Source organism: Mesoplodon densirostris, chromosome 4 (assembly GCF_025265405.1).
Source record: "Mesoplodon densirostris isolate mMesDen1 chromosome 4, mMesDen1 primary haplotype, whole genome shotgun sequence".
NCBI classification, from domain to species: Eukaryota; Metazoa; Chordata; class Mammalia; order Artiodactyla; family Ziphiidae; genus Mesoplodon; species Mesoplodon densirostris.
This window is the reverse complement of record NC_082664.1, coordinates 173,610,647-173,749,195: the sequence shown is the minus strand read 5'-3', so window position 1 is coordinate 173,749,195 and position 138,549 is coordinate 173,610,647. Positions and strand designations below refer to the sequence as shown.

Sequence of the window (138,549 nt, the reverse complement as noted above, 5' to 3'; positions counted from 1 at the left end):
TTTTAGTTTGGTTTGCATTTCCCTGCTGATTAGTGATGGTAAGCATCTTTTCTTGTGCTTATTCGCCATTTGTATATCTTCTGTGGAGAAAGGCCCTTTGCCCATTTTTTAATTGGATGGTTTGGTTTTGTTGTTGAGTTTTAGGAATTCCCTATGTATTCTGGATGTTAATCCCGCGTCAGGTACAGGATTCACAAATGTGTTCTTCGGTGGGTTGCCGTTTTACTTTATTGATAGCGCCTTTTGATATACAAACTTTTTCAATTTTCATGAAGTGTCCAGTGTGTCTGTTTTTACTTTTGTTACCTGTGCCTTTGGTGTCATATCCAAGAAATCACTGCCAAATCCAATGTTGTAAAGGTTTTATCCTGTTTTTCCTTGCAAGAGTTTTATTGTTTTAGGTCTTAAATTTAGGTCTTTGATCCATTTTGAGTTAATGTTTAGACATGATGTTAGTAAGTTTTAAAATCAGAAAGTGTTGACTCCTCAGTCGTCGTCTTCTTTTTCAAGAGCGTTTTGGCTATTCGGAGTCCCTTGAGATTCCACATGAATTTAGGATAGGTTCTTCTGTTTCTGCAAAAAAAGGTCATTGGGATTTCGCTAGTGATTGCATTGAATCTGTAGATTGGGTTGAGTAGTACTGACATTTTAACTATATTCAGTCTTCAAATCTATGAACATGGGATGTGTTTCCATCTATTTTTGTCTTCTTTAATTGCTTTCAGCAATGTATTATAATTTTCATTATACAAGTCTTTCACCTCCTTGGTTAAGTTCATTCTTAAGTATATTTGATGCTATTGTGAATGGAATTGTTTTTGTAATTTCCTTTTTAGGTCATTCATTGTTTATAGAAATACAACTGACTTTTGTGTGTTGACCTTATATCTTGCTACTTTGCTGAGCTCAGTCATTAATTCTAACAGTTTTATTTGTGTGTGAAATCTTTAGAGATTTCTACATGGAATATCAAATAATCTACAGATAATTTTACTTTTTCCTTTCCAACTTGGATGCCTTTATGTCTTTTTCTTGCCAGTTGCTCTGACTAGAACTTCCAGTACTACGTTGAATAGAAGTGGGGAAAGCAAGCATCCCTGCCTTGTTGCTGATGTTAGAGGAAAAGCTTTCAGTCTTTCACCATGATGTTCACTGTAGGTTTTTAGTATATAGCTTTTATTATGTTGAGATGAGTTCCTTTTTTTTTTTTTTTTTTGCGGTACGCGGGCCCCTCACTGCTGTGGCCTCTCCCGTTGTGGAGCACAGGCACCGGACGTGCAGGCTTAGCAGCCATGGCTCACGGGCCCAGCCGCTCCGCTGCATGTGGGATCTTCTCGGACCGGGGCACGAACCCGTGTCCCCTGCATCGGCAGGTAGACTCTCAACCACTGCGCCACCAGGGAAGCCCGAGATAAGTTCCTTTTATTCCTAGTTGTTGGTTTTTTTTTTCGTGTTTTTATCATGAAAGGGTGTTGTGAACGTCACTTTTTAAACTAAGAGCTATCTCTTAAATGATCAGTGTGTTCTCTCCTAGTTATCAAGCTATGTGAGAAGAAAAATCATAATCAAAAGGGTATCTTGGCTAGAACAGAGTAAAAAAATAGTAATATAGATTATAAAAATCTCTTCAGCTAACAAAGCTCATTCATTGTCATTCAACAAATACAAACTGTCTATAATGCACCAGGAACTGTTCTGATTGCTGGGTAGAAAAGTGAACAAAATAACTATGTTGGAAGACAGAAGTAATCAGACAAATGCATCTATAATTAGAAATTGAAATTAGTGATTGGTAAGAAAAAAAAATAGAAGGCTATTTTGCAAGGGAATATAAAGTGAGTCCTAAATCAGATTTTATAGTTAAGGGGATGTATTTCTGAGGATCTGACATTTAAAAATAGACTAAAGTGAGTCTTAATAGACTAAATGAGTAAAAGTTAGGAGAGATGGGGAAGAGAAATATTGTGGAGGGAAAAAGAATCCAAGCAGAGAGAATAAAATGTGTAAAGGATCTGGGGCAGGAAACCCTGAACCCATAGGAGGAAGGCAGCCATTAGGGCTGGATAGTACTTAGAGAAGGGAGAAAGGTGCAAGGTGAAGATGAAGAGGGAAGCAGGGGCCATTGGTGTGTTTTAAGCAGGGAGGTGGCACGATGCGAAAAATATTTTTACTTTTTTATTTTTTAAATATTTATTTGGCTGCACCAGGTCTTAGTTGCAGCACGCAGGATCTTCGTTGCCACATGCGGGATCTTTAGTTGCAGCATGCAGGATCTAAGTCCCTGACCAGGGATTGAACCCAGGCCCCCTGCATTGGGACTGCGGAGTCTTAACTGCTGGACCACCAGGGAAGTCCCAAAGAGTATTTTTTTTTTTTTTTTTTTTTGGCGATACGCGGGCCTCTCACTGTTGTGGCCTCTCCCGTTGTGGAGCACAGGCTCCGGACGCGCAGGCTCAGCGGCCATGGCTTACGGGCCCAGCCGCTCCGCGGCATGTGGGATCTTCCCAGACCGGGGCACGAACCCATGTCCCCTGCATCAGCAGGCGGATTCTCAACCACTGCGCCACCAGGGAAGCCCCCAAAGAGTATTTTTAAATGATCACTTGCTATATGGATTAAAATGGAAGAATGAATGAATGTGGGGAGACTAATTAGGAGACCATCATAGTCCTCCAGGTAAAGAAGATAGTGGTATAGACCAAGGCTGTGGTAGTGAAGGCAAAGAGTAGCTGTTGGCTTCCAGAAATACTTAAGAAATAAAAATGTAACTTGGTGATGGATTGAAAGGAGAAGAAGAGAGTGGTTTCAAGGACGACAGCTACATTTCTGATTTGAGCAACTGGGCAGTGAGGGCGCCATTTTCTGAGGTGGAAAAATCTAAAGGAGGAGCAGATTGGAGGAGGTTATGGTGAAGAATGAAAAATACAATTTTTTTTAAGCTAGTGTTCTTTCTTTCTTTTTCTTTCTTTTTTGGCCACATCATGCGGCATGCAGGATCTTAGTTCCCCAACCAGGGATCGAACCCGTGTCCCCTGTATTGGGAGCATGGAGTCTTAACCACTGGGCCAGGGAAGTCCCATGAATACGATTTTTGACATGTTGTATTTATGATAATCTTGTGACATCTAGTTGGAAATTTAGATAGGTAGGTAGATATTTGAGTCAGAAAAGAGATCTGGGGTAGAATGATAAATTTTGAAATTCAGCAGCGTGAATGAGATCACCTTGGGACAAAGAATTGAGTGAGGAGACAGTGAATGAGCTCCCATCAACTCTTGTGTTTAGAAGTCAGATGGGAGAGCAGGAAGGAGCAAGGAGACGAAAGATGGAGCGACCCAAGAGGTCAGAAGAAAACCAGGAAGCCAAGAAAATTCAAGAAAGGAGTACCCTTTTCCTAAGGTAGAACTTTGACAATGGGAATGAAATTCTCAACACCTGGCCATGCCTTCCTCTTCCCTGCTCTGAGCAGGATACAGGTCACCTTCTATATGGGGTCCTCTGCTCCTGTTTTCTATTTGCAGTCCAAACTCTTATATTGAAATCTCTTATCTCTCTAGGTATGTTAATCTCATTGATCGATGTCCCAAAATGAGCATGTGACTTAAGGTGCCCATTAATACAGCCCACATGAACACAATTCGACTACCAAAGTGAAGGAAACTTTTCAGCAGCTCAAGGACATTTTTCAACAGTTAAGGAAGCCAATGCTGCTTAATATCATAATTAACTCTTAAGAGGGCAATCTAATTTCACAGAAGGTGGTCTGTTCATAAATACTGATTACTCCAAGTTGGAGACAAACATTTACAAGGGACAAAAAGAGCAAGGTAGTTTTTTTGGAGCATTTCTTCCTGCTCTGATGTTCTATGGTGAAAAAAATCAGCAGGTCTAACTCTGACAGTAAGGTATGTGACCTTTTGGGCAATCACTTAGTGTTCCTCAACCTTAGATCCATCTATAAAGCAAACTGAACTAGATTCTGTCTCACCCTCCTTCCAGTTCTAATGGTCTATCACGATAAAACTATATGACTATTCTCAACCTGGCTTAAGCAGAAGTTTGGTCTTTAGACTGATCAGAATGCAGAAAATCGTTAGAGGATCCAGAGCCAGTGATTTTCACCAGCCCTCCTCAGCTCAACCCACCATTTGACAAACTGGAAAAATGTTAAGTGAAAACCATCGCTTGTTTTCCGATCTTTTTAGATGAAAATTTTCTTAATAATAGTCATTTGAGGTTTTCAATCACAGTGTGTCTTCACTCTAAGGATTTTAAGTAGATGGTCTCTCTAGAAAACTAGTGCTGAAAGGAAAAAGGAAGGAAGGGAGAACAGGAGAGAGGGAAAGGGACAGGGAGAGGGAGGGGAGGAGAAGAGTTTAAAAAGAAATGGGATAATATCCCTTTAGCTAGAAAGAGTGGTTCCAGTTACAGAAGAAGATTCTCTCTGACCGTGCCAGAGCCTCTATGCTTTTAGACGGTATCTGGGACAAAACAAAACAAAACAAAAAACAAAAAACTTGTCTTCATAATAAAAAAAAACTGAATGAGGTCATTTTTTTCTTCACACATAATGTGCTTGATGAGAAAGAACTGAAATTAGCAACAGACTAAGTTAAGGCTAATTATCCCTGAAAACTAAAGATAATGTTTCACAGGATTGGTGTAAAAAGACCATGCACATAATAATTTGTTTAAACTGCACATGCAGATATGGCCTTTAGATACAGACTTTTTATTCTAAAAGATGCTGCCTCTATAGGAAATGAGACTGGATGGGTGTTTGTTTGTTTGTTTACCTGCCTTCACTTAGGCACTCAGATGAGTGTTGTCTGTGAAGTTAGGGTATACACTTACCTAAATGATGCTGCTGATGTGGAAAACATCTGTGAAATTCTTTTGGAATAAAAAGCATTCCTCCCACCCCTGAACCTCTACCACCAAGTTCTCCTTTCCTGAGACAGCCAATGCTTCAATTTTTTATGGACTTTTTCAGAAATATAAAAGCAAATGAATGGACTTCCCTCGTGGTACAATGGTTAAGAATCTGCCTGCCAGTGCAGGGGACACGGGTTCGAGTCCTAGTCCAAGAAGATCCCACATGCCACAGAGCAACTAAGCCTGTGCGCCACGACTACTGAGCCTGCGCTCTAGACCCCACGAGCCACAACTACTGAGCCCACGTGCTGCAACTACCGAAGCCCGCGAGCCTAGAGCCCGTGCTCCACAAGAGAAGCCACCGCAGTGAGAAGCCCGCACACCGCAACGAAGAGTAGCCCCCACTTGCCGCAACCAGAGAAAGCCTGCGTGCAGCAACGAGACCCAACACAGTCAAAAATAAAATAAGTAAATAAATTTATATATATATATATATATATAAAAGATCCTGCAAGCCTCGCAGCGTGGTCAAAAAAAGAAAAAGAAAAAATCAAATTAAAAAAAAAAGCAAATGAATATATGTATGTATATATATGGATGTATAAATGTATATATACCTATATGGGTGTGTATATATATGATATATGTACATATATACATGGATGGATATATACATATATATCATGAAATACACCTAATTATGTATATTATATATACATACATATTTCTCTCACTTTTTTTTTTTTTTTTTTTTTTTTTTGCGGTATGCGGGCCTCTCACTGTTGTGGCCTCTCCCGTTGCGGAGCACAGGCTCCGGACGCGCAGGCCCAGCGGCCATGGCTCACGGGCCCAGCCGCTCCGCGGCATATGGGATCCTCCCAGACCGGGGCACGAACCCGTATCCCCTGCATCGGCAGGCGGACTCTCAACCACTGCGCCACCAGGGAGGCCCTCTCTCACTTTTTAAAAACTCAACTAAGAGCACACAATAACACTTGCCTTTTCAGTTAGTAAAGGCATTCCTTTTTGTAGATGTATGGTATTAAGTTGTATGGGTGTATATAATATATTTTACCAGCACCCTATTGATGGACATTTAAGTTATTTAAGTTTTTTCAGTATTTCCTATTAAAAGCAATGCTGAAGTAACTGACCTTGAACCTACCTCATTTTATGCATTTGGCTATATTTGTAGAAAATCATTCCCAGGAGTAAAATAACTAGGTCAGAAGGTATGTACACTTGTAATTTTATTAGAAACTCTTTTAAATTTTGCTGTGTGTGTGTGTGTGTGTGTGTGTGTGAATAGGTGATGTATATACATGGTCAAAAATTCAAAATTCATAACTACCCAAAGGTGAGTAAGGAGAAGTAAGTCTCCCTCATGCTTCTTTCCTGTAGCCACTGAATCTCCCTGCCCAGAAGCAGCCACTGTGACCAGCCTCTGTGTACTTTCCAAATAATACTCTAGGCATATGTGTGTAAGATAAAAGTAATGATATATGTGTCTATAGGAGAATTACTCCAATTCAACAGATATGTGGTTTTCTTCTGTTATGTCGGTGGAGATCAGAAGACTCTTGCCAAGAGAGGTATCATATAGTCAGTGTAAGCACTCAGGCAAGGAATAGCTTTTCTATCGTCCCATCATTCATTATCAGCCATTATCTGTAGGTTCCATCAAGAAAGCAGAGGTTTTATTGACTTTCACTATGCCTGTGTGTTCATTCTGGATGGAAGAGAGGCCATGGATATGGGACCTTGCCCTGTCCTTGGCCACACCATGTTGAATTTCCAATCTGGGTTCATTGCAGCCGTCTGAGATCTGCTTTCATCTTCCTAGTGGTGGGGTGTGCACTGAGTCTACTGATTCCTGTGTTTGGTGTTCTTCTCTTTCTTAGAAACACTGGAAGCCTACACATTTATTAACTTTAGATTGCAGGCCACATTCAGAGAACTTCCCTTAACTCTATTCACTCCCATCTTTCTGTGCAAACTGGCCTGAGTTCTCCTCTTCCTTAGTATCTTGTTAAAAACAAGGAGTAGTCGACCCACCACAATATCCTAAGTTTTTACAAACAGTCCCCCTTGAGAGTGTAGCTAAGTCATGTGGTTTCTCTTCTGACAGTACAAGAGACAATTTTACCAAATATTTTGCTGTGGAATAACAAGGGTCAACAGCTTCCCAGCCTGCCCAAGAATCTTTCCTATCATGCCTATGCCACCCTGTTCATGACTATTAAAAGGAATTGGACCTTTCATGGCTCAGAAGTCTGTCAAGTCTTACCTTTCATAGGATCCTGTTCCAATGATGTGGTTCTTGTATCACCTAAGTGGACATAATAACCAGAGTTTGCTATTACAGGCTCAAGGCCCCCTATTCACCAATAGGATTCAAAGTTTCTTTTAAGCAAGGAAAGCAACAAAACAGAGGGACCCAGCAGCTGTCTGGTTTCCTTTCTATCTCCTGGCCTTTTTGAGGACAACACAAAGGACAAACCTTAATCTTGTGCAATTCCCACATGTATGAGCTGTGCTTTTTGGACTAACACAGGTTTCTTTTATCTTCATTGGCTTTGAGGAGACAGTGAAATTTTCTCCTGGGTAAGCTCTATGGCTGTACACAGCCAGCAGGCTAGGATTCAGGCCCAGCACCCTGGAGGTCACATGTGGTTCCATCTGGACAAACACTTTAAAACAAATTCCCTGGCTTTTCTTCAGAATTATGGAGATGACAGGCAGCTGCCACCCACGTGGTAAGATGGTGTCCAGCACTAACATGAAGGCCTTATAGTATGTGGGTGGTAGACAGTGAGACTGGTGAGTTAGGCTTCAAATTATAAAATTATCTTAGAATTTGGAACATCATCTTGCTATATCATTAAACTGCTGTAGTTCTTTTTCAGTGCACCCATAGCTTTTCCAAAAATCACTGTGACACACCCTTTGGGGATTTAAAATACAGTAGTAAAGCTTAAAAGACTCTATTTCTTCTAAGTGTATTTTATAACGTAAAAAATAATGTGCCAAGGTTCCAAGTTTTCAAAATTTCTAGTTATTTCAGAATTAGCCAAACAAGTTAATGACAGTTGACCCATACACTTTTTGAAAATTAAATAAAATGGAAACTTTTCATACAGTAAAAATGTAAGCCACAGGTCTTAAAGAGAATAATCCTCTTTGTAAAAACCGCATTATTCTAGCATCATTTAGTCTTGTGTTTCTAGTAATATCTCATAAGTTTAAGTATATTTTAAGCAGTTATCTGACATTGATTCATCATATGGCACTTTGGGTATTGTTTTAGGACTCACGTATTTTTCATGTAAATGGAGCTTAATTATAGTGAGTGTTCAGATTGATATTTTATTATTACAATCCCTTTAATACACACATTGAGGCTAATCATCTTAAAAGAGTTAGATTTTTTAAAAACTATTTTAAATGGTTAGATTCTTTTAAAAGTCACATCAGAATTCATGTGTTCAAGATATTTTATTCAAATGTTTAAGAGAAAACTAATTCTAAAATTATTACACTTGCTATCCAGTATTCTTATGCGGGTCTTATGTAGTGTGATTTTTTAATCCCCTCTTCCACCTTACACATTGAACTTTACTATTGCATGTTCTTAAGATCATATTTTGCTTATTCATCCTTCTCATGCCCATATCTCTGCTTTGTTTCCATGCTTTTCTGTAGACACAAAAACTTTTCATTTCCAGGACAAATAGTAGTATAATCATTTATAAATATCAGTTAAACTCAACATATATAGAGAGCCAACAATGGACAAAACTCAGCTGAAGTGACAATGACTCAGTTTGCTCATGTGTGTATAATGAAACATCACAACTGCACCTAGTCGATAGTGACTATGAGATACCATGAATTCTAAGGCAGCCTCATTTCAGAGATGTTTTGATGTGAAAAATATGCATCTTAATGTAGATGTAATATAGTAGTAGCCCTTCTTCTAAAACATCACACCACCTCCTAGATGTTACCTTTCTTTTAAAACCTGGCTCAGGGCTTCCCTGGTGGCGCAGTGGTTGAGAGTCCGCCTGCCGATGCAGGGGACACGGGTTCGTGCCCCGGTCCGGGAAGATCCCACATGCTGTGGAGGGGCTGGGCCCATGAGCCATGGCCGCTGAGCCTGCGCGTCTGGAGCCTGTGCTCCGCAACGGGAGAGGCCACAACAGTGAGAGGCCCGCATACCGCAAAAAAATTAAAAATAAAAATAAAACCCAGCTCAAACCCAGCTCTTTGTGGAAGCATCCACGATTATTACACCACTCAACACATCCCATTGCTCACAAAACCCCGAGTATCCACTTACGCAGTGGTATGTCACATTTGCTCCCTTTTTCAGAATAATTCTTAGGAACCAGGCTGTAAGAATCCTCTTTGATATTGCTTAGCATGGCTTTCAGCTGAGAGCTGGGGTGATGCCCTCCTGGGAAACTAGAGCAGAATAAAAAGCAGTGGGCATCAAAGTTCCCACTTTGATGGTTAGTTTAGCAAACTTACAGTTTGATCATTCGATGTGCAAACATTTCCCCTTATATTTAGAGCTCTTATCCTCCCTCTGTAACACCTGCCTATTAAATCCACAATCTGTTGGATTTGACTCCTAACCGATGCTTAATTTGTGTAGCTTAGATATTTCTGTGAAAATTTACTACCATGATTACTCTACCATCTAATGGGGGGGAAAGTTTTGTTCCTATGGTAACTGTTGTAGAACAGTGCATACTTACTATACTTCTAAAATATGCAGCCCAACCTTGTGGGAATACACATCATCTTGAAAGAATTTTCTCCCTTCAATAAAGATTGATATTTTCCCCCATTTTCACCTGATTTCAGAATAAAATAAAACTTTGTAAGAATTGCTAAGGAAGAGCTTGAGGAAATGAGAAGCATGGATGGGTCTTGCCCCTGCAGCTGTCAACGGGAGAACAACACAGTCCTCAAGTGATTTCTGGGAATACGTGTCCAATCCCTCTATGGCTGTATTCCTCCCAGACTCTTTCTGTTTTCCATGTCTCATCATGTTTGCTGTGTTTGGGATGTTGCTATGCAAAAATGATATAAAAGAGTGGGTTTTTTTTTCTAAGGCAATCAAGCTTAGAAAATGCAAGTTTAGGATGATGCAAAAGTTTCTCAGAAAAATTATAGCGTTCCTTGGGGAATGATTTAAGAATGCTCATGATAAGAAAGGATAAATGTCAATAATGGCCTAAAATGTCCTTCCACATGAGAAAATTAATCAGTTCCAGGGTTTTTGTAAGTATTGATATCACTTAAACCCCAGTTCTTATTTGTATTTTTGCAAACGAGACTTTCTCCATCTTTTTTCTTCAAATTAATTACCCTCTATGAGTTTTTTCCCTTTAAAAATTATATGCTACAGGGACTTCCCTGGTGGCGCAGTGATTAGGAATCGGCCTGCCAGTGCAAGGGATACGGGTTCGAGCCCTGGTCTGGGAAGATCCCACCTGCCGTGGAGCAACTAAGCCCGTGCGCCACAACTACTGAGGCTGTGCTCTAGAGCCCGCGAGCCACAACTCCACAACTACTGAAGCCTGCACACCTAGAGCCCGTGCTCTGCAACAAGAGAAGCCACCACAATGAGGAGTAGCTCCCGCTTGCCACAACTAGAGAAAGCCCACGTGCAGCAACGAAGGCCCAACGCAGCCAAAAATAAATACATAATTTATTTAAAAAATTATATGCTACAATCTTATTAAAGCAAAGAAACAAATACATCAGAACTACAATTTTTAGTATTCGCTAGAAGATTTTGCATTATGGTCTCCTTTTTGTTTTATCTTTCCTGTTGTGTGTGTGAATTTTGGTCCAGAGCTTACTTAGAGATCTGTGGATTCTATAGTTCTGTGATAGAAGAGGAATTAGGAAAAATGTTCATAATATCCTAAGCACATAACCCCATCCTCAGCAAACATGACTTATAGACAGTAATGATGAAGGTAGCAGTCCCTGAGTACAGGTCAACCCTGTGGAAGGTGCAGGATTCCTAGGTGATATTATGGGTTTCCAAACATCCTGCCCTCTCATCAACATGTGACAGTGTCTGAAATTCCACCATCATGTTTTATCGGGTACTTCAGAATTAGATTATCCAAACAGGGAGGAGGGACCCAATAGAAGGAGTCAGAAGGCACGTAAGAGAGTAGGGCAGCATAGGGGACTGAAAAAAAGCGCGGGTGCGCAGTTATACCATACAGGGCAGGTCCAGGGGAAGCGTGGACGGCAGAGGGTATTATGAAGGATATTAGCTGCTTGATGAGTGACAGCGCGTCAGCATCTGTGTAAAGAGGTTAGCGGAAGACATAGAAAGCATTTCCTGCTTTCTAAGTTTGCCGTGTTGGCTCTGCAAGACCTCAGTTTTGTGCAGTCTCAGACCTCACAGGCAGGATCACCTCAGAACGGCTCAGCTTATGCTTTGTTTTCCTTGTTCGTCAGCCCCGGAAAAGGATTGTTGTCAGAGAGCAAGAAAACGGAGTTCTTCTTCCTCTTGGGCCTGGGAACACCCTGCTCCCTATATCCGGATAAGAAGGAAGAAGGAATGGGAGCCCAGGATCTTAACAGCATGTGGGTTTAAAAATCTACCAGGTAAAAACATTTTCCACCAATATTTTCCACTCTTTCAGTGTCCCAGTGATGATGTAGCTGATGGCCAGAAATACTAGAAGCCTGATCTCTGGTTAAAATCTTTTTTAGAAGACTATATATTACTTTACTACATTTTCTTATATTTTTAGGCTGCAGCTAATTTCTTTCAGTCTTGGGTGTGTGAAGCCGTAATTATTCAGTCAGCTGAGATATATATAACACACATATATACATATATAGATATTTACACAAAGGTATACAGACGTCATTACTCTAGGGCATAAAGAAGGGTCAGGATCATAGACTGCTGAAAAGTCTCGTAAAATTTTTGTTCAAGGATCTAAATGTAGAATTAAGCAAAGAGTAATGCGATGAGAAATACTAGGGCTTAACTGAAAGAAAAGACAGAATTCATGATCTTTCATGCCCTACCTCCATGATAAGTATTCAGTTCATTTGGAGGTTTATTCTCCTTTGTAAGAGCCAAAGCCTTTCATCATATCTGGGCATGGCATACCTCAGAGGCAGACAAGGTGGTACCAGCTGCACATGATGAAAGAAATCACAGGATTTCATTGTGTAGAGTAATGACAGGAATGGGCAGTTCAGACCAACTGGATCCATTTCTGCCACTTTTTCAAGCATGCACATGTGCACACATACACAGAGCAGAAAAAGAAGACTCTGAATTTGTGGAGGCAGGAATTGAACGCAGTACCCAAGGAGTCTTAAATCTTAAATCTTCTGGGTCTGTTATGGTGGGCAAAGCAGCAGGTCTTGCTCACAGTAAAGAGTAAATTTGTTTATTAAATTATCCCCCCCAAAAGCTAAATTATTACATGACTTTTCAAAGCCATGAATAGCCAGTAAAATGAGAAACAGATATTGCCACGTTTGCTTCTCTAAAATAGTAATGATAGCAAACATATATAGCAGTTACTAGTTAAGTGCTTAAATAAATTCACTTAATGCTCATAATAACCTTATGATTATGGTTAAGTATGATTTTCCTCCTCTTCAAGTAACTGGAAAACTGAGGCACAGAGAGGTTAGGTAATTGTCCAAGAATGCACCATTACTGATTGGCAGTGGAAGTGTTGACAGGGGAGAGTGTGGATGCCCATTAATAGAGGCATCCCCTCAGGCACCTGAAGGGTAAATGACGTACACCTCGCCAAGATTCCACTTCAACTCCAGCATCTTTCTTGAACCATAGTCCATCCACTTGAATGCCAGTGTAAGTGAAGTGGCACATTCTAACAGAGCGAGATTGCACCGTATGGAGAAGGCATCCAGGAACCAGGCTGGCAGCATAGGCTGCTCAGTGGGTGCTGGAAAGTGTCTCAGAAGAAAGTGTCCAGAAAAAGCCCCAAGGTGCCTTGGGAGAAAAAAGGAAGGAAACTGGAGGGCATTACAGCCTACGAGAAAGTCGGCACTGCTTTCAAAATTAATGAGAAAGTTGCATGTACCACACGCAATAGGGTCTCTCCTTTATTAGCCAGTTAAGTATTAAGGATTTTGCATGTTTCATTTTTCTTCTCTAATTACAAAGGTGGTTGTGCACCTATAGAATTAGTTTCATTGCTTTGTATTTGATAAATTCACATATCAAGTCTTTAAATGTAGCAAATGTATGACTTGCTGAGGGCTGTGTAGCTCATTAGTGGATAAAGAAGGAGATGCACTCGATGTTTTTCAGAAGAAAACCCAAAAGAGACAGGTTCAGGCAAGATCAGAACTTTCCAGTAATTAAAACTTCTCAAAAATGAGATGGGGTGCCTGCAAAGGGCTGAGTAGCCATCAGTAAAAGCATCCTGACCATAGGCCAGGAATCCCTGCTGGACCAGATGACTTCTAATATTCCTCCTGCCCCAGTGCTAAAACTTTGGTGATTATTTTCACAGAGAACTTGATTTTTTATATTCATGGACATCTAAACATTTGGAAATTTAATGAAACCATTTTAAGTAGTAAGAAATTGAAAGACAGAGCTCTCAGTTAATTTTATGAAGCATGCAGTCTTCGTTTTCTAAATACCCTGGATAAGTTGGCAAGCCCTCTGCAGTGCTGGGGCTCAGAATCGGGGCTGACCAAGTATGTGAGGGCTGTGGTCCCTGAGGGCCTGAGTGCAAGGAATAGATACAGCGGAGAGGAAGGAAGGGGATGGAGGAAAAGAAGGATAATACAAGTGATAGTGATCCTGATACGAATGTAATCATTCCAACAGTCACATCAGAGAATCATGGCTGTTCTCATCTTTCACGTGGAGGAACTGAATCTCAAGGTCGTGAGTCCCAAGGCCATGCGGTAAGTGGCAGAGGCAGGGCACAGACTGCAGTGCTGTGACTCACCTGTGCAGTAGCTTGCTCAGCCTAGCATGGGTGGCTCTGTATTAAAGACAGGCCTGGGACTTCCCTGGTGGTCAAGTGGTTAAGACTCTGCACTCTCAGTGCAGGGGGCCTGGGTTTGATCCCTGGTCAGGGAACTAGATCCCGCATGCCACAACTAAAAGATCCCGCACATGGCAATGAAGATCCCATGTGCTACAACTAAGACCCAGGGCAGCCAGATAAATAAATAAATAAATAAATAAATAAATTTTTAAAAAGAAGAGAAGAAGAGAAGCTTATTTCCGTATCCTGCCATAAGCCTCATGAATTTAAAATAGCAGTACTTTGGGAAGTCTTTATGTTGCTCAGCCTCACCTGAAACTCACCTTTCTTTACATGAGATGGAAATAATATTAATGAATCCTATAAGTCTATTAATTTTTTTTGCCATGCCATGTGCCTTGTGGGATCTTAGTTCCCCGACCAGGGATTGAACCCAGGCCACAGCAGTGAAAGTGCCAAGTCCTAACCCCTGGACTGCCAGGGAGCTCCCTAAGTCTATTAATATTATAAACTCAAATTTCCATTTTGAAGGACTAAGAAAAAATGGAAAATGATTGAGTCCATAATAAAGAGAAAGTGTAGAAACCAAGTTTTGATTTTGCTTTTTGACCCAAGCTTTGATTTATATTTCTCTATGTCTGAAACATAATCAATGTTTTCTTTGTGTTTGGTTATGTTTCTCTATTCCAGAAAGCATGAAACAAAGAAAACCCTCCCACAAACTTTTCTCACATTATTCCATTGAGAGAGGGCTACAGACTAATTAGCTGTGGGTCTACTGGCTATCAAACAAACCTTTTCCTTTATCTCTTCAAAATAGAGTAGAAACAGTTGAGACCAGCATAAGATCTATTACTCTAGGACAGTGATTCCTAACTAGAAATGATTTTGTCCTTTCCTCCCCTCCAGGAGGACATTTGACACTTTCTAGAGATATTTTTATTACCACAACTGGGAGTGGTACTGGCTTCTAGTAGGTAAAAGTCAAGGATGCTGCTAAACATCCTACAATGCACTGAACAGCCCAACAACAAAGACTTATTTGGCCCCAAATGTCAATATTGCTAAGGTTGAGAAACCCTGGTCTAAGACCTGGTAAAATGCTTGGGAGTTACGTACCTGGGCACACCCCTGGCAAAATCTTCTAGGCCTCCAAACCTAGGGAATCTCAGCACAGTGGAATTGCCTAGAGCTTTGTGGGAAGAGAACATTTTCCCTGTATTCTCTGTTAATTTTCACAGGTTCATAAACTGGGCTTAGATAATTATTTCCACTGTCTTCTTTCTCTGTTTTTTCTCATTATGCAAAGGCAAACCAGATTTTGAGATTTTTGCTTGTCTGTTATTTTACATCATTTTTCATGGTTTGATTTTTAGGCCAGATTTTTCCTTTTCGTTAATTTTATTTTTTTTTACAAAGGGAAGAAAATGTGGAAGAAGATTTGGAAAACAGACTTTTAAATGTCTGATCTCTCTAAGAATAAGAACAATCATTGGAAATTTATGTTCCATGTTTTCTGAATTAACACAAAATGGTTTCTGAACAACTACTCAAATGACAATTTCAGTAACCATTTTCAATATTTATAATTTTTTTTTTTTTTTTTTTTTTTTTGGCGGTACGCGTACCTCTCACTGTTGTGGTCTCTCCCGTTGCGGAGCACAGGCTCTGGACGCGCAGGCCCGGCGGCCATGGCTCACGGGCCCAGCCACTCCGCGGCATGTGGGATCCTCCCAGACCGGGGCACGAACCCGTGTCCCCTGCATCGGCAGGTGGACTCTCAACCACTGCACAACCAGGGAAGCCCTTCAATATTTATAATTTTTAAAAGTCTGCTATTTTAAAAAATTCAATCTGATTAGACAACTGGCCTGAATCCAAGAAGTATGCTGAAAGCAAGAACTCAGAAACACAAACTAGTTTTAAAACTTAAAAAAGAAATGTTGATAAAGAATGCAGAAAGTTCACAGGTAAGAAAAAAAGAAAACATAATACAAAAGGTGATAGAACTTGACTATCAAGGTGAAAAGGTAAAGAGTACAAAGTCCAGGTATGACATTTATGATTTTTGAGACAGTCTGTCTATATCACTTAAGCTTTGGCAAAATCCCCAGACTCATAGAGAAGACTGAGTCATTCCTCATGCCTTTATTCTCTGTAAAAAAGGTGACCTGGGTGTATATTCTGTGACTGACTGTGCTGAACATGCTGAAAATCTGAGAATAAAAAGCCATTGACATCAGTTGTAAAGTGAGAAAGAAATTATTTCCTGGTTACGCGTTTGGCCTTATCATACAGACTAGATTTTTCTGGCCGCCTGTTTCTTTAAATGATCTTAACTTAAAGATGTGTTGAAAATATCTCACCTGTGCGACCTTTAGGGTTGTTGCTATGTGTGGGTTTGGTATGAACCAACAAAAATCTGAAGGTTATTTCTCAAGCCAAGAGACAAACTCAGATAATGACAAAGTTGGCCTGAGCTCTGAGTTCAAAAGGATCATGATAGTTTTGCTGAGCTCAGAAATAGTGGAGAATTTGAGGTAAAGTGAGTGCTAAAGCAAGAAAACCACTGACCACAGCAACCAAATAGCATCTAAAAATGGCCTGTAGAAACAGAGCATGGCTTCACCCAAATACTAATGCAATGCCCAGTCCTGCATTGAGGGGGGCAACTTTCCACTAAAAGACTTTCCCCAATTGCTCCTTACAGAGAAAATTAGAAAAATGTTAAGTGATTTTAAAATTTGATCCATTTATACTTGTTCCTTAATGTAAGTTATAAATATTGAGATTATCAATGTATTTATGTTTGATGGAAACTTATCTGAAGTATATTCATTAATTTTGAAGTTAACTTTTATTGTTGTCCTTCATATTCCAAACATGAAGAGCATTAAGTCAAGCTAATTTTTTTCTTTCTAATATAAAATAAAAAATAATAAAGCAATAAATTTAAAAATAGACCTCTTAATTAATTTGGATTCCATTACTATTTGTGCTAATTATACAGAGGCTTTTCTTGTAGCTTACTTTTGTTTTACATAGATGACATATATATATAGATTATATATATATATATAAAGTTGATAACACAAGAATTATAATTTCATGGAAAATATTAGCTCATTTACATAAAGAAACTATAAATGATATAGAGTGTAGGTTTATTTATTTAAAACTTTTCGACTGATCTGTTTATTAATGCAGAAATTCTAACTGACCAGGAATTCCATTTAAAATTATTCTTTTTTAATAATAGATAAAATGTATTGTGCACTCCTTAAGTATTTGGTACTCTGAATACATTATTTTATTTAAGACTCACAATAACCCTAAGAAGCAGGAACTAACATTATCTTCACTGAACAGGTGCAGAAAATAAGGCAAAGACGTTAAGAAACTTGCCCAAGGTCAGGTGGTAGGTGGTGGAGTCTGATTTTAAAGCTGAGTCTGCCTGACTTGGAGCCAAAAGCCTAAAACAGAGTACCATAAACTTTTCATTAGTCTAGGTATTACTTTATGGACTACAACAATAAAAGCACATTGTTTTTATAGTAGTCTATAGTTAAGAATTAATCACAAATTCAAACAGACTTTTCTTATTAGTTCCAATTACTAAGCTTTTAACATATGTTAGCTAATACTCTTCCCTCAAACCTCAAAGTATTTTTGCAATAAAATTTTATTCATGCTCAGTTAAAAATCCCATGGGATTTACTATAATTTTTCCATTGAAGAAAGACATTAATATTGCAAGCTAAATTTAGAACCATATATGAAGAGCCTTAAAATATTTACATCCTATAACTTAGGAATTCAATTTCTAGAGAACTTATCCTCCAGAAATAGTTAAAATACATATAAATATTTTATTACAAACATAGTTATTTATATGTTTTTATAAAATCAAAATTTGGAAGTAATAAAAATATATTGAGGAATGGTTAAATAAATGATGGCATTGCCATTTCAAGTGATATTTATAAAGAGCTTACTATACCATGGAAAAACACTTGAGTTATATGTTTATTTTACTTAGTGTGTGAAGCAGAGAAGCAGGGCATTATAGAGTAAGCATTTAGTCACAACCGTGTAAGATAAACTTCCCAGAATCGCAAAATTAGAAGATACCAAACATGTTTAAAATGCCTTTATATTGTACTCTTATTTTTCTGTATTTTCCAGTTTAAAATAATCTGCACATACTAATTTTCAAATGAAAAAACACATTTTAGGGCCTCCCTGGTGGCGCAAGTGGTTGAGAGTCCGCCTGCCGATGCAGGGGATACGGGTTCGTGCCCCGGTCTTGGAGGATCCCATATGCCGCGGAGCGGCTGGGCCCGTGAGCCATGGCCGCTGAGCCTGCGCGTCCGGAGCCTGCGCGTCCGGAGCCTGTGCTCCGCAACGGGGGAGGCCACAACAGTGAGAGGCCCGCATACCGCAAAAAAAAAAAAAAAAAACACATTTTAATTTTCTTTTAAAAAAGCTATAGGCCAGTAAGATGGCAGAATGAGAGCTCCCCGGCTTGTGTCCCCCACAACAACAGTAATTTGGTCATCCTCAGACAAAAGTGCCTTTGTGGGAGCTTTGGATCCAGGTAAGAGGTTGTGAAAGCCTGATGGGGCCCAGGATTGTCGAGGGCCGTTTTAAGAAGGCACGCCCACACCCAGGCGGCAGGCCCACGGACCGAGGTCCCAGTGACAGGCCCAGAAACAGCCTCTTCTCCCTGTGGACTTGCTACAGCCCCATTTGGCCTTGGGCCTGCCAACAGCACCATTCCCCAAGGGACTCAGGAGGATAACTGGCCTGCCAACCTCAGTCCCAGTTGTGGACCCTGAAGTGGCCTGTGACCCAGCTCCAGTCCCTCTGGGCCACAATCGAGAAGTAGTCCTGCGCACCCAGGGACCCATGCCCGTCAGTGACCCTGGAGGAAGGCCCACCAACCTTGGTCTGATGGTGGAGCCTGAAGTGGCCCTACAGCTTGGCTCCAACCCTTCTCAACCGTGGTCTGAGAGGAGTCTTGACAACCCAGGGACATGATGGGAGACGTGGTCCTTCACATTCCTGATGGTGGGCCTGCTGACCTTGCTTTGTTTACATATCCTGAAGCAGCCCTGTGACCTCGCTCCAGCCCTACTTAGCCATGGTCCAGAGGCAGTTCGGGTCACCCAAGAACCCAGCAGGAGACATGCCTCCCCAAGCCCCTGGAAGCAGGCCTGCAGACCTCAATTCCAGCTGTGGATCATAAAGCAGCCTCTCATCTCAGCTCAGTCCCTCTCAGCCATGGTCCAGGGCAGTCCTGCATGCGCAGGGATCTGACCAGTGACCCAGCAGGATCTCTCCCAGGAACCTGGTGGGAGACACACCTGTCTGTGTACATGACAACAGGCCAGCTATCTGCAGACCCAACTGCAGACCCTGAAGTGGACACTTGTCCCAGCACCAGCCCTACTGACCAAGGTCCTGGAGCCATCCACCCAGAGACCAAACAGGATCCATGCCCACCTGAGCGCCTGGTAACAGGCCCACCAAAATCATGAAACACCACTGCGGACCCACACCCCTGAACAACCAATGGATCAAAGAAGAAATCAAACAGATCTTGAGACAAATGAAATGGAAATGAAAATGGAAACACATACCAAAGCTTATGAGATGCAGCAAAAGCAGTTCTAAGAGGGAATTTTTCAGTGATAAATATCTACATTAAGAAAAAAGAAAGATCTCAAATTTACACCTAAATTTATACCTATAGGAACTAGAAAAAGAAGAACAAACTAAGCCGTCAGTTAGCACAAGAAAGGAAATAGCAAGGAAGAGCATAAATAAATAAAACAGAGACCAGAAAAACTTTAGAGCAGATCTATAAAGCTAAGAGTTGGCTTTTTGAAAAGGTGAACAAAATTGGCAAACCTTTAGTGAGACTAACCAAGAAAAAAGAATAAATACATAACATAAATAAAATAATAATTTTATAATACAATAATTTAACAAAATTATAAATAAAATTATAAATGGAAGAGGGAACATAACTGATACCACAGAAATATAAAGGATCAAGGGAGACTACTATGAATAATTATATGCCAACAAATGAGATAACATAGAAGAAATGGATAAGTCCCTAGAAACATACACCTCTCAAGACTGGATCATAAAGAAATAGAAAATCTGAAGAGTCCAGTAATGAGTAAAGAGATGGAAGCAGGGCCTCCCTGGTGGCGCAAGTGGTTAAGAGTCCGCCTGCCGATGCAGGGGATACGGGTTCGTGCCCCGGTCTGGGAGGATCCCATATGCCGCGGAGCGGCTGGGCCCGTGAGCCATGGCCGCTGAGCCTGCGCATCCGGAGCCTGTGCTCCGCAACGGGAGAGGCCACAACAGTGAGAGGCCCACATACCGCAAAAAGAAAAAAAAAAAAAAAGAGAGATGGAAGCAGTAATCAAAAATCTCCAAACAAAGAAAAGCCCACGACCAGAAGGTTTCTCTAGTGAATTCTACCAAACTTTTACTGAAGAATCAATGCTAATCCTTTTCAGACTCTTCTAAAAAATTAAAGAGATGGAAACACTTCCAAACTCTGGTTATGAGACTAGCATTACCCTCACACCAAAGCTAGATAAGGACAGTACAAGAAAAGAAAATTACAAACCAATATCCCTGATAAACATAGATGCAAAAATCTTCAACAAAATACTAGCAAATAAAATTCAACAGCACATGAAAAGTATCATACACCATGATCAAGTGAATTCTATGCCTGAGTTGCAAGGATGGTTCAACATACACAAATCAATAAATATGATATACCACATTAGCAAAGGATAGTAAAGGATAAAAATAATATGATCATCTCAATAGTTGGAGAAAAAGCGTTCAATAAAATTCAACATCCTTTTCTGATAAAAACTCTCAACAAATTAAGTATAGAAAGAATGTACTTCAACATAATAAAGACCATATATGATAAGCCCACAGCTAACATCATACTCAGTGGTGAAAAACTGAAAGCTTCTCCAAGATCAAGAACAAGAAAAACGTTCCCACTCTCACCACTTCTATTCAAGATAGTACTGGACATCTTAACCAGAGTAGGCAAGAAAAAGAAATAACAGGCACCTAACTCAGAAAGAAAGAAGTAAAACTGTCTCTCTTTGCAGATGACATGATCTTATATATAGGAAACCCTAAAGATTCCACCAAGAAACTGTTAAGAGCTAATAAACAGATTCAGTAAAATTGCAGGATACAAAATCAACATACAAAAATCAGTTGTGTTTCTATGCACCAGCAATGGACTATGTGAAAAAGAAATGAAGAAAACAATCCCATTTACAATAACATCAAAAAGAATAAAATACTTAGGAATAAATTTAACCAAAGAGGTGAAAGAAATATGCACACTGAAAACTATAAGACATTGATGAAAGAAATTGAAGAAGACACAAGTAAATGGAAAGATATCCCTTGTTCATGGATTGGTAGAATTAATATTGTTAAAATGTCCATTCTACCCAAGGCAATCTACAGACTCAATGCAATCTTCATCAAAATGTGAAATACCTTTACCTATATCTAATGGAATATAATGTAATATTATATGTTATCGATTATATTTATGTTATGTACTCCATTATAATATACAACATATCCTGTTTTATATATAAATTATATTTTATTTCATATATATGTATAATATTCCACTATATACATAAAGTAGAATATTATTCAGTCATAAAAGAGAAGGAAATCCTCCCTTTTCTGACAACATAGATGCATCCGGAGGACAGTATGCTAAATGAAATAAGACAGACAAGACAAATACTGTATACTCTCACTTACATATAAAATCTAAAAAAGTAAACTCACAGAAGCAGAGAATAGAGTGGTAGTTTCTAAGGACTGAAGGTGTGGAGGTGGAAATTGGGAAATGATCAAAATGTACAACTCTCAGTTATAAGACAAATAAGTTCTGGCCATCTAATATACAGCACAGTGACTACAGTTAATAATACTATCTTGTACACTTTACATTTGCTGAGAGAACAGATCTTAAGTGTTCTCACCACACACACACACACACACACACATACACACACACACGAAGATAACTATGTGATAACTATGTGGATGTGCTAATTAGCATGACTGTGGTAATCATTTCACAATGTATGTCTCAAGTTACCACGTTTTACACCTTAAATATACACAATTTTTATTTGTCAATTATACTCAATAAAGCTGGAACAAAAACAAAAAATTAAAATTAAAAGTTATGAACAAGAGTAACCAAAACTTAGCAAATTCGACCGTCTGTGAGTCAAGTTCAACTTGCCATGAATCCCACTGGTGCAGCTGAGGTAGTGAGTGTAGTTAGAGATCCCGAGGTCGAAAACACAGAGAGAACTCAGCTCCTTCAAGTACAAACCACAGGACTATTAACGTGGGCACGGCAATAGATTCCCATTGTCCTGGATGTGATATAGCTCCTTAGAAGCAACCACGAGCCCAGTATGCCCAGGCCCTTGTATGACTTGCTATATCACATCCCAACTTTGCCACTTGGTTCATCTGGATACCCTGGCAGTGTCTCAAAGCAATGGCCTTTGGAAGCCACCGCACTATCACTGAAAGAGACCAAAGGGAATTGCCACAATGAGATACCTTGCCTCTTTCTTGCTACTCTGAAGGCTGATCTTGTTCATAGCTGGGGGGAAAAAGAAAGTATGCATGGCAGAGGGAATGGGGGTGGGCATGGGGGTAAGTTCCTTGTCTTTTAGGACAAGTTCCATGTCAACTGGAAGGATGGCATAAATTGCAAAGTCATGGCCTTTCAGAGGTTGAGAAAGGCCTTAGCCGTGTCCATTTAAGTTCTTTTTGCATATTTTTAAAGAGAAAAAAAACCCCAGTGCATAGTTGGAAAACAATATTTTAAATATTTAGTCCTCTCAGATGTATCTTTAAGACCATATAAATTGCTTACTTCAAGATAACAAGTATAAATTTAAATAATTTATAATAATGTAATTTTTTAAAACTTTTATAAAACACCCTCTAAAAAGGTTTGCATGGTACAAAAAGTTTGGGAAACACTCCATTTTGCTACAGTCTTCTTGGATATTGACAGTGCATGTTGGCATATTAAAGGCTCCCAGGCATTCCACAAGATAGAAGGGTTTAGCTTTGCTTATCTCATTGTTTCTCAAACCTAATGAGTCACAACATCTTTTTCAAGCATAAAGAAAAGTGAATCAAGGACTTCTCTGGTGGCGCAATGGTTAAGAATCTGCCTGCCAGTGCAGGGGACATGGGTTCGAACCCTGGTCCGGGAAGATCCCACATGCTGTGGAGCAACTAAGCCCGTGTGCCACAACTACTGAGCCCACGTGCCACAACTATTGAAGCCCACGCGCCTAGAGCCCACGCTCCCCAACAGGAGAAGCTACCGCGATGAGAAGCCCGTGCACCACAACGAAGAGTAGCACCCGCTCACTGCAGCTAGAGAAAGCCCGCGCGCAGCAACGAAGACCCAGCGCAGCCAAAAATAAATAAATAAATTTATTTTAAAAAAAGAGAAGTGACTTGAAACACACTTTGGGAAGTGTTTCTCTAGGTATGTCCGTGTCCAAATCTCTTTTTCTTTCTCAGTCTCTTTTCCCATGTGAGACAACATCAGACCTCAAACTACTTCTCCCCAGCCTCTTTCTCAAGCTCCCCCCACCTCGACCCTAAAATACCACCCAGAACCTGGCAAGAACTGGATCACTTCCTGGGATATTGCTGGTGGGTTTCGTATATCAACTCTGACCTGAAGAGAATCCATGTTCAGCCAAGAGAACATTCAGTTCCCATTCCACTTGGTCCTTAGTCTCCCCACACCAGCAAAAGTTTTCATCAACTAAGGTCTCCTTGTTTTGTGTGTGTATGTGCGTGTGTGTGTGTGTGTGTGTGTGTGTGTGTGAAGTGGACATCTTTCCATTAGAAACTTGGCACTGGCTGAGGCACCAATTAATTTTGCATAAGCTGCCACTGCACCATTAGAGGCTAATCCGTTCATTCATAACCACAAGGTATTGTGTTAGGGTCATGTACATGACTTGTGCCTCCAGCACTATGGATTTATTTAGTCCTTAGCCTCTAGTTCCTGCAGCTGTGTCCTTTCAATGACTACTTTATGGTGGCCAAGAGAGTTGAGGTCGCCTGCCAGGACTCTGAGATCTGGAGGAACACATGGACACATTATTCCTCTACTCTGAAGCTATCCAATTCCTGTTCCGGTCAGATGGGGAGATAGTGGGAGGATATCTCTGAAGCAGCCCAGCACTTACTGTTGATGATACTACTCATGCCTGACATTACTGCAGAAGAACAGGCAAATTTATCCTCCTTGTTCTTCAGTGGTTAATTACCAGTGAAAGTGTAATAATGCAAAACATAATTCTGAATGTAGCTCCTGGGTTTCTTTGTAAGAACCGTTATGGAGCCATTATTTTTTTTACTCTTAAGACTACGCATGGGATCCAGTCTGCTTCAAACAAGAAGCCAGGAAAAAGGGCTTGCTATGCTAATTGAATATTAATTAGGCTTTTGCTTAAGTTACTGTGTGTTACAATTATTTGCAACTATTTTTTTTTTATTTTTTTATTTTTTTAATCTTTTTTTTTCCTTTTTGCGTTATGTGGGCCTCTCACTGTTGTGGCCTCTCCCGCTGCGGAGCACAGGCTCCGGACGCGCAGGCCCAGCGGCCATGGCTCACGGGCCCAGCCGCTCCGCGGCATATGGGATCCTCCCAGACCGGGGCACGAACCCGTATCCCCTGCATCGGCAGGCGGACTCTCAACCACTGCGCCACCAGGGAGGCCCCTTGCAACTATATTTTTTTCTGTATTTATGTTGAGGGGGAAAAAAAGTACCTGAAAGGTAGCAAGATTCTTACTTAGCCTGAATATCTGGAAGAAAGTATCTTGCCACTTTTTTTTTTTTGTACTTGTAACATTTGTAAAGGGTTTTGTTCTGCACTAAGAAAAAGCAAAATATCATCATCATTATTATTGGCCTTTGTTCACAATGGATTTCATCCAGACTCTAATCAGTTACTCTGTGACTAACAATCTGAGTCACTAAGTTTCACATGTTTATGGATTTCAACACAATTCCCAGGCTGAGCATTTTTTTGTTTATTTTCATGTTTCAGGACTCAAAAAACTAAATGCCCTTCCGGATTTCAAATCTGGTGTCACTGAGTGACTGGCTCTGAACAACTCAGCACATAGACTGAATCACTCCTTCAACAACAGATTAACATTGGCAAAAGGTCAAGAACTGACCAAACTGGCAAAAGGTTAGTATATACTTTTAGGGCAAAGTCTTTAGCCTGGTGGAGAATTCAGGTAAACATAAATATTTGTGTTTACACCATGGTAATGGTACTAGACAGTTTCGGAATTGAAAATGCAGGAACCTCCAACTAAAAGGGGATTAAGAGAAGGACAAAAAAAATGCAAGTATATTTACTGGTTATTAACTCTGTAAAGATCTACATCTTTATGCTTACAGCTTCTTCAAGGGAGTATCAGAAAATGAACAATCTGAGCTAAAATATCCTTTTTTATGGAAAATTCCATTATTTTAATAATTTTCTCTTTCTACTGTATCCATTCTCATACCAGTCCCATCTTGTCCCTAGATTATAACTGTCCATGGTTGGTCACCCTACACCCATCTTAAAAAGGCAATTACCCTGTCATTTTCCCATCAAATAACTTTATAAACATTTGGTCACACATTGTCACAGCATCTCCAATTAATAACACCTTACAGTTTTATAGCACTCTTCAAAGGATTCTCTTGCATGTTAGCTCATGTTAATCTCATCTTCATATGCAGTAGAGCAGAAATGTATTGCCCCTCTTACCGATGAGAAAATTGAGGCATATTGATGGATGTAATTGGCTTAGCCTCAGTGGCTCACGTCATATGGATTAATGCTAGAAAAATCAGAATCCTGGTCTGAAGCCATTGCACTAGACACATAACAGAAATTTGAGATTTAAAAAGAATTTTTGCCTCTGAGTCCTCATATGCAAGATTAAGAGTAAAGTCTGGACAAATGATTTGTTATTCTTGGGTATCATCTGTTCTTGCAAATGCTATTTGTGATATCAAATGTATATTGTATTACATTAATGCTGTCCAAAGTATAGAAGTATAACTAGATCACACAAAATGTTACCAAAATATAAAAAGATAATAAATAAAATGAATTGAATTTTAAAAAACGATTTGTGCGTCATTCTGTATCCTTCACAGGATGTCCTATGGGTCTCTACGGGATGTTCTTGAGTGTGCATTCTTAAGATTCCTGTTGTCATTCAAGTAAGTGACTTTTTTTTTTTCCTTGTGAAACTATTGGATGTTACATTTAATTAATGGCCTTTCTAAGAAAAGATTTATCTACCATATCCTTTACATCTTCCACAGTGCCTGGGCTGGGCACACAGTAGTAGCTTTTTTTTGTTTTTGCGGTACGCGGGCCTCTCACTGTTGTGGCCTCTTCCGCTGCGGAGCACAGGCTCCGGACGCGCAGGCTCAGCGGCCATGGCTTACGGGCCCAGCCGCTCCACAGCATGTGGGATCTTCCCGGACTGGGGCACGAACCCATGTCCCCTGCATCGGCAGGCAGACTCTCAACCACTGTGCCACCAGGGAAGCCCAGTAGTAGCTTTTTGATTTCAGTAGAGCAGCTACATCTGTAACCTAGTTTGAAGTTTCTTGTCCCTAAGGCCCATGTACCAACACTGAGCCTCCTATGGGTAAATTTGATTTTGCAGTAGTAAGACAGTGGGATTCCTTAAGGCATGGTTGGTGAACCATTGCATCACATTCACCTGAGTGTCTTGGTGCAGATGTCTGAGTCTGAACACAGAGCTTCTCCACCAAAACCTACCGAGTAGGCGGGTGGCTGCCTCCCCAGAAGAGTCTTCTGAACTCTAAAGTTGGATCACCACTTTTCAGTTTCTGGAAGTTTTAATGACTTTGGTTGTGAAGATGCTTCCTGGGCCTGGTCTTTGACAATGAAAATAGAAGATGGTCCCTCACCTTTGAGAAAAGAGGTGAGACTATAAAAATGGCCCGAAACAAGGACGTCTGACACTTACTGAGAGAAAATGTTTACCTGTGCAAGAAACACTGTCACCCAGTTTATGGGAGCCAGTCCACAAGCACAGCACCTAATTTCAGCAATCCACGAGGCTGCCTTCCTTCCACGTGCTGGCACTTAGGAGAGGACAAACAGGGCTGAGCACGGCCATGTCGGAATGACTAACATTTTTCCAACCCAGAGTGACATTACTGATTGATAACCATTTTCCCCTCAAACCAAGCAAAATCAGCATTCCTCTCCCTCCCTTGTGCCAGAACCCGAAGATGAAGAAGATAGTCTTTCGGAGGGGCCCGAGTTCAGCTCGGGGCTTCAAACCTGAGCGGGGCTGCAAAGGATGAGGCGGGAGGGAAAAGACCAGGGCAATGAATGCATATAAAGGGAGAGCAGGGCCCTTGAGGAACAGACAAAGAACCGGGACCCTCATTCCGGGGTAGGCTGGGATCAGGGGATGAATTAACAAAAGATTCATAAAAGAAGGCTTCTGAATCTGAGAAGAGCGATGGCTTTAAGCTGCAACCTGAAACAGTTAAAATCTGACCATACGTTCCTACAAAAGTGGGAAAGTAGATGATGTGTCAAAACTTCTCTCTTTTTTTCGCCCTGAAAGGGGTAAAGGAAAGGCCCTATTTCCCAGTCCACATCCTGTAACTGCGGGCATGGTTCAGGCATAAGCCACCGCACGGCTCTTTCAAACTCCTCCTGGCTGGGCAGTTCGAGGATTTTAAAAACACATCATAGCTTCGCCCACAGCCGTACTTCGAGAACATCCTCTACCGCAGGCTCTTTCGCGGATTTACTTGGGATAAACAGCACCTAAAAGCAGGAAGGATTCAAGGACCTTGTCAGCCTGAAAGCTGGGACGACAGACCTAGGGAGGCGGGGGACCTGGGCACGCCTTATGTTCCTGTAAAAACCGAGCCACGGGCAGCCCGGGTCTCGCGGGTCCCCGCGGGGCTCGGGCTGGGGGCTCGCAGACGGGCGGTGGCCGCAGGGGGACCCGCGCGGACGCCCGGGGGACGGCGCTCAGGTGGGGAAGACGCCGCTCCGCAGCTGCGCCCCGCGCCCCCGCCCCCGGCCCCAGCTCCCCGCCCCGCGCCCGAGGAGCCGCCCGGGTTGGGGGCGCGGGCCGAGGCGCTGGAGCTGCGCCAGGCGTGGGGTCGTCGGCGCGCCGCGGCTTGGTCGCCCGGCGGCCCGGGGCAGGCCCCCTCCCACGCCCTCCCCCCACCCTCTCCCGGCCCGTCACCGTCCCGGCTTCTTCCCGCGCGCTTCTTTCCTTGCCGCCTACCCCGGAGAAACATGGCCGGGAGCCGTGAGGAGGCGCCAGACTACGGGCGAGGCGTCGTGGTAAATGCAAACTCCGGTTTCGGGGCCGAGTCGCGCGCTCCCCGCCCCTCCCTTGTTGGCACCCCCGCCTTTTAGGTTAGAAGCTCGAAATGCATTCGGGAGAGAGCGGGCCACGGCTTTGTTCTTCCCTCCCGACGGGATCGCTTCCATCCTCCCCCTCCCCCAGTCTGACCCCGCGCTTAACATCCCTTCACCCCGTGTCCTCAGTGTCCCCCCCGCTCCCCCACCAGGAATCCGCTACTCCCGCGTTAAGTCTGGGTGGCGCCGGCTCCCCACTCTCGCTGGCCACCGGGAGTCACCCCCGGGCGCCGGGCGGGCCTGCGAGGACCCCCGCGGGCCGGTCTTGTGGGCCTCCTTCCTCTCGCGCTCCCTCCTGACTCCTCCAGCGCGGGCTTCACGTGCTGTTTTCAGAAAGGGTACTGAGGTCGCTCCGGGGCAGCCAGGAAGTAAAGGAGCTCTAGTGGACCGAGCTTGAGCTTGGAAACCCGGGCGAGGGCTCTTTCTGTGGGGCCCCTGCGCGAGCTCGGGACACGCTAGCGCCGTCGAGCGAGCCTCCGGTTCGGCAGAAGGGAAACAGCACGCTGGGCCCGCTGAGCCAACTAGAGGGTGTGTACAGAGTAGCTTGTGTGTCCGAATGAGAAGGTGGGGGAGGATGGGGTCCCAGGCCAGAGCCTCTTTATCCCTGGGGATCCCTCGAAGTCAGCCAGTGCCCGGTGGGTACCCATCGCTCGGTGTCCTGGAATGGCCGCCGGCTTCGGCTTGGTTTAGAATGGTCTCTATGAAAGGTGGTAGTTTTTTGGTTTTTAAAATTATTTATTTATTTATGGCTGTGTTGGGTCTTCGTTTCTCTGTGAGAGCTTTCTCTAGTTGTGGCAAGCGGGAGCCACTCTTCATCGCGGTGCGTGGGCCTCTCACTGTCACGGTCTCTCTTGTCGAGGAGCACAGGCTCGCATGCTCAGTAATTGTGGCTCACGGGCCCAGCTGCTCCGCGGCACGTGGGATCCTCCCAGATCAGGGCTCGAACCCGTGTCCCCTGCATTGGCAGGCATATTCTTAACCACTGCGCCACCAGGGAAGCCTGAAGGGTGGTAGTTTTAACGCGGCAGGTTTAAAGTGACCTGCGGGTGCGGTGTGGGCTAACTTGCTACATTAAGAGTCTTTGTTCAGGGATCAGCCTGTAATGCCCAGATAATCTGTGTGTGACCGGGAAGAGACTACAGAAGTAGGAACGTTATGCTAGGAAACACCTCACAGCCTAACCGATCTGTTCAGGTTGAACCGTGTTGCCCAGTATTAATTTCAAAGCTGTGCCTTTCCTTCTTAAAGGAGGAGTTCATTTATTTATTCATTCCACTCATGTTGACTGTCTTGCTGTGTTCCAGACCGTGTTCTAGGCTCTGGGGAAACAAAAAGCCCTGTGTTGGTGGAGCTTACATTCTAGAGCAGAACACAGGCAAGCAGTAAGAAAGCAAATATACAAAGAAGATACTTTCAGAGAGTGATATGTGCAGTGAAAAGACAAGAGCAGTGAGATAGAGAGTGGTTGGCGGAGGCCTGGGGATGCTGCTTTAGCTCAGGCAGAGCAGCCCCTCCGTGACATCAGAGCCAAGACCTGAAGGCTAAGCAGGAGGTAGCCACGTGAAGACTCTGAAGAAGGGTCTTCAAGACAGCACCTGCCAAGGGCAAAGAAATCATTACATTCTGAGAAGGAATCATGACATCCAGTTTATGCTTTAAAAAAAAAAAAAAAAGGTCATTCCAGTTTCCATGGAGAGGATGGTCAGGCCTAGATTTGGGGTGAGTTGGAGGGGGATGAAAAGGTAAAAGGGGACATCACTAAGTTCAATTCTGGACAAGTTGAGTCTTTAGTGCCTGTAAAGCCTATGGGTCAGTATGCACCGGAGGCAATTTGAAACTCCTGTTTGGAATTCAGGAAGGTGATTGGTTAGATTTGGAAATTGTCAGCAAATAGAAAAATATCTGATGCTTGGCAGTGGATAGGGATGCCCAATTGAATATGGAGAAGAAATGTGAAACTATTGTTAAGGGTAGAAAGCCCCAAATGTAACAGGCCGAGTGTCTGGGAGAAGCCAGATAAGGAGACCAAGAATGAGTAGCAAAGTAGGAGAGAGCAGACGGGGTGGTAGGTGCCTAGGGGACAGAGTTTTGTGGAGGTGAGGATAAGAGGTCAGCAGGAGGGGCAGATGCCTCAGGAAGAGCAAGTGGCATCAAGATGGAAAAGACGAAGCCATCGGAAGTGAGAATTTTTTTTTTTTTTTTTACGGTACGCGGGCCTCTCACTGTTGTGGCCTCTCCCGTTGTGGAGCACAGGCTCCGGACGCGCAGGCTCAGCGGCCATGGCTCACGGGCCCAGCCGCTCCGCGGCATGTGGGATCTTCCCGGACCGGGGCACAAACCCGTGTCCCCTGCATCGGCAGGCGGACTTTCAACCACTGCCCCACCAGGGAAGTCCAGAAGTGAGAATCTTTTAAACAACTATTCCATCAGTAGAACGGTTAAAATATAGTACTAGTATCTAATAATAGATAGTCTTAAAAATGAATGAGGTCAGTCGATATGACTAATAGGAACGGTAGATTGTTAAAGTCTAAAAAGCAAATGATGGAACAGTAAGTAGCCCGATCTATCACTGCTAAAAGAAGCTGTCTCAAAAGCAAGGTAATTTGGTGAAAGATGCAGGAAGGTAGTGAGAGGGTCCACCAAGGTTGGGAATAACCAAGGTATAATGGAGATCATCCCTGCATTTATGTCATTCTCTCCAGTAGAATTAATTACATTAATATCAAGTTGGATAGGGGCAGGCAAGGGAAATGCAGAATGAATTCAAAGTGCTGATGGAAGGGTCGAGAGGAAAAGGAAAGCTCAGGAGGGTAGATATACTGGGAAAGCAGAGAGTGCTCAAGGATGGGTTGGAAAAAATCAAAGGGAAATTTTAGTACCAGTGGATAAGGGGGCAGGTAGTAATGGCAAGCATTTATTGAGCACTTACTATGTGGTTTTCCTGTATGATTCATTTAATCCTCACAAATCTTTGAGGTAGGGATATTATAATCCCCATTTTACAGAGGAGGAAACTGAGGCAATGATAAGCAATCGCCCAGGTCACATGATTAGCAAATGGCAGAAGCAGGAGTTGAAGCCAGCTTTCCAGCACTGTGCTACATGGGAAGCTGTGCTTCTGGAGAAGAATGTCAAAGTTGGGGAGGCTGCTGTGACGGACAGGATATGGCTAAGGTGGACTAGAGGCGAAGTCGTTTGAGCTAAGGTAGGTGAAGTTACTACAAGATGGAGTAGCTAGAAGGATCATCAAGGCGTGTATTGGAGTGTCCAGAAATGAGGTGGAGAAGAGAAGTCTGAGTTGGTAGAAACTTGGTGATAAAGATGGCAAGGGACATAGAGCCAGATGACTTGAGCCTAAAACGAGAAATACAGTTGGTGCTAGAGAAGGGAAAATGAAGAGACTGAAGATGGCTCTTGCCTACAAATGGCTTTCAGTTTACTCGGGGAGGTAGGACATTAGTAGATTATTAAAAGTAAACGGGAGCAAGTGCTAATTACCAAATTGGAGATGTAGACCCTGAGTTCGGAAACTTTGCTCAGGATGGACTGGCTGCCAGTGTCCCCCTACCAGCCGCACACACACACCTCAGTTGGTATATCTTTGTTGCTTCTCAGGGAGAGAAAAGATTTCTCTACCTCTCTGGTCTTTGGGGATCAGGTTATTAGATATGGTTTACTTTTACAGAACCATTATCAAAGAAGCATAGTTAGTGCCTACACATGTGAGTTTGGTAGGAGTAAGGAGAAGAGAAAATCTGAAATGATTGTGCTTCTGTTATGGCATCTCCCTCCCCCTCCCCCCATGGAAACGACTTTACTAGATGTGATGAGTTTCCCCTTCTGGGTACAGAACCCCCCACAGAAGAGGAAGGCCTGCAGGATACAGGGTGTTATTTGGTCTGTGGAGCCCCCCTCTTCATTCCCCTGGGAATGAAGCAGAACCTGGGACCCTTCTTTGAGGACACAGCTTCGACTCAGTTTCTCAACGTGTGGCTCTGAGGCATCCCTCACAGTGCACCCCCTTCCCTGGCTCTGGGGCTGGACCAGTGACCCAGCTGGGCCAGTTGACGTTCTTGTCTGGGATTCCCAGAAGCAGAGCTGTGGGACGAGACTCCCTTCCTCTCTAACAGTGGATGGGGTGGATGTGAACCTGAAATTGGCGGCCGCCGTGGTCACTGCCTGAAGAAGAGAGTAGGGCCCAGGCTTTGGGGCTTAGCAGCAGAGAGGAGCTGAGGTTAGCTTTTTTTTTTTTTTTTTTTTAAAGATGTTGATGCAAATACTTTTTAAAAAATTAAAAAATATTTTTTGGTTGCTTTGGGTCTTCGTTGCTGCACGTGGGCTTTCTCTAGTTGTGGCGAGCGGGGGCTACCCTTTGTTGGGGTGCTCAGGCTTCTCACTGCGGTGGCTTCTCTCGTTGAGGAGCACGGGATCTAGGCATGCAGGCTTCAGTAGTTGTGGCACGTGGGCTCAGTAGTTGTGGCTCGCGGGCTCTAGAGCACAGGCTCACTAGTTGGGGCTCACAGGCTTAGTTGCTCCGCGGCACGTTGGATCTCCCCGGACCCGGGCTCGAACCCATGTTCCCTGCATTGGCAGGCGGATTCTTAACCTCTGCGCCACCAGGGAAGTCCCCCCAAATTAGCTTTTTGTATGTGTTTCCGAACTATTTTTCTCCCTAGGGGATAAAACTTGAAAAATAAGGCAAGAAATATTCTAAGCAAAAAAAATTTATTTCTGATGACTTAGAAAGAAGGTCTTCAGTATATCTTCCAATGGGGAAAAGAGAGTCCGAAGGAGTTCCGGGGTTTGGATGTGGTATAAAATGGCTCAGTGTGTTTGTCACTTCCCCAGCTTGGCCATATTTTGCGTCTTTGAACAGAGAAGGCATTGTTCTGAATAAACTTAGAGCATATTATCATGATACTGAAACTATTTAAAGACTTTTTGTTTTGATTTTTCAAAAAGCAGATGAATAACATAATTATCTGCAGTTCCTAGCAGCCTCCATTCCTTGAGGTCTAGGACACATTTACAGTGCAATTTGTATGCACTATTAAGGATAAACCAGTGGTTCCCTCATTTCTAATTGTCTTTTATCTCTACAGTGAAAACTCACTATTTCAGACTCATTGGGAAATAGGCTGGTTTGGCTTATAGGATAGTTTTAGAGAAACACGTTTCTTCTACTTTGAAATTTACAGCTTTAACTAGGGTAATAAAGACTTTGGCAGATAGGTTTAAAGCACTTCTTTAAATTACTTAACACATGTAATTTGTAAGTAAACTATTGATGTTTCAGTGCATCTAACTGGTTAACATTTACTGCAGCGTTCTGTAGACCAGATACTGATGTAAGAGTTTTATATCCATTATCTATCTTCTTTAATCCTTGAAATAGCCATATGAGGTAGTCATCGGCTCCATTTTATAGATGAAAACACTGTGACCCAGAGAGGTTAAAATGCCCAAGGTCCAACAGCTAGTAAATTCACCCCCGGGTGTGTTAGACTTCTAATCCATGCTCTTAATCATTACTCCGTGCTGCCTCTGAGCTACAGATAACCAGTACAGTTTTTATATGTAGGTTTGTTTTGTCATTTTATCATTCTTTTCTTTTTGGGGGCATCATTTATTAAGCATTTATTATATATCTGGAGATGTGCTAGGAATTCTAAGTACATTATCTGCTCTATCTTTTTATCCTCAAAACAACCCTGTCTGTGGGTTTTATTGTGTCTTATTTAAAGGAGGGGGAAATGAGTCTCAGGTGTAATTTTCCTAACATCATAGTAAGTGTCAGAGCTGAGCCCTAGAACATGGACTAGAGAATGGTCTCTGAGATTCAGCCAGGCAGGGGGTACTACAGGATTTCCGTGGTGGGAGGAGTGGCCACTAGTTCATGCCGCTACCTCTGGGAGGGCTGCGAGAGGTAGGGTGGGTAGTGTGTGTGGTCTGGCAGGGGAGCCAGAAAGTGCTGTGCCCTTGGGTGATCTCCCTGGGGCCTGGTGCTGGTCAGGCTTCTCGTGTGGTCTTTGTCGTGGTCTGCCAGTGCATCTTCTGGAATCTCCTCATGTTCAGCTGGCGGTTCAGGCTCTGACCAGCCGTTGTGGTGTTGATGGTGACCGCAGACCCCAGGAGTTCTCAGGGTAGAAGCCAGAGTTACTCTGCGGATTCAACAGTTGCCACCAGCTGATTTGCTGGTCAAGGCAGAGCAGATGTGATGCTCTTCAGATACGCAGATGACACATCATTTGACTGTCAGTCGGCCAACGGCAGATAGGAATTTCTAGAGCCATGAACGGTGGTGCTCTTTATCACAAGGAGATAAACTGAGGGTTTGGTAACGTGTGGGTGTAGACTGTGTCATTTATTCACTCACTTAACATTTTTGAGCTCCTACCATATTCCAGGTCAGGGTTCTGAGCACTGGCGGCGTTTCAACAATGAATGAGGTAGACAAAGTCTCTACCAAAAGGAGCTAACATTCCAGTGGGAGGAGACAAGACAAAACACACATGCAGACGTACATATGTCACAAGCAGTGGGAACACACCGAGCTCTGAGGGGCACCAGGAGTTTGGGAGCCGTGATCAGAGCAGGAACAGTCAGCAAGGCCTCCAGAAAGAACTGGGGCCTGACCTGAGCTTCTGTGGAAGACGCTGAGTTTGGGATGCAGAGGTAGGGGGGACAGAGAGGGAGAGGGCATAGGTGCAAGACAAACGAGCAGAACACAGAGCTGGGAAGGATCCTGATTTGACTGGAGACCACTCTGAGGGCAGGAGGGGCTGCTATAGGCAACTGGGCTGGGAAATTAGGATAGGTCTGCATTATGAAAGGCCCCGGAAGCTTACAGCTGCGTGGAGGAGTCTGGTGGAAGTATACGGGAGTAACCAGAAATCCAGAGCCCATTCAGCTATGGCTTGTCTTGAGTGTCTAACACCTCCGTGTCACAGCCTTTCTGGAGGACCTGAGAGTAAACGTAACGTGGTCTTCACCGTCATTTCCTCTCCTGCCTCTTTGCTGTCTAACCATCAGACTTGCACATCCAGTCCTAAGCAAGAGGAAGACTTGCTAGCAGTCTGTCCGCTCTCTGAATATACCAATTTTCTGGAACAGTCAGCTCCCAACAGGACTGACTTAGGTTTCCACCATAGCACAGCCTTTTGAAGTCTTTACTGTAATGACCTGACCACTCAGAAGTTTGGGTCCACAATAATCCCAGGACACATGTACTTTTAGTAAGTAATCTTTCCCAGGCAGATGAGGTGATTACAGTGCACAGACATGTAGTAGTATATATAATAATATATTGTAATAAGGTGGGATGATCCTGTCTCTATCAGTAGACAGCCAGACCTTGGAGATATGGTGGGTTCGGTTCCAGGCCACCAAAATAAAGCAAATATCACAATAATGAGTCACAAATTATTTTGGTTTCCCAGTGCATATAAAAGTTATGTTTACACTATACCATGGTCTATTAAGTGTACAATAGCATTGTCTAAAAAAACAATGTACATACCTTAATTTAAAAATACTTTATTCCTGGGCCTCCCTGGTGGCGCAAGTGGTTGGGAGTCCGCCTGCCGATGCAGGGGATGCGGGTTCGTGCCCCGGTCTGGGAGGATCCCATATGCCGCGGAGTGGCTGGGCCCGTGGGCCATGGCCGCTGAGCCTGCGCGTCCGGAGCCTGTGCTCCGCAACGGGGGGGGCCACGGCAGTGGGAGGCCCGCATACCGCAAAAAAAAAAAAAAAAAAACTTTATTCCTAAAAAATGCTGAGCATCATCTGACAACACAAGGTTGCCATAAACCTTCAATTTGTAAAAAGCATACTATCTGCAAAGCGCAATAAAAGGTGTGCCTGTAATTACAAACATAATTTTACTTATAATATATTCATGATAGTATTTGTAATTTAGATATAAATTGTATATTTACATATGTGCACTCTTACAAACAATGCTATCAGGTTAGCTGTATGGCATTAAATTGGTATTTTATCTTGTGATGCCAAAAGTCAGAAATGGAGTTCCCTGTTCACTTCAGTAGGTCCTTCGTCAGGTTACATGAAACAAATTACCTTGTCCCACCTGGCTTCTCGTAGGTTGACAGAATATAACTTTTAAAAAAATTTATTTGACTGTACCAGGTCTTAGTTGTGGCTTGCGGGAACTAGTTCCCTGACCAGGGATCGGACCCAGGTCCCCTGTGTTGGGAGCGTGGAGTCTTAACTGCTGGACCACCAGGGAAGTCCTATGAAATATAATTTAATGCCATATGGATTATCAGACCTAGTCTGTTTTCAATATTATTCTTTTTTTCAAAGGATGCTCTTGTTTATTTATGTTTCTTAAAATAAATTTCCAATGAAAAATATTGTAACCAAGATAATTTGATTTACAGATTATGGACGACTGGCCAGGCTACGACTTGAATTTGTTCACATACCCACAGCACTATTACGGAGATTTGGACTCTGTCCTCATCCCTCACGGCATTGTTGTGGACAGGTGAGTGGTCTTTGCCGTGTAAGTTTTGTCTAGCCCTCTCTTGTGTGAATCAGACGGTACACTTGGGGACCCTACTCCGGAGTCTCTTCTATATAATGGTACACAGAACTTTTATACCACAGAGAATGTGGAATAAAATAAATCTGTGCTTTACATGAACTATTTCCTGGGATATTTGTGCAAGGGAAATGGTGAGAAGGCTATGCATACGGAAGGTGTTACATCACACGTAACAGCCTCAAAATAACAATGTCCTGTACAAACTGATGAAAATGAGGGTTTGGAAAGTGTTTGTCTCACGTTTTTCACAGACTCTTAACCAGGGACAGTTAAGAGGTGACCTTTGCTTTCACAGGCCACACCCCTGAAGGCTTTTCCTGCGACTTGTATTTATCTCAAATAAGTCTTTTCTCACAGGTCGGTCAGTCTGTGCACAATTACGTTTTCAGTGGTGATGTTTTAGAAATAGGAATATTTGCAGCTTAAAAATAGCAGCACAGAACTGTTTCTCAAGTAGTGTTTCTAGTTCTTTTGGACCCGTCGACATAGATATCCTCTGGCTCCTTCCTAGCCGACTGGCTTTTCGAAAGCCAACATTTTCTCTCCTGTTCTAAGCCCCTAAGTCACCCTCACTTGTTTTTTGGTTTTCAGAGAGCCCCCTCCAGTTCAGCCTACCACAGGCTTCAGGACAGATAGGTCCTATCCCTTTAACAAAGCTTCCTTAATGCCCTGATGCTTGCCTTTCCATGGACCTCTGATTTCTTGTACAGAGATCAAGTACTTAAGCCTTCACATTTATATGAAAAGCAAGCTTCCTGGATTTTCAGACTCAGAAATTGGGGCAGGAGAGGCTCTGAGAAGCAGGAGAAACTGAGACTTCGGGCTCCCCGCTCTACCCTTTTCCTTTAGCCGTTGTATTCCTGCCTCTATTTTTTTAAGCCGTTATATTCTTCTGAGTTAAAATTTAACTTGTAAAATAGATCCTCAGCCAAAGGAAAGTTTGAAAAGCACTGGATGGTCACTATTCCCAGGATATTATCTTTCCATCAGTGCCTGTCTGTAAGCAAAAGGAAATGTCATTCTCTCACTCACATTCTAAGATTTTCCACTGGATAAGATCTGCACATTGTGTATTCTTTCAAACTATAGTATATTATTAAAATAAGGTCTAGTTTGTGGTTTCTCACAGCCTCAGGTGGCCTTCCATGGTATACAAGTTTTGATCCTTGAAGGGAAAAAAGGTTCTGTGATGAAATAAATGTAAGAAATTTGGCATCTCCCAACTTGATAAACCTCCGTGTTGGCAATTCATATTAAAGATACAGATTCCTGCAAAGAAAAAGGGAGGGGTAGGGAAGAAATCTGCTTGACTTTAGCAGTTAAAGCACCTTTTTTGTGTAGTGGGTGTCTTTGTACTCAGTTCACTTCTTAATAACTCTCAGAAGCGTTTTCTCTTCACACGAGTTTGGGAACCCCTGGTTTAAACAAATTCCTGCTTTTCTCATCTGAAAATTAATTTATGACTTAAGTTAATTGCATCCTGATTTAGTACACGATTGAATCCTGGTAAGGGTACCAGTTCCCTCTACAGGAGACTTACCCAGTGAACTTGTAAAAATGCATAATCTTAAACTTTATGTCTAGAAATTCTGATTCAGTGGTCTGGAGTGGCATCCCAAGTATGCCCTTTCCCACCTTTAAAATGAATTTATTAAGATATAATTTACATACTACAAAACTCACCCATTGTAGGTAAATGACTCAGTGATTTTTGGTGCATTTTTATGGTTAGGCAACCATCACCACCATCGTTTTACAATATTTCTATCATCACCAAAAGTTTGTTGTCAGTTTCTGCTCCTACCCCCACCATCAGGCAATCACTAATCTGATCTCTTTCTCTATAAATTTGTCTTTTCTGAGCACTTCATATAAATTAAATCATACAATATCTGATTATTGATTCATCAGTTGATGGACGTTTAGACTTCTAGTTTTTGGCTATTGTGAATAATGCTTCCCTGAACATTCACGTATAAGTCTTTGTGTAGGCATATCTTTTCATTTCTCTTGGAGAGGAATTCTGAGTTTCATGGTAAGTTTAAGAAACTGCCAATTGTTTTCCAAAGTGGCTCTGCCATCTTACATTTCCCACCAGCGTGTTTGAGGGTTCCAGTGTCTCCACATACTTGCCAACATGGAGTATTGTTTGTCCTTTTAATTATAGCCATTCTAGTGGATATATAAAGGTATTTCATTGTGGTTTAAATTTGCATTTTCCTAATGATTAGTGTGCTTGTTAGGTACTCATACATCTTCTTTGGACAGATGCCTATTTAAATCTTTTGCTAATTTTGCAGTTGGGTTGTTTCTCTCCTTATTGAGTTGTAAGAGTTCTTTATATATTCTGGACACAAGTCCTTTATCAGACATATGATTTGCAAATATTTCCCACTAGTATGTGGCTTGTCTTTTCATTTTATTATTGATATCTTTTAAGGAGAATGTTGGGTGAAGTATTCTACAAATGTCAGCCAGGTCCAGTTGGTATATGGTACTGTTCCTTTCAACTGTATCCTTACTGGTTTTCTGCCTTGTTGGATCTGTCAAGTACTGAGAGAGGGGTGTTGAAGTCTCTAACTGCAATAGTGGATTCATCTACTTCTTACAGTTCTATAAGTTTTTTGATACTCTGTTGTTGGGTGCAGACGCATGAAGGACTGTTACATCTTCCTGGAGAATTGACCTCTTTTTAATACACTAACGTCAGTCTTTATTCCTGACAATTTCTTTGCTCTGAGGTCTGTTTTGTCTGTAATTGATATAGCTACTCCAGCTTTCTTTTGATTATGTTAGCATGGTACATCTTTCTCAACCCCTTTAATCTATCTGTGTCTTTATATTTAAAATGGATTTCTTGTGGACAACGTATATTAGGGTGGTTTTTTTTTTTTTTTTTTGCAGTATGCGGGCCTCTCACTGTTGTGGCCTCTCCCGTTGTGGAGCACAGGCTCCAGACGCACAGGCTCAGCGGCCATGGCTCACGGGCCCAGCCGCTCCACGGCATGTGGGATCTTCCCAACGGGGGCACGAACCCATGTCCCCTGCATCAGCAGGTGGTCTCTCAACCACTGCGCCACCAGGGAAGCCCTAGGGTGTTTTTTTGATCCACTCTGACAGTCTCTGCCTTTAATTGGTGTATTTTGACAATTCACGATTAAAGTGATGATGATTGATATACTTGGTTTAATCTCTACCATATTTGTAACTATTTCCTATTCATTGCCCTTCTTCTTTTTTTTTAAAATAAGTTTATTTATATATTTATTTATTTATGGCTGTGTTGGGTCTTCGTTGATGTGCGCGGGCTTTCTCTAGTGGAGGCGAGCAGGGGCTATTCTTTGTTGCAGTGCGCGGGCTTCTCATTGCGGTGGCTTCTCTTGTTGCAGAGCACGGGCTCTAGGCATGCGGGCTTCAGTAGTTGTGGCAAGTGGGCTCAGTAGTTGTGGCGCACGGGCTTAGTTGCTCCATGGCATGTGGGATCTTCCCGGACCAGGGTTCGAACCTGTGTCCCCGGCATTGGCAGGCAGATTCTTAACTGCTGCGCCACCAGGGAAGCCCCTGTCCTTGTTCTTTGTTTCTTTTTTTGTCTGCCAGTCTGTGAAAACTGTCTACCCCACAGTGTGTAGCCTCTGATGATGTGCAGTTTATTTTTCTTGTTTTTCCTTTTAAGTTTTTCTCACCAGAGTTCATGCTTGTGTCTGAACAGCTTAATCTTCAGCCTAAGATTGGGTAGAGATTGTACTCAAACACCTTGAGCCAGGGAGGCCTCCACTCTTTGCTGATGAATGTGTGTGGGAGCCTGGCAAGCATATTCAGATTTCCAGCCTTTGTCAAGCCTTCCCTGGCTTTTACTTTCCACTGAGCTTTCCTGTGTCTCTGCCGCACGGGTTTACAGGCTCCACCATCCAGGGATGTGTGGTGGCCTGAGCCCACACTAGTGTCTGCAGTGCATATGCACAGCTTCTGGTCAACTTGGGATATGTGGAGAGTTTATTATGTGCCCCTCTCCCGTGACTGTAACCTCCCGGAACTCTCTATTAAATCTGTGACTAGTCTGCCAGGTAGTTGTTCAAACAGGACTGCAACTTTAGGATAATGGGGCCCCTGGCCCTCCCTCCTCATGCTACCAAGATGGCCGTGTTAACTGACGGTGCTCCCCATCGGGTGAGCAGTGCCCCACCCTGCTTGACTACCTGGTTGAACAGTAGAGCAGATTCGGGGCCAGGGAGAGGGGACCATTCTCAGACAAGAATACCACAGATCTGTGCTGTTTCTAGCCAGTGTTCAGTGTTTTCATGAATAAATGGTTCTCAGTTTGGTGCATGCCTTTGGTCGATTTCCAGAGTGCTGAAATGGTTGCTTTTGACAGTTTTGTCCAACTTTCTACCTTCTTTTTGTGAAGAGGATGTGTTGACCTCCTCACTGCATCATGCTGGAAACAAGTGTCCCTTTTTATAGAATATCTGGCATGCTGGGGACTTCCTGGCGGTCCAGTGGTTAAGACTTCGCCTTCCAGTGCAGGGGGTTCAGGTTCGATCCCTGGTTGGGGAGCTAATGTTCCACATGCCTCATGGCCAAAAAACCCAAAACATAAAACAGAAGCAGTGTTGTAACAAATTCAATAAAGACTTTAAAAATGGTCCACATCAAAAAAAATCTTTAAAAAAGGAATATTTGGCATGCTGATGTACATGTTTTGTTGATCATATTTTGAGACACATTACCTGAAACCGTGGTTGTCATTTTATATGTATATGTATGCACATATACACACACAAATAAAAAACCTATAAAAATACATAAAGTATATATATTATACATTTAGAACATATGTGATATAATATTTTTTTTCACATCATTCACTTCATCTGTTTCAAATCTAATTCAGTTTGAGGTGCCAGTGGGAATATTTTAAAAAGTGTGCACCTTAGATCCTACCTCCATTCAAGGTTTTACTGTTGTATGGGTGTATGGGCAATGGACTTATACATAAGAAACAATGAGAAAAAATACAGTGACAGTTCCACATTAGGTGTGGGATGCCAACCGAAGGCTGCATCATGGTAGAACTTCAGGAGACACCATTCAAACTGTGATCTGTGGAGATGGTGTCCACTGAGATTGTCCGGAGCACCTCTCATAGAGGTAATGTGTTATCTTCATCTAATATAAGTCCAATATTATTCTTTCGATAGTTATTATGATCTTGACTTTTCCTCCAGTCTCGTCTAACATGGTCAGATGGGTGAGTCATTCTCCATTTCCTTCTTCTCTGCTTTAAAGGGAACGTAATATCACCACATACCATCATAGCCTCGTTAAAGCTGACAACCAGGCTCTGTAGTGATCCAATAATAGCCTTCGTGATCTTTGACATCATATTTTACACCTTAATCATTTTTTGTGATGCGGAGGAGCAACAATGTATGATTGACGATGTGGTTATATCAGAAGTATGTTTTGAGCACTTTGTCTTTGTCCAACTTTAACAAAGCTTCTTATCTGTAAGCTTCTGTCTCCCAAGCCCTTCTCCACATTCTCCTGCGTAATCTAATATGTAGAGTACGTCATGCATTTTTTGGGAAAGGAACAAAAATGCTCAGAAGTAGTCATGCTTTAATATATCTTTTAATCCCTTCTTTCAGAATTGAACGGCTGGCTAAGGATATTATGAAAGACATAGGATACTGTGACATTATGGTCCTATGTGTACTTAAAGGAGGCTACAAGTTCTGTGCAGATCTGGTAGAACACCTTAAGAACATCAGTCGAAATTCCGATAGATTTGTCTCTATGAAGGTTGATTTCATCAGACTAAAGAGTTACAGGGTAAGTTATGATTTACTCCATTTTCATTCTATGATGTTCAGAATGAGCAGTGCTATAAATCAACGAACTAATAATATTATGAAGATGAAGCATGTATTTTATTTTAATTTGCAAGATACTACAACCTGTAATTCAGATCATATTCTTGGGGCAGGGAGAACCCTCCTATTATATTTCCCATACAGGGAAAGATGGTTCAGGAATGATTCATGCTTTTTTTATGGTTATAAAGTTGAGTGGTTATTTCCTGGTGCCTAGTCTCACCGATGACCGTGTTGAGAATGAGTGTTAAGGAAGTCCAGTGAATACAGACGTGTTTCTGCTCTGGATGTCCACTGTTGGCCCTGGAGACCCGTGGGAAGGTGTCCCCCCGCCCAGAGAGGAGTGTTAGTACTTGGGTGACTGCAGTCAGGACCCGGAGGTAGAGAAGTAAAACCTGCAGGGACAGTGAGTCATCAAGAGCAATGAGACAGGACCAGGGAACCTCCCCCAGTCTGTGCTGGGTTTCCTTAGCCACCACTGGATGGAATTGAGAGAGATTATTCTCCAAAGACATCTGCCCTTAGCCTTCCCCTCTTTTCTCTATGCTGTTGCCTTTTGTGATGCTTTAAAGAAAATAAATAATAAATAAATAAATAAACTATTTATTTATTTATTCATTTATGGCTGCGCTGGGTCTTTGTTGCTGTGCACAGGCTTTCTCTAGTTGTGGCGAGTGGCGGCTACTCTTCATTGCAGTGTGCGGGCTTCTCATTGCAGTGGCTTCTCGTTGCGGAGCACAGGCTCTAAGGCACGCCGTGTCAGTAGTTGTGGCTCACGGGCTCTAGAGCGCAGGCTCAGTAGTTGTGGCGCACGGGCTAAGTTGCTCCGTGGCATGTGGAATCTTCCCAGGCCAGGGCTCGAACCCATGTCCCCTGCATTGGCAGGCGGATTCTTAACCACTGCACCACCAGGGGACCCAGGTTCTTTTTTATGAACTCAGAGTCGATTGACTAATCGCCTAAACATGGGAGTGAATTCCTATTATATCTACAAGTCACACCCACACGTAAGTGGAGGAGATTATACACAAAAGGTGTGTACACGGGGGATAGGGATGGGAGGGCATCTTAGAATTCTGCCTACCATTCTCTTTCTTTGACTCAGTTGCCTCAGCTTTTGAGTATCTGGCAAATTAGTTCTTATTTCTTAAGATACTGTATTTTCCTGATGACCTCTCAGCGCAGGATGAAGCTGGGGTTTTTTTCTTTTTGTTTTTTGTTTGTTTGTTTGTTTTTGCAGACATCTTAAGCCTAATTTATTGGTTTCATCTTCTCTTAAAAATCTTTTCTCTCTTGAGGTGTCTTTCATCCTGATTTAAGTAGCTGTGCTTCCTTCTTAGAAGACTTTTTTTTCTTTTTTATTTGACTCTGATTCTTACTGTATTTTTCCCCAGCAAACAGCTTTTAAAAAAAAAATCTTTAAAAAATTAAAGAGAGGTTTATTGAAGCATAATTTATGTGCAATAGAATTTACCTCTTTTAGTTTGCAGTTCTGTGAGTTTTGACAAATGCATACGGTCATGTAAGTCACCACAATCAAGACATAGAACAGCCCTTACCACAAAAAAATGCCCTTGTATCCCTTGGTAGTTAATCCTTTCCCCAGGCCCCAGGCTCTGGCAACCACTGATATATTTTCTGTCCCTAGAGTTTTGCTCTTTGCAGAATGTCATATAATGTAATCAAATATCATGTGGCCTTAGTAAATCTGTAAAGCTTAGCATCATTCATTTGATTTCATCCATATTGTTACATGTCCCAGTGGTTCATTTCTTATTGTCAAGTAGGATTTCATTGTATGGATATGCCAGTTTTAAAATCATTCATCAGCTGAAGGATATTTGGTTTGTTCCCTTTTTGGGGTGATTATGAATAAGGCTGCTATAAATATTCACCTGCATGTTTTTGTATGTACTTATGTCTTTGTTTCTCTTGAGTAAGTTTGTCTTGAGATTCCTAGGTCATACGGGGAGTATACATAAGAAATTGCCAAACTGTTTTCCAAAGTGATTGAATAATTTTGCATCCCCACCAGTGTGTATGAGAGTTCCAGTTGCTTCACATTTTTGGCAACACTAGGTATTGTCAGGATTTCTTTATTTTCTCTGTTTTTTACCCATTCAGCCAGCTGATAGTATCTCACTGTGGTTTTAATTTGCATTTCCCCAGTGAATAATGATGTTGAGCATCCTTTCATTGAGTAATCTTTGCTTAATTCAAGGTCATGAAGATTTTATTCTCTATTTTCTTCACAAAGTTTCCTAGTTTTAAATTTAGATCTAGGTGTATGATCCATGTTGTGTTAACTTATTAATATGGTATGGATCAAGGTTTCTTTTTTTTTGGCAAGTGAATGTCCACTTGTTCCAAGATCATTTGACGAAAAGACTGTTCTTTTCCATTGAATTGCCTTTGATCTTTGACTGAAAATCAATTGACTGTATATGCATGGGTCTATTTCTGAGCACTCTGTTCAGTTCTGTTCATCTACACGCTTATTCTTTGGTTAATACCACACTGTTTTGATTACACTATCTGTACAGAAGTCTGGAAATCAAGTAGTATGTGTCCTCCAACTTTGTTCTTCTTCATAACTGTTTTAGCTATTCTAGTTATTTGTGTTTCCATATAAGTTTAAAAATCATGTTGTTGATTTCTGCAGCATAACCTGTGTTCTGCACAGGTGTATCTGAGTTACATGCTTCTTCCTGGGACACACGTTCAGAAAATGACAACGTTAGGATGATCTGAGGGTGGAATTTTTGGTCCTATGATGTCAAATGGTCATCCATCAGATATTTGCACAGGACCAGTTTAATGGTTGGGGGTCTTGACTGCTTTGACCTGGGCAAGACTAACTCCGTGTTCCTGAAAAAACAACTGTACTATAGCAATCCATATGTCATCGGTGTTATCTATAGGGGGTGATGAAAGGCGTCTTGTGATATATTGTCTAAGCTACGTGAAGCTTAGAGTGTATGCAGTTTTTGAAAAGAAAGCAAGCTTCGTCAGTGAAGGCAAGTTACAGGATGTTATTTATTAAGCAAGTTATAGTTTAGGGGATCTAACTGATGACTGCCCTTGGTTTCACTATTATATATGGTAAGTTTTTCTTTGAATTTCAATTTCCAGTTGCCTATTGCCAGTATATAGAAGTACTACTGATTTTGTGCATCAAATACTATGACTTTTCAAAACTCTCTTATTAGTTTGAATAGCTTTTTTGTAGATGCTTTTGGATTTTTCTATGAACACAATCATTTCTTCTGTGAATAGAGATGGTTTTCCTTCTTTCTTTCTAATTTGTGTATTTATTTCTTTTTATTGCTTTATTGCACTGGCTTGAACTTCCTGTATAATTCTGAATAGAAATAGTGAAGGAAAACATTCTTGCCTTGCTCTTAGTCAGTATGATATTAACTGTTGCATCCTCAAATTTTTGATGTATTGTTTTCATTTTCATTCAACTCAAACTATTTTCAAATTTCCTTTGTGACTTCCTCTTTCACTCATGGATTATTTCTTGTTGTTTAATTTCCAAATATTTGGGGATTTTTCCAGAGATAGTTCTATATGATTTCTAGTTTAATTCTGTTGCAGAAAGGATACTTTGTATGATTTCAATTCTTTTAAAGTCTTTGAGTCTTGTTTTATGGTCCAGAATTCGTCTATCTTGCCGAAACTAAAAGCATTAGTTCTTTTTTCCTTCCGTCCTTCTTTCTGTCTTTTCACTAGCGTTCATTTAGCGTTTGCTAGATGAATTCATTATCTCAGTTAATCCTGAGTGTAACTCTGCCAGGTATCTCTCATCTCTTCTTTTATTGATGAAGAAAAAGAGGCTTAGAGAGGTTAATTAACTCACCTAAGGTCACACAGCCAATAAATAGTAGAGATGGCACCAGAGCCCAGACCCATCTGTCTCTCAAGCCTGTGCCCTTTGCAACATAACACATTTCCCACAGTTTTTTCTAAGGTTTTCCACAAAATTTTACTGTTTCACGAGATATTAATATGTTTGCTAACATTTATAAAGGAGTTGGTTTTTTTCCTAAAATATATGTAAGACAAATATTAAGTTCATATATACAATTATTATCATTATGTAATAATTTGCCTTTAAGAAACGGTGACCTTACTTGAGAAAATCTGGAAGTTGCATGAAGAAAGAACTTATTACATGTATTACACCTCATATGCCCACAAATGGCTATACTTTGTAGCTTGTCTTATAAGATCAACAAAACTAGTGAAAGTATTCAGTGTTTATTTTATTTAACAAAGAATCAAATATCAATTATTTCTCATAAAAATTTTTTTGTCTATGGGGCCTAGTTTTTCAGCTGATCTAATAATCCAAAGATAACACTACTACATGAGCACTTATTTGTGTTACACCATTATGTTACACATTTAAAAAATATTTTCTTTTTCTCAAAGTAATACATTCAAGTAGGTTAACAACCTAAACAAAGAATTTGATTGTGGTAGTTTTATAGAATAAACAACCTGAAAATCCTCTTGCTACAGACATCTAAAAATGCTAGGTGAATGTCATAACTTTTAAAAAGCCTTTTAAATGCTTTTTGGAGCTCACAAGAAGGTAGGGAATATCCAAGGGGCAGAAATGAAGATCTGAAAATCAGCACATAAGTGTGAACTGGGGGCTCCCAGGAGGCAGGGTTGGGAGTTGTCTCAGTAATCTGACTTTAACCCCCATGGAGAGGCAGATGGTAAAGCCTTGGACCCATATAAAATGGGAAGTTAGATGAGACCCTCATGCAAAGCCAGTGCCTTCAAAGGTATATGCCCTTGCTGAAAAAAAATCCATCCTTTAGTAATGGGAGACCCTAACAAACTAGCTTGTCCTTCTTGGCCTGGGCTGGGGTGGGAAAGTGAAATATCCTGTGAGAACTTTTAAACAGGAGTCTGTACCACATGTGAGTTTGAGGCTTTCGTTTACTTTACCTGCATCATCTGGGAAATTCCAACCAGAGAATTTAATATTAAAATTGGTCTCAGACCACAATACTCCCAAATTCCCTGGTAGAAGCAAGTGGAAAACCTCTCTGGAGGGAATATCTCAACCTCGGCAGGATTCCATGGATAAGCCTCACTTAACCTGAGCTCACACACCCAAAGCACAACAGATGCGTAGAAACAATCTACCATAGGCCAGACCGGCTGGCAAAGTAAATAACAAAAATAGTTAAACAAGCTGTGTGAAAGAGAATATAACATAATTATACTTAACATGACTAAAGACATAAATTAAAAGATTTAAAGGAAAGATAAGACAACATGAGAAGAAAAAATAAATGAGAACTTTTGGAAGGGAAATTATAGAATGTCTAGCAAGGAAAAAGATACTAATTGAATGAATAAGAAAGTAACTTGAAAGTAACATGGGTATGAATTTTGAACTGGAAGATAGATCTGAAAAAACTAGAAGGTAGCATGGATAGAGGTGGAATATAAGAAAGAGAGGATGGGAGACATGAAAAATTGAGTGAGAAGATCAAAAATGTGTCACCTAGGAATTCCATATGGAAAGACTAGAGAGAATTGAGGAGAGGCAATTTTTGATAAGATAATGCCTAATCATATTCTAGAGCTGATAGGAGATGCGAATATTCAGATTCAGGAAGCACAGTGACACCACACATAGACACATCCTGGTGAAACTGAAAGGCAAAACCCCAGAGTCAAAGAATGGATTGTAAAAGTAACTGGGGAGAAAAGGAAAATTGCCTTTAAAGGAATTACCACTATCCTGTCAACAGACTTCTCAAAGGCAACAGCAGAAATCAGAAGATGTGGAGTAGTATCATTATTTTGAGAGAAAATAACTGTTAACTTAGATTTTCATTCCCAGCTGATCTTGAACTCAAGCGTGAGTGCCAGATAAAGACTTCAGTAGTCATATTCTAGAAGAGTTTCCTGATAACAGATGCTGACTGAAGACATCTCCTAATTTATTTTAGTATATTTAGGGTATATTTTAGTAAAAAGGAAATTGAACCCAAATGAATAAATGTGATGCAAAGAGATTGACAAGCATGTAGGTAAATCAACAAAGTTTTGATTGGTTCAACTAATTGATGAAACAATAACACTATAACTCATTTTGGTGGTAAAACAAAGTGGAATTTAAAAAGGCCAGAATAATTGCATTCTAAGGTTGTGTATGGTTTAGGAGAAGCATCGAGAGGTTGATGATTTACAAAATTTCAGTTAGGTATGCCTGTTAAAAGTTTAAGTGTAACACTGAAAGAATAAGAATATTATGTATATTATGTATAACTTTCCAGCAAATAGAAAGGACGAGAAAGAATAAAGAAAACTCCAAACTTGATTGATTCAATAGTAGACAGAAAATGAGAAACAATTAGGTAACATTGTTATACCCATTTTACAGATGAGGAAACTGAGACCTGAGCTGTTAAGTAATGTGTCCAAGGTCAAACAGCTTGTAAGTGGAGGACTAATATTCAAACCCAAGTTCAACTCCAGAGCCCAAGATTGTGACCACTAAAACATACTGTCAATCTAGAGATGTGTTGATGTGTTGAGATATATTAGGCTAAAAGGAGGAAAATTTCACCAAACATATCAGCATAATTTTTTCCCGAGGTTTATTTTAATATTTACCTTACTAGGTTAAGCCAGCTCCTGTAATTGCTAGAAGAATGACAGTATCCATAGACAATTAACTGCTTATTTTTCTGAAATGTCTTATATTTGATATTAATAAACTATGAAGACATACCCTCCAAAAAAATGGATAATAAGTATTCACAGCTGGTTTTCTTGTAAATGATGGGAAGCTATGATTTTCTTTTCCTCTTTGCCCCCTACACTATGGAGATTTTCCAAAAGATAAGAACATTCCCTACACCTGCTCTCTCTCTGGATTCACTTAGAGCTGTTGCTCTTGGGAAGCCAGATCTAGCAGAATTTCAAAGGAACCTTGAGCACCAAGCTCCCTACCAACTCTGGTGGGTATAGAGACTTGAAGCAAAAAGAAACAGGCATCATTCAGCTACCAGTTGAGCTCCCCAGTTTAGTGTGTTCTGAGAAAGCTCTGTAAGGGTAGGGGTGGGAAGACTTTTGGAATATCTGTTCTAAGGGGCTTGGGAATAGAGAAATGAGAGGATTTGAGAGAAGTGGGATGGAGTATTAGTAGGTGCCAGCAAGTTACTTCTCAGCCAGTTTTTTGTACATGGATGTATTGTTTGCCAAATGTTTTTCCTTTATTCCCTCTGAAAATGTTGCCTTGATTTAAAGCTTCGTTAATTTGTGTACAAGCCCATGTTAAGATAAAGTGTATTTCAGGGAGCTATACCCTGATTTCTTTGTTTTCCACCAATTTGGTTAACTAACCTGTGAGCAAAGTGAAAGCTTCATCAAACTTCAAGTCTTTACAAACTGAGACTTTAATTTTAGGCAAGTTGTTGTTGTCCTGGATCCCTCCCCCATGCTGCTTGCACATGCCCTGCTTGTATTCATTCATAATTCCTGTGTGTTGGCAGCGCCAAGGGAAAGCTTTCTAGAGATAAAATGGAATCCAGAGTGTGGCTGCAGTGGGACTGAAACATTTGCCATGCAGGGCATGTGGGCCCCTGGGGAAGCTGGAACCTTTATTAAAGAGTCTCATTAGAGCCAAGGGTTGGCCACAGACCTATTCCCATGAAGGAAGGGGAAAGCTAAAGTACGTTTCTTCTCTCTCATTCCCAGAGTTCAGAACAAAGGCTTTAAGTCAGTCCTTTATCATCCATGCTAGTGAGGAATGGGGACCTGTTAGATAAACCAGATCCAGCATCCTGAGTGTTAGTGAGTACTTTTCACTTCACCCTGCAACAGCCTTTCACTGAAAGTTTTCCACATAGTAAGGGGGCCTCATGTTGAATGCCCCTTTCTTTTGGTTTTTTTTCAGTTTATTTAAACAAAAACAAAAATAAGAACTGTTCACCCGTTTCTTCTACCTCTCACCACCCTAGCTCCACTGCCGCTAATAACCACCAGTCTGTTCTTTGTATCAATGAGGGTTTTTTTTTTTAGATTCCACATGTAAGTGATCATATAATATTTCTCTTTCTCTGTCTGACTTATTTCACTTAGCATAAAGCCCTCATGGCCCATCCATGTTGTCGCAAATGGCAAGATTTCATTCTTTTTTATGGCTGAATAATATTCCACTGTGTGTGTATACTATATCTTCTTTATCCATTTATTTATAAATGCGCACTTAGGTTGTTTCCATATTGACTATTGTGAATAATGCTGCAGTAAACATGAGGGTGCAGAAGTCTTTTCAAATTGGTGTTTTCATTTTCTTCAGATAAATGCCCAGAAGTAGAATTGCTGAATCATAGGGTAGTTCTATTTTTAATTTGCTGGGGAACCTCCATACTGTTTTCCGTAGTGGCTTCATCAATTTACATTCCCACCAACAGTGCACAAGGGTTACCTCTTCTCCACACCCTCACCAACACTTGTTATTTGAAATAGAAAATATGAACAGACCAGTTACTATTAAGAAGATTGAATCAGTAATCAAAATCCTCCCAAAAACCAAAAGCCCAAGATTGGACAGCTTCACTGGTGAATTCCCCTTTTCTTTTGGAGACAGACAGTCCACCTTTAGCAGTGTCCCATATCAGGCTTTAGGTGAAGAAAAGGACCCCAGTTCGATTCTGTAGAGAGGGACAGGTGGAGAAAAGAGGTCCTCAGTTCTTGGGGGTGCTGGATGGGTCCAAGACAGAGAGGAGAGTATATGTGTGTGTACGTGTGTGTGTATCTATAGTATGTATGTATATGTAATTTGTATATATGTATATACATTTTACATATATATGTGTATATATTATGTACATATATGTACACATGCCTTTTTAAGCTAGAAAGGGAGGAAAACTAAAGGAATAGAAAAGTAGAAGAAAATAAAGGAATGAAAGAGGGAAGGTAAGAGAAAAGAAACTCCAAAAGTTACATTTTGTTAAATCTGAGACATCATTGATGGTAAAGAACACCGTTACTTTACGTACTACTAAGAAAGAAAAAAAATGCTATAAATTAAGCCATGACGTGACATGATTGTAAGATGCATCTTGATTTTGGGTATATTAAAATTTAAGGAAAATGTACAACTTGGAATTGATGAATTGGTAGTTCCCCCCTTCTGGGCAGTACCAAGTGTTTCAATAGCTGACATGTGGCAGAAAACATTGTCCTTACCCTTTGGTTATTCTTAAACCTCAGGTCCTGTAATGTTATTCCAATATTCTTTTGCAAATGGTAGGATATTTCTTTGAGGCTACAGATTTCTTCCACCTTAGTATCTAAAATATTTTTAATATCCTCAAAACATTTAGGCAGACTTCAAAGGGAGAGTTATTTAGTAAAGAATTAGACCAGGGAAGGCCTGGGTGGTTTGATTCAATCCACATAAATCCTTACGCGTCATCAAAAGCACGTATGAAAACCAGAACATAATTTCTCTGTGACCTCGGGATAGAGATGCTGAAACATCTGTCTTGTTTATATGTTTACTGAAACAAAGAGCGTTGACATTACTTGTTTTGTCTTTGACCTTTGGTTCTTAAGATATATTTACTGCTGGCTTTCAGGATGCATGGATGAAGAAACTTGGCATGAAGCAAATATCTAGTTTGATCTTAAAAGAGATCATCTACTGTTGCTCTAGGGAAGTTTACTTGGAGATTTCTAATTCTATCAAGTAAAATATATTAAAAAAAAAAAAGTGAAACCAAACTGTGTAATAAAATGGTAGGGATTATAGCAACATCTTTAGTTATCATTCCTAGTCTTTATTTTGTAAATATCTATGCATTTTCTTAGTGTACATTCTTTGTATTCAAATTTAATTTTCTATAGAGATGCTTATTAGGATTTGTCTTTCCTTAGGAAGAGCAAAAACTGAGAGGGCAAATAGGAGAGTAATGCAGAAGCAATGATTAAATTGTAGAGGCAACCAAGTTTTCAGAGAACACTGGGGACAAAGCTGGGCTTAACTCTGTATCTGCCTCAGGCTGGGGTTGGGTCCGGGACAAGAAATCAGACCCAGCCTGGAGGGGGGCGTGCTGGGGAGTGGACTTTGCTGCCAGTGCAAGGTGAAGTCCAGTGCCGCAGGTGTAACAGGTAGTAGAAGGATGGGCTGAAGGACCACAGCCTTTAGAGCTCCAAGCACGAGGCTGGTAGTATCCGCCAGCTCATACCCTACTGTTGGTTCTACTATTAATAAAGCTGGATATTCGCTGAGTACTTATATATTACGGCAAACTATTGTTCTAAGTGCTTTATATGTATGAACTCTTTAAACCCTCACAAGACCCCTATGAAGTGGGTGCTCCTAATACCCCTTTTTCACAAGTAAGGACACTGAGGCCAGAGAGGTTAGTTGGAACCCCAAGGACACATGGCCAGGAAGTGGAGGTCTGTCAGACTCCTGAACTAGGGCACCACGGCTGCCTTTGGAGCTGTGGAGGAGGCAAAGGACCCCAGGGCCTAGGAGGTAGACAGGTAGGAGAAGGGAGCACCCCCAATTCCTTAAGAGTGCTGGGCAAGTTTCAAACAGGACAAGGCACAGATCCAGAGTACAGTGGGTGTTGAATCTTGAGAACAAGACAGAATGCCAAAGCCAGCAGGAAACGTACTACTGAGTCATGGGGCATTAGGTTCCAGATGCCTGCTCAACAGTTCCAAAGAGTTCCAGTCCGCATCTGAGGTTGGGTTTGTTCCTAGAGATTTGATAAGGTTGAGCCAGTAGGTGAGGTGTGGGCGGCAGTCAAGTGACTTAGCTATTAGAAGAGAAGGCTGCAGCACCTGCCAACGGGGCAGGGCCTGGCCCACAGAAGGCGTATGTACTAGGAGTATTGATGGCATCACATGCCCCAGGGTTCCAGTTATATTTCATGTCCCTGCCTTGCCCCATATATCATACACAGGCATGCTGGACCCATGAAACTCGGGTGTCCTGCCTGTATACAGTAAAAATGCTGAAAACCATTCAAATCCATTTGTACCTGACCTTTCCCCAAAAAGATACAACGTGGTGTTTTATTAATTATGTCCGGACAGTTTCTAATTTTTGGCACAAAAATAATTGCTGGCAGCAAAAATCCTTGCCCTTATTTTTCAGTTACGTTATCTTAATCAACATTTTGTTACTGATATAGAATATGAAACCTAGCATCAAGACCATAAAGCCTTGGGGCCTCCCTGGTGGCACAGTGGTTAAGAATCCACCTGCCAATGCAGGGGACACGGGTTCGAGCCCTGGTCCAGGAAAACCCCACATGCCGCAGAGCAACTAAGCCCATGCGCCACAACTCCTGAGCCCATGTGCCACAACTGCTGAAGCCCGCACGCCTAGAGCCCGTGCTCCACAACAAGAGAAGCCACCTCAATGAGAAGCCCGCACACCACAATGAAGAGTAGCCCCCACTCGCTGCAACTAGAGAAAGATCTCGCGCAGCAACGAAGACCCAATGCAGCCAAAAATAAAATAAGTAAAATAAATAAATTTATTTTTAAAAAAATCCTTTATGATGGTCATTGTGCTATAACACAGTTTGAATTTAATGTTTTGATTCCATTTTAGATTATAATATGGGTTACTTTATGGCATGAGTTTGCCATTATTAAACACAAGATGATTAACAACTTAGGTAGTTTCAACACAGATTAAAATGCTTGAGATTCATAGCTTTCAAGGACAAGAATGATTTCACTTTCTTTTTGTTAATTTGGCATTCATTTAGAGGATAGTTTTGAAAATACTTCTTTTTTTGTTTGCCTAACATTATTTTCTCCTGGAGAATAGAAATGGAATTCAAACAGACATTGACAAATGAGAGTCTTCCATGAAAACAGGATGACTCTCAGGGAGGGAAAGGGCACAGCAGTACGTCAAGGGCCCTGAAACTCACGCCAGAGACAGAAATGACCGGTCAGAAACGCCTCCGGAAGAGACTCAGCAGTCACTCTAGAGCAGTAGTCGTGATGAATCAGCAATGCTTTTGCTACAAATGCTAATCTAATACAGTAGTGGGAAGTATGGGTAGGCATGTGACACTTGGAAGCCAGGAATTACTCCTTCCTTTCTCATGAGCCCCTGCAGAAGTGCCGGCGTGGGCTTAGTGCCCTACTAACCTCTGTGGGTTGTTTTGGTTGTAGAGCCTCTTCTAATTAGGAAAGGCAGCTGGAAGAGATGGCTTCCAGAAGCTGCCCCAATTAGAATTCTGGTAAGGGTGCACGTCTGAAGTTCATCTTGGCCTGTGTTTAAGAAATCTGAGAAGTGAAAATGTACAGTGTTAGCCCTCTTCCTATGAAGATAATTTATTTTAAAAAATTATCTTAGGGCCTCCCTGGTGGCGCAGTGGTTGAGAGTCCGCCTGCCGATGCAGGGGATACGGGTTCGTGCCCCGATCTGGGAGGATCCCATATGCCGCGGAGCGGCTGGGCCCGTGAGCCATGGCCGCTGGGCCTGCGCATCCGGAGCCTGTGCTCCGCAACGGGAGAGGCCACAACAGTGAGAGGCCCGCATACCGCAAAAAGAAAAAAAAAAAAAAAATTATCTTAATTGAAGTATAGTTGCTGTGCAATATTATACGTTACAGGTATGCAATATTATATGTTACAGGTATACAATATAGTGATTCACATTTTTTAAAGGTTATACTCCATTTATAGTTACTGTAAAATATTAGCTGTATTTCCTGTATCGTACAATATATTCTTGTAGCTTTTTAAAAAAATTTATTTATTTTTGGCTGCATTGGGTCTTCCTTGCTGCGCACGGGCTTTTCTCTAGTTGCGGTGATCGGGGGCTACTCTTTGTTGTGGTGCGCAGGCTTCTCATCGCGGTGGCTTCTCTTGTTGCAGAGAACGGGCTCTAGGCGCGTGGACTTCAGTAGTTGTGTTACACAGGCTCAGTAGTTGTGGCTCGCCGACTTTAGAGCGCAGGCTCAGTAGTTGTGGCGCACGGGCTTAGTTGCTCTGTGGCGTGTGGGATCTTCCCAGACCAGAGATCGAACCCGTGTCACCTACATTGGCAGGCAGATTCTTACCCACTGCGCCACCAGGGAAGTCCTATCCTTGTAGCTTATTTTATACCTAGTAGTTTGTACCTCTACATCTCCTACCCCTATATTGCCCCTCTCCCTGCAGATAACTTCTTAAAGATGAAAATAGGATTTTCCCCTTATTCCACTGCTTTCTGAGCCCAAGTCACTCAGGAAGATATTAATTATGCCTCTATTGTTCAGTTCTTTAAATCACTTCTAACTGTTGTTGAATTGTAGGCGGGGAAATAATTAACTGTGAAAGAAACATAGCCTGGCTTTATTTCTTTATTTGAAGCAAAATCCACTCACTTTTAATGCAGATCAGTTTGGATCAGCAAAAAAGGATAATTTTTTCTGATGTTTTAAAGGTAGTGTTCATGTAAGAATTAGAATTGTTAGTCATTTTAGATGATTACTGAGTATGTTTTAATTTGAAAACCATTATGTAATTCAGCTTGTTTCTTTTATTGGATAAATTTAAACATATTTCGAAAGGATGGGTTAATGCAGACTTTTTCAGGGATAATGGTTTTTCTGTCAGCAGTATTGTTAAGCTAATCTCTCCATACAGAACACGTATACTAGAATAAATTAGCCCTAATATTATTTGTACAAATTCTTAAATTAAGATCTCTTTCTACTATAATAGTATTGTAATAGCACTATGCCTGGGTTTTTTTGAAAGTTGAGTTAGATTTATCCAAACTAATAATAGTAATATTGAATAATTGACTACAGTGTAAAAGTACTATTTTAAGTGCTTTACAAATATTAATGCATTAATGCCAACCACAGCCTGCTGAGTTAGGTATAATTATCCCCATTTTACATTTGAAGAACACGTGCCACAGAGAGTTCAAGAAACTGTCCCAGATCATGGAGCTGGTAGAGAATGGGGCTGAGATGCAAAACTAGGCAGCCTGCTCAACATCATGGAGGCTGGACCACGTCTCTTGCTGCTCCCAGGAGGACCCCGTCACTACAGATCACTGTGGCAAGGACCTCATCTCTCTGAGCTTTCCTGTCTTCTTTTGTAAAATGACAAGGTCAGCTTTCGAGATCGGTAGGGTTCCTGACAGATTTGAATTTATAGAATCTTTAAAATCCTGGGATGTCTGCATTAAAATGACAGATTGACCACACGTATTTGATTTACATTCTCCCCTGAAATGACAGTAATATATTTTATATACACTATATATAAAACCTCACATGGCACACTGAACAGGGGACAAGATAATAGTGCCAGGGATAATGGACCTAATGGCACGGGGTGAACAGGCCCCAAATGCCCACAGGAATGACACGGAGAGCCTTGAGAGACTTAGGGCTCCAAAGGTGTCAGTGCAGCAGACAGTGGGCTCATATCTGAACAGACCATTTGGACTTCCTGGTTGCACTACCCCACCTCCATAGTTTGAAGTCATGTGACTGCTCTCTTCCCCTTCCAACCCACCCTCATCTGCCTCTTCCACTGTTGCAGAAAATTGAGGATTAAATTTTCAGAAAAAATGAACCAAAAGGTGTCAAAAGTGTGGACATCAAGTAAAGCAGAGGCCTGGGGGAATTCAGCTAAAATTTCTATATAAGATTTGGGGACCATCACTCCCTTCCTTGGCAGTCAGGCGTATTACTGCTCCCACCCCCATCTAGTAAATCCACCTGTCGTCACTCTCTGCCCCCAATGGACACATAACTCCTTACGGTGGACCTTTCGTGTGTCTCACTTTTAAATGCACTTTTAAAAACAAACAAGCAAAACAGTCTCTAACATGAAAGAGAAAGACTACACAACACGAAACAAAGTAAAAGCAAAAAAACATATAAAGGGAACTCCAAGAAAATAAAAGTAAAGCAGGGAATAGAAGAAAATTTCAAAATATTATGTTTAATAATATTGAACATAGGTCAAAAATGAGATACTGTATCTCCAAAGCAAGAACAAGACTCTGTAACAGAAAAAGAGAAGACAAATAAAAGGGGAAGAAAAATTCTTGGAAGTCAAAACTATTTGCACGGTAGCAGATACTCTTGTTTGCTTGTCCAGAAACCATTCCTACCCCGACCATAACTTCTCCACCTCCCACTGCAGAGGCTGCTGGTGCCGGCATCTCTCTTTCTTAGCCTTCTTTGCACTTAAGAAGTGGGCATTTGACACAGTAAAAGGAAGCCCATTGTGAGTCTTCTCAGGGGGAATAGTTTGTTTCCCTAACGAAAGACAAACCATGGGAGGAAACTCTCTCTCTTTAGCAAGGTGGGATTTTGTCACAGAGTGACTCGTGGAACTGCAGCAGTCTTCTCGGGACCACAAGAAGTGTAAGGACTCATCTAACCACTGAGGATGGCGGGAAGGAAAGAGGGATAGGGCCTGCGTCCTCCATGGCGCCACTGAGCCAAGGAGCTAACCCTGATCTCTAGGGCAACAGCAAGACAGGACGATGCGGCAATTGGGCCATAAGAGGGAAGGTCTGAAGTTTAGGTGGAGGAGACGGCCTTGTCAGGAAGTGGGAGATGATGCTTTTGGGGGTTCTTTGAGCACAAGATTGCCATAGGCTAGTCATTCAACAAATGATTATACTATGGGTCAAGCCCTGTTCTAGGTACTAGGGAGACAGGTGTGAACAAAACAAATTTCTTGCCATTCTGCAGCTAACATTCTAGGTAAAACAGACAGGAAATTTAAAATAAGACAAAAACAAGAAAATGTGAAATGTGTCAAGTAGTGAAAAATACTTTAGGGAAAAATAAAGCTGAATCAGAAAGATAGGGTGAGCTAAAGAGGGTCATGGGAGTAGTCAGGGAAGGTGGACTTTAATTGAGGGTCATTTGAAGCAGAGACTGGAAAAAACAGAGAGCAAACCATATGGATAAGGGAGGTAAGCCCCCAGCAAAGGAACAGCAAGTGTAATAACTCTTAGGTGAGAATGTGCTTGGCACCTTTGGAGAAAAGCAAAGGGGGCCAGAGAAGTGTAAGTGAGGGGAGATTGACAGATGAAGTCAAAGAAGTAACAGAACTAGAGTCTGGCACGCCATTGTATGGACTTTGCCTGTTGCTTTGAGCAAGTGAGAAGACTTTGTTGGGTTTTGAGCAGACACGATCTTACTTATATTTTAAAGGTTAAGTCTGTTGTGTTGAGAATAGAAAGAATGGGGTAAAGGTTGAAGCAGGGAGACATCTGGAAAGCCATTACAGTAATTTGAAAGATAATAATAGCTTGAATCAGACTGGTTTCAGAAAACGTGGGGAGAAGTGTTTGGATTCTGTGTACGTCTTAGAGTAAAGCCAAAACCATCAGCCAGATTTGCTGCTGTGATGGATTTGATGTTACGTTTCAAGAGCGACTCCCAGGTTTGGGGCCTGAGCAACAGTAAGAACTGGGCTGCCATTTGCCTAAAATGAGGAAGAGTGTGAAAAGAGGAGGTTTGCAAAGGAAACCAGGAGTTTGGTTTCAAGCTGTTTTTCCTCTTGCACATTTGAGACGAGCAGCAGCTGGATATGCCAGTCTGGAGTTCAGGGAAAGGTTGAGGATGAAGAGGTCAATGTATAGAAGGAATTTAAAGCCATGATAAAGGATGAGGTCACCCAGGGAGTAGGTGGAGAAGAGATCCAAGGACTGAGCCCCGGGACGTCCTAATATTTAGAAACTAGGAAGGCAAGAAAAAACTAGCACAGGAGTCGGAGGAGAAGCAGCCAGGGAGTCATGTCCTGGAAGCCGAGTGAAGGTGGGGCTGATCAAAAATGCAGCTGATGGGGCTTCCCTGGTGGCGCAGTGGTTGAGAGTCCGCCTGCCAATGCAGGGGACACGGGTTCGTGCCCCGGTCCGGGAAGATCCCACGTGCTGCGGGGCGGCTGGGCCCGTGAGCCGTGGCCGCTGAGCCTGCGCGTCTGGAGCCTGTGCTCCGCAAAGGGAGAGGCCACAACAGTGAGAGGCCCGCGTACTGTAAAAAAAAAAAATGCAGCTGATCGATGAGTAAAAAGATTGAAAATTCACCTCCAGATTTAGCAAGATGGAACTTGTTATTGGCCTTGACAAGAGCCCAAGTGTCTTAAGGAACAAAGAGAGAAGGACAGGTTCAGCAAATGATGCTGTCAGCAATAGCAGCTAACCTAGACAGCCAGTCATCAGAAGTGGGGCACAACATTGGAAATGACTGCTTGCCTAGGAGGTGTGTGCAATTCTAACATTGCCTTCGGGGAAATAGAAGCCAAATGTAGGACAGGGTCATTAAGAGGAAAATAATGGTAAATAGTAATGGTTTTACCTTTAAGTTGAGTAGTAATTCTCTCTGAAGCTCTTATTTATTTGCAAGCATGGCTAAGGAAGCTAGAAGACCCATTTCCCTGTCCAGATGTCAGAGGTCTTTGAAAAAGGCAAGTGTAATAAAGAAGAATGTGGAAACCATAAGCATAAACTTTAGAATAAGGATGCATCTGATGCAAATTCCAGTATCCCATACTAATTTTTGGTACCAAGTTACTAAACCTTTCTGAATCTGAGTATTCTCATCTCAGGCTGTTCATGCCCATCTCATGAGAGGACTTTATGAGCAATAAATTAGATAGCCTGTAGAAGACCCCTAGTACAGATTCATGCAAATGGATGATCAATAAATAACAACTATGATTTATTATTATCATTATTATTATTATTATTATTATTATTATTATTATATCCTAGTTAGGGTCTGAGGTAGAGGCCACTTGCTTTGACGTGGAAAAGATGAAGCATTTGTTGACATGAACCTAGTTGGAGAAGGAGTTGGCTGTGCCTGCAGTTTCAGTAGAATTCTTTGACAGGCATTTCTCATGGCCCAGACCTTGTAAGAAGCGGAGCAGGGCTGAGGGCCATATCTTCTCGATATTTTCCAAAACAAATTTCCCTGACTTCTCTTAAACTCTCCTCTTTAAACCAGGTCATAGCCTGTGTTGAGGTTAAGATAATACCACACCCCTGGGATGCTGAGGGCAGAGACCTTGAGCAGGAGAGAACACCTTGCTGCCTAAGGATGTTGCCAGGCCAAGAAGTACATCTTCGTGAAGCACTCAATGGCTGTAAACCTCCATTCTATGTTTTCCTCTCACCCTTATGCATTTTTACTTTAGAACACTGTGTATACATGGGTGTTGGTTCTATTCTCACTGGTTCACAAAATAGAAGGCAGATAGCAAATTGCCTAAGAAATAATTCTGTGGAAGTACATTATGGCTTTCTTTTTATTTTCACAGTAACTCAGACCAAGCTGGAATCTTTATAGTAGAAAGTGTCACATTCCTCACACTTGAGTAAAATATTTAGAAATTTAGCAGATGGGTTCTATGTCCTAAAACAATGTTTACTTGTAGCTATTATTGACTTCATTTTCTTATTTAAATATGTAATTTTGAGTCCTGGCTCTACGATTTGTTTTTTCTAACTGACTTGACTCTGAAACTTTATGGCATTGAAACACTTGAGCCAACAGGTTCGTAAGGCTGTGTTGGTTTTGGATTTTGTTTTTGTATTACAGTTCATGGTCGTTTCATTTATCAACATAAAAAAATTCAAACAAACGAATATTCCCAGAAGTCAAGTAATTTCCCCAGAGGGAAAATAAAATACCATTAATTCCTAAAGTTTAAAATCTCCTAACTCTCTTTAATAATAACCATGGAAATCCTATTTCTTCACATGTGACTCAAAGAAAGATGTGTTTGTGCATCTTGAATGCACAGCTGCTTTGTATGTTTCCTGACCTTCACTTACATGCATTCTAGTCCCTATATGAGAGGCAAATAGATTCTAAAAATCTCTTTAAAATCACTGCCCGAGTGACCTTTACCCTTAGTAGCATCTGACTATAATCTGAATGAAAATACATTCTAATAGGGGCATTGGAAATCATTTAAGTTAACTCAAAAGGGTCATTTCTGGCTGAAATGACACAAGTTTATTATAATTAAAAATTGCATTAAGCATCTCACAAACCTAACATACACACGAAGTTATTTAATGGGTCAAGCTTAAAGGAACTTTAAGATTGCTTGATGTTATTCCCTGACAGCTTTACACTCCTCTCTCTTTGCTAACCTAACTTGGAACTAACAAGAGGAAGATAATTACAAGGTTATCTCTTTTTCAGCATAGCGTTCCTCTACTGGGTGACTCTGCCTTGGAAATTGGGCAGCCCTAAAAAAGATAGTGTTTTCTCCATAAAGTAGCTGAAATTTCAATGGCAAATCGTATTAGAACCATTCAAGAGGCCATACTTGAAATCTTTCCTATTTGATTTAGTGAAAAGATTTTATCATACTGTATTGTCAAGCCTAATTTTTAAAAAAGTAAATGGGTAATATTTTCTGAAATGAAAATGTAAACATTTTCTCTGTTTTTACAACTGTAGTTTTTGACTTGGTAAAGGGAAGACTTTGGAGGGTTTTGAGTGGAAAGTGACAGGATCTGACTTTTGGTTTAAAAGAGTCACTTAGGGGCTTCCCTGGTGGCGCAGTGCTTAAGAATCCGCCTGCCAATGCAGCGGACACGGGTTCGAGCCCTGGTCTGGGAAGATCCCACGTGCCGCGGAGTAACTAAGCCCGTGTGCCACAACTACTGAGCCTGTGCTCTAGAGCCTGCGAGCCACAACTACTGAGCTTGTGTGCCACAACCACTGAAGCCCGCACGCCTAGAGCCTGTGCTCCGCAACAAGAGAAGCCACTGCAACGAGAAGCCCGCACACCGCAACGAAGAGTAGCCCCCGCTCGCCGCAACTAGAGAAAAACCCATGTGCAGCAATGAAGACCCAACGCAGCCAAAAATAAAATTAATAAAATTTTTAAAAAAAGGATCACTCAGGATGCTATGCTTAGAATAGAATGAAGGGGCAAGGGAGACCAGTTCAGAGGTTACTGCAGGAATCCCAGTGAGAGATGGCGGAGCAGAGTGGGAGCAGTGGAGGTGGTGAGAAGTGTCAGATCCTAGATACATTTTAAGGTAGAGCCAGGAGGATTGCATTGTGAAAGGAACGAGTATGAGAGGTGTCAAGGCGGACTCTCAGGTTTGGGACTTGGGCACCAGTGGGAGGAAAATATTTGCAAAGCATATCTGATAAAGGTCTTGTATGCAAACATATGAAGAATTCTTATAACTCATTAATAAGAGGACACATAGCCCAATTTTTAAAAATAGGCAAAAGGATTGAATAGGCCGTCCACCAGAAAAGATAAACGAGTGGCAAATGAGAACACAGGAAGATTCCCAGCATCATTAGCCATCAGAGAAATGCACATCAGAACCACGAGATACGGGCTTCCCTGGTGGCGCAGTGATGAGAGTCCGCCTGCCGATGTAGGGGACGCGGGTTTCGTGCCCCGGTCCGGGAAGATCCCACATGCCGCGGAGCAGCTGGGCCCATGAGCCATGGCCGCTGAGCCTGCGTGTCCGGAGCCTGTGCTCCGCAACGGGAGAGGCCACAACAGTGAGAGGCCCGCGTACCGCAAAAAAAAAAAAAAAAACCCACGAGATACCACTTCACACCCACTAGGATACCTATAATCAGAGTCAGAAGATGATGTCGAGAAATTGGAACCCTCATACACTGCTGGTAGGAATGTAAAATGGTATAACCGCTTTTAAAAACTCTGGTAGTTTCTTATATACACTTGCCATATGACACAACAGTTCTGCTCCTAAGCACTTATTCAAGTGAAATAAAAACATGTTTTACACAGAGACTTGTATACAAATAATCATAGCAACTTTATTTATAATAACTAAAGCTAGAAATAATCTAAGTGTCCATGAACCAGAGAAGGGATAAACTGTGGTACTTCCATGAATAGAATACTACTCAGCAATTAAAAAGAATGAACCTCGTGCAAAGAATAATACACACAGCAACCTGGATGAATCTCAAATGCATTATGCTAAGTAAAAGAGCCAGACTAGAAAAGTTACATACTGCATGATTCCATTTCAGTGAAATTCTAAAAATACCCAAAACTATCATAACAGCAAGCAGAACAACGTTTGCCAAAGGCTGCAGGTAGAGGGGAGGGGGAAAAAAGGGGCACAGGGAGCTTTCAGGGTGATAGAAGTATCCTATATCATGATTGTCATGATGGAGACATAGCTGCATACATTTGTCAAAACTCATTGAATTATATGCTCAAAATTGGTATATGTAACTGAAACCTTAAAAGAGAAAATTTTTTAAAAAGTAGCTTTAAATATCACTGTCTTTATTTTTGAGGTTAGTATATTTTAATTGTTTGAGATTCAATAAATAAATGCACAGGTGTACAGTGCATAAACAATCTTGAAAAAAGCTACTAAAGGGCTTCCCTGGTGGCGCAGTGGTAGAGAGTCCGCCTGCCAATGCAGGGACACGGATTCGTGCCCCGGTCCGGGAAGATCTCACATGCTGCGGAGCAGCTGGGCCTGCGCGTCCGGAGCCTGTGCTCCGCAACGGGAGAGGCCACAGCAGTGAGAGGCCCACGTACCAAAAAAAAAAAGCTACTAAACTCTCTGGCCATCTGTCTCCTTACCTGTAAAATGAAGACCATTGTTCCTGATTAGGTGGGGGTTTTTTAATCTGAAAAGTCGCGTATAATAACTATTTTTGTAAATGGTTTTGAATTTTAATTGTCTCAAGTTCAGTTTTTATTTAATGGATCCAGTAGTGATTCACAGGGTTGGTATCCTTTTGCAGTGAAATAAGTGGGCTTGAATTATTTTGTAGACTTGCATTTTTGAATACTCTATTTTATTGAGACTGAATAGATCTATAATCAGATATTCCTGAGGGGAGAAAAAGGCTTTTGCTGTCATACAAACAACCAGAAATTCTAGGTTTTTAGTTGACTCTCAGAGGGCTAACATAGATTACAAGATTGACTGTGATCATACACTGCATTTTCACATACATTATCTTAATCTTCCACAGCCTTTGAGACGGCTATCATCGTCCCCATCATATACATAACGAGATAAAAATATATGAGTTGTTAGATGACTTGCTCGTGGTCACCCAGCTTGTGATTGGTAAAACCAGAATTAAATCTTAGTTTTTTGGGCTTTATGCCCTTTCCTCGACCAAAGGTGTATTCTTCCCCTAGTCCTTAAAATATATGTAAGTTGTCACGCTAATAATGGTTCTTAATTTGCTGAGACCCCATCTTCTGCCATGGTTCAGCTCATTAGACAGATTTTTTTTTTTCATTTTGTTGGACTGAATCTGTGTGGGAACCCAGCAATGTTGATAGAATCTGGCCATAGCATTGAGAAAGGTCCTTGCACAGCTAAATTAGCCCCCTGCCTAATTTCATTGAAGTGTAAGTGTTTCATGGACTTTCAGTAGGAGGCAAGATGAAACAAAGTGTCATTTTTCCATATAGAGGGTAAATGTGGAATAAGAACCTTTGAAACCTAAATTTAGTACCAGGAAGAGCATACTAGACTTTCACTATTGGAAGAAAGGGACGTACCGCCCCCCCCTTCACAAAGCGGTAAAAATTAAGAAGAAATATACACAATATTTAAAAATTCATCCATTCGACTGGCATTTGCTGAAAGTCCGTGCATCCGTGATTCTGCTAGATCCTGCGAAAACACAAGCCCTGCAGAATCCTTGTCCTTAAAGGGACCCACAGCCTCGTAATGGAGACAGTGCCCACAGTGAACGCTGAGCAGTGAGATCACAGGTGATGGATATATGATCCCAGCTACTTACTAAAAGTCCTGCAATCTCTCTCTAATCTTTGAGGTAGATGTGCTTATCGCTAACTTAACTTACGAGGTGACCGAGGCCCAGGAAGGTTAGACACCCTGTTTAAGGTCGATCGCCCCAGGGTGGGCGTTGGTGTTTCAAACGGATGCCCTCTCTCCTGCATCCTCACTCCAGCCAGAGGTCTGTTTTCCTCGGGCGTAGCTGGATTTGAAGGGCTGTTTGGAAAGGGGATAACTCCTGACGTTCGTCTGTTGCCTCCCGAGTGGAAATAGGTCTCAGATCCAGTGAAGGGCACGGTTGCACGTGGAAAGTTCTGGCACTCAGCCCTTCCCAGCCCCTTCCAGCCCTGGCTATGCCGTCATTCCTTAGGGGATAAACTGGACACTTTGTCACTTGGTATATTTCTTCCTGCCTGAGACTGTGAAAAATATCAAAATATGTAAAGAAACACTGTTTAGGCATTAAAAATATTGCCTTGAAATACAGCATGGAGTCTTCCAGTCCTTTATTTGATGAAGGATAGAAGGCATGTTCAATTAAATGCAGTTCATCAAAAATGTATTGAGGGTCTTCTGTACCACAGGGGTGGGCATACAAGCATGTGATGTAGCCTGGGGTCTTGGGGGACTTTGTTATAGATGGAGCCACAGTCAGTGAAACTTTATTCTAAAAGGCCCTGTTCAACGTTCATGTTAAATGTCTTGGACCATATCCTAGAAAGCAGTGTTACCCTCAAGTAAAATTTTCCCACATTTAATGCTCAAAACACTTGGTGGCTAGAAAACTCTGTGAAGAAATTTTACTGAAAATCAAACTCTGAGGGCAAAGGTCATGACATTTTGTTGCCTGGCTCCAGAATGAAATAGTCTTTTATTCTGTATTCTCTACTTATACTGGGTTAGAATACTTCACTTTGAAATGTATTTGGATGCAGTTTTAAAATGAAAAAGGACAGAAAGAGAAAGAAAGAAAACAATCATTCCAAATATTTTTTTTATTGTTAAACATTACATTTGGAAGACTATAACTTCTTCAGTGGTGTTGTTGAAGCTTTTATGGATTTTCAGAGCTCAAGTGAAAGTGTAATAGCTCCAAAAATGATTATGTTTCTATTTTCATAGAATTGATTTTTTTTTCTGAAGAATTTGCCTTGAAGTGATTCAAGTCAGATACTTTTATCCTGTGTGAATTCTAACTCATAAACTCACTATCTCTCTCTCTCCATTTCTTGGGTCATTTTCCATTTTTATACTTATCTACACTATCCCATTTTTCCCTAATGTGTTCATGTGACTTTTATATTCAAGAAAGTAAGACATAAGCTGCTTTACATGCTGAGTGGATATAACTATGACATAACTATATGCTCACATTCCACAGAAATCCATTCAAGGACAGATACACCAGCAGCAGAACCAGGAAAATTGCCCAGATCGCCTGACATCTCGTCCATTTCTCTATTCCTCTGACCTCATGCCTTTCAGAACCAGGGCCTGTGATTCTTAAATGGGAGCATGCAGCCAGGGGCCCTCAGGACAGCTCTGCGGAGCAGCAGGGGCAAAGCTCTTATATGTGTGGCTCCCATGAAATGAAGTCTTGTAGCAATCTCACTTTTATTTCCTTGATAAATAAAACTGTTCCAGTTCACTGTGCTCTTAGCAGAAATGCCAAGGATATCAAAGAATTAAAGAGAGCCTTTTGTGCTCCTTCTGTGTGGTCTATATTCTGGCCATTTACCAAGGGAGATATTATTCTGTTTGTTTCACATGGTAAGACAAACTCATTCATTCACTCATCCGAGTCATTAGTTCCAGGTATCAGCGAGGCCCATCTGCATCTAGGAGTTTGTTAGTGTGTGTGTGCATGTGTGCGCGCACACATGCACACGCACGCATGCTAGCGTTCTGTTGGCATCCAAGTTATACCACGTTTTTGTAGTTCTTAGTATTTCTTCATATCCAACATATAAGGATCCTCATGTGATAGGCGACCCAGGCCTCCCTTGACTTTGGAGAGGACCTGGCAGCCACGCTGTCATCAGGCATATACACGAAGCATGGAGAGCAGAGAGAAGGTTGGGGAGGCTTTCTCTGCTGAGTTATGAAGGCAGAGTAGGGTTCTCTTTGCAGACAAGAGGAGATAGCAGTTAGGCTGAGAAAGCAGCATCTACCACTGCACAGGGGCAGGAGGAAGCCTGGTCTGGGATGGATGGATGGAGGACCAGGCACATGGGGCGTGCTAGGAAACAGGCCTGCAAAGATGGGCCTGGGCAGCCTCTGAGGAGTTAGCCCTGTTGCTCTGGGCCTAGAGGATGAGTGTTATGTGTAGTGAACTAAGTTGGGCAGAGAAAGACAAATACTGTGTGATATCACTTGTATGTGGAGTCTAAAAAACAAAAGCTAGTGAATGTAACAAAAAGAAACAAACTCACAGATACAGAGAGCAAACTAGTGGTTACCCGTGGGGAGAGGGAGGGGGGAGGGCAAGATAAGGGTAGGGGATTAAGAGGTACAAACTATACAGACTACTATATATAAAATACATAAGCTACAAGGGTATAGTGTACAGCACAAGGAATATAGCCAAGATTTTGTAATAACTATAAATGGAGTATAACCTTTAAAAATTTTGCATCACTCTGTTGTACATCTGAAATTTATATAACATTATAAATCAACTATACCACAACTTAAAAATGGAAAAAAAGTTTGAATTTAATGAAAATCTTTTATCGAAGTGTAATTACATTCAGAAAAGTGCTCAAATTGTGAGTGTACAGCTCACTGAATTTTTCACCAAGTGAATATAAATACACTTGTGTAATCATTACCAGTTAACTACAAACAGAACATTACCAATGGGTTCTTTATTAGTTTTCAACCTTTTTATTAGAGCATAGTTGATTTCTAGATAGATAGATATAGCTAGATATTCTTTTTCAGATTCTTTTCCATTACAGATTATTACAGGATATTGAATATAGTTCCCTGTGCTATACAGTAGGCCCTTGTTGTTTTAGTTTTCAACTTTTAAGAGATGCTCAATAAATAACAATTTACCTAGTCTGTGAAGATGATCCAGTCATTTCTCACAGAAGTCTCTATACCGTGTTATTCCATTCATAGAGGGAAACTCGTGCCAAATAATCTACTCAGTCTTTTATGGTCTTAGGGGAATCAGTAGATATTTGTTGAAAGACTAAATGAATGACTACCCAAGCCAACAATTATGGTGGAGCAGCAAGAAAATGAGGGAGGAAACAATCTAACTATAATCTGGTTAGACGACATTTGCTTACTTTCTCTCCTAGCTCCTATTCCTAAGACTGTATCACTGGGTGGTGAGAGGAGAAAGCTCTCTAAGCTTTATTGTCACTCTCTTTGGTTCCAAGTATGAAGAAAAATGTGAAAGGCAACTTCCTCTAGGGCTTCTAGAAAGAGCCAGAGAGGCTGTTTGCACTGGATTGGGTTTACGAGGACTAGATTCTAGTCCTGGTTCTGATGTGACCTTGTGAATCACAAGGTCTCGGACAGAAGTTGACTGGGTCTCTCGTCTGTGAAAGAACAGAAGTAGACAATTGCTAGAAATTACTTCTGCTCTAAGGTTCCAACACCCACTCTTTCGCAATGACTGGCTGTAGCTCAGGGTGCAACCTTTGGCCATAGAGCAGATAAAAATGACCTGGGCCCCACTGTAGAAAGCCGTTGGCACGGGTCCACGGCTCTGTGAGTTGGCCAATCCTACTAACCAGGCAGAGATTCATGCCTGACTAGAATGTGAGTTGTTGCTTTGCAAAAGAGCAATTTCAAGATTAAGGGTGAAAAAAAAAAAAAATCCTGGGCAGTCACACCCCTCTACCATCCAGCTAAATGGGCAGCTTTGATGAGTAATCCATCCATTGCTCCAAGCCATCAGCCTTCTTCTTCCATCCGGATTTGCTGGTGCCGAATTTTCACTGCCAAAAGCAGCTCCGACTGTGTAGGCTCCCCTCAGATTAATGGTGCAGGAAATGCAGTGATGTCCGTGGTGGGGACTCTGGGGCTTTGGACCTTGTGGATGGATACCTCCTGTGACAAGTTGTCATGCCCTTAGACCATCTCATTTGGGGGAATTGGATATTCATAGATGCTCAAGAAGAGAAATTCACTGCAAGTGCATTGATCTAATACAGTAAGACATTCTGGGTATGACTAGAACCATGACACCACGACATGGGGAAGATTAGAAATATTCTGTTTCAGCCTTTTTTCAAACACACTTCAGTGTGTATTAGTGAGGTTACGCGGTGGTAGTCATCTCTCTTCCATCGGTAACTTCTGTTTTTGTCTTAGTGTGACACCATGCACACACTCTCACCCTTGCCAGTTTCCTTCCTCTTCTAACTGCTGACATTCTGCCAGAAAAGATGGTTTCTTTCTCACACAGTTGCAGGTTCCTTTTTTCATAGTGACTTGATGTTACCCTGCTCGGCCATTCAAGAAACGGGAGCCTGACAATTGAGAGATTTTAACTGTGGCTTGCAATCCACTACACATACGTAAAGGAACCAAGATACAATTTCCTATTAACTTGTGTGATGATGTTTGAGGCATATGATTCTGAAGAATTTTAGAAGACTAGACACATTTCTGATGATAAATTATGATTTCCAGGTTTTAATTACTTTGTACTATGATAGTTTGAGGTTCAACTTTCAGACTAGAAATTTCAAATTCTCATTTCAAACACCAATTCATGACAGGTGGCCATGAGGTAATTTCCGTTCTTAAAGACATGCACAGGAAGCAAGGTTCTTCCTTTTTAAATGCAGCCTTTATGCATAGATTTTATTTATATAAAATGTGCATCCCAAGTCTTTGTAAATAGCACTCAGCCCAGTTATTTTGTTTTTTTATAATTCTGAAAATAAACATGTACAAAATTTAGCAACTAAAATCCAAACTCACTGGGCTTGCAAGCAATGTTATATAGATTTGTTGATTTGGTTTGTAGGAGAAATGACTGATTTTTTTTAAAAAATTCAATGAATGAATTTGAGGAGACAATTTAAAATAAAGAGCTATGTATCCCAAAGACCATTTTTTTGGTCACCAGATTAGCACATTCTTCTTTCTTTACATCCACTCAAGACTCTAGAAGGGTCTGAGGAATTGCCTGTCTGTTAATTAGCCAGAGTAAGAGGGCAACTTCTCAGGAGCGACAGAAGTTAATAGGAAAAATTCCGATGCAAAAATACTGTTACCTAAGGCTATATAAAAAGTCAGCTGCAGAGAAGCAATTTCAGAGTTTCTGATTTTTTGGTTTCCATTTGGACCAACACTACTGCCATGGTCTTCTTCTCATGTCCCCTTGATATTGGTTTAGGTTTTCACAAGAATTCGTATTTGGAAAGAAACTCTGAAGAGGCAAATATTTAAGTTCTCTAAACTTAGCAACATAAGAAATAAAATAAATGGCATGTTTTTCAAAAGAGAGAATTAGGTTGCATCAGGTAATTAGGTGAGCTGTGGAATTCTGCCTATTGATGGGCAGTAAGCAATGGCTAAAGTTGGTTTTTTTTTTTCTGATTTTCAAACCTTCACCAGCTAGCAATCTCTACAGATCCGTTCTCTTCATAAATAAAATCTGTGTATTCATTTCCAGTTCATCTTCAACCTACTTCCTGAATCCCCCAATTTTAGTAGGTAAGAGTCCACAGATATCCACGTCTGAACAATAAAGAAAATTTGTAAAAGCAGCAATATTGTTTAATTTGGAATACTTCCTGCAACATCGTTGGCTGTTCTCTAATGGAATTAGAGCATTTCACTGTTGTGGTAACATGTTTAAATGACCATGCTTTGTCATGTGATTTGTCTCTACTGTCTTGAAATCTTGGTTTTTTTAAAGACTCATGTCGGATTTCTCTCTCTTTTTCTTTCTAAAGTATGTGGTTCAAACACGGCATCTCTAATGATAGCATGATAGAGTCCACTTGCTGGTTAGTTAGAAATCAGTATGTTTTAGAAATGCTAGATTTCAATGTAGTAGATCAGTTGCTGTTTCCCATAACCAGCTCTTACCCACTGTGTTTTGTGGAAGATATGAAGCCTTTCATCAGTTCATCTGTCTGGTCCCATTCAAACAATGTGGCCGGGGAGTCATGCACAGGGTAACCCCTATCCAGTGCCCTTTATCCCAGAGCACTTCCCAACCACCAGAGGAATCCCTTTACATGAAATAAAGGAAGACAAAGTTCCTCTCTAACCTCGTAAAAAGCTCAGGCCCGGCTACTGTGGAGAGCAAGCACTGACAAATAATAATCACCAACTGAACTCGTGGGAGACACACATGGGAGTGGCTCCCCAGGTCCTAGCAGCTGGCCAGGTGGCCCTGACGGCGCTGTCCCATCCTCTCCACACCTCTCCTGGGGGCTCCAAATCGCCCCCTCGATCACAGCGGTCGATTTCAGAGTGGTTATCTGAGACAAGGCAGGCTAATCCTTCCAGGTCACGTATACAATGATTGCAATAGACATGTGATCCAAACCAAACCAGTCAAGTCTTCCTTGGAATTTATTACAGGGGGACATTGTTTTCTCTTGGATGATGAGGTTGTTAGGTTGAGCCCAGAGATGGAGTGGAAGCAGACACGTGAGAAGGAGAGGTCCTGAGGCTACCTGAGTCCCTGGTTCAAGATGCCCTGTATCCATCCTGCTATCCTATAAGCTTAGTCATTCAACTCTTCCTTTAATCAGTCACCTTTCTGTTTAAATTAATTCAAATGAGGTTCCTATCACCTGCACTTGAGAAAAGCCTGAGTTGCACACGTATCAAAATGAAAAATTTCGGACTTCCCTGGTGGCGCGCTGGTTAAGAATCCGCCTGCCAATGCAGGGGACACGGGTTCAAGCCCTGGGCCGGGAAGATCCCACATGCTGCAGAGCAACTAAGCCCGTGCACCACAACTACTGAGCCTGCGCTCTAGAGCCCGCGAGCCGCAACTACTGAGCCCATGTGCCACAACTACTGAAGCCCACGTGCCTAGAGTCCATGCTCCGCAACAAGAGAAACCACTGCAATGAGAAACCCGCACACTGCAAGGAAGAGTAGCCCCAGCTCACTGCAACTAGAGAAAGCCCACGCACAGCAACAAAGACCCAACACAGCCAAAAATAAATAAATAAATAAATAAAAATTTTTGAAAAGAATAATTTCAAACTCACAGAAAAAGAGGTCAGATTTGTGGTTTCCAGAGGCAGGGGTTGGGAGGTAGGGGGAGGGGGAGGGGAGGGGGAACTGGATGAAGGTAGTGAAAAGGTACAAACTTCCCGTTACAAGATAAAAAAAGTACTAGTAATGAACAACATGATGAATATAATTGACGCTGCTTTCTGTTATATGGGAAAGCTGTTAAGAGAGGAAATCCTAAGAGTTCTCATCACAAGAAAAATATGTTTTTCCTATTTCTTTAATGCTGTGTCTCTATGAGATGTTGGATGTTCACTAAACTTACTGTGATCATCCCTTCATGACGTTATGTGGGAGTCAGACCATTATGCGATGTGCCTTATATGCGGTGCGCCTTGTATGCGGTGCGCCAGTGCTGTATGGCAATTATATCTCAATAAGAATGGAAGAAAAAATAAAAATAATAAAATTTTTTTTAGAAGAGTAATTTATGATAGCACCTTCAGTGGCTGGTAAGCATCCCATCATATGCGTATATTTACAGATTTTTCAGGTAGCCCACTATTATTAGACACTTAGATCCCTTAAAGCAGTGCTCCCCAACATTTTTGGCAGCGGGGACCGGTTCTGGGGAAGACAGTGTTTCCACGGAGGGTGGTGCGGGCGGAGGATGGTTCATTCAGGTGGTGACGCGAACGATGCGGAGCGGCACCTTCGCTCACCTGCCCGCTGCTTGCCCCCTGCTGTGCGGCCCGGTTCCTAATAGGCAGCGGAGCGGTACTGGTCCGCGGCCCGGGGGTTGGGGACCCCTGGCTTAAAGTGCTCCTGCGTGGTAACTAAGGCTATGATACATACACATCCTTATTCACAAAATGTTGGGCGCATCTCTGATCCTTTCAGTCGGCTAGCTACTGAAACCGTGTGCCCTTTGAAAGCTTTTGATACCTTATCGCCCGATTTCCCTGTCAAACAGTTGCATTTAATGTGTATTCCCAACGGCGGTTCACGAAAGTGTCTGTTGTTTTCACAGTGTCACCACCTCGGGATATTGTCATTCTATTTAATATGTTTCTCAATTTCATGGGCAAAAAGTGCCAACTCATTGTTTTTTCAGTTTGTACTTCTTGGGAAAAACAGGTCATTCTTACAAAGAAGTCCTGGATTTCCCTCACGTTGTAGAGCCTCATGCTGGTGGCCCTGTTATCACTCCACTGGGCCTCCGTGGCTGACAGACTCACGCTATCAAAATGCTAACAGAGTTTCCTGCTGTCAGAGGGTTCTGTCAGAACATCACTTGCCTAATTTTGATCCAAAATGCCAACAACCCTCTTGATTCTGAGAGGAGGGGAAGAGAAAAGGCATCAAGCAAACACAGAAGGTAGCAGGAGCATTTCTGCTTTCATTTGTCTGAATTTGTTAAGTTCAGACGTGGTGACTGAGGGGCAGATGGGAAAGCCCTTTCTCTGGCAGGGAAACCGACCCTAAGGAGACTTTCTTTTGACCCAGAGTGCTCCCGACTTTTTAACGCATTCACAGTAGTTTCTCCTTCTCGTTTGGAGTTGGAATGACCTTGCATTTCACAGAGGCACAGGGCCCCTCCTTGCAGGTGGAATGACTCACGTCTGTCCTTCCTCTGTCGCGGTTCCAAATAGGGTGCGTTTGCTCTCACGTTTTTCCCTCCCTTTCATTAGGAACAGACTAAATCTAGCATTACAGTGTCAGAAGTTGAGCTTAGTGAACTCCGGGATTCTCATGAAGGGGCTCGAGCAAAGAAAGGCCAGGTCTCGTAATTAAAGGCTTCAGGAAGCATCCTTCAGGGCACGTGCCATTGGCTTCTGTGCCTTTTTGTCCAGCCAAAGCCCCTTCTCTGCATATTGCATTGTTGAGTGTGATGTGGCCAAAGAGAGCTGATGCTTGAGCTTTTTCACCGTGACAGCACAGAATAAGAAAGAAAGGGGAGGCACTCTTTTCATTTTACTTTTAGATTAAGTGTGTGTTGTCCTAGCGTCCATTGGTCTGAGAATTACTGTATGAAAATTTTTTTTAATAAAGTCTGTACTATTATATCATTATTATTAATGTAATGGGTTAAAAAGATTGCATTAAGCCATGTTGATTTTCATTTTTTTTTTTTTTTTTTTTTTGCGGTAGGCGGGCCTCTCACTGTTGTGGCCTCTCCCGTTGCAGAGCACAGGCTCCGGACGCGCAGGCTCAGCGGCCATGGCTCACGGGCCCAGCTGCTCCACGGCATGTGGGATCTTCCCGGACCGGGGCACGAACCTGTGTCCCCTGCATCGGCAGGCAGACTCTCAACCACTGCGCCACCAAGGAAGCCCTGATTTTCATTTTTAACCAGTCTATTATAACTAATATATATCTATATATTAAATATTAAATACGTATTTCTATATTTAAATATATATGTGTATATATATATTTTGGCCAGCTTCAACTCTATCCCTCGTAGATTTTCAGGCTTTCTTTCACTTGTATTCCAGAACTACAGCTTTCCCCTAAGCTTACATCAGGTCCCCTCATATATAGAAAACTACTTTATTTATTTGAATAAGAAAGTTTAGAGATTTCCAGAAGAAAGAAAAAAAGGTTCATGGACATAGAAACAGAATAGTTTATAGAATATACGTTTCTAATTTAATCTTGGTATAAGTCACAACTTCTCTAGACCTCATATTTTATAATTATAACAGGAGAGTTTTATCATTAGAAGACACAACACAGGTAAACTTTTAGCTTCAGACCTGTCTGGGGAGCCAGGCCCCAACTCTTTCACAAACCAGGAACTATTTCCCCTTCTCCTGAGTTTTAACCCACTTGCCTCTAGTTCTTCACCTACTAATAGGGCCAGACGGTAGAGTTAATAACAACCACTGATTCCAGTTCTGGAGCCAGAAGAGGTTTGAGGTTCAGAGAGTGGATGAACTTGCTCCAGGGGGCACGTAGTCCAAGAGTGGTTGAACCTGGACTTGAACCCATGTTATCAAGCTACAAAGCCATGACCTCAACCACTGAACTGTGCCGTCTCCCAGCAGCCTGGTGGTTCTCAAACTTTTTTTTCAGCACTGAAACTTTTTAAGTGATATCTTCCCTAAAACCTCAACAGTGGAGCTGCTCTGGGTAAGTGGGAACCCAGGTCTCAGCAGCTTTGTCTCATCTACAAGCCTAGGTTGGCACCATGGTGCTTTCACAGAGCCCTGAGCTGCAGGAGGTGGGAAAAGAAACCACTGTATTCCCGTGACTACACGCGACCGTGATGGAGCAAAACTCACCTTCCCTCCTCCCCAGAGACTCTGGGTGAAGAACAAGCAGTCAGGGTCCACAGAGGCAGAGGCCCAAGAGCATGACTCACAGCTTAAGCAGCAGTGCCAACAGCCAAAGGGCCATCAGAGCTGCCGTATTTTGATGCTTCCTTTGAGGGCCGCAGAAATGTTATCAGGAGACAAGCAGCGTCTGCGCTTCCTCCGCCTTGACCCTCGCACATCTGCAGTGGACATGATAAGGAGGGAGCCCTCAGGCCTTCATTTTGGAGCACTGCTGCCACTAGCATTGTCAGCTTCATTAGTGTGAATTTGTATCTTTTTAAATTTTTTACTTTTGGCCACGCCGCATGTCTTGCAGGATCTTAGTTCCCCAACCAGGGATCAAACCTGGGCCCCGGAGTGGAAGTGCTGAGCCCTAATCACTGGACCACCAGGGAATTCCCAAATTTGTATCATTTTCCTGAAGTTCACCATAATGGTCAAGTGTGAGAACTCTGCCATGGGCAGGCCTGGGTTCCCATTCTGGCCCTGCCAATAAGTAAGTGAGCTTGGACCAGCTATTTAACTAAGATGCCATTTTCTCATCTAGAAAATGACATAAAGCAAGTAAAACACAGCACAGCATCTACCACAATAAAGGGTAGCTATTAATAATATTATAAGTTGGGCCTCCCTGGTGGCGCAGTGGTTAAGAGTCCGCCTGCCGATGCAGGGGATACGGGTTCGTGCCCCGGTCTGGGAGGATCCCATATGCCGCGGAGCGGCTGGGCCCGTGAGCCATGGCCGCTGGGCCTGCGCATCCGGAGCCTGTGCTCCGCAACGGGAGAGGCCACAACAGTGAGAGGCCCGCATAGCGCAAAAAAAAAAAGAAAAAAAAAAAAAATTATAAGTTAACAAAACATGTTTCTAGTTATAAGAAAATAAGAATCCAAAAACTCTATTAATATATATGGTTATTATTAAGAGATGGACCCATGAAAACTTTTTTTTTTTTTTTTTTTTTTAGTTTGGATACTTTCCTTCTGAATTGCATTTGCATTTTCTTTAGTGATCTCCACAATAAGTCCAGTTAATATCCATTGCCACACAGTTACAAATTTGTTTTCTTCTTATGAGAACTTCTAAGATGTACTCTCTTAGCATGACGTAACGTACAGCCTGTTGACTGTAGTTAATAATAATACTAGTAATAGTATTGTATATTTGAAAGTTGAATTTGAATTTTAAGTGAGTTTTCTCTCATTATGTAATATAGGATGTGCTACTTCTATTTCGTGGCACTTCAGTCAGAAGTGCCATTATGAAGAGGGATTTATATGATCAGAGTTTGGGTGGATTTTATTATCTATTGATAAGCTAAATCCCAGGGTTTTAAGAGACTTTAGAAACTCCTCCTTCCTGTTCTTCTTAGCCAAATAAAAACCAGAGTTATAAAAATTGAACATCCTATGTGGGAATCATTAATGCATCCTTAATATCTAGCCATGTCTGCCAGTGGTAGCAAAATCTGCTTTTAGGTCTTTAATGCTCCAGAAATAACTAGTGCTTTAATAGAATCTGAAATGTCAGTTTTCTAGTGAAGAAGAATATTGCTTTCATTGCCTCTTGCCTCCTGAAATACCTCAGTCCCTTTCCAGTGTGGACCAGTGTATTTATAACACCCACAATTTGTTATTAAATTTCAGCTGTTGGGTTAGGTGTGCTGGAAGGGCCTGTGAGCACAGAACCACAGCTCCACTACCTAATTGGCCCTGGCGGCATTAATCATTAGATAAATGGGAGGAGAAGAGAATTTATTTTGACTGTAGGGGTAAAAACCATAGTGCACAGCCAATGTGAGCAGATGAGAATCAGGGGTGAACATGCAGAAGAAACAGATGGTGGTGAGTCAAGAGGAGGAGGCCAAAAGTTTTACATAAAATGTGTGACTTAATCAGAGCCCTGGCAACTTGAATGGGATTTAAAAGCACATCTGAAAGAAGTTGGCCTTGTTGGTCTCTATGGTGGAAGCGGAGTTAGAGCACTTGGAGCAGCTTCCTAGAACTTTTGGCCACAGTAGGGTGTAAATTATGTAACATTAATCAAAACTGTTGATTGATTTTTAATTTAATTTTATTTTATTTTATTTATTTTTTCTTTTTTGTGGTATGCGGGCCTCTCACTGTTGTGGCCTCCCCCGTTGCGGAGCACAGGCTCCGGACGCGCAGGCTCCGGATGCGCAGGCCCAGCGGCCACGGCTCACGGGCCCAGCCGCTCCGCGGCATATGGGATCCTCCCAGACCGGGGCACGAACCCGTATCCCCTGCATCGGCAGGCGGACTCTCAACCACTGCGCCACCAGGGAGGCCCTAATTTTATATTTTTTAATTTATTAATTTATTTATTTTTGGCTCTGTTGGGTCTTCATTGCTGTGCGCAGGCTTTCTCTAGTTGCGGTGAGCGGGGGCTACTCTTTGTTGCGGTGCACGGGCTTCTCATTGCAGTGGCTTCTCTTGTTGTGGAGCACGGGCTCTAGGTGCACGGGCTTCAGTAGCTGTGGCATGTGGGCTCAGTAGCTGTGGCTTGCGGGCTCTAGAGCACAGGCTTAGTAGTTTTGGCACACGGGCTTAGTTGCTCCGCGGCATGTGGGATCTTCCCGGCCCAGGGCTCGAACCCATGTCCCCTGCATTGGCAGGCGGATTCTTAACCACTGCGCCACCAGGGAAGTCCCTGATTGATTTTCTTTTTTTTTTTTTTCCTAAGGTTCTGTGCACTTTATTTATTTATTTATTTTTATTTATTTTATTTTTTTTCTGCTTTATAACAAATTTAATCAGTTATACATATACATATGTTCCCATATCCCCTCCCTTTTGCGTCTCCCTCCCACCCTCCCTATACCACCCCTCCAGGCAGTCACAAAGCACCGAGCTGATCTCCCTGTGCTATGCGGCTGCTTCCCACTAGCTATCTACCTTGCGTTTGGTAGTGTATATATGTCCATGCCGCTCTTTTGCTTTGTCACAGCTTACCCTTCCCCCTCCCCATATCCTCAAGTCCATTCTCTAGTAGGTCTGTGTCTTTATTCCTGTCTTACCCCTATGTTCTTCATGACATTTTTTTTTCTTAAATTCCATATATATGTGTCAGCATACAGTATTTGTCTTTCTCTTTCTGACTTACTTCACTCTGTATGACAGACTCTAGGTCCATCCACCTCATTACAAATAGCTCAGTTTCGTTTCTTTTTTTTTTTTTTTTTTTTTTTTTTTTGCTGTACGCGGGCCTCTCACTGTTGTGGCCTCTCCTGTTGCGGAGCACAGGCTCCGGACACGCAGGCTCAGCGGCCATGGCTCACGGGCCTAGCCACTCCGCGGCATGTGGGATCTTCCCGGACCGGGGCACAAACCCGTGTCCCCTGCATCGGCAGGCGGACTCTTAACCACTGCGCCACCAGGGAGGCCCTAATTTTATATTTTTTAATTTATTAATTTATTTATTTTTGGCTCTGTTGGGTCTTCATTGCTGTGCGCAGGCTTTCTCTAGTTGCGGTGAGCGGGGGCTACTCTTTGTTGCGGTGCACGGGCTTCTCATTGCAGTGGCTTCTCTTGTTGTGGAGCACGGGCTCTAGGTGCACGGGCTTCAGTAGCTGTGGCATGTGGGCTCAGTAGCTGTGGCTTGCGGGCTCTAGAGCACAGGCTTAGTAGTTTTGGCACACGGGCTTAGTTGCTCCGCGGCATGTGGGATCTTCCCGGCCCAGGGCTCGAACCCATGTCCCCTGCATTGGCAGGCGGATTCTTAACCACTGCGCCACCAGGGAAGTCCCTGATTGATTTTCTTTTTTTTTTTTTTCCTAAGGTTCTGTGCACTTTATTTATTTATTTATTTTTATTTATTTTATTTTTTTTCTGCTTTATAACAAATTTAATCAGTTATACATATACATATGTTCCCATATCCCCTCCCTTTTGCGTCTCCCTCCCACCCTCCCTATACCACCCCTCCAGGCAGTCACAAAGCACCGAGCTGATCTCCCTGTGCTATGCGGCTGCTTCCCACTAGCTATCTACCTTGCGTTTGGTAGTGTATATATGTCCATGCCGCTCTTTTGCTTTGTCACAGCTTACCCTTCCCCCTCCCCATATCCTCAAGTCCATTCTCTAGTAGGTCTGTGTCTTTATTCCTGTCTTACCCCTATGTTCTTCATGACATTTTTTTTTCTTAAATTCCATATATATGTGTCAGCATACAGTATTTGTCTTTCTCTTTCTGACTTACTTCACTCTGTATGACAGACTCTAGGTCCATCCACCTCATTACAAATAGCTCAGTTTCGTTTCTTTTTTTTTTTTTTTTTTTTTTTTTTTTGCTGTACGCGGGCCTCTCACTGTTGTGGCCTCTCCTGTTGCGGAGCACAGGCTCCGGACACGCAGGCTCAGCGGCCATGGCTCACGGGCCTAGCCACTCCGCGGCATGTGGGATCTTCCCGGACCGGGGCACAAACCCGTGTCCCCTGCATCGGCAGGCGGACTCTTAACCACTGCGCCACCAGGGAAGCCCTAATTTTATATTTTTTAATTTATTAATTTATTTATTTTTGGCTCTGTTGGGTCTTCATTGCTGTGCGCAGGCTTTCTCTAGTTGCGGTGAGCGGGGGCTACTCTTTGTTGCGGTGCACGGGCTTCTCATTGCAGTGGCTTCTCTTGTTGTGGAGCACGGGCTCTAGGTGCACGGGCTTCAGTAGCTGTGGCATGTGGGCTCGGTAGCTGTGGCTTGCGGGCTCTAGAGCACAGGCTTAGTAGTTTTGGCACACGGGCTTAGTTGCTCCGCGGCATGTGGGATCTTCCCGGCCCAGGGCTCAAACCCATGTCCCCTGCATTGGCAGGCGGATTCTTAACCACTGCGCCACCAGGGAAGTCCCTGATTGATTTTCTTTTTTTTTTTTTTCCTAAGGTTCTGTGCACTTTATTTATTTATTTATTTTTATTTATTTTATTTTTTTTCTGCTTTATAACAAATTTAATCAGTTATACATATACATATGTTCCCATATCCCCTCCCTTTTGCGTCTCCCTCCCACCCTCCCTATACCACCCCTCCAGGCAGTCACAAAGCACCGAGCTGATCTCCCTGTGCTATGCGGCTGCTTCCCACTAGCTATCTACCTTGCGTTTGGTAGTGTATATATGTCCATGCCGCTCTTTTGCTTTGTCACAGCTTACCCTTCCCCCTCCCCATATCCTCAAGTCCATTCTCTAGTAGGTCTGTGTCTTTATTCCTGTCTTACCCCTATGTTCTTCATGACATTTTTTTTCTTAAATTCCATATATATGTGTCAGCATACAGTATTTGTCTTTCTCTTTCTGACTTACTTCACTCTGTATGACAGACTCTAGGTCCATCCACCTCATTACAAATAGCTCAGTTTCGTTTCTTTTTATGGCTGAGTAATATTCCATTGTATATATGTGCCACATCTTCTTTATCCATTCATCCGATGATGGACACTTAGGTTGTTTCCATCTCCGGGCTATTGTAAATAGGGCTGCTATGAACATTTTGGTACATGACTCTTTTTGAATTATGGTTTTCTCAGGGTATATGCCCAGTAGTGGGATTGCTGGGTCATATGGTAGTTCTATTTGTAGTTTTTAAGGAACATCCATACCGTTCTCCATAGTGGCTGTACCCATTCACATTCCCACCAGCAGTGCAAGAGTGTTCCCTTTTTTCCATACCCTCCCCAGCATTTATTGTTTCTAGATTTTTTGATGATGGCCATTCTGACTGGTGTGAGATGATACCTCATTGTAGTTTTGATTTGCATTTCTCTAATGAGTAAAGATGTTGAGCATCCTTTCATGTGTTTGTTGGCAGTCTGTATATCTTCTGTGGAGAAATGTCTATTTAGGTCTTCTGCCCATTTTTGGATTGGGTTGTTTGTTTTTTTGTTATTGAGCTGCATGAGCTGCTTATAAATTTTGGAGATTAATCCTTTGTCAGTTGCTTCATTTGCAAATATTTTCTCCCATTCTGAGGGTTGTCTTTTGGTCTTGTTTATGGTTTCCTTTGCTGTGCAAAAGCTTTGAAGTTTCATTAGGTCCCATGTGTTTATTTTTGTCTTTATTTCCATTTCTCTAGGAGGTGGGTCAAAAAGGATCTTGCTGTGATTTATGTCATAGAGTGTTCTGCCTATGTTTTCCTCTAAGAGTTTGATAGTGTCTGGCCTTATATTTAGGTCTTTAATCCATTTTGAGTTTATTTTTGTGTATGGTGTTAGGGAGTGATCTAATCTCATACTTTTACATGTCCCTGTCCAGTTTTGCCAGCACCACTTATTGAAGAGACTGTCCTTTCTCCACTGTACGTTCCTGCCTCCTTTATCAAAGATAAGGTGACCATATGGGCGTGGGTTTATCTCTAGGCTTTCTATCCTGTTCCATTGATCTATATTTCTGTTTTTGTGCCAGTACCATACTGTCTTGATTACTGTAGCTTTGTAGTATAGTCTGAAGTCAGGGAGCCTGATTCCTCCAGCTCCATTTTTCGTTCTCAAGATTGCTTTGGCTATTCGGGGTCTTTTGTGTTTCCATACAAATTGTGAATTTTTTTGTTCTAGTTCTGTGAAAAATGCCAGTGGTAGTTTGATAGGGATTGCATTGAATCTGTACATTGCTTTGGGTAGTAGAGTCATTTTCACAATGTTGATTCTTCCAATCCAAGAACATGGTACATCTCTCCATCTATTTGTATCATCTTTAATTTCTTTCATCAGTGTCTTATAATTTTCTGCATACAGGTCTTTTGTCTCCTTAGGTAGGTTTATTCCTAGATATTTTATTCTTTTTGTTGCAATGGTAAATGGGAGTGTTTCCTTGATTTCACTTTCAGATTTTTCATCATTAGTATATAGGAATGCCAGAGATTTCTGTGCATTAATTTTGTATCCTGCTACTTTACCAAATTCATTGATTAGCTCTAGTAGTTTTCTGGTAGCATCTTTAGGATTCTCTATGTATAGTATCATGTCATCTGCAAACAGTGACAGCTTTACTTCTTCTTTTCTGATTTGGATTCCTTTTATTTCCTTTTCTTCTCTGATTGCTGTGGCTAAAACTTCCAAAACTATGTTGAATAAGAGTGGTGAGAGTGGGCAACCTTGTCTTGTTCCTGATCTTAATGGAAATGGTTTCAGTTTTTCACCATTGAGGATGATGCTGGCTGTGGGTTTGTCATATATGGCCTTTATTATGTTGAGGAAAGTTCCCTCTATGCCTACTTTCTGCAGGGTTTTTATCATAAATGGGTGTTGAATTTTGTCGAAAGCTTTCTCTGCATCTATTGAGATGATCATATGGTTTTTCACCTTCAATTTGTTAATATGGTGTATCATGTTGATTTATTTGCGTATATTGAAGAATCCTTGCATTCCTGGAATAAACCCCACTTGATCATGGTGTATGATGCTTTTAATGTGCTGTTGGATTCTGTTTGCTAGTATTTTGTTGAGGATTTTTGCATCTATGTTCATCAGTGATATTGGCCTGTAGTTTTCTTTCTTTGTGACATCCTTGTCTGGTTTTGGTATCAGGGTGATTGTGGCCTCCTAGAATGGGTTTGGGAGTGTTCCTCCCTCTGCTATATTTTGGAAGAGTTTGAGAAGGATAGGTGTTAGCTCTTCTCTAAATGCTTGATAGAATTCGCCTGTGAAGCCATCTGGTCCTGGGCTTTTGTTTGTTGGAAGATTTTTGATCACAGTTTCAATTTCAGTGCTTGTGATTGGTCTGTTCATATTTTCTGTTTCTTCCTGATTCAGTCTTGGCAGGTTGTGCATTTCTAAGAATTTGTCCATTTCTTCCAGGTTGTCCATTTTATTGGCATAGAGTTGCTTGTAGCAATCTCTCATGATCCTTTGTATTCCTGCAGTGTCAGTTGTTACTTCTCCGTTTTCATTTCTATTGATTTGAGTCTTCTCCCTTTTTTTCTTTTCTTTTCTTTTTTTTTTTTTAAAGAAGATGTTTTTGGTAGGAGTTTATTAATTTATTTATTTATTTTTGCTGTGTTGGGTCTTCCTTTCTGTGCGAGGGCTTTCTCTAGTTGTGGCAAGTGGGGGCCACTCTTCATCGCGGTGCGCAGGCCTCTCACTATTGCGGCCTCTCTTGTTGCAGGAGCACAGGCTCCAGACGCGCAGGCTCAGTAGTTGTGGCTCACGGGCCTAGTTGCTCCGTGGCATGTGGGATCCTCCCAGACCAGGGCTCGAACCCGTGTCCCCTGCATTAGCAGGCAGACTCTCAACCACTGCGCCACCAGGGAAGCCCCTTCTCCCTTTTTTTCTTGATGAGTCTGGCTAATGGTTTATCAATTTTGTTTATCTTCTCTAAGAACCAGCTTTTAGTTTTATTTATCTTTGCTATCGTTTCCTTCATTTCTTTTTCATTTATTTCTGATCTGATCTTTATTATTTCTTTCCTTCTGCTAACTTTGGGATGTTTTTGTTCTTCTTTCTCTAATTGCTTTAGGTGCAAGGTTAGGTTGTTTATTCGAGATGTTTCCTGTTTCTTAAGGTAGGATTGTATTGCTATAAACTTCCCTCTTAGAACTGCTTTTGCTGCATCCCATAGGTTTTGGGTCGTCGTGTCTCCATTGTCATTTGTTTCTAGGTATTTTTAAATTTCCTTTTTGATTTCTTCAGTGATCACTTCGTTATTAAGTAGTGTATTGCTTAGCCTCCATGTGTTTGTATTTTTTACAGCTCTTTTCCTGTAATTGATATCTAGTCTCACAGCATTGTGGTCAGAAAAGATACTTGATACAATTTCAATTTTCTTAAATTTACCAAGGCTTGATTTGTGACCCAAGATATGATCTATCCTGGAGAATGTTCCATGAGCACTTGAGAAAAATGTGTATTCTGCTGTTTTTGGATGGAATGTCCTATAAATATCAATTAAGTCCATCTTGTTTAATGTATCATTTAAAGCTTGTGTTTCCTTATTTATTTTCCTTTTGGATGATCTGTCCATTGGTGAAAGTGGGGTGTTAAAGTCCCCTACTATGAGTGTGTTACTGTCGATTTCTCCTTTTATGGCTGTTAGTATTTGCCTTATGTATTGAGGTGCTCCTATGTTGGGTGCATAAATATTTACAATTGTTATATCTTCTTCTTGGATCCATCCCTTTATCATTATGTAGTGTCCTTCTTTGTCTCTTCTAATAGTCTTTATTTTAAAGTCTATTTTGTCTGATATGAGAATTGCTACTCCAGCTTTCTTTTGGTTTCCATTTGCATGGAATATCTTTTTCCATCCCCTTACTTTCAGTCTGTATGTGTCTCTAGGTCTGAAGTGGGTCTCTTGTAGACAGCATATATATGGGTCTTGTTTTTGTATCCATTCAGCCACTCTGTGTCTTTTGCTGGGAGCATTTAGTCCATTTACATTTAAGGTAATTTAAGGTAATTATTGATATGTATGTTCCTATTCCCATTTTCTTAATTGTTTTGGGTTCGTTATTGTAGGTCTTTTCCTTCTGTTGTGTTTCTTGCCTAGAGAAGTTCCTTTAGCATTTGTTGTAAAGCTGGTTTGGTGGTGCTGAACTCTCTCAGCTTTTGCTTGTCTGTAAAGGTTTTAATTTCTCCATCAAATCTGAATGAGATCTTTGCTGGGTAGAGTAATCTTGGTTGCAGGTTTTTCTCCTTCATCACTTTAATTATGTCCTGCCACTCCCTTCTGGCTTGTAGAGTTTCTGCTGAGAGATCAGCTGTTAACCTGATGGGGATTCCCTTGTGTGTTATTTGTTGTTTTTGCCTTGCTGCTTTTAATATGATTTCTTTGTGTTTAATTTTTGACAGTTTGATTAATATGTGTCTTGGCGTATTTCTCCTTGGATTTATTCTGTACTGGACTCTCTGTGCCTCCTGGACTTGATTAACTATTTCCTTTCCCATATTAGGGAAGTTTTCAGCTATAATCTCTTCAAATATTTTCTCAGTCCCTTTCTTTTTCTCTTCTTCTTCTGGAACCCCTATAATTCGAATGTTGGTGCGTTTAATGTTGTCCCAGAGGTCTCTGAGACTGTCCTCTGTTCTTTTCATTCTTTTTTCTTTATTTTGCTCTGCATCAGTTATTTCCACTATTTTATCTTCCACCTCACTTATCCGTTCTTCTGCCTCAGTTATTCTGCTATTGATCCCATCTAGAGTATTTTTCATTTCATTTATTGTGTTTTTAATCGATGCTTGATTCATCTTTAGTTCTTCTAGGTCCTTGTTAACTGTTTCTTGCATTTTGTCTATTCTATTTCTAAGATTTTGGATCTGGGAAATAGAATCTTGTTTCATCTTTACTATCATTATTCTGAATTCTTTTTCAGGTAGACTGCCTATTACTTCATCATTTGTTAGGTCTGGTGGGTTTTTATCTTGCTCCTTCTGCTGTGTGTTTTTCTGTCTTCTCATTTTGCTTATGTTACTGTGTTTGGGGTCTCCTTTTTGCAGGCTGCAGGTTCGTAGTTCCCGTTGTTTTTGGTGTCTGTGCCCAGTGGCTAAGGTTGGTTTAGTGGGTTGTGTAGGCTTCCTTGTGGAGGGGACTAGTGCCTGTGTTCTGGTGGATGAGGCTGGATCTTGTCTTTCTGGTGGGCAGGTCCACATCTGGTGGTGTGTTTTGGGGTGTCTGTGGACTTTTTATGATTTTAGTCAGCCTCTCTGCTAATGGGTGGCCTTGTGTTCCTGTCTTGCTAGTTGTTTGGCATAGGGTGTCCAGCACTGTAGCTTGCTGGTCGTTGAGTGAAGCTGGGTGCTGGTGTTGAGATGGAGATCTCTGGAAGATTTTCGCCGTTTGATATTATGTGGAGCTGGGAGGTCTCTTGTGGACCAGTGTCCTGAAGTTGGCTCTCCCACCTCAGAGGCACAGCACTGACTCCTGGCTCCTCAATTTGGGATGATTTGTTGTCTATTCATGTATTCCACAGATGCAGGGTACATCAAGTTGATTGTGGAGCTTTAATCCGCTGCTTCTGAGGCTGCTGGGAGAGATTTCCCTTTCTCTTCTTTGTTCTCACAGCTCCCGGGTCTCAGCTTTGGATTTGGCCCCGCCTCTGCGTGTAGGTCACCGGAGGGCGTCTGTTCTTCCCTCAGACAGGACAGGGTTAAAGGAGCAGCCGCTTCGGGGACTCTGGCTCACTCAGGCCGGGGGGGACGGAGGGGCACGGAGTGTGGGGCGAGCCTGCAGCGGCAGAGGCCGGCGTGACGTTGCACCAGCCCGAGGCGTGCCGTGTGTTCTCCCAGGGAAGCTGTCCCTGGATCCCGGGACCCTGGCAGTGACGGGCTGCACAGGCTCCCCGGAAAGGGGGCGTGGACAGTGACCTGCGCTCGCACACAGGCCTCTTGGCGGCGGCAGCAGCAGCCCCAGCGTCCCACGCCCGTCTCTGGGCTCCGCGCTTTCAGCTGCGGCTCGCGCCCGTCTGTGGAGCTCCTTTAAGCAGCGCTCTTAATCCCTTCTCCTCGCACACCAGGAAACCAAGAGGGAAGAAATAGTCTCTCGCCTCTTCAGCAGCTCCAGAGTTTTCCCGGACTCCCTGCCAGCTAGCTGTGGCGCATTAGCCCCCTTCAGGCTGAGTTCTCGCCGCCAGCCCCAGTCCTCTCCCTGCTCTCTGACCGAAGCCCGAGCCTCAGCTTCCAGCGCCGCCCGCCCCGGCGGGCGAGCAGACAAGACTCTCGGGCTGGTGAGTGCCAGTCGGCACCGATCCTCTGTGAGGGAATCTCTCCACTTTGCCCTACCCAGGTACGTGGGGAGTTTCTTGCCTTTTGGGAGGTCTGAGGTCTTCTGCCAGCGTTCAGTAGGTGTTCTGTAGGAGTTGTTCCACGTGTAGCTGTATTTCTGGTGTATCTGTGGAGAGGAAGGTGATCTCCACGTCTTACTCTTCCGCCATCTTCCCCGGAAGTCCCTGATTGATTTTTTTAACTGAGTTTTTCATTTTGGTGTTTTGTTTTGTTTTTGTTTTTTTTACATTTTCTAATACTAAACCAGATGTGAAGTCCTCTTTGAAAATGGCCAGTCAGCAAGCACTGTTACAGGCACACATGGGCACAGCAGACCTAGCACAGGATCCTGTTTGCACATCCACTCATCCACTTGCCAGTGTGAGGCATTTCCGTTTCCTAGTGCACAGCACCCCCTTTGAGCCCGCCTCCTTGGCACCTGTTGATGGACATGACGGCAGTTTTTACTTTGGTGGGGCTGTTACAGACACAGCTGCTATGAAAGTCTGTAACAGCCCTTGTGTGGACATGAGCTTTCTTTTCTCCTGGGTAAATACCTAGTGGTGAATGCCTGGACTTTATAGCAGACGCATACTTAACTTTCTTAAAAACTGCTCAACTGTTTTTCAAAGTGGCTGCACCGTTTTATGTCCCCTTCAGCAGTACGTAAGAGTTCCAGTTGCTCTACATTCTCACCAACATTTGGTATGGTTTTCATTTTAGCCATTCAAAGGAATAAAGGTATCTCATTGTATTTTAGTTTGTATTTCTTCTTTTTTTTTTTTTTTTTTGCGGTACGCGGGACTCTCACCACTGTGGCCCCTCCCGCTGCGGAGCACGGGCTCCTGACGCTCAGGCTCAGCGGCCATGGCTCACGGGCCCAGTCGCTCCGCGGCATGTGGGATCTTCCTGGACTGGGGCACGAACCCGTGTCCCCTGCATCGGCAGGCGGACTCTCAACCACTGCACCACCAGGGAAGCCCCTGTATTTCTTTAATGAATACTGATGTTATATGTTTCTCTTTCCTTTTGCTTTTAACCACTTTGTTTCTTAATATGTGAAGTTGGTTGTGAAGGCAGCTTATATCCAAATATCTTCTACTAACTTTGCAACTTTTCTGTAAGTCTGAAATTACTCCAAAGTTAAAAGTTTATGTTTTTAAAAAGACTTAAATACTAAGAGAAAAAAATCTTTTATATTTACTCATGTAGTTACCATTTCCAGTGCTTTTCATTTCTTTGTGCAGATCCACATTCCCTTCTCATAATCATTTTCCTCCTGTCTGAAGTTCTTCCTTTAACAGTTTTCGTAGTACAGCTCTGCTGGTGATGAATTATTTCAGCTTTTGTTTGTCTGAAACCATCTTTATTCCACCCTCAGTTTTTGAATGATAATTTTGGGGGGTATAGAGTGCTAGGTTGACAGTCTTTTTTCAGTACTTTAAATGTGTTTTTCCATTATTTCCTCACTTGATTTGTTTCTAATCAGAAATATATTGTCATTAGTATTTTTATGCTTTGGTGTAGTTTTCTTCATGTTGCTTGTACTTGGATTGCATTGAGCTTCTTAGATCTGTGGACTTACACTTTTCATCAAACATGGAAGTTATTTAGCCATTATTTCTTCTAATGGTTTTTTCCCCAGTCCTCGTTTTCAGGGACTCTAATTACATGTCTATTAAGCCATATCCTAAAATTGTTCCACATCTCTTTGATGATCTATTTGTTTTGTTTTGTTTAATTCTTTTTTTTCTGTTCCATTTTTGGATACTCTGTTGTTGTCCTCAAGTTCACTAATCATTTCTTCTGCAATGTCCCAACTGCCATTAATCCTATTCAGTTGTATGGCTTCTCTATTGCTGCATGACAAATTACTACAGATTTAACAGCTTAAAACAACATACAGGCATAAGCTCGTTTTATTGTTTCACTTTATTTAGTTTTGCAGATAGTACACTTTTTGAAAATTGAAGTTTGTGGCAACCCTGTGTCAAGTAAGCCTGCTAGCACCATTTTTCCAACAGCATTTGCTCCCTTTGTGTCTCTGTGTCACATTTTGCTAAGTCTCATAATTTTTCAAACTTTTTCATATCATTATACTTGTTATGGTGATCTGTGATCAGTGGTCTTTGATGTTACTATTGAATTATTTTGAAGCACCGTGAACTGAACCCATATAAGATGGCAAACTTTTTTTTTTTTTTTGCTGTACACGGGCCTCTCACTGCTGTGGCCTCTCCCGTTGCGGAGCACAGGCTCCGGACACACAGGCTCCGCGGCCATGGCTCGCGGGCCCAGCCGCTCCGCGGCACGTGGGATCTTCCGGGATCGGGGCACGAACCCGTGTCCCCTGCATCGGCAGGTGGACTCTCAACCACTGCGCCACCAGGGAAGCCCATAAGATGGCAAACTTAATTGTTGAAATGATAGCACAGGATTTAGAATATTACATAAAGTTACTTGATAAAGCAGCAGCAAGGTTTGAGAGGATTGTCACCAGTTTAGAAAGAAGTTCTACTGTGGGTAAGATGCTATCAATCAGCATTGCACGCTCCAGAGAAATTGTGCTTGAAAGGAAGAGTCAATCGATGCGGCAGACGTCACTGTGGTCTCATTTTAAGAAGTTGCCACGGCCTCTCCAGCCTTCAGCCACCGTCACCCTGATAGGTCAGCCGCCATTAATGTTGAAATAAGACCCTCCACCAGCAAAAATATTACAACTCACTGAAGGTTCAGATGATGGTTAACAATTTTTAGGAACAAAGTATTTTTAAATTGAGGTATGTACATAGTTTTTTTTGACATAATGCTATTGCACACTTAATAGAGTACAATATAGTATAAACATAGCTTTTATATGCACTCGGAAACCATAAATTTTGTGTGACTTGCAAGAGAGTAAATCTGGTCTTTTTTATTCTGTCTTGACAAGAAACAGAAGTCACAGAGCCTTATCCAAAGTATAATGAAATTTTGAAGCTACAACAGTAATAAAAATCATTGCCTTAACGTTTTTTAAAATTAGGAAAGCAAGATGTATTAGGAAATAGTTTCACGAACTCCATTATGTTAAAGACATCGTGACTTTTACAGCAAATGAGTGTGGCATAGCCAGAGGAAGATTATATAAATGCCAAATAAATACCTGAAATTTCCAAAACCCAAATGTCATTTTCTATGTAGCTTTGACCTTGGGCATTACCAGTCGGTAAATACAAAATTGGATCCACTTATGAGTATGCCCAAAGTTCATTGAATTGGGGTTGAACGTTTCCCATCTGCCCAATCAAGAATGTAATCTTCAGTGATTTCTGAGGGTCCCCAAATGGGTCCTCACATGGGTACACAAATCAGTCTGTCAGCTGCACTTACCACAACGCATCTGCCACCTCCTCGGTCAGCCCCTGCTCAGTCTGTGCCTGAGAAGCCTCTTCTAGCATCATTAGTGAAGCCTTCGCTAATGGGCCCTATTGTGAGAGTGCCAGCCCTCTGGGTCCCAGGGCCGGGCCAGGTTTCTCACAGAGGCAGGGCGCCCCAGACAATTCTGAGCCTACCGTGCCTCAGACCTCTCACCCCTGCAAGAATCTTACAGTCTATAATGAAAGCAGTTCAGTCCTTCAGCAGCAGGGCTCAAATGCAGTCCAGGGAGCCAGACAGGGAACAGAGGCCACATCACGCTCCAGCCTCCTCTTCTCTCTTCCCCACCACCTCTGAGTCAATCAGACTTCTCTGTCTCCCCTTACAAAACAAGGGCCCTTGTGCTCATCAGCCAATGACAGCAAATATTCGACAGGGCAAAGGTAGAGAAAAGTAGGTGTTTCGTGCATTAGCAATATCTGGATGCAAAAACCCGACAGCCCAAGTGCCCTGTTCCATCGTTGCTGGAGCTCAGTAGCCCATGTCATGGGGACATTGTGACCTTCAGGGCACAGAGGTCATTGGGTCTGGAGCTCAGTTGACTGTCTCACTGAGTTGTTCTTGGATCATCTGGCAAAAGCTAAGAGCAAAAGCCCCCTCCCGGGGTGATTTGGCATTCTCCTTGGCAGTCTAGAATAAGGTACCCTCCCGGAGCCTCTACACTCCCCATCTTTAGAGAAGGCACGGCCTCTCTTGCATCAGACACAGCTGTGGACTTCTTCCTCCTGTCTCTCCTCCTCCAGGCTTCCGCCAACAGATCGGTGCAGCGGAGTCTCATTTCCTTTGGTGTCCTTGACCTTCCTCTCCACTGTGATTATAAGAACATTTATTAGAGAATAATTTATTCCTCAGGCACATTAATGGAGTCCAGATTCTGTTTGTTTTATATGGACAGGCAGATGTGCAGCATTTTGGGCTACTTTTAGATGAGCAATGCTGTTTATACGGAATTTTCCCGAGACCACCCAATTTAGTTCACATGACCTCTTCAGCTACTTCCAAGCCCTGGCTTCCAGAGGAGAAGAAAAAAACTTCATAACTCAGCGCCCCACCCAGTTTTGAAGACATGACTTAATACCGAAGGAATTTGCAAGCCTGCACTGCCAATCAACATGCCTACATCAAATAAACCATCTTTTCTTATTCTGAAAAGGGGAAGGTGGCTCTGGAAGCATTCTGCTCTCCAGCCTCCTCACATATGACTCATGTCTCATTTAGATACTTGGAGCAAAGACCATCGATCTAAAAAGTACTAATAGTAGATGAAATACCTAATACTTGGTCCTCCCCAAGCCTTCCACTCTCTATATGTTGCCTTTCCCCTCAGCTCAGGATTATGCCCAAAGATACTGTAAATGATTTTTTGCACATAGAAAGTTTGCTATATTTTTCATAGCATTTGCATTAATTGGCAATTTTTTGCTCATCACATGAACCCTGAGAAGCGAGTAAGGCGGTTGATAGTGTGTGCGTTTTCCAGATGAAGTAACTGAGAAATCAAGTGAGTTTGCCAAGGTGTCCCAGTGAGTAATTGGTGAAGGTAATCACTCTGGTTGATCATAATCATTCATTTTCTCTTGTATGATCATGTTTAATCTGGAACCATTTCCTATTGCTAAATTTGGTTGTTTTGAGTTACATAGACATACCATTACATTACAGATGGATATTAAATATATTATGTTACTTTATTGTTTACCATGATGTGAGGATACATCAATGCCTTTTATTTGTAAGCTCTGTCTGAACTCTAGCCAGTGAAATCGTACAGAAAGTGTGACCCAGGAAACAATATTCTAGGTTTCTTCTGTAAATAGCGATAAATTTTAGTCACACGAATGACTGGGAGTTACTCACATAACCAAAATAGAGCTTGATACAGTGGAAAAATGACTAGACTAGAATAAAGGTTAAGATACCTGGTATCAGGCCTGGCTCTGTCATTAACTCACCTCCACGCCCACGTCCTTTCTTTATTCAGATAATAAAAGAGGAAAATCCAGTTCAATAAATACTTATCAGGAGCTTACTGTGGGTGAGGCATTTTACGTATGACATTTAATTTAAACCTCACAACAATCCAAATGTGTGGGTGTTATTGTCCTATTTGATAGAAGAGAGGTCGAATATCAGGAAGACAAGGAAGGGGGCAAGGGAGGGTCATGTTCCTTTCTGCATACAAAGCCCTGCTCAGTGTTAAGGAACCTATGAAGATGAAAGAGAGTCCCTCTCCTCAAGATGCTTTCAAAACAGCAGAAGTGAACAGATGCACAGCCAATGAGCAGGGAGATGCCAGTTAACAAGGAAGAAGCACGCGCTGCATGAAATGGTGCTGAAGGCAAGGGAAGCACATCAGAGGGAGAAATTGACTCTGGCTGTTGGCGGGGGGGTGGGTGAGGGTCAGGTGATGATTCATCATGAGAGTAGACTTTAATTTGTATATCTAAAGGAGATTATGATCTTTGACAAGCAGAGATGTGGCAGAAAGACATTCTTGGTGGAGGGAGCATCAGTAAGACACTGGTGATGATAAAACGCAGGGTGTGCACTGGACTCAGGCAGCAGGTTGGTGTGGGTGGAACACAGACCCTGGCAACTCAGTGTCCCCTCTGGACCGGCCCCATCCCTGTTGCCAGGGAGCTCGTTAGAAATGCAAGCTGTCAGGCCCTACCCCAGATGGGATCACAACCTGCCCAGGTGATTCATGTGCAGAAGGAGTAAAGGAGCAAGTCACACAGAGGGGTCGCTTCTCTAGGACGTATTGGTTAGATGGAGGCCTTGGAGCAAGACACAGGATCAATCTCTGCTCTGTCTTCAGCTCCATCACTTTCCAGCTGTGGGACCTTTGGAAAAATTACTTACACTTTATTTAAGTTACCTGTTGCCTCATAAAATTTTTTTTTTTAATTTTTTTTTAGGGCTTCCCTGGTGGCTCAGTGGTTGAGAGTCCACCTGCCGATGCAGGGGACGTGGGTTCGTGCCCCGGTCCGGGAGGATCCCACATGCCGCGGAGCAGCTGGGCTGAGAGCCATGGCCGCTGAGCCTGCGCGTCTGGAGCCTGTGCTCCGCGACGGGAGAGGCCACGGCAGTGAGAGGCCCGCGTACCGCCAAAAAAAAAAAAAAAAAAGATTTTTTAATATTTTAGAGCAGTTTCAGGTTCACAGCAAAATCCAGGGAAAGGAGAGAGAGTTCCTGTATACCCACCACCTCTACACACACTTAGCCTCTCCCGTTTTCAACATCCCTGACCAGAGTTACACCTGGGTTACAGCTGATGAACCTACATTGATTTATCATCATCACCCAAAGTCCATAGTTTACAGTAGTGTTCACTCTTTTTTTTTTCTTTATGGTGTTTTATTTAAGAAATGCTTTCTTCACTCCATATCATAATGATTTGCCTTTCAGTTTTTTTTTTAACATCTTTATTGGAGTATAATTGCTTTACAGTGTTGTGTTAGTTTCTGCTGTATAACAAAGTAAATCAGTTATATGCATACGTATATCCCCATATCCCCTCCCTCTTGCACCTCCCGCCCACCCTCCTTATCCCACCCCTCTAGGTGGTCAAAAAGCACCGAACTGATCTCCCTATGTCGTGCAGCTGCTTCCCACTAGCTATCTGTTTTACATTTGGTAGTGTATATATGTCCATGCCACTCTCTCACTTCATCCCAGCTTACCCTTCCCCTCCCCATGTCCTCAAGTCCATTCTCTAAGTCTGTATCTTTATTCCTGTCCTGCCCCTAGGTTCATCAGAACCATTTTCTTTTTAGATTCCATATATATGTGTTAGCATACGGTATTTGTTTTTCTCTTTCTGACTTACTTCACTCTGTATGACAGACTCTAGGTCCATCCACCTCACAACAAATAACTCAATTTCCTTACTTTTTTATGGCTGAGTAGTATTCCACTGTATATGTGTACCACATCTTCTTTATCCATTCATCTGTCGGTGGACACTTAGGTTACTTCCATGTCCTGGCTATTGTAAATAGTGCTGCAGTGAACATTGTGGTACATGACTCTTTTTGAATTATGATTTTCTCAGGGAAAATCATAATTCAAAAAGGGAATCCCAGTAGTGGGATTGCTGTGTCGTATACTAGTTCTATTTTTAGTTTTTTGAGGAACCTCCATACTGTTCTCCATAGTGGCTGTATCAATTTTACATTCCCACCAACAGTGCAAGAGGGTTCCCTTTTCTCCACACCCACTTCAGCATTTATTCTTTGCAGATTTTTTGCTGGTGGCTATTCTGACTGGTGTGAGGTGATACCTCATTGTAGTTTTGATTTGCATTTCTCTAATGATTAGTGACATTGAGCATCCTTTCATGTGTTTGTTAGCAATCTGTATATCTTCTTTGGAGAAATATCTATTTAGGTCTTCTGCCCATTTTTGGATTGGGTTGTTTGTTTTTTTTGATATTGAGCTGCATGAGCTGCTTGTAAATTTTGGAGATTACTCCTTTGTCAGTTGCTTTATTTGCAAATATTTTCTCCCATTCTGAGGGTTGTCTTTTCATCTTGTTTACAGTTTCCTTTGCTGTGCAAAAGTTTTTAAGTTTCATTAGGTCCCATTTGTTTATTTTTGTTTTTATTTCCATTTCTCTAGGAGGTGGGTCAAAAAGGATCTTATTGTGATTTATGTCATAGTATGTTCTGCCTATGTTTTCCTCGAAGAGTTTTATAGTGTCTGGCCTTACATCTAGGTCTTTTATCCATTTTGAGTTTATTTTTGTGTATGGTGTTAGGGAGTGTGCTAATTTCATTCTTTTACATGTAGCTGTTCAATTTTCCCAGCACCACTTATTGAAGAGGCTGTCTTTTCTCCATTGCATATTCTTGCCTCCTTTATCAAAGATAAGGTGACCATATGTGCATGGGTTTATCTCTGGGCTTTCTATCCTGTTCCATTGATCTATATTTCTGTCTTTGTGCCAGTACCATGCTGTGTTGATTACTGTAGCTTTGTAGTATAGTCTGAAGTCAGGGAGCCTGATTCCTCCAGCTCCGTTTTTCTTTCTCAAGACAGCTTTGACTATTCAGGGTCTTTTGTGTTTCCATACAAATTGTGAAATTTTTTGTTCTAGTTCTGTGAAAAATGCCAGTGGTAGTTTGATAGGGATTGCATTGAATCTGTAGATTGCTTTGGGTAGTACAGTCATTTTCACAATGTTGATTCTTCCAATCCAAGAACATAGTATATCTCTCCATCTGTTTGTATCATCTCTAATTTGTCTCATCAGTGTCTTATAGTTTTCTGCATACAGGTCATTTGTCTCCTTAGGTAGGTTTATTCCTAGGTATTTTATTCTTTTTGTTGCAATGATAAATGGGAGTGTTTGCTTAATTTCTCTTTCAGATTTTTCATCATTAGTGTATAGGAATTCAAGGGATTTCTGTGCATTAATTTTGTATCCTGCTACTCTACCACATTCATTGATTAGCTCTAGCAGTTTTCTGGTAGCATTTTTAGGATTCTCTATGTATAGTATCATGTCATCTGCAAAAAGTGACAGTTTAACTTCTTTTCTGATTTGGATTCCTTTTATTTCCTTTTCTTCTCTGATTGCTGTGGCTAAAACTTCTGAAACTATGCTGAGCAATAGTGGCGAGAGTGGGCAACCTTTTCTTGTTCCTGATCTTAGGGGAAATGGTTTCAGTTTTTCACCATTGAGAACGATGTTGGCTGTGGGTTTGTCATATATGGCCTTTGTTATGTTGAGGTAAGTTCCCTCTATGCCTACTTTCTGGAGAGTTTTTATCATAAATGGGTGTTGAATTTTGTCGAAAGCTTTTTTCTATATCTATTGAGAATATCACATGGTTTTTATCCTTCAGTTTGTTAATATGGTGTATCACATTGATTGATTTGTGTATATTGAAGAATCCTTGCATTCCTGAGATAAACCCCACTCGATCATGGTGTATGATCCTTTTAACATGCTGTTGGATTTTGTTTGCTAGTATTTTGTTGAGGATTTTTGCATCTATGTTCATCAGAGATATTGGCCTGTAGTTTTCTTTCTTTGTGACAACTTTGGTTTTGGTATCAGGGTGATAGTGGCCTCGTAGAATGAGTTTGGGAGTGTTCCTCCCTCTGCTATATTTTGGAAGAGTTTGAGAAGGATAGGTGTTAGCTCTTCTCTAAATGTTTGAAAGAATTCGCCTGTGAAGCCATCTGGTCCTGGGCTTTTGTTATTGGAAGATTTTTAATCACAGTATCAATTTCAGTGCTTGTGATTGGTCTGTTTGTATTTTCTGTTTCCTCCTGGTTCAGTCTCAGAAGGTTGTGCTCTTCTAAGAATTTTGCCACTTCTTCCAGGTTGTCCATTTTATTGGCATATAGTTGCTTGTAGTAATCTCTCATGATCCTTTGTATTTCTGCAGTGTCAGTTGTTACTTCTCCTTTTCCATTTCTAATTCTGTTGATTTGAGTCTTCTCTGTTTTTTTCTTCATGAGTCTGGCTAATGGTGTATCAATTTTGTTTATCTTCTCAAAGAACCAGCTTTTAATTTTATTGATCTTTGCTATCATTTCCTTCATTTCTTTTTCATTTATTTCTGATGTGATTTTTATGATTTCTTTCCTTCTGCTAACTTTGGGGGTTTTTTGTTCTTCTTTCTCTAATTGCTTTAGGTGTAAGTTTACATTGTTTATTTGCAATGTTTCTTGTTTCTTGAGGTAGGATTGTATTGCTATAAACTTCCCTCATAGAACTGCTTTTGCTGCATCCCATAGGTTTTGGGTCATCATGTTTTCATTGTCATTTGTTTCTAGGTATTCTTTGATTTCCTCTTTGATTTCTTCAGTGGTCTCTTGGTTATTTAGTTGTATATTGTTTAGCCTCCACGTGTTTGTATTTTTTACAGTTTTTTTCCTGGAATTGATATCTAGTCTCATAGGGTTGTGGTCTGAGAAGATTCTTGATACAATTTCAATTTTCGTAAATTTACCAAGGCTTGATCTGTCACCCAAGATATGGTCTGTCCTGGAGAATGTTCCATGAGCACTTGAGAAGAAAATGTATTCTGTTGTTTTAGGATGTAATGTCCTATAAATATCAATTAAGTCTGTCTTGCTTAATGTGTCATTTAAAGCTTCTTTTTCCTTATTTATTTTCATTGTGGATGATCAGTCCATTGGTGAAAGTGGGGTGTTAAAGTCCCCTACTATCATTGTGTTACTGTCGATTTCCCCTTTTATGGCTGTTAGCATTTGCCTTATGTATTGAGGTGCTCCTATGTTGGGTGTATAAATATTTACAATTGTTATGTCTTCTTGGATTGATCCCTTGATCATTATGTAGTGTCCTTCTTTGTCTCTTGCAATAGTCTTTATTTTAAAGTCTATTTTGTCTGATATGAGAATTGCTACTCCAGCTTTTTTTTTGATTTCCATTTGCATGGAATATCTTTTTCCATCCCCTCACTTTCAGTCTGTATGTGTCCCTAGGTCTGAAGTGGGTGTCTTGTAAGCAGCATATGTATGGGTCTTGTTTTTGTATTCATTCAGCCAGTCTATGTCTTTTGGTGGGAGCATTTAGTCCATTTACATTTAAGGTAATTATCTCTGTGTATGTTCCTATTACCATTTTCTTAATTGTTTTGTGTTTGTTTTTTAGGTCTTTTCCCTCTCTTATGTATCCTGCCTAGAGAAGTTCCTTTAGCATTTGTTGTAGAGCTGGTTTGGTGGTGCCAAATTCTCTTAACTTTTGCTTATCTGTAAAGGTTTTAATTTCTCCATCGAGTCTGAATGAGATCCTTGCTGGGTAGAGTAATCTTGGTTGTAGGTTTTTCCCTTTCATCATTTTAAATATGTCCTGCCACTCCCTTCTGGCTTGCAGAGTTTCTGCTGAAAAATCAGGTGTTAACCTCGTGGGTATTCCCTTGTATGTTATTTGTTGCTTTTCCTTTGCTGCTTTTAATATTTTTTCTTTGTGTTTAATTTTTGATAGTTTTATTAATACGTGTCTTGGCATGTTTCTCTTTGGGTTTATCCTGTATGGTACTCTCTGTGCTTCCTGGACTTGTTTGACTACTTCCTTTCCCATGTTAGGGAAGTTTTCGACTATAATGTCTTCAGATATTTTCTCAGACCCTTTCTTTTTTTCTTCTTCTGGGACCCCTATATTTCCAGTGTTGGTGCATTTAATGTTGTTCAGAAGTGTCTGAGACTGTCCTCAATTGTTTTAATTCTTTTTTCTTTATTCTGCTCCCTGGCAGTTATTTCCATCATTTTATCTTCCAGCTCACTTATCCATTCTTCTGCCTCAGTTATTCTGTTATTGATTCCTTCTAGAGTATTTTTAATTTCACCAATTGTGTTGATCATCACTGTTTGTTTGCTCTTTAGTTCTTCTGGATCCGTGTTAAATGTTTCTTGTATTTTCTTCATTCTGTTTCCCAGATTTTGGATCATCTTTACTATCATTACTCTGAATTCTTTTTCAAGTAGGTTACCTATTTTTTCTTCATTTATTTGGTCTTGTAGGTTTCTACCTTGCTCCTTCATCTGTAACATATTTTTTTGTCATTTCTTTTTTTTTTTTTTAAATGGGTGGTGCTGTAGTCCTGTCCTACTGGTTGTTTGGCCTGAGACGTCCAGCACTGGAGTTTGCGGGCAGTTGAATAGAGCTGGGTCCTGGTGCTGAGATGAGGACCTCCAGGAGGCCTCACTCCTATTGATATTCCCTGGGGTGTGAGGTTCTCTGTTAGTCCAGCAGTTTGGACTCGGAGCTCCCATCGCAGGAGCTCGGGCCCAACCTCTGGCCTGGGAACCAAGATTCCGCAAGCTTGGCACGTGATGAAGCCCATGGTGAAGACCGCGTATGATGCCAGCCAGGCTGATTTCTTCACCTGTTGAAACTACTACCGGATCAGTGATGGGCACTGGTCTTGACCACCTTGATGACAAGGACCACACTTGTTAAAGGATGTCAATCAAAAACTGACCTGGAGAAGAAGAAATGGCAGCTCTCACCAGGTCCACTCCTGGTGTTGTACATTCTAATGGGTTTAGATAAATGTGTAATAATATGTATCCATCACTGTGGTATCATAGAGTATTTTCACGACCCTAAAAATCACCTAAAAAATGTGCTCTGCCTTTTCATCTCTTCCTCCCCCCGAATCCCTGGCAACTACCAATCTTTTTACTGTCTCCGTAGTTTCGCCTTTTTAAGAAAGTCGTTTAGTTGGAATCATACAATATATACCCTTGTCAGATTGACTTCTTTCACTTAGTAATATGCATTTAAGCTTCTTTTCATGGCTTGATAGCTCATTTCTTTTTAGTGCTGAATAATATTCCATTGTCTGGATGTATCACAGTCTATTTATCTCTTCACCCACTGAAGGATATCTTGGTTGCTTCCATGTTTGGCAATTGTGAATAAAACTGCTCTGAACATCCAGGTGTGAGTTTTTCCTTAATTTTTTTTTTCAGTTTTAATATTTTTTATTGAAGTATAGTTGATTTAGAGTGTTACGTTAATTTCTGCTGTACGGCAAAGTGATTCAGTTATACATATATATACATTCTTTTTAAAATATTCTCTTCCATTATGGTTTATCATAGGATATTGACTATAGTTCTCTGTGCTGTACAGTAGGTCCTTGTTGTTTATCCATTCCATATATAAAGGCTTACATCTGCGGACCGCATTCTCCCACTCCATCCCTCCCACAACCCCTTGGCAACCACCAGTCTATTTTCTGTCCGTGATTCTGTTTCTGTTTCATAGATAGGTTCATTTGTGTTGTATTTTAGATTCTGCATGTAAGTGATATCATATAATATTTGTTCTTCTCTAACTTACTTCACTTAATATCATAATCTCTAGTTGCATCCATGTTGCTGCAAATGGCATTATTTCACTCTTTTTTATGGCTGAGTAGTATTCCCTTATGTGTGTGTGTGTGTGTGTTTGTGTGTATGTAGATCTTCTTTATCCTTCCTCTGTCAATGGACATTTAGGTTGTTTCCATGTCTTGGCTATTGTGAATATTGCTGCTATGAACATAGGGGTGCATGCATCTTTTTGAATTATAGTTTTCTCTGGATATATGCCCAGGAGTGGGATTGCTTTATCATATGGTGATTCTATTTTTAGTTTTCTGAGGAACCTCCATACTGTTTTCCACAGGGGCTAGGGTGCAAGTTTTTGTATGCACCTAAGTGTTCGATTCCGCAGGTAAATAACAAATAGCACAATGGCTGGATCACACCTCATGGGACTTTGTTAGGATTCATGTAAGCAATGGCCTTAGCGTAGTGCCTGGCACTTGGTAAATGATTCTCAAAGTTCGTTTTGCCCCTACTGTGTATGAGGCCCAAGGCAAGAGAACAAATGGAGATTCACATAGCATATACCTAAATAGTTAAGGTTTTGAAAATTTTTACAGCTTTGTCCATGGCCAGGCTCATGTTTCTAGCCAGATCACCTGAGCTGGAGGCTGCAGGAGCGGCGCTCATCCCTGCAGCCTACAAGCCCGAGCAGAGCCGTGTACCTGCTAGGCAGGGTGGGGCACCAGCTGGGCCCAGGACCAGCTCCTGGATGGTGACCGAGTCTGCCTGAACCCCTCATGGGACTGGCCGGGTTAAGCTTTCCAGGGAGTTGGGGCAGCTAGATTCTTCATGCCTCTCTTTTCCAACTCAGATGCCTCTGAGACCCTACTTCCTGAGCAGAGAGGCGGGAGGGAGCCCAGTTATCTGGGGAGTCCAGTCTCTGAGGCATCTGCTTTGGGTGATTTAGGGCAGCCAACTGGAAAATAGACCAGTGCCTCTTTGTCTGGCTTCCCAAGGGAGGCCACCACCACCTGCCCCACCACAAATTTGGCCCTGTGAGGGTCAGGGGTGGGAGGAAAAGCCCAGTTCAGCACACATATCCCTATTGCATAATTCTCATTAGCTCAAACTATTCCAGAATTTTCCCCCAAAACTTCCTTTTAAGACCAAAAAGAAAAAAGCAAATGTCTTTGTGTTTTGGTATTTGTGATGTGCAAGACCTCTGTTGCCTGGCTCTAAGGATGGCCCTGCCCATCGCGATGACACAATGAGACTTCATTCTGCAGGCATGGGCAACTGCAGAAATATTTTGAGCTGAGAGGTCACACAAGGAAGCAGGACCCTTTGGACCCAGAGTACAATTGGGTGGGAGCAAAGGCAGATCCAGTCTAATGCCAGAAAGCAATGTGTGTTTTGGAGGTCTCCCTGGCACGGGATGTGCTACCCGTCCTCTCCCTTGGCCCTTCCTGTTCACTGTCCCATCCCCTGGCAATCTTAAAACAGGTCTGTGAGAGCTGGCTTAAGATTTCTTTACTGTTGAAAAACAATTTCCATTTGGTTCTTTTTTTAAAAGTTATAATTATGAATCTTCCCTGGGTTATCTAGGGAAAAAAAATTGTGTGGAGAAAATGACCTTTCAGGAAATAGTCACCACTGGGATATGGTCATCCACATTTGAAAACATAGATTTTACTGAAGTCCTTTGGGGTCATTGAGTTGTGTCAAAGGTTCAACTTGTTTTTCTTTCTGACTCATAATTTAAAAACATAATTTAAACCAAAACAACAAATCCATACCGAGGTTTAAAACAGAAGGATATCCTGCTTCAAGGTTTCAGGGTCCATGTAAAGCAAAGTCACCGAATCTGTTTTTAAACTGAGTTTCCTCTTTCCTGGGGTCTTTTATAAATAAATTGAAGTAAAGGTCCATTTTCTTCTTTCTTCTCCCTTTTTCCTTTTTCTTGGTGACCCTTTATTATTCCTACCAGCCTGTAGCTTCTCATCATTGTGGTCGCTTCTTCTGACCCAAGATTGCTTTATTTCTCATAAAGAAAAGAGCTTTTCTCTGTTGGGTGGGGATTACTCTGAGCTAACCAGTACCCCTCTTAGAGACTGGGTGGTGTGGAATACCAATCACAATAGAGCAATAAATCATTGCCATTACACAGAAGGCCATTTTGTCCTTGAATAAAGTCTCATCCTGCTTGCAAAGTTACACACCAAATTCAGGAAATGCAAAACGTATGTGTTCTTTCAAATGAGCTAAACTGTACATGCTAACATATACATATTTTTTTCTGGGCTAAAATGCTAGTTTGGCTTTAAAATGTATCCTTTACTAATCATGAAATGAAAGACTGATATTAACCTACCTTACTAATTCATATTTTCATATGTTTCATGTTCAGAATTCACATGGATTTTCACATTTAGATTTTTCAAAGTACTGAGAAGGCTCCTTGATAACTGAGATAATAAAATACTAGTAATAAGAAGAAAGAAACATAGTTTGGGTTGGAATCATTCAGACATCACAGAGGAGGTTCTGTATTCTGTCAGTCTTCCCATCTTGCAAGTTACTCAAGTCAGTTTCATTTGTGCCCCTTTCAATTGAGCGTTACAGATATTTTCTCATATGTGTTTGTTTATAGTTTTTATTTTTTCTCCGTCTCTAATGGGCAGTAAGCTCCTTCCGTCTCCTGGACAGCTGGAGAAAGAACTTAAAGCAAGAGAAACCAAGTGCTGCTTGAGAACACTTAGTGTCTCCCATGGGTAGAGGAAGAAGTATTAAAAATATAGCAAACACATGTATGCAGATGCTTCAGTATAGCTCAACAAACACTGGATGCCACAGTGTGCCAGCCACTGGGGGTGCAGTTAGGATGAAAATAAAGCTGTTTGTGCTGAAGTTCTCATGCCATTGGCAATTGCTGCATTCACAGAAAATTCCTGTTGGACGTGGTCTATTGACATGCAGATATGCATAGAGTGTTACGGGGACACATCACATCCAGGGGACTCCTGGAAAGCTTCCTAGAAGAGATGACGCCTGAACTGAGTCTTGAAGAAAGAGTAGGAATTAGTCCTGTGAAGAAAGATGGGGAGGTGTGGCAGGAGCAGCCACGAGCTAAGACATGGAGGAGGAAGCAGTACGTTGTGTGCCGGGAGCTCTAGGGTCTCATGCAGCACAGTGATGAGTGTCCCTCAGTGATGAGTGATGATGTGTCACCAATAAGCTGTCACTAATAATATTTATCATAATTTGCAAATATTGACTTCTCCTGTAAGTTGGTGTGAAACCTTAGTCAAGGTTGTTATTGACAAGTAGTGTAAATCTATTTTAAATTACCTTAAGCTGAGGTGGTGGATTAAAGGAAAGAATTGGGGTGTCTCATGATCCCCAAGGCAAAAATGGAGCCAGGCCTGGGAAAATTATCAGGAAACCAGCCATCCATTCTTTTTTTTTTTTTTTTTTTTTTTTTTGTGGTACGCGGGCCTCTCACGGTTGTGGCCTCTCCCATTGCGGAGCACAGGCTCCGGACGCGCAGGCTCAGCGGCCATGGCTCACGGGCCCAGCCGCTCCGTGGCATGTGGGATCTTCCCGGACCGGGGCATGAACCCGTGTCCCCTGCATCGGCAGGCGGACTCTCAGCCACTGCGCCACCAGGGAAGCCCCATTCTCATGTTCTACTACAGATCTTCTGCTGCCATCTTGTAAAGCAATTTCAAGGGTAACTCTTTACTGACTATAAATGGCTCCAACAGACAAGAGCTGATAAGGACAAAAGTGGGTCTGAGCATCATCTCCAGGTGGCTTCTGTCTATTGAGAAGAAAGATGAAAACAGCAGAGTGGAATGATGCTTATTATACCCATGAAATGGTCTACTTTAAAGATTCAGACATCACAGCTTGGGAACTGGGGAGAGGTCACTGAGAAACCCCAAAGGACCATACAACTGAGCTTGTTTTTAATCAAGACTGTAGCCATGATGCAAAGTGGCAACAGAAGGCCATGAATCCTTCTTAACCACATGCCTCATGGGTGGCTGTCAGCCTCAGAAACCCTAACCTCAGAGCACGAGGCATTCACATAGCAGTCGTGTGCTCATTGAACTGAACGAAGAATCGTCACAAAGTCAATGTTAGGAAATTCAGGTAGATGTGCAAGTTTCTTAGACTAAAAGTAGATGATGAGAAGACAAGGCTTACTTTAGGAACTGCTTATTACACGCCAGGCACTTTCCTAAGTGCTGAATTCATATTAGTTCATTTACTCCTCCCAATAATCCTAGGAGGTGGGAACTATTGACATACTCTTTTTATAGACAGGGACAGTGGAGCACTGAGGGGTTAAGTAGCTTCCTCAAAGTCATACAACTAAGAGAAGGTGGGGCTGGGACTGGAACCCAGGAAGTCTGGTCCCCAGGGGACCTGGGGACACCGGCTGCCTGTTCACCAGTCACCATGTTCCTTTCTCACAATTCACCCACATAGGTTGTAAGAATGAGTTTCTAAACAGAAATGATCCCAGAAACAAATGGATATTTAAATGAACAAGAACTGAAAAGAAGGCAAGTCCATTTCAAAGGAAGAAAGTATTGACATGAGAGTTTTCAAACTTTTTGGCCACCACCATCTTACCTTGAACCCAGTTAATATAACAGAGATAAGACGAGCTGCTCTGGGTGAAGCAAGGGACAGGCACACAAGCCACCAGCTCTGACTGCCCTGTGACCTCTACTTTGACCCCAGGCTGCTTAAAGTACTCAGGGACCCACACCCTACATCAACAGCTGGTTAAAAAGAAAACACTGGAACTGATTCACCTGTCCTTGTTATCTGACTTGGTATCGATGTTAGAGTTTTTGGAAATTTTTTCAACAGTTTGCAATATTTTCATTAGAAGCTCTCCAGTTTGATCATTAAAAGCTTCTTATAATGAACTGTTTTGGTTTGGGGTTTGCCTCTCTATCCATTTGATATAGTACTGATGACCTTACTGAACACAGGAGAAGAGCTGAGAGGGAGGATGAGGCTGAAAAGAAGAGGGAAAAAGCAAAGTTAGGGCATCTGTGGAGGCGGAGCATGTTGAGAAAGCCTTTGCGTGTATAGATTCTGAATGAAGCAAGTTGCTCTGACTTTGGAAATGAATGGCTGAGAGAGTGGTTCTTTTGTTTATTTGTTTTCTTTACTTTTCCCCTTCCGGTTCCTCAAAAGGAATTCAGGATATTTATTCTCCCTCGGTTATGTTTTTTCCTAAACATTATCTAAACAGTCCACATTCTCTTGCTTGAGTAGTCACCATACCTGCTGAGCTCTTTTTTGCACCTGGAGATCAGGTCACCTAAACTAGAAATTTCCAATATATTTCTTTCTGAGGATGCCTGAACTATACATCAGAGACTTCCTTTGCTATTTAAATAAATCCACACAACAGCTACCAATATTTCTTTCAAGACGTAGATTTCTCCTAGCCATTTCAGCTTATATATTTTACTGCATTAGTACAACCAGGACCCAATTTCTTCTCCATGTTACTCTCAGAGATGTATTATTACTTCTACCTTCTAGGAATATTGTGGAGGACGGGGGTGATTAACACAAGAATAATGTCAATTCAGGCAATTCTAGAATTGAACTGGATTCCTTCACTTACTAGTAGTACCTCTTTGGGCAAGTTACTCAGACTCTTGCTGCGTCCAGTTCCTTGTTTGTAAATTGGGGATTAAATAATACCTATTCTGGGCTTCCCTGGTGGCGCAGTGGTTGAGAGTCCGCCTGCCAATGCAGGGGACACGGGTTCGTGCCCCGGTCCAGGAAGATCCCACATGCCGCGGAGCGGCTGGGCCCGTGAGCCATGGCCACTGAGCCTGCGCATCCGGAGCCTGTGCTCCACAGCAGGAGAGGCCACAACAATGAGAGGCCCGTGTACCGCAAAAAAAAAAAAATAATAATAATAATAATAATACCTATTCTGAGCTCTACTGAACCTTAGCAAAATAGATAAATTCACCCATATACAGACCTTTCTAGCATATAGAAAAAAAGACAAAGAGTCACCCAACTCATATGTGGCTTGTATAACTGGCTTTAAAAATCCACAAAGGTAGCAAAAGAGAGGAAAATTGTAGGTCATTCTTACTTATGAAGATCAGATGAACAATCCCAAAGAAAATAGTTTCAAATCAAACCAGTGGTGTAAAAAAAAAAAAAAATCAATCCTAGGAATATAAGGATGTTTTTGAACCACTAGAAAAATGTTATGGTTAAACACAGTGAATTGAATGCATTCAGTTAACTCCTTTTTTTCCTGAAACCCCAGCGAAATGACAGTAAAGAAATAAACAAGATATATATATACCCACAAGGATGAGAGGAAAGGGAGAAGACCTCAGTGGGCAAGAGATGTCAGTGTTGTTTTTTAGGTGATAAAACTGATTAAGGAAGGGCATTGACTCAGCAAAATAGAGAAAGTGAAAATCTGAATGTCTATGGAGGCTGATTTCAAAGAGTAGAGAGGAGTCATCAGGCCACAGGATTCCTGAAAGGCTTACTAGTTTGTCACCAGGTTCTTAGAAGGTAGAGTGATGAATGGTCTGGACGCAGCAAGGCAATGGGAAGCATATGAATGGAGAAGCTGGACCTCTAATTGCCCTTCTCCATCCCAGACATATTTTCCGGAGTCATTAAACCAGGGAGCTCCAGACTCCAGTGTACTAGGGAGGATTGAGGGGTGATTGTTTCCAGGGAGGGAGGGAAGGAAGAAAGAAAGGGAGGGAGGGAGGGAGGGAGGGAGGGAGGAAAGGGAAGAAATCAGTCACAGCTAGCATCTACGGAGTGCTTACCGTATGCCAGGCTCTGTTCTAAATGTTCTGTGTGTATTAATTCATTTGATCTTCTTAACAACCCACCAGATAGGAGAATAAATGTGCAAAAGTAGCCAAGACAGTTTTTTAGAAGAACAAAAAATGAGGACTTGCTCTACCAGACACTAAAACATACTAAAAAGCTATAATAATTTAACAGTATGGTTTTGATGCTGAAATAGACATTTTCAGTTAATGAAACAGAAGTATATAGAAATTGATCCTTGCATATTAGAATGAAGGATATGGTAAAAATGACATTTCAAACCAGTAGGGAAAAAAATAAACAATTCAGTAAATGGTAGGACAATTGACTGTATACACACTTGGAAGATATAAATTCCAGATGAATTAAGGGCAAATCTAATATTAAAAATATGTTATAAGCTTGGACTAAGTGAGGCCTTCTGAAATAAGACTTGCTTGAAAACACACTAAATGTGTGACTTAGAACATTGTATTCAGCTTTCTGATGTATTGTGTTTTTGTTTCTGAATAGAGATCATAATAGTAGAATTATTATGAAATTTACTCTGATCTAGCAGAGTATAAATCTCATTTTTTACATCAAACTTTGTGGTTTAGTTGTTCCATCCAATTCTGCATACCTCAGTCCTCTGGAGACACTGAAATTTTACTTTTCTTGCTGCTATTACCATGTGTGAGTCTAATACACAGAAATTCTCCCTATATCAACTCCTCTTATCTCAGCGCCTCTAGAAGTGACAAGAAAATTTTATCCTTTGACATTTTTGACAAGTTCTCAACCTGCTGACGTGACTGCTTGTGAATATATGATTATAGACGCCTGTGCAAAAACAGCAAAAGATCAGCGAATTCTGGATAGTCTTTGATTTTCTCCTTTTAAGATCACTTCCCATAAGAAGAAAATTATTGGTTTTCTCTGACTTATGGGCCACTTCAAACATTGTCTCCACTCCTTTGCAGTAAGGAATGAATGCTTTCAAGGTGGAAGTAAGAATGTTTTAAGGTCTTTTTTTTTTTTTCTCTTGAGCAAGAAGGTGAAAAAATAAAAGGCTGCTTCCTTGGTAAAACTGTTATATTGGTTGGTTGGCTTTTTTTTTCCCTTTCCGGATGACCAGTGCTATGACAAAGTAACTCTAGGTCTAGACTCTCAGTTGCAAGTGACAGAATCCAATTCAAATCAACCCAAGGGAAAATTTCTTTAAGGGAATGAATTGGCTTAAGTAGCTGGAAAGTTCAGGGTTGGTTATAGCTTCGGGCATAGCTGATGTATACAGGTAAGGCCTGGCTCCACCTGATCCAAATGGAATGAACTCTCCCAGGAAAGAAGCAGGACCTTCTTGCCAGGATAAGGGAGAAAAGCAGTGAACTAGCCAAAGCCACAGCTGTCCGCAGCAGTAACCGAAGATGTTTCCTGGTTCAGCACAGTGTACGTCTGGTCCCTCTATTGGTGTCTTCTCACTTAGGTTATTGTTTGGATGAAGGGACCGCAACATCGCAGCAGTCTTGCTTGGTCATGAAACCAGTTGCCTGTAGGATATCTGCTTCGGTTCCTGTAATGCCTCTTTGCAAGGAGGCCAGAAAACAAGCCGCCTGCTCTCTGTTTCCCATTCTGCCCCCATGTTATTCTATTGTGATATTTATACTAAGGAACAATCCATATTTTGTTCATTGTGTGTGTGTGTGTGTGTGTGTATGAGGTTTAATTGGGACAGGATAATGTCCTGTATATAAATATTGTGAAAATCAGAATGCTCCTAACCCCTAATAGGATTTGAGTGAAAAGTTTTTTTTTTAAATTGTAGTATAGTTGATTTACAATGTTGTGTTAGTTTCTGGTGTACAGCAGTGATTCAGATATATATATATTCTCTTTCAGATTCTTTTCCATTATATGTTATTACAAGGTACTGTGATAACATCTTCTGAATGGGGTTCTGGGTCTCATATTCCTGGAACTGCAGGAAGTTCCTAAGGCTTCATCATCCATGTCTGAAGGTCTGACTGTAATAGTTCTTGAGCCTTGGCCTGTGAGAACTGCCCTCAACACCAGATGAGGGATTGGACCAGCGCTGGTAGGGAGTAGAGGGGGTCTCTAACCTCTCTGGGAACCAGTCTAACTGTTCCCCACTGCAGGGCTGTAACTGAGGCCCGTTGGCACAGCTGACAAATGCTAGGCGCCCCCTGGGGCTCCCGTAGCCACCCCCTCACCCCAGGGAAGTCCAGGAGCATGACTGTCTCCTCCAGTTCCATCTGTCTCAGAATAGGTTCAGGCACCTTCCGTGGTTTCTTTGTCCCAAAGTTAGGTTTGCTTGTCCTCTCTCTACTCCTTCCACTCCTCTCTGCACAGACTCGCCCGCCAGCCATTAGAGTGCTTTGTCTCAAGCACAGTGGCAGGAGAGTGGCTCTTGGTAACCATAGGCAACCATGAATCTGTACCAGCTATTTGTGCTATATTTGTAAGGCTCAGTCTCGCCACTGGCCGGGTAGACAGGGAAACGTGCTTTAAAGGTTTTCTTGTGCAGTAAAATGTTGTCTCCCCTTTTTCTTTTAGAACGACCAGTCCATGGGCGAGATGCAGATAATTGGAGGTGATGAACTCTCAACACTGGCTGGAAAGGTTCGTTCATGTAACTATGCTCTGTGTACACTGAGGCATTGAGGTTGTGGGGAAATCCGTGACCTTCATTTCAGGTCAGCACTGGAGTCCATTTTAGGCACTCTCCCAGGTTTGCTAATTCATGCAAATGGATGTGTGAATCCTTTTAATGATTTCTTCTTTTATAAAACATTCCTTCTATCATGCTTCCAAGACCTGAGGCGAACCGAATCTTTCGTCTCCAAGCTTCCTTCCATTTTGTTTCAGACAACCTCACATTACAAAAGCCCTTCGCGTTCCTTCTTCTCTTTCCCTTTCTTTTCCTACTCACTTTTCCTTTATTTGTCTGCTTTTCTCCTCTCATCTGTGCCTCAGCACCTAAGCACTTCAGTAAGACATCAGAACAGGTTTGTTGAGATTTTAAAATTTAGGCAGGGAATAAAAAAAGGATATCTGGAGATTTTTTTCATTTTTCAGCACTTTGCCTTTTTTCCCCCCATTAAAAAGAATGTAGCCCAGGAGATTATGAGGCAGACGCCTCCGATGTTAACTTGGAGTTCCAGACCTGCCCGTGCTTAATCATAAAGTGAAAAACTGTTTGGATTCTGACATAAATCCTCGCATTTGGGAAGGAGGAGTTGTTTCATCAAGCAGATGGTCTTTGTGCAAATGTGATCAGAAATGCAAGTTTTACCGTGAATGAAAGCGACACAGAATTTGTTTTTGTTCACCTCTGCTGACGTATCTTGTATTCATTATCCCTGAGCAACTTCAGCTTTCTAAGTAAAATGGATCCGTCTATTATACAAGCTTAATCTCTCACATTTGCGGTTGCTGTTGTTTTGCGATGCCCACATGGAGAAAGAAAGAGCAGCCACATTTAATTTTAAAAAAAGGTATAATAACACTAGGAACACTGCAGAGCCACAAGGACAAACTACAGAACCGCTTACTTCCCTCTCCTCGGAAGATAGCATAGCATCTGAGCGTTAAATTGCTATCCAGTAGGAAATTGGACCCCACAGAAATTGGAATTAACTTGTTGGTGTCACATGGCCACCATTTAATGTTACTACATCAGTGCATAAAATATTATTTGATATTTGAGTATTTTATCCTAGAAAGATAAAATACTCAAAGCAATTTCCAGAAATTCATAACTTCTAACAACCCTGGAGTGGTCTTTAAATGATAAGTCATTTTAGTACTTTGATGTATGACGCTGCCTTGTAAGTTTATTACACAAGACAATTATTGTACCTTGTGCATTTACCATGGAAGATGTCAACGTGGCAACTCTAAGAATCCCAAAGGAATGCCAAGAAAAAATGTGCGCAGAAAAAGTGTAGTCTTTCTCTCCTGCCTTCTAAAATCATCTTCTGTTTTGTTTTAAAGTGATTTTCCCTCTTAAGTGAGCACTGGATATTCCCTTCCTTTAAGACATAGGATAAAGGTTATAATTTTTTTAAAAGAGAGAGAGAGAGGAGATTGAGGAAAGGGTAGTTTCTTACTGGGGGTGAAGTGAGCAGAGGAGGTAACAAGGCTGTGCCTCAGTTTCCCCACCTACAATTACTGCAAAGACCACCCCCATCATGAGAAAGTAGAGATCATGGAAGTTGAGGCAGGAAAAATGGAAACCAGCCAGCAGTAAGTCCGAGCAGGAGTGGGCTTCAGTTTTTGCTAGCATGACAAATGATTCGTCCAGGTTACCATGTGCTGTTATGTGGTGTCTTTCCACTCTCCGTGTGTGCATAGATGCATTTCTATATACATTCAAAGGTATGCTGAGTAGAACCCCTTGGGCTTCTTGGGTAAATGTTTTCAAGATGAATCACCATTGATAACCAGGTTCTCAGCTGTCTCGACATGCAGCTCGAGGTCCCTAGGCTCATGTCAGAAAGGAATGTTTAATGAACCAGTGTAGACCACACTCTGTGCTTCAAATATATCTTGAATCTGCCTATGTCTCTCCATCTCCATGGTAACCATCCAAATCTAGACCTTGCTACTCAAAGTGTGGTCTAGGGCAGGCATCAGATAAACTTTCCAGGTAAGGGCCAAATAGTAAATATTTTTCGGTTTTGTGGCCCATACAGTCTCCTGTTCAACGACTTCACTCTGCCGTCAAGCATGAAAGCAGAAAGCTGCCATAGATGAAATGGAAACCAATGGACATGGCTGTGTTTCAATAAAACTTTATTTACAAAAACAGGCGGCAGGCCAGATTTGGCCAATGGGCCATAGTTTGCTGACCCTTGGTCTAGAAACCAGCAAGGTCAGCACCACCTGGAGGCTTATTACAAATGTAGTATCTCAGATCCCACCCCAGATCTACTGAATTAAATCTTCATTTTAACAAGATCCCGGACATGATTTCTATCCACATTGGAGTTTGAGAAGACAGTCTCTAGGGCGAGACTAGCTCTGTTCCTCTTCTGAGCTGCTGTGAAAGCCTCCCCAGTCTCCCTGAGCTCACCTTCACTTAACTCGGCCACCCTGCAAACCATTCTCCAAGAAGCAGTCAAAGGGATCTTCTTAAAATACAAATTGGATCACATCACTTGCCTCCTGAAAACCTTTCAGCAGCCTGTCAATTACGGTTGTCAGACTTAGTAAAAAAAAAAAAAAAAAAAAGCAAAACACAGCATGCCAAGTTAAATTTGAATTTCAAATAAACAGTGAATAAATTTTCAGCATAAGTATGTCCCATGCAATATTTGGAACACACGTAAACTAAAAAGTTGTTCTTTATCTGAAATTCGGACGTATCTGGATGTTCTGTATTTTACCTGGCAACCCAGTGCTTTGAGATTACAGTCCGACCTCCTTATCACAGCCTCAAAGACCCGCATGATCTGGCCCTGTCTCCCTCCCAACAAAGCAGTACAGTGTTCACCTCCACCTCGCAGTGCCGTAAGCACGCTGGCTAAATTCCTTCCTGCCAAGACCTCGGACAAGCCGTGGCCTCCACCTGGAATCCACCTTCCTCCTATCCATCAGATCTCAGCCTAAAGGCTCCCGTGTAAGGGAGGCCTTCCCCGACTCTCGGTCTGAAATGACCACAAGCTCTTCCCCTCTAGCCGTCCCCCCGCCCCACATTCTTCATTAAGTCTCTATACCCACCCTGTTTCCACTGAAGCCCTTTCCATAATTTCCGGTGTTTATTTGGGGCTTTTTTTTTTTTTTTTTTTTTTTGCCTATTTCCCCCACCAGGATGTCAGTGTGATGGCGGCAGGGACCATTCTATCCCAGCATTGTGCATGGTACCTAGTCTGCAACAGGTCGGAATAAGTATTTGGTGATCGAGTGAGTGCAGGCTCCTCTTTCTCTTAGATAGAAATCAGAAAGACCTCTTCAATTAAGTTTGGGAACGGGCGGACATGGCAGAAGGAAAGGGTAAATAGAAGCCCACCTGGTCACACGGAAGGACGATCAACCAGCTGGTTTGGTTGGGAATTGGATGAGTGATGTCGAGTGAGGGGACATTCTCTCTGTAGAAGTAGAAAGGCTTCAGTGTCCCAAGAGAGTCCAGGCTAGACGGAGCTGGTGAGTGCTACACACCTGAGGGTGGAGGATGAAAGAAATTTCACTTAACCTTTGGAATTTCCTTTTCCTTCAAAGGATAAAGGCATTCATATGGCCTGCTCTGCTCATCCCTTCTTCAGCCTTTCAGAAAAGGCTATCCATTAAGAGTTTGAGAGAACTTTAAAAATAAATTTCAGGGATTTTCCTGGTGGTCCAGTGGTTAAGACTCCACGCTTCCCATGCAGGGGGGCGTGGGTTGGATCCCTGGTTGGGGAACTAAGATCCCGCCGGCCACGCAGAGTGGCTGAAAAAAGAAAAAGAAAAAAAAATTCAGAGGCCCTTCAGAGTTTTTCCATCATGCAGAATGTACACCAGCTGGGAAAAAAACTTAAAAGGACGAGGCACCCAACAATAAGTGGGTCCTTTTATTAATGGTGGTAGAAGAAAGTCTGAAACTGCAGTAAGTATCTGCCTGGGATGGAAGATGCTTTGGATGAATATCTGCGTTGGAAGGGTTGTTACAAGCCATCAACTAACTTATCCCTTCTCACAGAGTAATCACAATTTCTCAATCAACAAATTTACATTGAAGTTATACTTATCATTATATTATTACTCTGCCATGAACTTATTCAGGCCTTCTTTTTTTTAATGCTCGGTACCCAGAGAAGAACTTTAGGGATTCTTTCCACACAAGACTGTTTCCTTGAGCTTAAAGAAATCCAAAGAAGGAATGATTCCTTGGGACTGTAATCGTCTTAAAGAGAAGAGGGTGAGGTTTTACTTGGGACCAGAACGTCTGGGAATAGCACCAAAGAGGGAGAGAGATTAGCATGTGGCAAGGGGGAGGAAAGGGAGGGAATAGCAGAGCCAGAGGACAGGAGTGGCCCAGTGTGACTGAAGGAAATTAGTCAAAAATAGGAAAACGATAATTTGAAAAACTGAAAATGTCGACTGAATTTGGTTTATAGAATATGTTGAATAACTAGTGTAACTTGCTCGGAAAAGCAAAGAGCTGCAAAAGTTGCTGAGCCGTGGTGACATCATGAAGCTGTGTTTTGGGGAAAATGCACCTGACGGGAGGGTAGAATTAACTGAGAGAAAGGAGAGATTCCAGGTAGAGAAACCAGTTAAGAGACCACTTGATTGTCCACTTGATTGATTGGCTGAGTGGAGCACTTGAACTACAGGAACGAAGTAGGGGGTGAAACAGAAGGAATAGCCCTCTCCAAAGGGGCAGGAAGGAGCTCAATGATTCCTGAAAGAGGGAGGGTTAGAAAGGATTTTTTAAAATCAAATTTGTTTATAGAAGGACTTTTAAAAACATGGGAAAATCACCTGTATAATTTTCCATGCATTGTAAACCCCGTAACTGTACTATGTAACTTCTTAAGTCCTCTATAGATGTGGAAGTTAAAATGTTTAGGAAAGGGAGGGCTTCCCTGGTGGCGCAGTGGTTGAGAGTCCGCCTGCCGGAGTTTGTGCCCCGGTCCGGAAGGATCCCACATGCCGTGGAACGGCTGGGCCCGTGAGCCATAGCCGCTGAGCCTGCACGTCCGGAGCCTGTACTCCGCAACGGGAGAGGCCACAACCGTGAGAGGCCCATGTACCGCAAAAAAAAAAAAAAAAAAAAGTGTTTAGGAAAGGGAGATTCTAGACAGCCCCTGTGCTCCTTTCTGTTTCTTGGCTTCTTTTATTACCTCTTCTTCCTTCCTTCCTCCCTCTCTCTCTTCCTTCCTTCCTCCCTTCCTTCCTTCCTTCCCTTCTCTCTCCTTCCTTCCTTCCTTCCTTCTTTCCTCCCTCACTCCCTCCCTCCCTCCTTCCCTCCCTCCCTTTCTTCCTTCCTTCCCTTCTCTCTCCTTCCTTCCTCCCTCCCTCCCTCCCTTCCTTCCTTCCTCCTTTCTTCTTTTTAAAGCAAAAGGAAGAAAACTCCCAAGAAAGGCTGGCTGTGTCATGGTTCTAAGTAGGTCATGGCAGTTGAATACAGGGAGCCCTCAATGATTCAGTTCAGTGGCCCCTTCAGCTCACAGCATTAAAAGCATTTCACTTGGTGTGTTTAAGCTGTCTGCACAATGCGCTCTCTGGCTGATTTTTTTCAAAGTTGATTTAATCCTGGCACTTCATAAGATGTGTGTATCCATCAAAGCAAGACGATTTTATTCATGTTCAAGAGAAATCTCTGAAAGGGTGGAATAAAACCAAACTCATGGAAACAGGCCCAAATCCAGCAATGGAAAAACACAGATGTGTAGGTTAAGTGCAAGATTTCAGGAGACGTGCCACCCCACCCCAAATAAGTTTCTAATCAAATGCCAGAGTGAAGCATCAGAACCTGCCAACATTTCCTCCTTGGCTCCCTTAACTGTTTAAATCATTCCTTTTAAATTGCATCTGACTAGGCTGAGAACAATAACGGAAATGCCCACCGACTGATGATTCTGGCAATTTTGTGAATTATCACATAAAGTGAAATGCTGGACTGCATGCCTTTCTCCATGGGGTTTATATTCACACTCCTGTGCACACTCAGCATCCACGCTCAGCTCACCATCCTTCCTGCCATCATCCCTCTGCTGGGTGTGACCACAGCCGCAAAAATACATTACTGCAGATTAGACTGTGGTGTGCTGTTCATTTTGCATTTTGAAAGACTGAACGGAATAACCTATTTAAGAAAACCATTTAGATTTGCATAACTCTTTCCTTCTTTCTTTTCTTCTTCTCTTTCTTCCTTCCTTTCTTTTTCTTTAGGAAACCCGATGGGATTAGCTTTGATCAGGATCATGCAATAGCAAAGAAAGGACGCACTCTGGAGAGTCCCCATAGGATTTTTGCCTGCGGTTCCCAAGCTACAGATTTTCCTGGCTTTCTGGGAGGAAGTGAGCTCGGTCTGATGAGATGACTAAGATGGGGGCTGGTGAACATCTCAGATTCAGTGACTGGAGTTAGCACATTGGAAGTGTTTAAGGGAAGCACAGCATGTTCTGAAAAATTCCCAAGGTTGCCCAGTCAAGAAAATGGGAATTTTAGAAGATTTCTTAAAGCAAAATTAAAAGCAATAAACATTAATAATAGCTCAGTTAAGGAGGGATTATACATCTTTTTTTTTTTTTTTTTTTTTCTTTTTGCGGTATGCGGGCCTCTCACTGTTGCGGCCTCTCCCGTTGCGGAGCACAGGCTCCGGATGCGCAGGCCCAGCGGCCATGGCTCACGGGCCCAGCCGCTCCGCGGCATATGGGATCCTCCCAGACCGGAGCACGAACCCGTATCCCCTGCATCGGCAGGCGGACTCTTAACCACTGCGCCACCAGGGAGGCCCGAGGAGGGATTATACATCTTTAAGGAGAAAATTGGAGGGGATGTGTCAAAAGTATAATGAACTAGAGAAAGAAAGAAGGTCAGAATTGTTGATTTGTTCCACGGGCAGTTTTCTGAGCCGCGGCTACATACCAATCTCCATGTTACATGCTGACCATATAAAGATGAGTTAGTCTTTGTCTCTTAGCTTGTGGAGCTAATCTTGGTCCATTAAAGTATAAAGAGATTAGTTCTCTTGGACAATACTGAAAATGCTTCCAAAGTTGGGGTAGTCACTTTCTCTCTACTCAAGGAGGGTTTTGCAAGGCAGAGCCAACCTTCCAAAGGTACTAAAAGCATTGCTGTTTTTGGAGGTGAGCTTTTCACACAACAGGCAGGCCACTAAAAATCCAGGAGTCAATCCATATACCACTAATGAAAGAGTTTGAAAACACTGTTGATGTTCTATAAAGGAAAATAAATATATATGTAATGACTGCTCTGTAGAACTCACTAAAGAACTCCAGTTTTCTGCAAAGTTCCCTTTCAAGAGCAGGTGGTTTTTCTATACTCGTATTCCCATGCCCATCATTTAGGAGCCTGCTAAATAATTTTACTTTTTTAGTACTCTGCAGAACTCAGAAAGTCCTTTGTATTGTTACAGACTATTCTAAATTAAAAGAGATTAAAGATCCAGTGCACGGTCTTAGATTAGACAAACCAACTACAACAAAAGCCATCTGAAGGACAACTGGGAAAATTTAAATATGTACTAGGCTTATATGATATTAAGAAATTATTGTCGAGGGGCTTCCCTGGTGATGCAGAGCTTAAGAATCTGCCTGCCTATGCAGGGGACGTGGGTTCGAGCCCTAGTCTGGGAAGATCCCACATGCCGCGGAGCAACTAAGCCCATGCGCCACAACTACTGAGCCTGCGCTCTAGAGCCCACGAGCCACAACTGCTGAGTCCACGTGCCACAACTACTGAAGCCCATGCACCTAGAGCCCGTGCTCCACAACAAGAGAAGCTGCCGCAATGAGAGGCCCGCGCACCGCAATGAAGAGTAACCCCTGCTCGCTGCAACTAGAGAAAGCCTGCACGCAGCAACGAAGACCCAATGCAGCCAAAAGTAAATAATTTAAAAATAATAATAGTAAATAATTGATTTAAAAAAAGAAATTATTGTCGAATAAAGAAGCGTGGTATACATATACAGTGGAATGTTATTAAGCCATTAAAAAAAACGAAGGAAATCCTGCCATTTTCAACAACGCGGATGGACCTTGAAGACATTATGCTAAGTGAAATAGGTTGGACAGAGAAAAACAAATACTGTGTCATCTTACCTATATGTGGAATCTAAAACAAAATAAAACAAAACAAAAGCCAAACTCACAGGAAGAAAGGTCAGATCTGTGGTTACCAGAGGCAGGGTGTGGGCCCGGGGAGTTGGAGGAACCTGGTCAAAAAGCATGGACTTCCAGCTGTAAGTCAGATAAGTCTAGAGATGTAGCGTACAGCATGGTAACTCTAGAGTTAACACTACTGAGCGATATATGTAAAAGTTATTAAAAGAGTAAACCCTAAGACTTCTCATCACAAAGAAAAGATGGTTTTGCTTCTTTTGCTTTTTCTTTGTATCGTATCTACGTGAGAGAATGGCTGCCGACTAAATTTATTGCAGTAATCATTTCACAATATGCCTAAGTCAAACCATTGTGCTGTACACCTTAAACTAACATAGTCAAGTATGTCAATTATATCTCGATCAAATGGAAAAAATGAAAAAGAAATAAATTATTGCCATTTTTGTTAGAGGCGCTAATACTTTGGCTATGCGTAATGTGCAATGTCATGATAACTTTAATATAAAATACATAAGCATTTTTAAATACTTTTAACAGTTAGAAACACATCAACATCTAGAAAATCTTTAGACTTTTCTATTTGATTTTCATCATGTGTATGCATTACCTTGATTTTTAAAATGTATTTAATTAATTTTGACACTGTATCTCTGGATTTGTGCCTATACAAATCCCACTTCCTAGCCACCACTATATCTTGTAGTTAGTTGAAACTAATCACTTCAAGGATGACTCTTGTTTTGCAAGGCTCTGAGCTTTCAAAAAAACAGATTTAATTATGTTCAGTGCACTTTATTTAATTAGGCAAGAATGCAGACTAACAGTTTAAAAAGCGTTTTCATTATAAGATTGAAACAAAAAGAGATTGTGAACTAGGACATTAAATTAACCAAGTATTCTCCCAGTATTCTGGTTGGCTAATAGGCATGGTTGATAAGCCTCAGTCAAACTAAAAATGCACACCCTGACTAGCTGTGATGGGTTGATGGTTAAGAATATAGCAAATGCGTTCAGGATACCAAGGGGACTTCTCTGTCAGTGTGATCCACGGGGGATACCGTGGGCATGACCTATTTTAAAAATGGACAAAATAATCTTATATTTTAATGATAAAATTAAGATTCTTTAATGGATTTAATGAATACAAAGACTGTACCTGTACAGACACCAATATTGCAGCACTCAGTAATTCCAGAAAGGCTGTTAAAATGAATCTGGAAGCCTAGGTTACCTCCAAACATTTGGGTTAGATGGACGGCGCAGGACCAGCTAAGCTGATTGTGAAATTCTAACTCTCAGCAAACTGTGTGTTTATCTTATGAGCCAGATTTGCCTCATATTCTACATAGTTGTGTTTTTTGTTTTGTCTTGTTTTTTTATTTCAGAATGTCCTCATTGTGGAGGTAAGCTGACTTTTCTTTATCCATACTTGGAAGCTGAAAGAATCTAATGGTGAGTTTCGAAATATAGAACCTGTTATCAAACTGGCCAAGGATTTATTGAATTCCCACTGTGTTTAGGGCTCTTCAAATTTTACAGAATAGGAGTCAACTAGAATCACTGGCTTGAAATAACTGAGAATGGAAGCTTTGCAATAATAGTTGCATGGTACTTTATCCGGTTTTATATCTAATGCCACCCATGTCTAAATTGGTTCTTATACCTGTTTGTGAATCAGACATTTTCACAGAAGAGAAAACTAGCCCACAGAACCAAATTTTTTTAATAGTAAAACCAAGGTTAGAATTCTCTTCACCCTTAATTCAGTGTTCTTGCTAATGTCCTCTAATGACTTGGAATAATTCTCCCCTCGGCATCCAAATCATAAATAGAATTAATCTAAAAATTTGCTATCCAGGGGAAATCTATAATTTAATTTAATTTGTTTTTCTGTTTAAAAAATAAAAAGAAAAGAAAGAAAGAACGGGTCCTATAGCCCAGCAGGCCTGTCTTATCAGCTGGCAAAAATTCAGGGAAGTTGTTTTCAAGCTTTGGTTACAATTGCCTAAGTGTGCCACATGTATCTGCAGTTCTGCCTCAGACGTAACCCATGAAGTAGACCCTCTAGCCAAATGCATTGCCCAACCCTGGCTAAATTCAGACCCGTTGTTTTGATAATCAGCTCCTGACAGCTGATTTCTGTCCCACAGACAGTCAATTTCGGCTGCCCATTCTACTCTAATTATGCAGCAGCTCATCAGCGGGGATGAGCCCCAGCTCACAGCAGCCTTGCACCCTCAGAACTCACAGGCTGTCACCAGCTGCTGTCCAGACACATCTCACTTCCCAGCCATAGAATCTCATATTAAGTGAGGAGAGCAAGGGGGGAGGCGTTTATCCATTCAGCGTATTCAGATGTACACCCCAAGTCCATGAAAATTCATGCATCCTGTCTTGTGTTACATAACCTCAGGGCCAAATTTAGTCCTCGAATGCGCGTGCATGAATCCAAATGCACTCGATAAAGAGCCCCGCGTGCTTTCCAGAGGCTGAACTTAGCCTTTCAACACAGCTCAAGGATTCTAGGAGGAAATAGTCACCAATATATTCCCCCCAAACCCAGCTTCCAGAAAGAAGCACCTGTCTAAAAAATATAACCGGCTCCGCCTCCTACTTTTACTCTAATTTGGTGGCAGTTCTAATTATGATGCATTGTTAATAAGGACTAGAATCATCTGTCTGGATGAGATGCCTTTTACTGCAGCCCGAAGGCATTTGGTTGAATTTGTCTGTCCTCTTTGCAAAGGATGTTGTCGGAACCGGGAGAACCATGAAAGCGTTGCTTGGTAGCATAGAGAGATACAAGCCCAAGAGGATTAAGGTAGCCAGGTGAGTGCCACGTTCACATCTTCGCTGTTTCTGTCTTTCCAGACCAGCACGAGAGGGGTGCTGACACAGGAAGCTGTTTCCAATGAGTGCAGTCAATTCCAAACAACTGACCCTTTGCCCTGTAGTGTTGTGGTTCGACCATACTGAACAAACAGCCCATTTGACCGCTAGCCTGACAGAGAGGAAAGGGAAGAGGACATGCTTTGCTGTGTGTCTGAGCCCCTTTCCGATGCCTCTGTTAGTTGTTTCCAGGAGCAGCTGGCAGAGCCCCAATGCCCGCGCCCCTCTCCCTTTTATCCAGAATCTCACTGATGAGGTGCCGCAGGAGGGAATTTGAGGGCTGTGCTCGTGCCCCATGTGCCCGAGGGAAAAAAAATGCATGTTTCAAATATATATATATATATATATATATATTTTTTTTTTTTTTTTTTTGCTGTACGCGGGCCTCTCACTGCTGTGGCCTCTCCCGTTGCAGAGCACAGGCTCCGGACACACAGGCTCCGCGGCCATGGCTCGCGGGCCCAGCCGCTCCGCGGCATGTGGGATCTTCCGGGATCGGGGCACGAACCCGTGTCCCCTGCATCGGCAGGCGGACTCTCAACCACTGCGCCACCAGGGAAGCCCCCTCAAATATATATTTTAATGATGTTCAATTCTATTTGCAATTCACAAACGTTTCATCTGGATCACTAAAGCTTTTTTTTTTTTTCTTTTAATGGTAGTTTGTTGGTGAAGAGAACACCTAGAAGTGATGGCTTTAGACCTGACTGTAAGTGTTTTTTGAGTTTTTGTTGGCTGGTGGTAGTGTTTTGTATTTCAGAATCTTTGGTTTCCTCGTTGTTGGCATTCTTGTGAAACGGAAGCTATAAAGATTTGATGGTCCCATAAAATGTCTGTGGTCTCCCCAGCAATAGAACCCTCTACAACCAGAGGTTTTCATTTTCTGATTTTGCATCTTTCCCAGGAACTGTGTTGTGTACACGGAATGTTTTTATTTTTAGGTTTTCCGTAGTACCTTCACTCCTAAGAACTCAGCTAAATTGGTTTCCGGGGGTAGAGGGAGACGTGACCCCCTCCTGGGCTGACTTGGCTGCACGGGATTCCTGCCTTGGCCTCTGTCCCCACCAGTTGGACACCGAGAGGCACTGGGCAGGTTGAGAGGTGTTCTACTGGCTCCAGGAACTGTGAGCGGACAGTGCACAGTGCTGACCTCCAGCAAGCCTGAAGTTTAGCGCAGAAGGGGAAATAGGAGACACCTCTCCACCACCTTCAAACACAAGTATAATAACACAGAGAATTAACAGAGCAAATATCTCTAGGTACCATCTTCACACTTGAGTTCAGACACATGTTCTGAAGGACTTTCTTCATCTAAGGCACTTTCCTCCCTCCTCCCCAGGATACGAATAGTTCTAATGCCAGAGAGGATAAACAAGCTGCTTGATTATTTATTATTCTAACACTAGAGGCGATTTTTTTTTTCACTTGCATAGGCAGACTTCAGCTTGATTTTTATGACTTACATTTGCACTCAAGCCTCTGGGATAATTTGGCTGCAGTTCTCATCAGCAAGCTGAACAAACATAAGCACAAGAAGCACACTATGGATGGGTAATGTGCCAGTGACATTGAACCAGTGATTCTTTATTCTAAAAACAAGTTTCATTCCTAGGCGGGGTGTATTAAATCTAGACAATGTCAGTTCTGGCCAGATAGACCCAATAGCATGTCCCTATCCAGTTATTGGCTTCGGGAATGTAGTCTGGATATAGTTAAGGTACAACAAGGTTAATAAACAGAAATCTTCTAAGGACATAATGTAAGATACTGTATAGAGAAGATTTCAACTGAAGTTGAAAGACATGCACTTCAGACATATCCAACTAGTTACAAATGTCTTGTGTCACAGCAGCAGCATTAATAAAATAACAGCAGCTAACAGTAGTAAGAGATTTATTTTTTTAATTTTTAAAATTTTTTAAAAATTGAAGTATAGTTGATTTACAATGTCTTAGTTTCAGGTGTACAGCACAGTGATTCAGTTATACATATATATGTGTACGTGTGTATATATATATTCTTTTTTAGATTCTTCTTCCTTATAGGGGTTATTATGAAGTATTGAGTATAGTTCCCTGTGCTATACAGTAGGTCCTTGCTGGGTCTCTCTTTTATATATAGTAGTGTGTATCTGTTAATCCCAACCTCCTAATTCATCTCTCCCCTCCCCTTTCCATTTTGGTAACCATAAGTTTGTTTTCTATGTCTGTGAGTTTGAGTTACCATATGATCCTGCAATCCTGCTCTTGGGCATATATCTAGAGAAAACTATAATTTGAAAATATACATGCCCAATGTTCATTGCAGCACTATTTACAATAGCCAAGACATGGAAGCAACCTAAATGTCCATCGACAGATGAATGGATAAAGAAGATGTGGTACATATATACAATGGAATATTACTCAGCCATAAAAAAGAATGAAATAATGCCATTTGCAGCAACATGATGGACCTAGAGATCATCATACTGAGTGAAGTAAGCCAGACAAAAACAAACATGACATCGCTTATATGTGGAATCTAAAAAAAAAAGATGCAAATGAATTTATTTACAAAACAGAAAGATTCTCACATAGTAAGAGATTATGATGTGCCTGACTCTGTTCTAAGGGCTACACAGAGATTAACACATTTAATCCTTGCAACGTTCCTCTAAAGTAAGTGCTATTGCTGTGCCCATTTTACAGATGAGGAAATTGAACACAACCAGGTTAAAGAGTTTGCCAAGGTCACAAAGCTGTAAGTGTAGAGTCAGTATTGAACCCAGGCAGTCTGGTTGCAATCGTGGCTTTTACTCTTGCCCTGAATCTGTAAGTAGCATCTGCCATTGCAAGTATAAAGGTAGGAACTGCAGCCATTTACCAGCTAGACATAGGTCACTCTGATTCCTGGCTGTTCTGTCCTACTGATCCAGTGTTCTTCTTTTTTTTTTTAAATTAATTTTTATTTATTTATTTTTGGCTGCGTTGGGTCTTCATTGCTGCATGCGGGGTTTCTCTAGTTGCAGAGAGCGGGGGCTATTCTTCGTTGCGGTGTGCAGGCTTCTCATTGTGGCGGCTCCTCTTGTTGTGGAGCATGGGCTCTAGGTGCACGGGCTTCAGTAGTTGTGGCTTGCGGGCTCAGTAGTTGCGGCTCGCGGGCTCTAGAGCACAGGCTCAGTAGTTGTGGTGCACGGGCTTAGTTGTTCTGTGGCATGTGGGATCTTCTCCGACCAGGGCTCGAACCTGTGTCCCCTGCATTGGCAGGTGGATTCTTAACCACTGCGCAACCAGGGACGTCCCTGATCCAATGTTTTTTTTTTTTTTTTTTTTTATGGCTGCTTTGGGTCTTCGTTGCTGCGCCGGCTTTCTCTAGTTGCGGTGAGCGGGGGCTACTCTTCGTTGCTGTGTGCAGGCTTCTCATCACGGTGGCTTCTCTTGTTGTGGAGCACAGGCTCTAGGCACGTGGGCTTTAGTAGTTTCAGCATGCAGGCTCAGTAGTTGTGGCTCGTGGGCTCTAGAGCGCAGGCTCAGTGGTCGTGGCACACGGGCTTAGTTGCTCTGTGGCATGTGGGATCTTCCTGGACCAGGGCTTGAACCCGTGTCCCCTGCATTGGCAGGCAGATTCTTAACCACTGAGCCACCAGGGAAGCCCCAACGTTCTTTTACTCAGAAGGTTTGGCCTTGTGAATTGACTTTTCCCAGTCTGAGTTGCCACGCCTGTTTTAAGGATTGCATTGCTTGCTGTAAAGTCATCATTATCCTTACAACCTGGGGTTCCTGGGATTTGCTAATATTCTTTTAGCTAGCTCAGAATCTCTGTTCTCTCTTTCTTCCCGGATTTCTGAGGCTTTGTACTTTTTGGTCCTTTCTCGTAATTGACTTTTTCCTTTATGCTCAATGACACCTTTTCTATCCTCTGACATCTTTTCTTCTGCTCTGCTTCTTCTCTTTGATTATTTTTTCTCAAGAAACCTACAGTTTGGAGGGGTCAAATAGGCTTCCTAACAGTGACCCGTAATGGAATCCTTAGAAAAATAAGTCCCTCACCTCTAGCACTTTCTGCGAGCAAGAACCAGTGGAAGCATCTTCCATGTGGAAGCATCCTTGGTCAGAAGGACCAAAATGGTGGTGAATGGTCAATGATGGCGATACATTTCTCTGGGCTGTAAGTCCACTGGCTATGCCAAAGTACTGTTTCATAAAAGTAAGCAAGTACATCTCTCGTTTGCAATACCGTAATAAACATAAGATTTCCCCAATACTGGAAAGAATTTGAAAAATCATTGGGCTATAGTTTCAAGACCTAAAGAAGAAGAGCTATTATATGTTCCTTAAGAATTCTTTTCAATAAAAATCATCTTTCTTTCAATATATTCATCCTCTGCTTAACCTAAGTGTCTCCTACTGCATTTCAATCCATTTACTCCCATCCTGCCCTCAGTGGAGACAGAGAGCTAATTACTATCATCTGCATTATGGACTCAAAGACTAGCATTAGAGTAACCCTTAGCATTGTCTTCCTCAGGCTGGACCGTCCCTTTTCCTCTCATCTTGTCTCCCGGGTTTTCTTTCCAGCCCTTTATCCGGCTGAGGACACTGAGGGTCGTGGGAGGATGGCTTCCTATTGCAACAGCCTGTGCCCCTATTCATGTATTACAGCATTGGAATACCTTCTGTTTGAACTGCACTTCATGCTTTGCAGTGTTTCCTTTGGCATATGATATCATTGGATACTGCTTGCTTTGGAACAGCAGGGCTGCATGCCTGACGCATGCACACTTCTTGATATCCACGGGGCTGCCTGAGCCCTTGCTCAGCTCTGTCTACCGGGACTGCAGTCATTTTTCACCGTCTGTTTGCTGGTCGTTCTGTCTCCCTGAGTAGAGTCACTCCGGTCCAGGTCCTACTGGGCTCATCCTATGCATTGTCTGTCACTTCTCTCACTTACTTCTGCCTAATGGAAAGTCGTCATAGGTTAAGTGCCAACAGTAGCATATGGTGGCCTTATACTTCTGTTCTTTAAATTGTGTTCCTTTGATTTTTTCCTCCCTCTCTCTGCTCAGATGCTGGATTTGAGATCCCAAACTTCTTTGTGGTGGGTTATGCCTTAGATTACAATGAATACTTCAGAGATCTGAACGTTAAGTCTTGCATGCAAATCCCTAGCCCCCTTTTCACAAGAACTTAACAATGACATCAATTTAACAAAGTTTTGTGATAGCCGTAATGATGACTGCCATTTATCGAGTGTCTTCTGTGTCAGGAATATCCTGGGCACTTGGCATTTGTAACCCCAGTGAATTTCCACCATGGCCCAGCAAGGTAGGTATTAGGTTGATGGAAGCAATTATGATTGTCTCTATTTTGTATGAAGGAAATAAGGAAGTTAAAAGCAGAAAGATAGCTTGTTACTGATTCTTCTCCATCGTCATCGACTGTGTCTCCTCTCAACCATACTAACAGTCAGTGTTCAATAAACTGTTTAGTGTCAGTGCTTGAAATCTAGAAGGTTCCAATTACAGCAGCATGTAGCTCGTAACTATTCCCCCCTTTGGGAGAAATCATTTTAACATGTAGACATGGACCCCCAAGTGTATGACCCTATCATTGCTGAATGATCTGGAGGTAAACATCTTACCCAAAGTGGACCAGTCCGTGTCTCTCTCCTAGGATTTAGAAACCTAAACCAACGCCACAGAGACCAAGGGATTTTGGACTTAAGCCGTGGGCTGAGGTCTGGAGCTACCCCGGTTCCTGCCTTCCAGTTGCTTCATTTCTCTGCTCTTCCTCTACCTCTGCGAGCTACCCCAGTACCCTACCAATAACACCCCCCCTTTTGCTTACATTCACCCAACACCATTTGTGTTGCGTGCCATCAAAATATTTCTGACACATTTCTTGCCACCCAAAAAGGGTCAGAGGAGAGTCAGTACTGTGTTTAGCACAGCTCTTTCTCTATTCACCCTAGAAGGTGTAACTTCACCAGCCGGACACATCTATCTCCACCACTGCTAACTGTACTCCACCACCCTCAGCATTTCTGGTTGTTACAGACCTACAGAGCCAGATTCAGAAAAGAGCTCAAAACTAAAACAATGAAGAAACTTTTGTCAAGCATTTTAGTGGGTCTCTTTAGATTTTATGTATATGTGCACGTATACATATATGTGTGCGTGTGTGTGCTTATACATATATGTATGTACATAAACATATAAATACATAGGTATGTATTTAAATGAGCAATAAGCAGGTAGGAGATGACATTCTGTTCTTACTGAATCCCATTTTCTGCAGTTTATACAGTAAGTCCCCTAAATATGAACCTTCAAGTTGTGAACTTTCGAAGATGCAAACATTTTTTTTTTTTTTTTTTTTTTTTGGCGGTACGCGGGCCTCTCACTGTTGTGGCCTCTCCCGTTGTGGAGCACAGGCTCTGGATGTGCAGGCTCAGCGGCCATGGCTCACGGGCCTAGCCGCTCTGTGGCATGTGGGATCTTCCCGGACCGGGGCACGAACCCATGTCCCCTGCATCGGCAGGCGGACTCTCAACCACTGCACCACCAGGGAAGCCCAAAGATGCAAACATATTATAAACCTATCACAATACAGTACAATATAGCCGATTGTGTTAGTTGGGTACCTAGGCTAACTTTGTTGGACTTACGAACAGATTGGACTTACGAACGCCCTCGGAATGGAACTCGTTCATATGTAGGGGACTTATTATATTTTGTTAAGAGGCTGATGCATTTAAATCCTTTATTGTTTCAGCACATATGTGTGATCAATGAACACGGCAAAGAAAAGTATCGAGTCTAAAGAAGTAATTTTCATCATTGAATCTACAGATAACATCCTACTTACGACTACACTCAGGAAGCCAGCATGTAACGTTTGTCTCCCAGGCATGTTCACTCAGCAGGATGTAAAAGGAAAAAAAAATTTAATGAGCGAGCTTTCTTTTCTGAGATTATAACATAACATGAAGAGTCCCAAAGGTTCTTAAGGAAAAGAAAGCAATTCTTTTATTTGATTTGTTCCAAATTAAACACTCTGCCTTGCGACTCAAACTGCCTTCACACCCCTGAGATACACCTTCTTTTGTTCTGATAAAGTCGTTATGCTTGATTACTATACCGCCACCTAGTTACTCAAATATTTTTCACTTAACTTTTTTTTTTAATACTTTACTTTGGTAATATTTTGCAATCTTAAAACCTGGAAGCCGTTTTATTGAACCTCTGAGCCCATGTACTGGAACTGCAAGTAGATTCCCATCCTAATAAAGGAGGGAAAGGACAATTTAATATAAATTTCTGTTTGCGCACTTCTGACAGGCCATTATTATCTGCTTTGACAAAGTCTTTCTGAACAGCAGCGTACAATGAATCTTAATGATGTTATGAAATGGGCCTTTGCCCAGTGCTCTTGATTGGAGCTTCCGGTATGTGATAACGGTATGTCATGTATGCTTGGATGTACTCAACTGTGTTTAATACTCTGAATTTTAATTAGAAAAAATACAATGGCAGCAAGGCCCTGGTTTCTAAGCGGCATCCTTTTATTCATGCAGGACATGAGAAACAGCAAATCGGGGGTGGAGGGAGAAGTGTTTTCAGTGCTCAAAACTGAGCAAGCATAAATTTTTCATGTATTTCCATCAGAGGGCAAGACACTATTATGTATTATCCTAAAGAAGAATACAGAGGTTGAATTATTTTTTTAAGTGGCCTTATGAGACTGATCACACTACCCAACGTGCTATAGAAAACTAGGATACTTAGTTTTTTCTGAATAACAGTTTTTTCCATTTCCACTGTTTTATGAGAGGTTTTCTAATTTATGGGGATTTTAATAGAAAATAAACTTGAGTGCCAATAGAGCTGTTTTTTCTCACTTCCTAAAAGGAGCAACTGCAAAATAAATAACTAAGCAGCCTTTGTTTGGTTCTGAACCGTATGTGGTATATTGTTATCGGGTTCCAGCTTCCTTTAAACTAATAAAGAATAAGAAAACTTGTTATGCCTCATAACTGCTTACTGTTGTTCTTCCGCCTTCATATTTTTTATATACTTTCAGCCATTAAACTGTGTGAGCCAGTAGCTTAAATATACGACTGCACACATCTTCCCTGTGGCTTTAGTTTTGTTAACCTGGAAAAAATCCAGTATATGCACCAGTATAAGCAAACGATTAAGCCAGGCTTGATCCCCTGCTTTTTTTTTTTTTCTCCTTAAGCTTGTTTGTAAAAAGGAGGAATTTTAGTTGTAAAAGAAGATTTTCCTGCATATCTTTGTTCCAGTCAGAGAAGAAAATAAACCACACCCAGCTATCCCAAGGGGCAAACCAGCAAAGGGAATTCCTTCCGGCTTTGTTCCACAGACAAATCTGTATCCAAGTTATAGATTGATAATTTGGTCTAACTGGCCAATTTCTATCAAAATTAATCTTCTAAATGTAATTTTCCACTATGCCACATTTATATCAGAGGACCTAGAAAAATCCAAGGACATTTGATTTTAAATATAAAATTAGCCATAAAGTATGTATTATTGAAAGGTTTTCTTTAAAATGTTGAATTTTAGTAAGCATCAGTATCATTTTTGAGGACTGTAGGTTTATTCAGATTAGAAAGGAAATTGATCTACTTCACAAGATTTTGAGAAGGATTTGTGGGAGTTAATGCTGAAAAAGAAAAATTCATTAAACACACAAGAAGTTTAATCATTCCTGAAATGTTTTCCTGTCAGACCATATTTTGACAGTGATATCCAAGAATATCATCTTGGGAAGAATAGTATTTCCTTTTCTCTTGAACACTCTAATCTTTTTAGTATCACTGAGTTTATTCAACCTAGACCAAAAATGTAAAAGCTTATCATCTGGTTAACAACCAGTGCATTTATTAATTTAGTGTTCCAAAGCTGATTAATAAGGGAGGAAAAAAAAGTGTGGCATGTGTCCCTGAAAAAATTTGTATTCAGTTATAATCAACATACTCAATAATACTTTGGCATCTTTCAAACAAATCAGAATCCCTCATTACAAACTGGCCCTTTCTTATTGGACTGAAATATATCGCATATTGAACCATGTACTGCCCCCAAGGTGAGCTGCGTGAAGGTCAGATCCTGATGTGCCTTGTTTAACCTTTGGATGTCTTTGGCTATCACTTGTTTTGCCATGTCTCAGGCCTCCGGAGACTGAAAACAGCCTTGCAGAGCACAAGCAGCCACTTCCTCAGCCTCCTGTGCGGTGAACTTGGATTTTCCCAATGGAGACAGAAGGTAACCCATCCCCCTTCTAAAGACCTGCTGTCGTGGAAATATTTACCCACTTCTGTAACAGAGTTACTGTGTTCTAGGAAATTGAAACCCTAAAACCACACTCTCGACCCAGATGTCTGGCTCATTTGGGCAAAAAATAGCATTTGGGAGTTTTACTTAGTTTACCATCGTAAATTTCCTTTGGATGCCCCGATGACATCCGAGGACCACCGGGCCGGCGAGTTTCACGAAGTGGGGAGAGGATCACGGAGGGACATCTGGGATTTGATGTGGGAGGTGTGCGGGGTAAGGAAAGAGGATGCACATGGAGAGGCCGTGAGGCTCCATGGCCCCAGCCGTACCCCGTGAGTGGTTCTGAGCCCTGTGGAGAGAAGTAGGCAAAGACGTCAGCAGAAAGAGCTGTTTCCTTGTTGGCCTTCATGCCACACAGTGAAGCCGCCAGGCTGGTCTCCACATCTCACTGGGGATCTTGGTGCAGCTTTAGAGTGGGGAGAAGTCCTGGGAAAGCAGCTCCGTTTGAGGATCCCAGGGATTCTGCAGTTAGGGGAGTTCTTGGGCTGGGAAGGGTGTCCACATCCAGGGCGCTTCACAAGATGCCCTCTCCAGAGACTTCACAGGCCACAGGCTTCCACAGGGGACCAGAGCAGCCCATGGGAGGAATGTTGATGGCCACATGTGAGAAAGCTCTGAGCATCCTGGACACACAACTACTGCATGGGTCATACCGTCCGTGCTGCTGGCACCCTAGGCAAGGATGCCTGGCTGAGGGGAGCAAGGAGGAGCTAAAATCCAGCCCACGTGCCACTTGTCAAGCCATGGACTGCATCAGCCTTCAGGTAGGCATGTCCTTTTCTTAAAGGGGTTTCTTTTTCTAGGCCACCAGAAAAGGTTATGTTTTTGCAATTTCTCATCCACAAAAGGGTGGCTTTTTCTGCCAGGGTGAGCTTTGCTCGGAAATAGGTAGGGGAGAACACGGAGACAGGGTGTGGGTTCTGAAGTCCTGCAATTTCCAAGTGATAGGAATAAGCCTGAACTAATGTTACTGTGACCTCATCCGTATCCAGATCCTAGTGGGTGTTGACTAGTGAATAAGCTGTGTGTGAGGATGGTAAAGTTTAGATGATTTGTTCAAGAAACCTGGCCATGAAGAGAAGCAGAGACACAAAACCATAGCTAGAGGCCTTTTAAAAGATGGAAGAGGCTTGTGCATCTTCATTCTCCGTAGAGCACAAAAAAAATCAAACAGAATAGTAGAATGTATTCATTGTTGACCGCTGTGTAACAAATCACCCCAATACTGAGTGGCTTAAACCAACAATAATTTTATTATCTCGCATGCTTCCAAGAGTTAGGAATATGGAGAGAGCACAATGGGGATGGCTTGTTTCAGCTCCGTGATGTTTGTTGCTTCTGCAGGAAGATTCAAAGGCTGAGGGCTAAACTGTCTAGTGTGGCAGCCATTAGCCACATTCAGTTATTTAAATTTAAATGAAATAAAGTTAAATGAAATTTAAAATTCACTTTTTCATTCACACTAGCTACATTACAATTGCTCAATAGCCTCATGTGGTAGTAAGTTACCATATTAGCACAAACAGAAACGGAAATTTTCCATAATTGCAGAACGTTCTATGGGTAGCTCTGATCTGAAGGCCTGTCTAGTGGATGATGTTGGCTGTTAGCCTGAACCCTAGCTGAGGCTGAAATTCTTCTGTGTGGTTTCTCCATGTGGTTTGGGCTTCCTCACAACATGGTGGCTGGGTTCCCAAGGCAAGTGCAGACAGAGACAGAAGTAGGTGGAAGCCATATTGCCTCTTATCTGACAGACTCACTTCCACCATGTTCTGTGAGTCAAAGCAGATACAGGGATTTGTCTGAGTTCAAGGGGAAGGAACATAGACTGCCACCACTCAGTGGTAGATTAGCATAATCATCATATTGTAAGATGGTCAAGCAGTATGGCATATATATTGCTGTGGCCATCTTCAGAAACCTGCAGATGAAATCTGCCACAGAAAAGCAATGTGCCCTGCACATTTCCCTACTAATAAGGTTAGTGAAGGAGTTGATTATCCACTGGTCATAATGCATAATTGAAAACAAGCCTGCTTGCACAGATTTTTAAAGATTACAAAATACTACCTAGCCACGTGGGAAAATATGAGATGATGAAAAGAACACCAGGCAGTAGCACATCTTGATTATAAAGATAGAAATACACGTCTTCCCACTGAGAGTATTTGGAATAAATTAGAAGACTTTGAAAGAGCAGCTTTATTTCTATTAAGGTGCTTAAGTATGAAATATAAAAAACAGTAGAATAGTTTTTGCTTGGCAAATGCCCTATAGATGTAAGTTCATACTGAAATTTTGGTAGTTCCATTTTTATATGAAAAAAGTTGCATAATAATTTGGCCAAGAAAGTGATTCAGGATAAGGGCCCTTAAAACACAATGAATGTAACTAGGTGAACAATTACATATATATGTTACATACATTATCCTAGAGACAATACTCATCAAGTCAATTTTAAAAACAACAGATTACTCAGTACTAACCTACAGGATTTTACAATGAAAACTGCTCTGATTTATCTAATCTCCTAATACTGAATGACAGAATTTGTTGACTGGAAAAAGAAATCAACGTAACTTGTCTTCTCTTTAGTAAGGGTTTTGGTTCTGCCATGTGAAGAATATTCATCAATAGCCTGAGAAAATGACTTATACTACACAGCTACTGGGTAATTGCACAAATCCGTATAGTTGTATTCAAAAGAGACATGTCATGAGCATAACAAAGCATCTTGTGCAAGATTCAAGCCCAGGCATTGGGTGTGTTGACATTTCATGAAAGATTTGGCTGAAACTGCTGTGGATCATGCACTATGCAAAAACTTGAGGATAACTCAATGTAATATTTAGCACAAAACTCAGAGGTAGGAATCGGCATTTCCATTTTAGAGATAAGGAAGTGAGTATCAGAGAGAATAAATCGCTTACCCAGGGTCACACAGCTTTGTTCAAAGCCAAAAATTGAAGCAGTGCTATGGGACTCCTGAGTCAGTACTCAATGCACAGGACTAAGTTCATGGACACTAGAAAGTGTGTCTGCAGACTTATGGATTACCATTAGATGAGTATAAGAAAGGATGGTGTGGTATAGGAAATCTATTTGTTTTTTCCCACTGGTTCCTGGCTCAGAGCTCCTAAAACCCTTGGAATTTCCAAAGTGATAGGAGTGTCTTTTGTTATTCCTAACAAGCCTCTTGATCACACCTGGCTTTATGTTAATGAGGTGACTTGGAGTGGGAACCCTAGATGGCCTCGAAGAACAGTGATCAGAGGGTTGGAATTTTCAGCCCTGCCCACTGACCTCTGGGTAATCATACAACTGCATTTCATTAGCTACTATTTTTGTGCATCTACAATACATTCAAAGAAGAAATGGTCCTATAATTTTCTCTTCTTCTGTTATCCTTATTTGGTTTTGGAATCATGATTATTCTAGCCTCAAAAATGACATCAGGTACGATTTCCCTGGTGGGGCAGTGGTTGAGAATCCGCCTGCCGATGCAGGGGATACGGGTTCGAGCCCTGGTCTGGGAAGATCCCACATGCCGCGGAGCAACTGGGCTCGTGAGCCACAACTATTGAGCCTGTGCATCTGGAGCCTGTGCTCCGCAACAAGAGAGGCCGCGACAGTGAGAGGCCCGCACACCGCGATGAAGAGTGATCCCCGCTTGCCACAACTAGAGAAAGCCCTCACACAGAAACGAAGACCCAACACAGCCAAAAATAAATAAATTAATTAATTAAAAAAAAAAAAGAATCCGCCTACCAATGCAGGGGACACGGGTTCGATCCCTGGTCCAGGAAGATCCCACATACGGTGGAGCAACTAAGCCCATGCGCTGCAACTACTGAGCCTGTGCTCTAGAGCCTGAGCCACAACTACTGAAGCCCGTGTGCCTAGAGCATGGGCACTGCAACAAAGAGTGACCCCCACTCTCCGCAACTAGAGAAAGCCCAGGTGCAGCAACAAAGATCCATTGCAGCCATAAATAAATAAATAAATTTAATTTTTAAAAAATGACATCAGGGGGCCTCCCTGGTGGCGCAGTGGTTGAGAGTCCGCCTGCCGATGCAGGGGATACGGGTTCGTGCCCCGGTCTGGGAGGATCCCATATGCCGCGGAGCGGCTGGGCCCGTGAGCCATGGCCGCTGGGCCTGCGCGTCCGGAGCCTGTGCTCCGCAACGGGAGAGGCCACAACAGTGAGAGGCCCACATAACGCAAAAAGGAAAAAAAAAAAAAAAAAAAAAAAAATGACATCAGGGAATTCCCTGACAGTCCAGTGGTTAGGACTCCATGCTTCCACTGTAGGGGGCATAGGTTCGACCCCTGATTGGGGAACTAAGATCCTGCATGCCTTGCAGCATGGCCAAAAGAAAAGAAAAAAGACATCAGCCTTTACTTTTTTTCTGTTTTCTGGAACAACTTGTATAAGATAGGGATTCTCCATATGTTGACATTTGTACTACTTTAAAAAATTTCACTGTGTATGTAGACATTTCTTCTTTTTGTTCCATATTTTATTTGCTTCTAATACCTTTTTTTTTTTTCTCCACCAAAGAAACCACTTTAGTTTTTTTTTTGTTTTTTTTTTTTTGTGGTACGTGGGCCTCTCACTGTTGCGGCCTCTCCCGTTGCGGAGCACAGGCTCCGGACGCGCAGGCCCAGCGGCCATGGCCCACGGGCCCAGCCGCTCCGCGGCACGCGGGATCCTCCCAGACCGGGGCACGAACCCACATTCTCTGCATCGGCAGGCGGACTCTCAAACACTGCGCCACCAGGGAAGCCCTACCACTTTAGTTTTGTTAATCTTCTAGTAGAGCCTTTTTTCCAGGCTGTATCCATCCTCCAGATTCCATGAGTGTTGGCTGGAAATGATGCTTATCTCCTAGTATTGTTGTAAGGCTTAAATAAGATAACATATGTACAGTTCTTTGCACTTAGCATTAATCAAGAATCATATGCAATATACAAACATATGATCATCTATAGATACTTAATGCTGGCATTTTTCTTGTCCTTCATCTCCATGCAGTCCCTTCCACTTCATCTCAGTCCTTGTACTTTACAACATATTTTAAATAATTACTCAACATTTCTATGGCCAAGTAATAGTTGTCTGAACCTTGATTTTGTTACAAGGGTACAAAATCTTAGTTTTTGAATTTATCCTTATCAAAACAATGGTAAAATAATTGTGGTGCTGCTCTAACTTGAACAGATGGCTTGTTTTTGTTTTTTAAGTACAAATTATTTTGGCAACCAACTTTGAACTGGCTGTCATTAAAACTTTGAAAATAAGTTCCAGTTTTGAATCAGGAAGCCAGAAGGACTTGGTAAATCATTTCCACGCTGGGGAGAAATCACCCGAGAGGTGCTTTGTCCCTGCTAGTTTAGTGTCACAAGTTCATCAAGGTTCTTCTTATAGCAACCTTCAAGTCAGGCACTGAAAAAAAGAAAGTGTGCCAACAGAGAGAGGAAGAAAGAGAATTTTGATCTCATCATAACTCTAAGCTGTAACTTAAACAAGTAAGACCCAAGAGGTTCCACTCTTCCAGTTAGAGACAAAGACGTGAAATGCGGAAGCCAAAACTCAGAACCCCAATAACTGTGACTTCTGCAGCACTGAGCTCTAGTTCCAGGCCCCAGCTGGTCCTCTCCAGGCCTTGCTTTTACTCATCTATAAGCCCAGGAGAGACAGACAGGCCTCCTCATTGTGTAGCTATGAGGAAAAACTCGTTAATAAAAGACAAGTAAACCTATTGGCAATAGCAAACGTTAAGATGCTTACAGTTAGCTTGGGAAAAAGAGATACCCTGTGCTGTTTACCTCCATCAGACACTGCGCTTCTCTCTGAGGCCAGACTGCTAAACAGCTTGCGTCTAGAAAGTCCTCTTATGAAGTCAAATGTCCTTGAATGTATAGAAGGTCCAGGGCCAAGTTGTTCAGCATGAGACACACCGGGCAAGGTCACATGGTGAGCAGAGGCTCTAGAAGGAAGTGCTGACGTGCATGCAACGTGCTGTTCGTTCACTCTTACTACTGCAGTCAGCCGAACGACGGTTCCCCAAAGATACCCACGCCTTCACGCCCACAGCGTGTGAATACGTTGCCGTACATGGCAAAAGGGACTTTGCAGCTGATTAAATGAAGGATGATAAGACGGGGAACTTATCCTGGATTGTCCAGGTGGGGTCATTGTCATCATAAGGGTCTTCATAAGAGAGGACCAGGAGAGTCAGACTCAGAGAAGGATGTGATGGCAGAAGAAGGGGTCAGAGACAGAAATTTGGAGACGCTCCACTGCTGGCTCTGAAGATGGCGGAAGAGGCCATGAGCCAAGGTACGCAGGAGGTCTCTAGAAACTCGCACAGGCAAGGAAATGGATTCTCTCCCAGAGCTTCTAAAAGGGACACCTTGATTTAGCCTGGTGAAAGTTGTTTTGGACTTCTGGCTTCCAGAACTGCAAAATAATATGTTTGTATTGTTTTACATCACTGAATGTGTGACAATTTGTTACAGCAGCGACCAGAAACGAATACACCTCCTGTATACCAGTGCCACAGTCTCTACAGGGAGGCGGCACACCTAGAAACGGGGGGTACCACCTAGGAAGGCAGCCACATGCTGCCGTGGCTCCCAGCCAGCAGAGCAGGAAGAGGGATGCATGGACGCCTGTCTCTCCACTTGAGTCGGTGTCAGGGCAGAGTAAGCCCAGGATTTTATTCAGTCACGTAAACATCCACGGAATATATTGAGTGTTTACTGCTCCTGAGAATTGCTAGGCCTCCTTACTTTTGAATGACGAAAAAGTGCTAACTTTCTGCTGGAACGCTTGTGACCCAACGCACCTGTGAAAAGCCCCACCAGGGCTGAGTCTCTCTTGCTCAGCTTATCATCTGAGCCCAGCGTCACACCTAGATGACAGTGAGAAACCCCATCACCATTCTTGACACCATGAGGTGGCTTCCTGGTTGTCAAGGTGACAATGTGCTGGGAAACATCGCATGTACTCGTCTTGTGGTGTTGCCTACACCACCTGGTTTGTTCCTTAGCCATCAAACCAGGGCAGATTCCTCAGAGGGCCAGCTGCTCACGGTGTGACAGGAACGTTTTTAATGCCCGTTTCACTTCACGGCATCATTTCTCACCACTTGTGGACATACACTCTCCATGCCCATCAGACGAGCTTGTTTGCAGCCCGTGTGGATGGTTCTCACTCATTGCTCCTTTGTCCTTTGGCACAAGAGGTACTTATTTCCACGTTGCATGTTTTTTGCTTTCTCTCTACCAATTGACACCCCTTTCGTCTACCTCAGTATGGAACAGGGTGCGCTTCTAGGACCCCTTCCCGGGTTCTACTGCCCTAACCTGATTCTCCCGTGAACTCGTGTCTCCTCTGTTCTTAACTGTGGCTGGATTCACGAGGGAAGAGGCGAGGTCAGCCCACCAGTGCTCGCTTTTATGTATCATGTGTATCCCCAGAGACATGGTAAGCCTCGGGAGAGGAGGAATCGCATCTTCTATCTCTTTCCTGTTACATCTCTGCCAAGACA

The 138,549-nt window shown here is 42.0% G+C and overlaps 1 protein-coding gene across 7 annotated transcripts; it reads left to right on the top strand.

Annotated features, from left to right (window-relative positions):
- The first annotated feature begins 27,825 nt into the window (after positions 1 to 27,825).
- Positions 27,826 to 129,654, top strand: PRTFDC1 (phosphoribosyl transferase domain containing 1). 7 transcript variants are annotated; one of them, XM_060095458.1, is made up of 8 exons: positions 27,826 to 28,093; positions 36,894 to 37,000; positions 42,709 to 42,892; positions 110,525 to 110,590; positions 120,147 to 120,164; positions 121,508 to 121,590; positions 122,313 to 122,359; positions 128,406 to 129,654. In XM_060095458.1, the coding sequence occupies exons 2-8, from the start codon at positions 36,897 to 36,899 to the stop codon at positions 128,423 to 128,425; spliced, it is 522 nt and encodes a 173-aa protein (XP_059951441.1). In that variant the 5' UTR covers positions 27,826 to 28,093; positions 36,894 to 36,896; the 3' UTR covers positions 128,426 to 129,654. The 7 variants fall into 7 exon arrangements, with proteins under 7 accessions (XP_059951441.1, XP_059951444.1, XP_059951439.1 ...); XM_060095455.1 differs by lacking the exon at positions 27,826 to 28,093 and adding an exon at positions 28,298 to 28,410; XM_060095457.1 differs by lacking the exon at positions 27,826 to 28,093 and adding an exon at positions 28,351 to 28,485.
- Positions 129,655 to 138,549: the final 8,895 nt, after the last annotated feature.

Coding starts and splice junctions, on each gene's coding strand:
- PRTFDC1 (XM_060095455.1), top strand. CDS start 28,363: ATGGCCGGGAGCCGTGAGGAGGCGCCAGACTACGGGCGAGGCGTCGTG. Junction 37,001..42,708: donor CACGGCATTGTTGTGGACAG/GTGAGTGGTCTT, acceptor CCCTTCTTTCAG/AATTGAACGGCTGGCTAAGG. Junction 42,893..110,524: donor TCAGACTAAAGAGTTACAGG/GTAAGTTATGAT, acceptor TTTTTCTTTTAG/AACGACCAGTCCATGGGCGA.